Source organism: Rana temporaria, chromosome 6 (assembly GCF_905171775.1).
Source record: "Rana temporaria chromosome 6, aRanTem1.1, whole genome shotgun sequence".
Lineage (NCBI taxonomy): Eukaryota > Metazoa > Chordata > Amphibia > Anura > Ranidae > Rana > Rana temporaria.
The window spans coordinates 152128659-152268604 of record NC_053494.1 but is presented as its reverse complement, the minus strand read 5'-3'; the positions used below and the strand labels follow the sequence as shown (position 1 = coordinate 152268604).

The following is a 139946-nucleotide window of genomic DNA, read 5'->3' as shown; positions in this document are numbered from 1 at the left end:
AATATGCTGTGCATACTAGCTCATTATGGCTTTTGCCTTTCAGGTGAAAAAATAAATAAATAAAAATAATCGCGGGTTTACAACCGCTTTAATTAAATCCACAAGTGCTTTTTTTTTTTTTACCAGTACTATTACTTTATAGGTGAAACTTGAAAAATTTGAATATCTTGCAAAAGTTCATTTATTTCACTAATGCAACTTAAAAGGTGAAACTAATACAGTAAAACCTTGGTTTGCGAGCAAAATTCGTTCCAGAAAAATGCTTGTGGTCCAAAGCACTTGTATATCAAAAAAAATGTTTACATGGTATAAAAGAGAACAGAGGCACCTCTAAGTGTAGCAATACGTTTCTAAATGTTGTACCTTCATTAAATGTAACCATATTGCTACACTTAGGCCCCGTACACACGACCAGATCTGTCCGCTGGGATTTATCCGCGGATCAGTTACAGCAGACAAATCCGGTCGTGTGTACGGCCTAGCGGACATTTTCAAGCGGACATTTGTCCAGCCGACGGTTTTCCAGCGGATAAAAATTTCTTAGCATGCTAAGAAATCTATCCGCTGGAAACCTGTCCTTCGGACTTATCCGGTCGTCTGTACAGACTCACCGGATAAGTCCGTCTGATCCCCATCCCTCGCATGCGTCGAAATGATTTGACGCATGCGTGGAAGTATTTACCTGCCAGGGTCGCGCACGTCGCCGCGGATGTTTTCCGCAGGGATTTTGATCTGATGGTGTGTACAGCCATCAGATCAAAATCCGCCAGCGGACATATCCGATGGAAACGGTCCGGCGGACCGTTTTCATCGGATATCCGCCCGTGTGTACAGGGCCATAGAGGCTCCTCTCTTCTCTTTTATACTCAGTTGTGACATGACGCTACTCTTATATCAAGACATCGCTTGTATATCAAGGCAAAATGTATTAAAACATTTTGCTTGTCTTGAAAAACGCTCTCAAACCAAGGTTTTACTGTACATTAGATTGACTCATTACATGCAAAGCAAGATAGTTCAGGCCGTGATTTGTTATAATTGTGATGATTATGGTTTACAGCTCATGAAAACCCCAAATCCACAATCTCAGAAAATTATAATATTGTGAAAAGGTGCAATATTCTAGGCTCAAAGTGTCCCACTCTAATCAGCTAATTAAGCCATAACATCTGCAAAGGGTTCCTGAGCCTTTAAATGGTCTCTCAGTCTGGTTCAGTAGGAATCACAATCATGGGAAAGACTGCTGAACTGACAGTTGTGCAGAAAACCATCATTGACACTCTCCAAAAGGAGGGAAAGCTTCAAAAGGTAATTGCAAAATAAGTTGGATGTTCCCAAAGTGCTGTATCAAAGCACATTAATTAGGGTTGTCCAGATACCGATACTAGTATCGGTATCGGGACCGATACCGAGTATTTGCGGGAGTACTCGTACTCGCGCAAATGCTCCCGATACCTAAATAGAATACTTTTTTTGTATTTATCAACATGTTCTATGAAAATTCTTTGAGTTTTTTACTACTGCGTGACAAGCAAATAAAACATTTTTATTCATTTTTACTCATTTTTATTCTTTTATAATGTCTTGAGTTAGAGTTCTTCATAATTCTAAAGAAAATATCCTTAGTCTGTATTGTGGTTTGAAAACTGTCACATGACATTTAAAAAAAGTATCGGTATTCGGTATCGGCGACTACATGAAAAAAAGTATCGGTACTTGTACTCGGTCCTAAAAAAGTGGTATCGGGACAACCCTAACATTAATAGAAAGGTATGTGGAAGGGGAAAGTGTGGAAGAAAAGGGTGCACAAGCAGCAGGGATTACTGCAGCCTGGAGAGGATTGTCAGGAAAAGGTCATTCAAAAGTGTTGGGGACTTTCACAAGGAGTGGACTGAGGCTGGAGTCAGTGCATCAAGAGCCACCACACACAGACAGATCCTGGACATGGGCTTCAAATGTCGTATTCCTCTTGTCAAGTCACTCCTGATCAACAAACAGCATCAGAAGAGTCTTACCTGGGCTAAAGAAAAACAGAACAAATTTTGCATCTCATTTGGAAACCGAGGACCCAGAGTATGGAGGAAGAATGGAGGCAGACACTGCAAGATGCTTGAAGTCCAGTGTGAAGTTTCCACAGTCTGTGTTGATTTGGGGAGCCATGTCATCTGCTGGTGTTGGTCCACTGTGCTTCACTAAGTCCGGGGTCACTGCAGCCATCTACCACAAGATTTTGGAGCACTTCATGCTTCCTTCCGCAGATGAGCTCTATGGGGATGCTGACTTAATTTTCCAGTAGGACTTGGCACCTGCCCACACTGCCAAAAGCACCAAAGCCTGGTTCGATGACCGTGGGATTACTGTGCTTGATTGGCCAGCAAACTCGCTTGACCTGAACCCCATAGAAAATCTATGGGGCATTGCCAAGAGAAAGATGATAGACATGAGACTGAACAATGCAGAAGAGCTGAAGGCCGCTATTGAAGCATCCTGGTCTTCCATAACACCTCAGCAGTGCCACAGGCTGATCGCTTCCATGCCACGCCGCTTTGAGGCAGTAATTCCTGCAAAAGGTGCCCAAAGCAAGTACTGAGTACATACAGTATGCTTATACTTTTCACAGGTCCGATATTGTTCTATGTACAATCCTTGTTTTATTGATTGCATGTAATATTCAAATTTTCTGAGGTTGTGGATTTGGGGTTTTCTTGAGCTGTAAGCCATAATCATCACAATTATGACAAATCACGGCTTGAACTATCTTGCTTGGCATGTAATGAGTCTATCTCATATATTAGTGTAGCGCCCCCTTTACTTTCAGAATGGGCACTACGCTAAAGTTAGTGGGGGAATGGGAGAGTTATTTTGCTCCCATTCATAATTTGTTAAATTTTGGGCTGCTGTCATTTCAGAACTGTCCTGTAGGTCAGTCTGCGCTCCAGGGATGCGATCCCATTCCTTGGGCGACAGTTGGAGCTAGAGGGGTTCTGGCAGAGCCATTTTTCCCCAGCAGCCAATTAGAGGAGTTTTCCCTCGCGGAGCATGCTGGGGGAGAGTATATGTGTGGCGGACGCCATTTTTTTTGGTCTTCGCTGGTTCTTGGTTCCAGGTGCGGCACCCACCTTCAGGATGTGCGCACATCGCGGGCCCCACCACTATGGCCTACCTGGCCTGGGGTCACGAGCTACGCAGAGTTCCAGACTCTGGGCCCTCCTGGCCTGGAGTGACTGATGCTACTAAGGGGCTCCAGTGACTTACTGGGTCCCCCTTCTACTGAGGAGATCCCAGGCTGTGTGCCGCACGGTGGGGATCGGCTTGAGGAGAACCCGGAGGCAGGTTATCCAAGAGGGCTTGAACGAACCATCGGGGATCTGGTGACCGGAGAATTGACAGGTACACTTCCACTGTCAACCGGTGACCCTAGCATAATCTACTGGGAGGATAAGCTCAACTATTCAGCTCATCCAAGTTCTAGGCCTGTGGCAGAGGCCCACTAGAGCCAGGTCTGTGGCAGAGACCTGTTCCTCACAGCAACCTAAAGTGAAACTTTGGCTGCCAGGCTCGTGGCAGGAGTCTGTCCAGGGGCGCTTCACCCACTCTGGCTAGAGTGGCGACGAACTGTATCTACTACTACTGAGAGCAGGATCTCTCTCTTCATATCCAGGCCTGATACGGCAAAGTTCTCTTGCTTCATCAACCTTTTCTCTCTACCTCATGTTGATGTTGGTCATGTTGGGCCGGAAATAAAGCATTCAGAAAACCTTTATTTGATGACTGGACATTCGCTTATTAATCTACTCATCAACTTCACCCCTAGACAACGGTAAGAGGTAACTTAATACGCCGATCCCAAAACAACCAGCGGCTCCTGCGGGGGCAGCGCTACATTAGTTTCACCTTTTAGATTTTATTAGTGAAATAAATGACCTTTTGCACAATACAGTATTCACATTTTTTGAGTATCACCTGTACATACATACAGATAGCCTTAAACAAATTGGCAGTGCAACCTTACCTATTCCTGCCAGGTGCTGCACTGTAGGGGAGACAAAGAGTGCAGTACCACTGTAGATGTAATCAGTGTGACAAATACAGTTCGGCTGAGGATCGGGGAGCTCAGTCTATCCTATCGAGGTATACAGGGGGCTCACAAAGGGTCCCCTGCAGTATAGGGCCCGGTCACCATGTCAACCTCAGCGACCTCTAAACTACCGCCACTGCCTCCGATTTCATTGCAGCTTGCGATTTCATTTAACAGAATGCAAGTCACAAAAAAGTCAGAAAAATTAGTGCAGGAACCTTTTTCAAAGTTGCTGCAGCTTGAGTCACATCGATTTGAACGGTTCTTTCGACAATGGGGTGAGACTTGTCATTCGATTTTAAACTGTCAAATCTCATGACTAAAAAATATTCCAACGAATGTATACAGTATATAGGATATCTAAAATAGTAATATATATATATATATATATAGGATAAATAACCATGGGACAGTTTGCCTAGGACAAAGAGCTTAAAGAAAATTTTTAGCATATCACTAACTAATCTCGAAACTGCTCCCACCCTTCTTCTACTAATCACCCTGTAGAAGAAATATGTACGTACTCACCTATTCCCAGGCCACTCTGGTCTGTTCATGTGATCTCCCCTGTGTCAGCCAGCAACAGCTACAGGGGAGAGGAGAGAGCAATCCAACAAGGGCTGAATTGCCTGAGTGGTGAACATATCCATAGGCTTACTATGGGGTGTCTGTTATCGGTGCTCCCTCTTCACCCCTGAAGCTGCTACTAGCTGACAGAAGGGAGCAGATCATGTAACCAGACAGGAAAGAACAGAAAATAGGTAGGTTTATACATCTTTCTTCTACAGGTTAGTTAGTATAGGTTTTAGATGGGGGGTGGGAGCCGTTTTAAGATTAGTTAGTGATATTCTGAAAATTCTACTTTAAGACCAGAGTTATAGTTACGAGAAGAATATAAAAGAAAGCGGTAAAAGAAGGGGTAGGAGAGAGGTCACATAATGCATGGTTATGGGGAGGCCTCAAATCCCAATATCAGGATGCAGGCATTTTGCGTCTTAGGCCGGGTACACACGAACAAACATGTATGGTGAAAGCGGTCCGTCGGACCGTTTTCACCATACATGTCTGCCACAGGGCTTCTGTACGATGGTTGTACACACCATCGTACAGAAGTCCGCGCGTAAACAATACGCGGGGCGTGTCCGCGGTGTCGCCGCGTCGATGACGCGGTGTCGCCGCGACAATGACGCAGCGACGTGGGCGGCCCGCCTTTAAAATGCTTCCACGCATGCGTCGAAGTCATTCGACGCATGCGAGGGACGGCGGGCGCCTGGACATGTACGGTAGGTCTGTACTGACGACCGTACATGTCCGAGCGGGCAGGATTCCAGCGGACTGTTTTAAAACAAGTCCAGAAATATTTGTCTGCTGGGAAAAGGCCCGGCGGGCAAATGTTTGCTGGAATTCGGCCCGCTCGCGCCCACACACGACCGAACATGTCTGCTGAAACTGGCCCGCGGACCAGTTTCAGCAGACATGTTTGGTCGTGAGTATGGGGCCTTATGGTGATCTATAGAGTCTCCCACATATGCTGGATCAATTGTTTTTATGGGTTCAAAGCAAAATAATTGGTTAATTAAAGAGGAGCTCTAGTCTCCCCCCAAAAATACTGTAGCTGCTTACTTTTATTATAAGGACACTTACCTGCCCCGGGATCCAGCGCTGTCCTCACCCAAGCTGATTCTTCAATATGCTTCAGGTGTAGGTGTTGTTGAGATCTTCACTAAGGGAAATCAGCAGTAAAGCCTGCCGGCTTCACAGCCGGCTTCCAACTGCACATTCACAAGCCATGCTTCAATTTGTAATGTGTCCTAGCAGACTGCAAAAAAAGGTCAGGGGGGCCAACTTCCTCTCAGATTGCCACAGCGATATGTCCAGAAGTGGAGGAGTGGGTACCTGTCAAAATAAAGTACCCAACCCCCCCCCAATAAAAGTCCCAAATGTAAAGGAGCAGGGGGAGGAAGAGTGGGACTTCTTTTTTTGGGTGAAGTTCCGCTACTGTCATTTTAACGGCACTTTTCGCCGCTAGCTGGGCACTTTTAACCCCCGCTAGTAGTCGATGAAGGGGTTAATAGCGCCCGCAAAGCACCGCAGCCAAAGTGTTTTCCAGGCACTTTGGCAGCACTGCCCATTGATATCATGTGATGTGTCCTAGCAGGCTGAAGAGAAAGAACAGGGGGGTGAACTTCCTCTCAGATTGCTGCGGTGATATGTCCAGAAGTGGCGGCGTGAGTACCTGTCAAAATAAAGTACCCAACTTCCCCCAATAAAAGTGCCAAATGTAAAGGAGCAGGGGCACGGAAGAGTGGGACTTCCCCTTTTGGGTGAAGTTCTGCTTTAAGGGCACTTTCACACTGGGGCGGGAGGCCGTTGGCTGTAAAGCATTACCGTCGTTTTAGCTGCTCTTTTCAGCCGCTAGCTGGGCACTTTTAACCCCCGCTAGTGGCCGATGAAGGGGTTAAGCACCACACTGTCTTTCACACTGGAGTGACAGGAGAGGCGCTTTACAGGCTCTTTGCAGGCGCTATGTTTAGCGCTAAAATGCCTGTAAAGCACCTCAGTGAGAAAGTAGCCTAAGCTGGCCAGGTAACTGTTCCCCTATCCAGACAAACTAGGTGGATGGAGGAAATTACCCCTCATCCCTGGGATATTGGACCAAGATTCATTAACTACAGCTACAACATGTCACTAGAGAATCCAATCAAATGAATGGGGTCCCAAGTATTGATCATAATTTGGCCAATCCTTGTGGGAAACAGAAACACTAGGGCCTCTGACCAATAAGCCCCTTGTTTGCATATACAGTTAATTTCTTGTCAAAGTCTAAAATGTTCCAATGGATGCAGGTAAATGCTATTCCAATTACTGAAATGTTAAAGATCCTTGGGCAAAAAACAGGGAGGTTTTTGTTTATGTAGAGGCAATACATTGGTCTACAGCGCAATCCAAAAAATATGTATTATGTCAACCTAATCTTCCATAGCACTTGAAACATGATGTAATTAAATTACTTCTTGTGTAGGCATGTTACACCAACGGGGAGCAAGGTTTAACAGCTTTACGTGATTATTCCAGGTTTGAAGGACGTAACACCTGGGTCACATAATCAAATAAACATACCGGCTCATTCAGCGAGGCAAAGGCCAAAGTGTTTAAGGCTATAGCAGCCAAGTCATCGTTCTGTGTCTGACTTCAACTGAAGAAAAGTGGTGATTTGTTACAGGTTACAGCATTTCAAATTTTTACTTTGCTTTTCGATTTGCTTTACTGGATGTTGTTACGTTTTTCCCCTTAAAATGTTATGTCAAGTGTCTCTTTTAATTATCCAGATAATAAACAGCCACAATTTGTGCACATCAAGTCATTACCAGTGTATCGTGTAGCATACTCATTAAATGAGCTAGTGTTGAAGCCTCATATATACCTTGTTCAAAGAAGATAAAAATTTAGATTTTGACTTGTTTTTTTCTTTAACATACTTAAGTATCCAACGCTCTTAGTGGGCCTCAATTAGCAGGCTAAGGCTGGCCACATACTGTTTGAATATCTGCCAGCTCCCGATTAACCAAAAATTCCGTAGCAAAAGACAAAATTCGCTCAATGGGTGAGCACTGAGCAGCATATTAAAGTATATGCATAACCCAACTTTTTTTCATCAAAGAATTTTATTGGATTTTGAGCAGCCAAAGTTCACAGTTATTTCAAGATGTAGACAACTTTTATTTAATTTTTTTGGATAGAGTAGGGATGTGTAAAATCTCTGCAAGGTTATGCTTTACTGTTTGTGTTCCATTGGGAAATTTCCATTTACTTCCTTTCCCAGAGTCACAACAGAAAGTTCAAGGAAACCACCCATTGAGGGGAATCCCCTTTTTAGATAATTGTTGCCCTTACTTACTTTCTTGGTCATCAGTACAAATGGAGGGGTGAATCTCCCCAACAGGAACGAAGATTGCAAGAAAAACTTTAAAAGGGGTCTAACTCTTCCCCAATTATTCTGAGACTAAAAAAAAAAAGTTTGCCTAGAAATCGTCTGATGAAAACGTACCGATGGATTTTTTCATCAGATATCCAATGAAGCTGACTTTCATCAGTCTTGCCTACACACCATCGGTTAAAAATCCGATCATGTCCAACGCGGTGACGTAAAACACAATGACGTGCAGAGAAAAATGAAGTTCAATGCTTCCGAGCATGCGTCCACTTGATTCTGAGCATGCGTGGATTTTTGACCGATGGATTTCACCACAGACGATCGTTTTTTTTTCTATCAGTTTTTTAACCATACGAAAATTTTAAAACAGGTTCTATTTTTTTTCATCGATGGGAAAAAAACTGATGGGGCCCACACACGATCGGTTCGTCCGATGAAAACGGTCCATCGGTCCATTTTCATCAGACGAACCGATCCTGTGTACAGGGCATAATACTGAGTTACTATTTATGACACTAAAAAGGAATGCAGAGCCCAGTGCTGATATGGAAAATATGGTGACTTCATAACCAATCAAATCATAATATAGCAGTCAAAACACTAAAAATCGGCTTCTCATCCAGAGATTATAGACATTGCTATTTAATGTAAGCTTTACCAGGTTAATGCAATTTAAAAAAAAAATATTGCAATATTTCTAGATTTGCAGTTTGTGTTAAAATATATTCTGTGATCTGGCCATAAAGGCCCTTTTCAGACACTTCCTGTTGGCAGTAATGACTCTCTGTCCCCCATGTATGTTCTGCATTATTGCCCTATATTCTTTCCATGAGTATAAAATAGGAATGTCCCGATACCGATGCTAGTATCGGTATCGGTACCGGTAACGAGCATTTCCCCAAGTACTTGTACTCGGGGGAAAGGCTCCGATGCTTCACCCGATACTTGGGCAGTCATGGTGATCGGTGCGGCAGGGGAGTTGCAATCACTGACCTGCCCCCTTTTCAGCTGTTTTGGTTAAAGTTATACAGCGGTGATCGGTGCTTGTAACTCCCCCCAAAGCGATCACCTTTACATTCAAAAACAAACCAGTAAAGTTATACACCATAATACAAAAACAACAAACCTAAACTGCTCGCGTCCTCAGAATAGTAGGAGGAAAGAAGATAAGGATTAAATAGAACTTCACCTCCAGGAGATCTACTGTGGGAGAAGAAATGTTCTACAAAACTATCTCAGAAGGGCAATAGTGGTACAGCTTTATTAACTTCATTAACTTTATAACGGCCTGTCGATATTGACTGACATGGGATTCTGGGCATTATTGTGTGGCATTGGTTGTGTTTGAGTCTAGCCAAATAGGCCAGATTTTATTAAACTTGGCTGGGCAACACCTGGCTAGGTAGACGGATTTGTAGAGCAGTACTGCTGAGTTGATTAGTGATTTCCAAATGTTTAGAAAGGGTTGGGTCCTGGTTGCTCGGCGGTGGGCTAAGATGTCGACCAAGCCCAGCAAACAGACCGACATATTCAAGGGGCTTTGGATCATAGTTAAAGTAGTGATGAAACCCATGACCTTTTCCCAAAAAGCATGAACCCTAGGGCAGGACCATAGCATATGATTAAAAACAGCATTTCCATTTCCACACTTCCAGCAGCTTGAGGAGGAATTTGGGTAAATCCTGGAATTTTTTTGGGGTGACATATAAACCTGGTGGATCAGTTTAAGTTTGATCAATCAATCCCTTAAGGAAATCAGTTGTAAAAACAGGTACTCCCAGGTGTCTTCCCAATAATCTGAATCCAGATCTGGGATTTCACTCTGCCATTTAGAGAACAAGGCCTCCAGACCAAAAGGGACTGAAGGTAGGAGAGTTTTGTAAATGTTGGATGTGGGTTTGTCCAGATGATTATCCCATAACATAGATTCAAGATTGGACTGAAGGAGAAGCACTGGGAGATATCCACATTTTTTCCCTGCCTCTAAACATTGAGCTCAAAGAATGCCTGTAATCGTCCTAATGTGTATGGACACATAGGATAACATTGAGCTGCTGCTACAGGCAGAACACAAAATTCCTGTAGCAGCTGCGATTTTTAAGCCATTGTGCATGGAGCCTTAGTGTCTCGACTTTTCCTGAGAAAGTGAAACTTGGTCCACCATCCTTCCAGAGTTGATTCTCCCAGTGTCTTTGATGCGTAGTGCACCCTGAATGAGCAATAGGGAGGAACATGGGGTGAGACTCTTAGCTTGGCCTTAAAGGGGTTGTAAAGGTAAACGTTTTTTCATCTTAATGCATTCTATGCATTAAGGTGAAAAAAACATCTACAGATCCCCAACTTACTTACCTGACCCCTCGAAAGTCCCGCGCCGTGAACGTGCTTGCTTCTTGGCCAGGCTTCTCGGGTCATTCATTGGTTGATTGAAAGCAGCGCAGCCATTGGCTCCCGCCGCTGTCAATCACATCCAATGCTGCGGCATGCCGGGGGGAGGGACCGAGTGATACGGTGAGCGGCTATGGCCGCCGGCTGTATTATGGGAGTGCTCCCGCAAGAATTCATCACCATGCAAGTTCTTGCGGGGGGGGAGCCGAGGCAGCCGCCGAGGGACCCCAGAAGTCCAGGTTCAGGTGCACTATTTCAATATAATGCCCTTTGCCTATAAATCTGCCTCTACATTGTTTTGATATGTAATTTTCATGAAGGTTAAATCTGCTTATCATTTCTTTACCAATTGGCAGTCACATCTGTGATATATGGATTGTGCTAATGTGAATATTTAATTCTATGTGATATACTCACAATTAATTAACACCTATAGACGTTAACTTGTGTACTTCCACCGCATAACAAAATATCTATCTCCTAAAGAAAATATATATTTTACATGTATTCTTAAACATATATATATGTGCTTATGAAACACTTATCAATACGTGCGTGTATTAATATATCCAAGAAACAGGCTTTTCTGCCCCCTACTAAACATACAAAAATATAAATTCTTAATAGCACAAACGTTATAGAAAACAGGTGTAAATTATAATGTCACCGGACCAAAATTGGTTTGGTGCAGAAAATATAAATGTGCAAGGGTGTTCCTGCATGGAACCTCTTCCCTTGGCTGAAAAAAAACGAAACAAAAAAGAAGAAAACAGAAAAAAAGTCCCAATATGGTAACCAGGTGCTCTTAATCAATATTCCTTCTGTGAAGTATTCAAATGCCACGTGATTTCACCACTTCCGTCTTCTTCCCATCACCGTAAAAAATGGCCACTCACTAGATCCCATTCAATGAATGCCTTTGGTTCATTCCCAGGATAACCAATCCTATTCTGTATCACCACTGTTGTTAAGTATCTTTAGATATTTGTGTGCTGCGTCTCTTTCTCTATAAAAACTCACAGAAAAAGGGTGCCCGACATAGTGTAGAAGGAAAAAAACACTCCTCGTTCCCCCTGGTCCTTTCCTGACCAGGGGGAACGAAGCTTCCTGAGGACGCAATAATATTTGCGAAACACGTAGAGGCTGCTGTAACCTTTAGGAGACCACGCCGGTCGTAAGAAAGGACCAGGGGGAACGAGGAGTGTTTTTTTCCTTCTACACGTTTGCATACACGGCTGAAGAAGCTTGGTGCCGGCAAATAGTCACACAAAAATGTGAGTGCAATACTTGTCTTGTTTTTAAATTGAATAAAACATTTTTTTTTACCTACTACACTATGTCGGGCACCCTTTCTCTGTGAGTATTTATAGAGAAAGAGATGCAGCACACAAATATCTAAAGATACTTAACAACCGTGGTGATACTGAATAGGATTGGTTATCCTGGGAATGAACCAAAGGCATTCATTGAATGGGATCTGGTGAGTGGCTATTTTTTACGGTGATGGAAAGAGCACGAAAGTGGTGAAATCACGTGGCATTTGAATACTTCACAGAAGGAATATTGATTAAGAGCACCTGGTTAACATATTGAGACTTTTTTTCTGTTTTCTTCTTTTTTCTTTGGGTTTTTTCAGCCAAGGGAAGAGGTTCCATGCAGGAACACCCTTTGCACTTATATATTTATATTTTCTGCACCAAACCAATTTTGGTCTGGTGACATTATAATATACACCTGTTTGTCTATAACGTTTGTGCTATAAAGAATTTATATTTTTGTATGTTTAGTAGTGGGCAGAATAGCCAGTTTCTTGGATATATTAATACACGCACGTATTGATAAGTGTTTCATAAGCACATATATATATGTTTAAGAATACATATAAAATATATATTTTCTTTAGGGGATAGATATTTTGTTATGCGGTGGAAGTACACAAGTTAACGTCTATAGGTGTTAATTAATTGTGAGTATATCACATAGAATTAAATATTCACGGTAGCGCAATCCATATTTTTCACTGTTTATTTTGGGTAAATCACTACAGAGTGAGTTACACTTTTTTTGATTGCAGCAAACCACTCTACACAGGGTAAACAAAGTCTTTTTTTTCATTTGCGCCAGTAACATCTTCACTATAATTACCACATCTGTGATATGTTTACTTTCAAGGCCAATTTACATCCATCCATTGCAAGAATGCACTTGTTTTTGCAATGGATGTTACCATTAATTTTGAATAACACCCCAATGCACTACAACAAATGCAATGCACCACAACTCATGGCTACATACCATAGTGCTTTGCATTAAAAAAATGTGTGATGTGTCTGATATTTGGAACATTTTGGGGAATTGTCAGCCCATTCTTTTCAATGGATAGCCTATGTTACATGCATTAATGCACCACACAAATGCAAATGGTCCATACTAAATCTGTTTAAAAAATTATTTATTTTATTTATTTTTTCTCCCCCGTTTTGTGGATAACTCTACCCCCTCCCCCTTTTACCTGCCTTGGCCCCTGGGCCTTTTGGCTCAGGCATATCGCACTTCCCCCCGGCCCCAGGTGGGGTGACGGTGGTAATTTGTACTTAGTTCCTTTAATAGTATGTTTCCTACTATGTGCTTTATGTATACTTATGCGTTATGTCCGTATTCCCTGTGTGGGAATTTGTCGATTTGTTTTTCCTCTTTTTTTTTTTATATATTTTAATAAAAAATATTGTACCAGAAAAAAAAAAATCCCTCTCCTTTTTAGAATTTACAAAAGAAAGAAAATGAATTATATAATCATCAAAACTCAGTTTGAGTTGCTGATGAAAGATTAGATTGAAAAGACCTACATTTCATGAACATATAGGTCTAATGATCATCACTAGTCATATCATAAATGTTATATTGTTTCCTAAACAAGCTGTTGATTTGCTGTCATGTTTGTAGGTAATAAGACAGAAAGAGGTCAGCTAGGGAAGTTTCTATCATAGCTAGACAACATCCACCCCCATATGAGCTCCCCTCTCTCCCTCCCACCCATTCCATCTGTCTCTCTACTCTCATATCTCTTTTAACTCCTACATGTTTTGTCACATGGGGTAGGAAATAGGATCTAATAGTATTTAATAATGCTACTGGAATTGCTTGGTTACTGTTTCATGTAGTACAGTGACAGTCATGATTGAGCTGTACTGTAGTTTTCATATTTTTTTTATTATTATATTTTTTTCATTATTGGGCTTTGCATTGATGTAAGAATGATTTGAGAGTCTAGCAACACACAGCAAAGCACACACAGCCTTATATCTACGTAATAACATAGAAGTATATATACAGGGATTTTTGTTCCCAAACAATAGGTGCTGGAACTTAACCACGGCCCCACAAAACCTCTCCCCCTACAGACACCCTCCAAATCACATCAAATAGTGGGCGTGTTTAGTCAAATGTCACGAAAACAGTAGGAGGGCCTTAGAGGGGCATTAACCACTTCAGCCCCGGACCATTTGTCAGCTTAAAGACCGGAGGTCTTTTTGCGATTCGGCACTGCGTCGCTTTAACTGACAATTGCGCGGTCGTGCAACGTGGCTTCCAAACAAAATTGGCGTACTTTTTTTCCCACAAACAGCGATTTCTTTTGGTGGTATTTGATCACCTCTACGGTTTTTAGTTTTTGCGCTATAAACAAAAACAGAGCGTCAATTTTGAAAAAAAAAGCAATATTTTTTACTTTTTGCTATGATAAATATCCCCCAAAAATATATAAAAAATTATTTTTTTTCCTCAGTTTAGGCTGATAGGTATTCTTCTACATATTTTTGGTAAAAAAAATCGCAATAAGCGTTTATTGATCGGTTTGCGCAAAAGTTATAGCATTTACAAAATAGGGAATAGTTTTATGGCATTTTTATTAATATTTTTTTTTTACTATTAATGGCGGTGATCAGCGATTTTTATCATGACTGTGACATTATGGCGGACACATCGACAGACACATTGGACACTATTGACACATTTTTGGGGCCATTGTAATTTTTTCAGCGATCAGTGCTATAAAAATGCACTGATTACTGTGAAAATTACACTGGCAGTGAAGGGGTTAACCACTAGGTGGCACTGTAGGGGTTAAGTGTGCCCTAGTGAGTGATTCTTACTGATGGGGGTATGGGCTACACGTGACAAGACAATGATCACCACTTCCGATTACAGGAAGCGGTGATCACTGTCATTGTCACTAGGCACCTCCTGCAAGCAAAGAACCCATTCTGGTTCCAAAAGGTCATAGGTTGAGTTGGAGGGTCTAATACCTTCTTTACCACTCGATCCCCATAGCTTGTTGCTTTTCTATATATAAACTGGGGCACTGGTGGTAAAGATGGCCCTAATTTCTTATCCATCAATAAAACATGCCAGTGTTGTTTAAAAATGGATTCGACCTCCTTGTATTGCACATGGAATCCTGAGATGAACCCCATTCTCTCGTGTTACTCACTGGTGGGGAATCAATTGGGTCCTTTTCTCTTAGGCATATTTCTCTAGGTAAAGCTCCCAATTCTGTGACAAGTTTCTCTAATACTTGGGGATTGTACCCTCTGGCTATAAATCTATCAGTGAGTGTTTTTGATTGTAGCATTTTTTTAGTTTTCCTTCCATTACTATTACCTGTAAGAATATGTACTTTTTATTGTGATTTTATTGTGATTATTAGGCGTATTATGACTATCAGGTATACGCTGAGTGTGGTTTAACATGATTATTAATGTTTTTTTTGCGAATGAGATACACGAACGCTTAGAATATGTGAAATGACACTGAATAGAGGAGATGTCACTTTGTTTTACACTGTCTTGTTGGTGAAAAAGGCAGAAGAATGACCGATTGCCTATATGGTTTGGGCTGCCCTCTGTGAGGTGAATCAGCGTTCGTGTAATTGCCGAGTGTTGATCTTTACTCAAGGGCAGACATGTCCCACATATCCTACTCCTGGTGCCTGCACGGATTGCATCCACTGAGGAGGGGGCATATATTATATGCCAGAGGATCGCCTCGGATTCGTTGGAGCCCGGGGGGTTGTACATGTTCTCCTAGATATAAGCTGGTGCTGACGTGACGAGACCACGCCCTCAGACGAAGTCCGGAAGTGACGAAACGCGTCAGGGTCGTGGTCTCTCTCCGTCGCACCGGAAGTGATGTTTGCGCTCCATAGAGCGATACCTGGAAGTGACAAACGGAGCCCGATTGTCATCTCTGAGCCTCTTGACTGTCGAGCACCAAAGCACACGCACTTTATTTATGCTTTATTAAATAGTGTACAAAGTACGTAAATATATTGTAAGGGGGGTATCTGCGGGGCATTAAAGTTATAAACAATATCACACTATGTGGTTTATTTGATGTCGTTTGCATGAGCCCACTGGATCCTTTTTATATGTGCCCTGTATGGTGGTGTAAGGTGGTTCAAAAGGAGAAGGAAGGTCTGTGTGTTTTCAATGCAATACATGCTTATCCTTGGGGTAAGTGCATTCCCGAGAGGGGCTTCCTGTGTTTACGAGGTGCTGTATGGGTTAACGGTGGATTCTGAAGAAGATTCTTTCATTGTTTACACTTACGAAGTGTACTTTTGGACACCTTCTACTTCCATTTCATTTCTGCTGATTTCCTTTATGAGGTTTAACACATGAAGAAGCTTGTTCATTTGAGTCTGAACAAAGAGCGCTACTACAATAATAATTGGACATTGATTGCTCTGTACTTATGGTTTTTACAATTGCCATGCAATGATCATATATAGTTCCAACTTGTGTCAGATAAAATACAAATCGGTGCTTCAAATCCAATGTGAAAAGCCCCAAAAAATCTTGCTGCAACAAATGATTTCTCCAACCGTGCGATCTTAGTCCTTCCCCATACACTGTATGCTATGACACCCAAAGTGCACAGATAGTAGATTGTGCTTACCAGACTTTGTGGACCTCTTTACTTAAAGGGGTTGTAAAGACAAAAATATTTTCCTCTTAAATTAAAGTCTGACAGTAGCTGATAAAGTAAAAAGTAATGTTTTGCATTATAACTAGTTTGATACCTGTTGAAATCGAGCTGTTTTATTCACCTCCGTCACTCCTGAATTGTTATTCTCACTGACTTCCTGGTTTGCGGTGCGCATTCATTCTTGCTACAGTTCCCATTAGGCTTAGCCTCCATGCCTATGAGGGATAAGAGAGCATCTTCACGCAGGGCTGTAGTCATAGGGAGGGGGTGAGCACATTCTGCTTTCCACCATGCAAAACGGCTCAGATGCTGGTGGAAAGCAAGAAGAGGAGAGACAGGAAATGGCATTTTCAAACCTGGATTACTGTATTTTGGAGGTCAAAAGGAAAAACGAGGTAAGTGATATTTAAATGCTCTAGCTTACAGCAATCAATTGATCTAATAAAAAACAAACCTTTAGTGTTCCTTTAAAAAGATGGTCACAACCGCTTAGGCAGGATAGTGCCTGCACACATAGCAATAGACAGGAGTATATGCAGTGACCTCTTTGCTCCGAGTTCAAGGATAAGACATGGAACACAAATAGAAAGCTTCCATAGTGCAAACTGTTTATTGAAAAACTGGAGTAAGCTTTAACATTAGCAGCGTTTAAAAAGTTCCGCCATAAGCAGATAAAGTGACTGACAACCTGACATTTTCTGAGTCGCATCCTACAGCAAAATCCATGGTCTACAGAAAGCTTCCAAAGCATTAGAGGGATCTCATTGTTAAAAGGTAAAGCAATCCATAAATGTATGTGTGATCTCCGCCATGAAAGCTTCTCTTTCTTACCTGAGCGTCGACTGAAGGATTTTTCCATAAGATCAAGTGAAACCGCATGAAAGGTGATTTACAACAAGCAGCAGGTGTTCTCTACAAAGCTGTAGGCTGTTTTGAGGTGTGTCTGCACAGAATATGAAAATCCATCATACCATCTGTTAATTAAAAATCCAGATTGACTGAAGCAATCCCAGGTGTAAAGACTCTGATCATTACAGGCGCAAGTTCTGTACCTATGTGGTGACTTTGCGACCATAGGAGAGACTATGCATGCGGTGTGGTGACAGGATTTCCATACATGAATGATCCTAACAGATTTAATTTGGATTGATTTTGAACAATTGACAGTCACTTTAAAGCGCTGCTAATGTTATAGGTTGTCTAGCATATGTTTGAACGTTGATTTTAGTTATAGTGGCTGCTATTAATGTTTATATCAAATCAGTATTTGGGAGAGGGAGATTATTTGACTATGGTTAATTGATCACTTTCACTGGATTTAAGAACACAGGTATGTTTTCCGGGACAAAAATGTCAAATGGGTCATTTCTTAAAGCAGATCTTCACTGCATCTGAGCACCACAAACCAAAAACACTATTTTAATATTCAAAGCAAACATCCCCATACATCCATATGCCCATGTTCTATTTTGCTAGGAAATCACTTTGGAAAAACACCCGCTAGCATGTCTGGCTGTGACCATCTTTAGTAAGGGCAAATGATTCATGTAGCACAGGGGTCTCAAATTGGCGGCTCTCCAGCTGTTGCGAAACTACAAGTCCCATCATGCCTCTGCCTGTGGGAGTCATGCTTGTAACTGTCAACCTTGCAATGCCTCTTGGGACTTGTCGTTTCGCAACAGCTGGAGGGCTGCCAGTTTGAGACCCCTGATATAGCATTTGCCTCCTGGAATCTATCCGCTCTTATCTCAGGCATGCAGGTGTTCCGTCAGAATCGGTGACCCATCAGAATTGGTAATGGAAGTGACGTTCCGTCACCGCCATCTTGGTACACCCGCATTTGGCCGTAGTAATCCTATAGTCAGAAGGTTTGCTAATCTGACAGAACACTGCTGCTTCTCAAATTCAACCTCAAAACAATCTGACTGATTTCAAAATACTGTATTTCACTATATAAACTCAGTTTACTGGAAAAAATAAGTGTAAAATGCAAGACTTTGGTGGGTGTGAAAAGATGTCCTTCTGACTGTAGGCTTAGTGTGGCCGAGTGTGGGGTGTACCAACATGGTCGTGATGGAACGTCACATCCATTACCAAATCTGACGGAACACAGGCAGGAGAGTGTGCCTAGCTCAGAAAACCCCCTCCTCTTCTCCTCCCCTCCTGAAGACTCCCGGGATGTATTTGCCTAGGCAAGAAACCATTACGTAACTGAAGCAATGTAAAAAAAAAGTATAAGACAAGTAAATAGGATATACTTTCCTATCTATTTACTAATGCTAGCAGCATGAGGAATAAAAATATTAAATGTTGATTGGGAGAGTGACACTTTAACAGCTGAGACTGCCTAGATATGGAACACGGTAGTCGAAATAGTGGGTCTTATGGAGAACTGACTACAGCTTGCCGGATTTTTTTTTTTTACACTGAAAGCTGGAATGTATAAGGCTGATTTAAAAAAAAAATTTTAATTATGTGAAATTTTATACATGTATGAAAATGTTTCCGGTTGGAGACATTTTTTACAATTCCCATTACCTCATATGAACTCTTGAGAATCACTTTAAGCCCAGGGAGACTTAGATTGTAAGAACCTCATTTCATTGGTTATATAATGCAGCCGGAGCCAGCCATGCTCCTGCAAACCCTTACACGAGGATTCTGCAGATAAATTAGACATATCTGAAACATCTTCAGTGCGCCATGATTCCTAAATCCCTGCACGGAAAATATTTTTCACTGTCTTGTGTCTGTTCTCTCACATATAAGAGTATGTTGGTGCTTTATATAAAGAACATTTTAATCATTGTTATCAGTTCAGTGTAGTTCTGTAATTAACACATTGTTAGTCAACTCTTAGCTGTGTTTCATTAGCAACTGAAGGTTAATTGGAAGGTGCAGCATTGATCTGGGATGGAGACAGCATTGTTTCCTGCCCTGAGGATGCACTTCCTACAACATGTGCTCTGGTTCCCACTCTCAGCTCCCCTTCACGCCCTTCTGAAGAGATTAGTGCAAAAGCAACAAGGCCACCCCCCTCATGTAGACCTGACCTTGCTGAGGGCCATGACAGAGGTTACTTATAGACTGACAATGTGCATGATTTCCAAAACTGGATGCCACCCACCCAAATCAGAGACCCTACTGCACATGGTGAGTCACTGTCACTGTATTGTTTTGGAGTAAGGGGTAAATGAGGTCTGTTCTCTGAACTTTGCTACATTAAGATGAATCAATTCAGTCAAGTCTGAAATTCCAAATTTCCTTTAACGAATGGTATCACGGACATGTATTTCAAATTTTGTTAAACATTTTTTTTATACAAATTTAGTTTTTTTTTTTTTTTTTTATTTAAAAAATCCAGAAAAAATGTGAAATTACAACAAGCTGGCATGTTTACTTAATACAATGATTGTTATATTGTTAAAATCTACTGACATCTGTCAAAAGGCATCTGATTTAGTAGAAAAGGTTGCCAGCTTTTGTACTGAATTAGCAGCTGTCAAATCACTAAACCAATCACTAGCCAGGCTAAAATGATATGAGTTTTATTTTAAAGCAAAAAGGAGCTCTAAAATCATCTGATTTGCACGATAATTAAGTTACTGTATTTAAAACATGCTTTTCAAAAGTTAATGAGCAAATAACGCATAGTAATGAAAATATATCATGCTTTATGGCTTATTGAATTGACACTACAGACAGTCCCCGGGTTACAAACAAGATAGGGTCTGTAAGTTTGTTCTTAAGTTGAATCTGTTTGTAAGTCGGAACAGGTACATTTTTTAAGCATAGCTCCAGGCAAAAAAAACTATTTTAAAGCTTGTTGAAAAGCATAGGGAAGGGTTAACACCACTGTAATGTTTGTTTTGCTGTCTGCCCCTGTTCAGAATATTTCACCTCACTTTCTGTCCCAATGAGAATTGGATTTTGAAAATTTGGGATTGGTGTGGAAACAAGGATTGGTGATAAAGCTTCAGTGGAGACACATTTTTCCCATAATAACTCTTAGGCCTCGTACACACGACCGAGAAACTCGACGGGCGAAACACATAGTTTTGCTCGTCGAGTTCCTTGTTAGGCTGTCGAGGATCTCGGCGAGCCAAATTTCTCCATTGCCGTCGAGGAAAAAGAAGACATGCTCTCTTTTTGGCTCGACGAGATCCTCGACAGTTTCCTCGTCGAAAAGTTTACACACGACCGGTTTCCTCGGCAAAAACCTCTTGCTGGTTTTTGCAGAGAAACTCGGTCGTGTGTACAAGGCCTTACAGGAGTGAATTTCCCTTCCTAGGGGTAGATTTCCTCTCACTTCCTATTGTCTCCCTTCGTTTGTAAGTAGAAGTCATTTGTAAGTCAGATGTTTGTAACAATGAGACCGCCTGTATAGTACGCCAGGAACATTAAGTGATGACCACTTAAAAATTGCCATGCCCTGTCTTGGTGTAAATTTTAAAATTTTACCTTCTGTTGTGAAAAATCAGTTCAAAAATACTCTGAAAAAAATTGTCTGGGTATACTGTGAATGCAGGATTGAGTATCTTTTAAATAAAGATTTTTATCAAGTCAAGTGGGTAACCGGCAGACGGACATGCCCTCTTTTGGAACGGGGCAGTGAGTTTGATCTATTTTAAGCATGTAAAAAGTACTATGAATTAAAACTGCAATAAACATTGAGGCCTCCTGCACATTGGTGCCTGAAAGCGCTACATTTTCAGGCATACAGACTTTTTTTTTACTAATCGAAATGCAACCCATTGTTTTCAATGTGCCTGTCCACGCAGGCCTGTAAACATGCTCTGTGTATTGATCAGTAAAGAAAAAAAACAAGTACCGAAATCTGAGTTTCCACACTTTCTACTTGTGTGTTCATACTCGCAAATACCGTACACACAAATACTCCCAAGTAATATAGTCCATCATTGCATTTTTTTCTGCCAGGAATGTCTGATGCTCATACATCAGTAGAACATGCCTTATTGGCATTTCAAAATATTATATGAAGTGCATTGATGTATACTACTGTATATTCACTTCTTGTTCAGAAATGTTTGCAGGAGGATCTGATGATGTGGGTGTGGAGGTTGATTTTAGTAAAAGCAGAGCGGATTTAATCTGGAGGCTTTAATCCTGATTCCTCTCCATCACTAAAACTGAACACATTTGAAATGAAAGCCAGGCTGGCAGTTAACTCTTTGCCTGCTAAGTTCCTATATTGGAGACAGCCGTATTTTATTGTGTTATAATTTCCACTGGCTTAGGATCTGTCAGGCTTTGTTCAGTCACATTGGAACCGACAAGCTCTATTAAGGACTTCTAGTGGATAGGTACATGTTGAGGTCAACGCAACAATAGCTTGTGCAGTTCCTGGCATCTCTTGGTTTTTTCCTCAGTAGTAAATATTAAAGCCCCATTTGCAATCTATATTGTACAGAGATACATACAGTCTAATCATGGTGAATCATCGTAGATATGAATCAGATGATTAAACGGGCATTACTCCCCCGTCCCCCCCCCCGTCCCTCTCCTCTTCGGTCCTGTGCCCAGGAACATCTGTCAGTAGGTTTTCTGAACATTAGTAGCACTGTGACACTTTGATTTTCCATTCCCTTCTTCCAACACTGTGGATGCATTTTGAGTTCACCAAAGCACCAACAAATTTACCAAGCTTAGCCTGAACTTGTTGTTAAATGTGTCCTTTAGGGACTGTCCCTTGTAGTGTTATTCTCATGATACAATAATTTGTTGAGGCTGGTTGCTGATTGGGAATTTGCCAATTGCCTTAAATAATTCCGCTCTCCAGAAACGGAGACTTGTTAATATGGGTTTTGCTGCCAGGGGCACTTGCCCCATATATGCCTCAATGGAGCCCAGTCACAGAAATCATAGGCAGCTGTAGGAGATGTTCCATGAGCACCTACAGCAGTGAATCCCATTTACAGCAAATAAGGGATTTTTTTTGGTGAAGAAAATAGGTCACATGCGCAACGCTGCAAATCATGTGGCTTTTTCGTGGGGCCAATAGGGTTTTTCCGTATTATGAGCTCAGAACAAAACCTTCACTGGAATTTACTAATTTTTTTTCATCAGCATTTCTGATCTTCTCCAAGCAGTGAAAGGAAGATACCACTACTGAATAGCCTTACCGAAGGATCCCTCAACATTTTCCACCGTCGTTGTGCTATACGGTAAGACTGCTTTGGTTTGGCTACATAGTCCTTGAAAATTGCAGCATTGAAGTAAAGCAGCAATGTTTTTTTGTTTTTTTTTAAAGTGTCTTGCTGAAGGTAGATTTGATAATATATATGGCATTTATCTGTTGCTTAAAAGTAAGTGTATAATAATTTAGTTTTCTCATTGCCTTGGTCATTTAAATATAATATTGGCAATGGTTCAGTTCTGAAATACGTCTTATCTTATTACTTCAAAAATGGCATTTGAGTTGTTTAGTCAACTGATAAAATGTTTCTTTCTTTTTTTTGTAATTTGTAATCTTAATAATCTGCGCAGCATTATATAGCTGTTATATATACTGCAAAATAGTTGAGAAAATCCATTTCTCTTTATGGCATATTTCTGACTGAAAATGGTTTCTCATTGTGTGTAAAATCTTTAACTGTCAAAAAAAAACAACAGCCCATTCTGGCCCCTTTCCAATGGAAACCCACAGTAATATAATATCTGTCAGCCCCCAGGCGTCCATTTTGTGAGAGAAACCCCTTTACACATTTTACACCATTTTCTCCTTCTCATAAGAGAAGACCTTACTTGAGTCGATTTTTTTCACCTCTAGAATGCGCTCTGTCTTTGCATCCATGTTTCCAATCGGGAAACCCCTTTGTGATAATTGTACATTTCTACTTCATATCAATATGAAAACATGATAGTTATGTTTAATTGTGGAGATTCCTTTTGAGTTTTCCATTTCCCGTCCTAAAAAACAAAAGCTTATGTCATATAATGCAATCTCTCATTGTGTTTGATTCCCTGAAATGGCTGCTGGCTATTTCTGCCATTTTTGCCACTGTCGTTGAAAACAGCCATGATATGTTCAAACTGTACAATGGTTCTATAGCTTAGTCTGTGGTCACAGTACGGACCATAAAATGACCTCTGTCCATAGACCATGACTTAGAAACTATTAGGTGGTCTTCCTCTGTTCCATGTGGGCATTATGTTAGTTTTAGAAGAATGTTTTATAGGACAATCGTGAATACATTAGACATTTGGAAGCCATATTTTTATATAAGCTCTTAGATTTCAGTAATTCTGAAGATGTTTTAAATTACAGTAACATTCTTGTTATCATGAAAGCATGTATTCGATCTTGTAAAAGAAGTCAAATTATTTAGGTTTTGATTATCATTAAATTCCATGTCATGGCGATGTTATGTATTTACCGCATCTGTAATTATGTTTGTATGCATTTTGTATTTTAATAATGATCTGTTAAATTTCTTGAAAATATATGTTATTCATAGACATGTACATTTGTAGAGATGGTTTCTTTGTATCATTGCGTTATATGTATACATGTCATACATGTGAAGACACTACAGCTTTCATGTATGTGATTCAGAAAGAATGTTAATTTAATGCTCTCTGACATGGTAGATCATGCATAGAAAAAGGCAAGCATCATATGTTTACTAGCATTACAATTTGACAAGGACATCACTGGTGTGTGTGCATTTAAATGTTAAAATTATTTTTGTGCAATACAACATTATACAACATGCAGCTGTAACAAAGAAATGTCAGGTGTATATTGTGCAAGTTTAATGTTTCTAAAATACTGTATAGTTAACTTACTCATATGCACTCTGTTTCAAATGGACTGTCTGACCATTTTAAATGAAAGCTGGACACATATCTCTGAGAGCAAGTGATTAAATATGATAGATCCTGCTGAAACATCTGTCGTCTGCCAGGACATCTTGTCACTGGGCATTTGCAATAAAAACAATGGGGTTCATGAAGACCCAGTGCTGGATTTGGCCAATTATGGGAAGTCTTTTTGTAATATCATTAAAACAACCCTATGCTTAAACAATTGATTTAAGCTTTTAAAATTTCTGCTCTGTTGGACAAATACAAAAAAACTGGATAATGGGCTTCCTACAGCAAATAGTTAAGTGATAATTACCGAGGCATTGGTTATGTGGTCCCTGTCAGCAAGTTAGTTTTGCAGGCAAAGCCACTGATGGCTCAGTACTGCCTAAATGTCAATCCTCTAAATACCTTCAGCAGAGACCACATGATCAATGCCAGTTGGTCAGTTGGTCAGATGACCAACTCAAGGAGGGAGTCAAGCCGCGTACACACGGTCAGTCCATCCGATGAGAACGGACCGACGGACCGTTGTCATAGGTTAACCGATGAAGCTGACTACACACCATCGGTTAAAAAAACGATCGTGTCAGAATGCGGTGACGTAAAACACAACGACGTGCTGAAAAAAACAAAGTTCAATGCTTCCAAGCATGCGTCGACTTGATTCTGAGCATGCGTGGATTTTTAACCAATGGTTTAAACATCGGTTTTGACCTATCGGTTAGCAATCCATCGGTTTAATTTTAAAGCAAGTTGCCATTTTTTTAATCCTCATTTGCAAAATTGTACATTGTGGATTCAATTCAATATTTTGCTATTTGAAATTGTGAATGGTGGACCTACTGTTACACCTGTCTACATATTATTTTATGACCCCCCATATTGTTAATAGCAAACCACAATGTACTCCAGACCAAGCCTTCCCAACAAGCCTTCCCAACACTGTCTATAGCCAGCAATATGGAGCAGCAGCTCTAACAAGGCTTTGTGTATCTGTGAAACCTGTCTTCACCTTTTTTGCTTATACTTTTCTCAAGGTATTACAATCAATCCTTGGCTGGCCATACATTATGCATTTTTTTTTGTACAATTTTCCTTTAGGTTAATCAAAACTATTATAATATGAGGTCAAACCTAAACACTTTTAATTTCTATGCTATCAGGCAGACTCTTGCAATACATAGTTAAAGGGTAAATCTAAAGGAAATTGAATAAGGAAATGGTATAAATTGTATAAATGTGTAGCTTTTACCAAAGACTAATTACATTCATGTCCTATGTAAGAATTTTGGGACCCCAAGGCGTTGAAGCTGAGTACACTGGACATGAGAAACTTGATTAAAGTGATGTGTAGTGTCTACTTTTTGGGTGAATCTCCAAAGCGTAATTAAATAATGAGATTTAATAACAATACAAATTCAGTTGATGATTTGATGACCCTTTGCATGTTGGAAAGTAAGCTTTTCTTTGGAAGATTTGTGCTGTGCCATTTCCACTGAAAGCTAAGCCCCTTGTGAAGACCCAGAGCAATTGTAAATGTGAACACAAAGGAGACATTATGCTGTTTGTTTTTTGTGTTCTAGTGGACCCAAGGAAATGCTCAAAATATCTATTATTTAATGGCCTATTTTGGATCCTTAAGGCCGGGTACACATATGTACGAATTGGATGCAGTATTAACCACATCCAATTCGCATGACATGTAAGTGTGACCAGCTCTAAATGGAGCCAGTTTTGCACATGTCTGAGGCGGCTATGGTGCAAATTCCAAATGGGTCCTGTGCGTTTTTTGGGTTGGTTCAGGTGCGAATTCATGCAAAAATTTGGACTGAATCACACCTGAACTGCTGAACGTGAATGCAACAAACCCCATGCCGGAAACTGCAGCCGCACGAATGGGAACCAGACCTAAAATAATAAATTGCAGTTGATTATCTTTGCAAAATTGTTGGTTGAACTAGATGGATTAGTGTATTTTTTCAATTTCACTATGTAAAATAAACTTAAAACTTACTATATGTTTTTCTTGTGAAGTACATATACAAAAAAAACTGTCTCCTGTAGTCAGTAGGAATGAGCAGAGTGATACTGATGGGAAATTACCAACTTGGGACGGGGGCTGGCAAATTCTTCTTCTGCTCATTGAGCTGCTTAAGCACATTGGGCCAGATTCACAAAAGGGATACGACGGCGTTTCTCCTGATACGCCGTCGTATCCCTGTTTCTATCTATGCGACTGATTCATAGAATCAGTTACGCATTGATATCCCTAAGATCCGACAGGTGTAATAGTTTTACACTGTCGGATCTTAGGATGCAGTACCGCGGCCGCCGCTGGGGGGAGTTCGCGTCGTAAACGGGTATGCAAATTAGGAGTTACGGCGATCCACTAAGCTTTTTCCAGTTGTTACGTCGTCGCGAGTGTTAGATTTCCGTGTGTTAGATTTCCGTCACAAAGATAGTGCACCTTTAACATGGTGTAAAAGTACTCCACCATGTTAAAGTATGCCTGTCTTTCCCGCGTCGCTTTTGAATTTTTTTTAAATCTTTTATTTTTCCCGGCGTAAATCTTTTTTCACGTCGCGATTCACAAAACGTCGGCGCGTTGTAATTTCGCGCAAAGCACGTCGGGAAATTTGCGACGGGAGCATGCGCAGTACGTCCGGGAGCGCGCCCAATTTAAATGGTACCTGCCCCATTTGAATTGGACTGCCTTGCGCCAGACCTGTTTACGATACACCTCCGCAAATTTCCAGGTAAGTGCTTTGTGGATCAGGCACTAAATCGGAAAAATCGCGGCGGTGTAACGTAAACCGGTTACGTAAAATTGCGCCTGCTGTACGTGAATCTGGCTCATTATTCTTGGGGGAAAAAAAATATCTACTTGTTGTTTCTCCTTATTTAAATAGTTTTTTGGGGGAGGGGTTGTATTTAGAGTACCTTAGTTTATTTCATTAGTGCTTTTATTTTTTTCATTTCTGTATTTGCTTGTTATTTGGGTACAGTCGTTCAAAATTTATTTATTTTATTTTGTACTGTATATTTTTTGTAATTAATACATTTTTGGGGAGAATCACCCTCTCTATTTGTCCTGTTTGCCTTTATCATCTGAAATTAAGGTAAATAAAAATCTCAAATTTTGGGTTGTCCCTAAAACAAGTGGGGAATCTTCCAATGGGGACATGTCTGATGACCTGAGTGGCCCCAATGCATTCCCTTAATTTACAGGGATTTCTTCAACCTTCTTGTTTTGTCTATAGGACAGAAAGTGATGGTAAATCTCCCCAATGGGGATTTCTCCTTTAACTTACATGTGTAAGTAATGTAATATGATGTCAGATAAATTATGTGATCTTATGGTATTAGCCCTGATCTTGGAAAGAATCTTTGAAATGGTAGGATTGTATTTAATATGTTCAACACAATATGATGAAAATTTATTTTAATTTGAAATTCTGCAGTTCTTAATTGAAAAAGACATCCCACGACATCCCATGTCCTTGTCTGCTTTGTATGGAAGTTTTTTTGGAGCCCAGACATTTTCAATACACAGAGCTCTTGCCAACAAGCAGTAATTTGGACACCTAACAATTCATTCAGATATACCAGTGCATAGTTCTACGTCAGGCATGTACTATCATATTACAGTTATAGGGCCAGATTCAGGTACATTTACGTTGCGCAGCGGCGGCATAACGTATCCCAATTACGTTACACCGCCGCAGGTTTACAGCGTAAGTGCCTGATTCACAAAGCTCTTACCTGTAAACTTGCGGCGGTGTAACGTAAATCCGCTCGGCGCAAGCCCGCCTAATTCAAATGGGGCGGGCACCATTTAAATTAGGCGCGTTCCCGCGCCGAACGTCCATACTTTAACATGGCTGTTCTAAAGATAAGCCATAAAAAAGCAGGCCTAAGTTTGCGACAGGAAAAACCGACTAGCGACGACGTAAGAGATTGCGACGAACGCGCGTATCTTCGTGGATCGCCGTAACTAGTCATTTGCATATTCTACGCCGACCGCAATGGAATCGCCACCTAGCGGCCGGCCTAGAATTGCATCCTAAGATCCGACGGTGTAAGTCAATTACACCTGTCGGATCTTAGGGCTATCTATGCGTAACTGATTCTATGAATCAGCCGCATAGTTACGATGGGTGGATCACAGAGATACGACGGCGTATCAGGAGATACGCCGTCGTATCTCTTTTGTGAATCTGGCCCTTAGTGCCGACCACAAAGACCCACCTTCTTTTTTTCAGATGTGTTGTGAGGGTTACAGACAGCCATTTTGTTGTGTCATACATAAAACCTTAGTTGAGAACAGGGATTCCTTTCGGCATAGGGAGCTATGGTTCGTATATTTGTTCAAAAGTCATAAAATGAGTAACACAGCTTTTAATGCCAAGTTCAGAAACCTACCCACTGGGCTCTGTAGAATGCATGCTAAATATGGTTTTATTTAATTCCCTGTAGGTAGAGTGAGTATGATTTAAACCTTCTGTCAATGTTAGTGATTAGGAACCAAACTGCACACATTGGGCCAGATTCAGGTAGATCCACGCAATATTTGCGTGGGCAAAGGGCAACGATTTTTGCTCTGCGCCCACGCAAATATTTTGAAATGCCCGCGATTCACGGAGCAGTAGCTCCGTAAATTGCGCGGGCGATATGCTAAATAGCCCGGCGTAAGGGCGCCTAATGTAAATGATCCTGCCGGGGGCGGGAATCATTTAAATTAGGCACGCTCCCGCGCCGAGCGAACAGCGCATGCTCCGTCGGGAAACTTTCCCGACGTGCATTGCGGCAAATTACGTCACAAGGACGTCATTTGCTTCTAAGTGAACGTGAATGGCGTTCAGCGCCATTCACGATTCACTTACGTAAACGACGTGAAATTTAAATTTCACGAGCGGGAAGGGCGGCTATACTTTAGCATTGGCTGCCCCTGCTACAGCAGGAGCAACCTTGCGCTAAAGTCGCCATACGGAAACTCCGTGGGCCAGATTCAGGTAGATCCACGCAATATTTGCGTGGGCAAAGGGCAACGATTTTTGCTCTGCGCCCACGCAAATATTTTGAAATGCCTGCGATTCACGGAGCAGTAGCTCCGTAAATTGCGCGGGCGATATGCTAAATAGCCCGGCGTAAGGGCGCCTAATGTAAATGATCCTGCCGGGGGCGGGAATCATTTAAATTAGGCGCGCTCCCGCGCCGAGCGAACAGCGCATGCTCCGTCGGGAAACTTTCCCGACGTGCATTGCGGCAAATGACGTCGCAAGGACGTCATTTGCTTCTAAGTGAACGTGAATGGCGTCCAGCGCCATTCACGATTCACTTACGTAAACAACGTGAAATTTAAATTTCACGAGCGGGAAGGGCGGCTATACTTTAGCATTGGCTGCCCCTGCTACAGCAGGAGCAACCTTGCGCTAAAGTCGCAAAGGAAACTCCGTACCTGACGTGCGCAGGGCCCGCGCAACTTTTGTGAATCGGTGGTAGTATGCAATTTGCATACTATACGCCGATCACAATGGCCGCGCCCCCTAGCGGCCAACGCAAGAATGCAGCCTGAGATATGAAGGCATAAGGAGGCTTATGTCTGTCATATCCTAGGCTGCAGTCCGCGTAGCGATGTTCCTGAATCAGGGGCATTCGCTACGCGGGAGCAAAACAGCTATTGCGCCGCGCAACCTATGGTTGCGCGGGCGCAATAGCTACTTGAATCTGGCCCCGTACCTTGCGTGCGCAGGGCCCGCGCAACTTTTGTGAATCGGTGGTAGTATGCAATTTGCATACTATACGCCGATCACAATGGCCGCGCCCCCTAGCGGCCAACGCAAGAATGCAGCCTGAGATATGAAGGCATAAGGAGGCTTATGTCTGTCATATCCTAGGCTGCAGTCCGCGTAGCGATGTTCCTGAATCAGGAGCATTCGCTACGCGGGAGCAAAACAGCTATTTTTTTCAGTAAAGGGAAACAGTTACCAACTTATTTCTGTGGATCATTTACTGTAGCCTTGACTTTTTTAGACTTGACATGTATTTGTAGCTGCTCTTAATTGTGCAAGATGTCATTTCAGGACATGGTATATTCACAAGTCCTCTGGCGGTGTTAGAAAACTCATATTTATTATCTAGCAAAAATAGATATGCCCATTGAGCATTTAAGTCTTATGGTATGATGCATCTTGGCCCACAGCCACTCAATTTTTCTCTTTGGTTCTGCCATAATTTGATCATAATAGTTTATATATGCAATTCCTTCCTTGACTTATTTTTATGACTAAACAGAACTAGTTGCTACTTTGATTCTTATTTACTGTAATTAAATTTCCTATGGCCCCAAACCTGTATACAGTAATAAACCCAAATGTATTATCCAGTAAAAAAAATATATTCCTATTGTGCATTTAAGCCTCATTGTATGATTTATCTTCATCCACAGCCAGTCCATTATTTTGATCCTTATATATTGTAATATGTTTATCGTGGCTCTAAACTCTACTAATGGTTACCTTCAGTTATTTTCCAGTTATTTTCCAGTTATTTTCCACATTCATGGCTCTAATGACTGCAGAGACTCAGTATATTGCTGAATTTTAATTCTGTACCAATTAGGTAGAGGCAGTATCCTTTCCCTACCCGACTTTAGAATCTAAATGCCACATGGTCTCAAGCTATATGCAATATTGGAAGCATGATGATTTTTCTTGAATTCATTTTTTTGTTTTATGCCAGTTTGCCCTTCTGTTGTCACTGCAACAACAGTGACAGCTATGAGTAGAACACACCAGAGCCACTGATCTGGTTGCTCTCAGTATGGGTAAAAAAATATGTAGGCTGGTGATCTAAGTATATACTGATGGGTTACATCAGGGGTCTCCAAACTGCGGCCCGAGGGCCAGATGTGGCCCTTTGCTAGCCTTTATCCGGCCCTTGGGGCACAATTTCTCACATTGACATGATGCACTATTCCTCCCATTGACACCAACAATGGGGCACTATATTATCCACTGATACCAATGATGGGATACTATTCCTCCTACTAATAGTGGGAATACTCCTCTTCCTATTGACCACCAACCCTGAGGCCATATATGTTCTAACTGATGCCGGCCCCGTGACTTTTTCTTCCCTTGCTGGCCCCAATCCGGCCCTCCTAAAGTCTGAAGGGCAATAAAGTGGCCCTTTGTTTGAAAAGTTTGGAGACCCCTGGGTTACATAAACTGTGTACAGTTAATTAAATCCAAAGAATTATACATGTAATTAATGTTTAATGTTTGTTGTAGGATCTCTTCAGAGTAAACCTGGGATGTACACTAATGCTTTTCAGAGCAGGCACCATACAGTTCAAGGACATTCATTTTTTGTGACTGTTCAGTGCTTTCATAGCAATATATGCTATCCAACAATGGAAAAAATCATGTATTAAATAAAGTTATCACAAGAGGTTAACCCTCACCTCCTGTTTCAGTGGAAACATGTATTTTCCTTTAATTTCTTTCCCACTGGCAAAGGTCACCATGGCAAATAGTGAAGATGAATCTTCTTACCAGAGACATTGTACAGAGAAATTAAAGAAATATTATATAACATACATGCAATTAAATAAAAAAAAGCTTATTTTGTTCATCATCTATAATAAATATTAATATTGGTAAATTGCTGGCACTTTATTAAACGATTAAATATTTAATATGTTTTATTAAATTATACAATGATGCATGTTGCTATTTTAAAGAGGGATCCTGAAGTACATGCAAGTTTTATCAATGCACACGGCAAAGAATTGTAGTATTCTAGATAGCCAATTGAAACCAAATATATGTACTGTATAGCTCAAATCAGTGTGGAACATATTATAATGTACAGGGTGGGCCATTTATATGGATACACCTTAATAAAATGGGAATGGTTGGTGATATTAACTTCCTGTTTGTGGCACATTAGTATATGTGAGGGGGGAAACTTTTCAAGATGGGTGGTGACCATGGCGGCCATTTTGAAGTCAGACATTTTGAATCCAACTTTTGTTTTTTTAATAGGAAGAGGGTCATGTGACACATCGAACTTATTGGGAATTTCACAAGAAAAACAGTGTGCTTGATTTTAACGTAACTTTATTCTTTCATGAGTTATTTACAAGTTTCTGACCACTTATAAAATGTGTTCAATGTGCTCTCTAGTGACATGCGGCGAGTGCTACGCTGTGGGCTAAATTGCGGTAAAATAGCAGTGTTTTACCGCGATTTTAATGCTCCGCTATAGGCGTATCCAGTGTGAAAGGGGTCTAATGAAGAAACATCAGTGGCGGTCCTAGCTTCATTCAGCAAGAGCCCACAGCGTAGCACTTGCCGCATGTCACTGGAGAGAATAAAGTTACGTTAAAACCAAGCACACCATTGTTTTTCTTGTGAAATTCACAATAAGTTTGATGTGTCACATGACCCTCTTCCTATTGAAAAAACAAAAGTGGGATTCAAAATGGCTGATTTCAAAATGGCCGCCATGGTCACCACCCATCTTGAAAAGTTTCCCCACTCACATATACTAATGTGCCACAAACAGGAAGTTAATATCACCAACCATTCCCATTTTATTAAGGTGTATCCATATAAATGGCCCACCCTGTAGATTAGTGGCATTGAAGATTAATTATTTTTATTAATCTCATTAAATTTGAGGTAACGTCTACTATATTACCAATTTAACAATAACGTTTTATATACAGTATGTCGTTGTAGGTCCAGATTAGAAATTGCTTTGGACACTCGATTTCATCCACACATGTACTCATGTGGCCACTGTGCCGAATGCAATTTCCTTTCCTTACTTATGCTTCCACTATGAAAAGATTTCCAATCTTCATTTGTGCAAACTGTTTTTATAATGCAATCTCTTTGATCACACATCTACTTGGCTTGGACTATGTGGGCAAGAACAGAGGTCAGGATTTATCATTGAAGAATTTGCAACTGTTGAACAAGTTTCACACTATCTTATGTTAGCAATTTTCAAACAAAAACCTTCCCTTCTGGAGTTGGATAGAACCCATTTAAGAGGAACAATTCAGGTGTGTAATACCTGTTAAAAACACAGTTCATTATGTAGCCTATGCTGTGCCCATTTATATACATGCTTACATAATTTTTCTTTATTAATATTATAATTATAATATTATATCTGTGCTCCACATACATTTTCACTTTGTCGTTGCGCCATTGTGAAGTTGCACCCGCTGCCATCTTGTTGGTGCCTGTGAGCAGCGTTTAAGCTGATTAGTGCCCTTTGGGATCATGATGTTATTACAGCGCTGCCCCTGGTATTAAAAGTCACATCATAAGGCCAGCTAAAGAAGAACTTGCCATGATTTCAATTAATGATTATATGTATGGGTCAAGCTTGCTTTGAAAAAAAGGTCTTCCTCAAAATATTAGTTTCTGCAGTCTATCTTTATTGTATGCCATTCTGTTTTTTTATCATATTTTGGGGAATCTTTTTGCATGTATATATACTTATTTGCTGTCACTTCAGCCATAGCTGTCCTATGTATAAATTATATATTTTTGTGTAATTTGGGGCTGAACATTATGATTAGTGACTGTCCAAGTATGGATGTTTTTCTTTGTTTTTTCTCATCTCTTTAGCCATATATTGTATGTCTCTGTCTGTATTCTCTCTAACAACAGTTGTTATATGCTACGGTTTGTGATTTTGTGCTCTGTTTCTGTATTTTATGGCACTATGTAATATAAATGCACATGTGAATATTTACACATATGTAAACTCTGGATTAAGTCAATTTTGCACATTATGTACTATGCATTCTTATCATTAAATACTATTTTGCTATAATGTTAAGAATAGTGCAGCACCTTGGTTTAGAAGCATATCATCTCCTATAATTTAATATGCATTTATTATATCTAAAAGGTTAGGGCTCTTTCACACGGGGCGGTTCAGTGATGATCCGACCCGTGAACCAATTTTTTTTACGTCTTTGTAAATAAAGTTATTTTTTGGCTTGGAGCCAACCCAGACAGTTCTCTTCAAACGAGGCAAACACAGTTGTATTTCTGTGTTAGTCATTATTATCCCTTTAGAAATCCCCCACATAGCACTCGATGGAAAACATTCTATGTCCTAGTCCCATTTAGCAAAGAATTTTCCTGCCCTGTGAGCAATGACATAATTGTCAATTGTACTGAATGCTATAGACCCTGGAGGGCCATTTTCCCTACCAGTTCCATTTGGGTAACTGAAAATCGTTGATCCCCTCTGAGACGGCGGAAGACAGGGTGGTCCCTGCACACTGTGCAGAGACCACCCTGTCTTTTCTCCGCTCTCCTCTATGGGGGGATCAGATGAACACGGACTGTCTGTCCATGTTCACCTGATCCGCAGACGGATGGAAAAATAGGGTTTTCCTCCGTCTGCAGAATCGGAGGATTGCGGCACCAGGCAAGATCGGGTGTCAGCAGATGTTCATCCGCTGACACCCGCGATCTCATAGGGACCAATGTATGGCCCTTTTTCATCCGTACACAGATGGATGAAAAAGCTGACATATGGTCCGCTTGTGTGAAAGAGCCCTTAAGCTTTATTTCATTTGTTTGTCCACCATTACTAACTGCCAACTAGTAACCAAAAACAATTTATTGGTAATTGGGCCAAATTTTTTTATTTACCTCTGCATTTCTCCCATGAGCAACATCATGGGGACAATCATTATAACATCACATATGGTAGATGAAAGGCCAATTGAAAGGGGTCTCCCTCTGTGCATCCCCAATAAATATCCTTAGTAGTTACTGAGAGCTTGAAAGGTAATCTTCTACATTACAACCTGTACAGGTTCTGTATGTGCTGCCTACCATCTCAGTTTTGGTGTTTTTTGTTCCAAAATTTCTGGGTGTCCTTTTGGGAGGGGTGTACCTTTGCTAAACGTCCTTTACTAAAGTTGCTTCAACCCTTTTATGTTCATTTCAAAGTAGTTGTTATGAACTCAAAGAAGGAAGTTAGATAATCTGCATACACAAAAATCCCCATACACATAGGACAATTGTCGGGCGACATCGGCCAGTTCAATGAAAACTGTCTGATATTCGGCCCGTTTATAAGACAGCTGGTCTGACAGAAAAGGCAGCTGATCCAAAACCAGAAAACCAGCAGCTGACTATTTTCCTATCAGCACTCTCAGCCAATGGCTAAGGGCGCTGACCGGAGTGTTCTGGTTCTGGTGGGCTGTCCTCGTCAGAACACAAAAGAACAGCAGGGGAGAATGCTGTACTAACTTTGGATCGTAAGTACACCGGCTCCAACCAGAGCTATAATTTTAGTGGTGTGTACCAGGCTTAAATATTAGGAAATAGTTTGTTTCGGAATTTCGTTTTCGTCCGGAAAAACTTTTTTTTTAGTTACTCCCAAAATTCATTTTTCTTTATTTAGTTTTGTTAAAAAATGCATCTGTCCGAAAATCCGATTTAATTAAGGTCGAATGTGTCAATTGAAGGCTTATGGTGTCTGTCGAATGTTCTAAGAAGAGTTGAAGAAGCAGCTAAACTGCACATTTCCGGTCAAATGCTCCACCCACAAGCTATAGTAGAATTCTAATGTTGTATGACTAGTAATAATTATATGTATTAATTATTATTACTAGTCAACCAACATTCAATTTTTTCTATAGCCTATGGGCGGAGCATTTGACCATAAATATCCACTTGCTGCGATCGTATGTTTTTAGCTGCTTTGTCGAATCTTCATGTCTCTATAATGTTGAATATTTTCTCTATGTCGAATAATCTTGGACTAATAGAGTTAGGTTAGGCACATTGTATGTTTTTAGCTGCTTTGTCGAATCTTCATGTCTCTATAATGTCAAATCTTTTCTCTCTATGTCAAATCTTTTCTCTCTATGTTGAATAATCATGGACTAATAGAGTTAGGTTAGGCACATTCAACCGCAGGTTTGATAGACACAGATCTATATCGAACTGTTGTCGCAACAAAATGAAAATAAAGCATTTTTTATGTCGGATCTTTCGGATTTTGGATTCTGCACATTCGTTATCATTTGTTAAAACGAATGCGAAAATCACCGAAATTCAGACGAAAATGCATGCGGATGAAAACAAATGCACATGTCTAATAATTATCAGGATTGCTGTAACTAAGGCAACTCTCATGTAGGACTGTATAATGGCACTTAAAGCCCAGTGCCAAAGCATGCGTGGTTAGAGGGACAGTGCCATGAATCACGACAGAGTCTAAATATGGCCTGGTCCTGTTCACATGTATTGACTTCATAGTCTGTCTACAGTGCCTGTATCAAAGTCCAAATTATATACCTCAAACAAAAGATTAAAAAGGTTTTATGTAAAATCTTTTTATTTTGCATCCAGCAATAAAATCATAGAATAAAATCAGAGAAGGCAAATCACTTTGTGCATGAAGTTATTTCCTTGACAGTTCGGACATAGAGTGTATGACATGAAGAAACATTTCTCCACTGAAAATGTGGTGCCAGACTGTAAATCACATCTGTGCAATGGAGGACCTTATCTAGAAAGCCTGCAATGCACGATCCACTTTCACCAAGATTTGGGCATGTTGGCTAGTCCACTCCTCATTATGCAGAAATAATGACTACAGTGTAGAACTACTTTTGTCTTGTACTTCAGTATATTACTTCTACAGATGGGTGAGATGTATGGCTATTGATAGCCTTTTAAAAATCTGCACGATTAGTATTTTATTGTGAAGAAAAGATGATCCGCACTCTGGTCGTTGCTCTTAAACAATTGACGTATTTATTGACAAGCCACAGTAGACAAACGCAATAAGAAAGGTTGACGCGTTTCAGCCTATAAGGCCTTAGTCATAACCACCTAGTATTTTATTGTACCTTGGTTTGGAATCCTAGTATGTGGCACGACGCTGTACTTCTCTCCTTTCTTTACCTTTTCTTTCCTGCTCCACTTCTTCTCCTTCTCCCCTTCTATTTTTCTATATGACTTTTCTCCCCTTTGTTCCCTCATAGAGTAAAACCACCTGAGATGATTTGTCATACTTCTGTTAAAGTGCAAGATATTTGCATGTCTTGAGAAAAGCTGTATTACTTGTTGTGGAAAATGCATGTTATACTTATTAATCTCAATAAACATATATTTAAAATATATATATAAATATATATATATATGGTGTATGACATATTGACATCCCTTTCTTGGTTTTATGGATATCTGGTTGTACAATAAAACAAAATTCTACAGAAAATTGGTGCAGGACTGTTGTTACACCTCTATTGTAGGTGTAGTCCATTGCAACTGTATCACAATTTTCTTTACGTCTTTGTAAATAAAGTTATTTTTTGGCTTGGAGCCAACCCAGACAGTTCTCTTCAAACCAGGCAAACACAATTGTATTTCTGTGTTAGTCATTATTATCCCTTTAGAAATCCCCCACATAGCGCTCGATGGAAAACATTCTATGTCCTAGTCCCATTTAGCAAAGAATTTTCCTGCCCTGTGAGCAATGACATAATTGTCAATTGTACTGAATGCTATAGACCCTGGAGGGCCATTTTCCCTACCAGTTCCATTTGGGTAACTGAAAATCATTAATGCAGTCTGTCAGACTGAGAAACATAGAAGATAGATAACTTCTAAAAAGGAAACTTTGCTTAGAAATGCCAGGAAAACATGCTAATACTGTATATTTTATCTACTAGGTGCAATAACAGCCAGGGGATATTGCATTTTACAAATCAAATGTCAAATGTCAAAGGTTTATCTCTGGTATACTAACAAAATATTTCCTTATAGTTTAGTAAAAATACAGAGATATTTATCATGCACACAGGGCGTTAGAAAAAATGAGCAGTAAAGCCACTACCAATGCCAGTTTAGCCACGCTAGCTTTTATCAGCGTTTCTCTGCCTCTATTCATTCCCTATGAGAGCCCATTGATTTGAATAGCAGTTGCACGACAAGTCAGATCATGATGAGCCTACTTGCGGTGCGGCTTGTGCACTAAGGATCTTGAAGGGGAACCCTCATCAAAATGGAAAAAAACTGGCGTGGGGTTCCCCCCCAAGAGCATACCAGACCCTTATCCGAGCATGAAGCCCGGCAGACCAGGAAAAGGGGGGACGAGCCCCCCCCTCCTGGACCATACCAAGCCACATGCCCTCAACATGAGGGGTGGGTGCTTTGGGGCAGGGAGGCCCTGTGCCCCCCACCCCAAATCACCTTGTCCCCATGTTGATGGGGAAAAGGGCCTCTTCTCGTCAACCCTGGCTGGTGGTTGTCAGGGCCTTATCGGAATCTGGAGGCCCCTAGACCCCCCCCCCCCACCCTATGTGAATGAGTATGGGGTACACTCTACCCATTCACCCAAAAGAAAGTGTCAAAAATAAAAACACTACACAGGTTTTTGATAAAGTAATTTATTAAAGCAGCTCCTAAATCTCTTCTTCCGATTTCTTCTCCCTGCAGCGATGTCTTCATACTCCAGTTCTTCTCCCTCCCCTGATATTACGCCACCGTTTTTTCTCTCTCTGCTGTCTTTTCCCTCTGTTGGGTCTCCTCTATCTGCTGTTTTCTCCCTCTGTTATTCCTGCAATGTTCTCCTGACACTCTCTCCTGCTGTAATGCTGTGTCCGCAGTGTGCCATTACTTATATCGCCATGGGGTGGGGCCACCTAGCGACTTCATCCAGAGGCCCCACCCCCTTGTGATGTCACCACCCGGGGCCCCCCGCCCCAAGGCACCCCCCATGTTGAGGGCATGTGGCTTGGTATGGTCCAAGAGGCGCCCCCCCTTTCCTGGCATGCTGGGCTTCATGTTCAGATAAGGGTTTGGTATGGATTTTGGGGGGAACCCCACACCAATTTTTTTTTACATGGGCGTTCCCCTTAAAATTCATACCAGACTGAAGGGTCTGGTATGCTCTTGGGGGGGAATCCTATGGCTGTTATTTTTTCCATTTTGGCGAGGGTTCCCCTTCAAGATTCTCAGCGCACAAGCCGCACCACAAGTGTGGTGCGACTTCTATTTAAATCAATGGGCTCTCATAGGGAACGATTGATTTTGAATAAAGGCAGAGAAACGCTGCTAAAAACTAGCGCGGCTAAACGTGCATTAACGCCAAAGCAAAAAGCTACTAAACTTCTACTAGCATGTTTTTACAGCCACTTTTTCCTGGTGTTGGTAGTGGCTTTGCAGCTCATTTTTTCTAATGCCCTGTGTGCATGAAGGCCCTAAAGGGACGCCTGTCCTAGATATTAAATACACTTTTCTGTTTTATCAGATGGCCTAAGAAAGTGGTATAAAGGCAAAGTGGTACAAAGAAATGTACTCAAGGCAAACACACACAATGCTTATAAACAATCCCTGCAGTACTCACAAAGAAATCCTTTGTGCAAAAAGGAACATGAAGTAATAAAACACATGTATAACAATAAAATAAGACACTCACTCTATATTGACAGCTGCATGTTGCATCTGAGCTGCATTGCTTAAATGTTGGTAATGCAGTGCAAACATATATGTGCCTAATGACAGGTACAATAGCAGCAGAACAAGGAAGAGGAGCACTAATCAACTTAACACAAACAAGCTGGGCTCTGACCACTGGCAACCAGCATGCATGAAATAGTAAAAAAAACGTTGATGACAGTGCGCACTGTACTGGTGACATCACCTCGTGCCTATACTGACATGTTTCGATTGGAGACCGCCGATCTTTCTCAAGATTACGCAAACTTTTTTAACCACTTGTTGCACACCTATTTGCGCCTTGTTATTTATTGTCACGCATAATACTAAGTCTTATAAAATGCACAACTAAAGTTCTTTTACTTGTGCTATTTTTCCTCGTTACTTCATATATTTTTGAACCTGTAGCAAATAATAAAGTATCAGACAACACCATAGATTCCCTATCTAGTCCACGGATGGCTTGCTGAATAGAACAGACATATTTTACTAAAAATGTTTCTCCTAAATAAATTCCATATTTTTATGATCAGTGAGAACAGTCACATGATGCTAAACACCTTCCAGGAGATGCCTCCATTCAGAAAAGGCTTCCTAAATTGCCAGTAACTCTTTATTCCCAATGTCCGAAATCCATTCGGCTGAAGACATTAAACGAGAGAAGCAAGCACAAGGATGAAGCTGCATCTTTTCACCAGTTCATTGAGAAATGATAGCTTCCACGGCAGATTCAGAAGCATCCATTTCCACTATAAAAGGTAGTTCAGGAACAGGATGTACCAATACTGGTGTTAAAGGGTCACTAAATGAATTTTTTTTTTTTAGCTAAATAGCTTCCTTTACCTTACTGCAGTCCTTGTTTCATGTCCTCATTGCTCGTTTTTGCTCTGATGTTGTTGTAATACTCCTCTGTTGTGGACACTTCCTGGTTGTCTGGCTCCTTATGAAAAAAGTCATGGGAGACTTTAGTTTCGTTTTCCTAGCCATGACTCTCATGGCACTGTCCAGCACAGAGACATGAAATAACATGCAAAGACTAAACTACTTTCAGTTTCATTTTGCATCTAGGAGGCACTTTATATGATTGCTTTTTATCTATTTTTAATTGTTTTTAAAAGGAATCAGTTAACTATTATGTCTCTATACCCTGTAAACAGTCATTTCAGCAACAAAAAAAATAAATTTCCTTTAGTGATCCTTTAAAGTGAAAAGAGTTTTTAACTTTCCAAAAGCAGTCTGGGCCTCAGGTTATCACACTAAAGGCACCCCTTTCTTTGTTAGCGGTGTAGAGCTATCATCCTAGAGAAGCTTTCTATGAATTTTCTGTAGAAGTTAACAAACCCGAAAAATCATTGAATTGCCTTAACTTTTCCGGTGGCGATCAATCTACCAAAAACTGGATCTGGGTTTGTTCAAACTCCCATTTCTCCAATTCTATATAATTTAGATTCTGCCTTAATCTTTCAAAGATATTGAAAACATGCTTGCTCCTCCAGGTTATTAAAAAAAAATGGAATATCATTCAGATAAGCAATCACAAATTGGACTAACATATCTAGAAAAACTTTGTTGATGAAGTGTTGAAAATTTGCAGGAGCATTGCAAAGACCAAAAGTCAAAAGGACTTGCAATGTCCATATCTGGCTCTAAAGTCGGTTTTTCGTTTGTCTCCTTGACGAATATGGGCAATGTTAACAGCCTCCCATAAGTCAAGTTTTGTAAAATTCTTGCCAGAACAAAGTCTTTCCAGCATTTCAGAGTTCAAAGGAAGTGGATAACTATTTTTAATAGTGATTTTATTCATGTGCCTATAATCAATGCATGGACGCAAGGCGGAGTCTTTCTTTTCAGCAAAGAACAGGGCTGCTCCTGCAGGAGATGTTGAGTGTCCAATAAAGCCCTTCTTTAAAATTCTCACCAAACCACTCCCTGAGCACCTTTAATTTAGGTTCTGACAGATTTAAAAGGCGGCCAAAAGATATTTTTGCCCCTGGGAGCAGCTCAATGGGGCAATCATATGGGCGATGAGGAGGTAATTGATCAGCATTCTTCTTATCACAGACATCCTGAAACTCATGGTATTGTGGAGGCAAGTTGTCTTAAGACTGCATAGTAACCACATCCACCTGTGATTCCTTGACCGGCAGAGTACTTGTTTCTTACAGTATTCCTCGCAATGGAAGGACCTGAAATCTATAGTCTGTGCTCCGCCGTCTGATGGAGGGATTGTCAGTAGAGAACCAAAAGATGCTCAAAATGACGGGAAATGTGGGTGATGTGATCAGCTGAAAGCTGATGGTCTCACGATGGTCAGCCTCAAACTGGAGTACAAGAGGAACCATTTATGGGTAACAGGTCCTGAAGATAAGGGTGAACCATCAAGTGGTCTCCATCTCAATTGGAGCAGATGTATTTCTTGCTTAAATAGTATTGCTGTGGGCAAACACTATGTCCATGATGTTCCCTCCAGCCCTGGAGTCCAGCATAACAGAGCAGGGAATTTCACAGCCCTCAGAGATAAGCTTAATAGGGATGACAAAATGGGATAATAGAGAATTGACTTTGTTTTTTTTGGGGAGTGAATGGGGAGATAGACTGTCTTATGGAATTTATTTGTTCAGGCACAAGCACATAAGTCACAGCATATGTTCTTCTAACCTTGTTAGAACAATTAACTGCGTAATTGTCAGAGTCTCCACAACATAGACAAAAGTTCTCTGAGCATCGTCTCTCTCTCTCCTGAATGGAAATGGATTTCCTATATCCTGCATAGGCTCGGGAGTGTGAGAACCCGGTGGAAATATTAAATCCTGCTAAACAAATGGACTAGCAGAGAAACACACGTCACATTTACTACCAAACATTTTCAGTCTCTCCTTCCTCCTTTCTGTAAGTCTCTGATCAATTCAGATGCATAATTGGATGAAGGCCTTGAGATCATTAGGAGTTTCTACTCTGGCAAGCTCATCCTTTACCTGTTCAGAAAGCCTTTGGCGGAACTGACTTTTTTGCGCTGCAGGGATCCAACTGGTATCTGCGATCCAAGTTCTGAATTCAGCTGTGTATTTTACCCTGCCACAGGCTATAAAACTTTGCTCTGGCAGTAGCACAGCCATTGAGATCATCAAAATACTTTATTCATCATGGCCAAAAAAGTCCCAAGATTTTTCAAAATGGCACCATCTTGTTCTATATAAGGGGAAGCCCAAACTAGGGCTCCCCCAATCAGAAGTCTGATAATAAACATTACCTTCTTTTTCTCAGAAGGAAATGCAGCAGGGTGCATTTGAAAATATATATAACATTGATTAAGAAAACCTCTGTAATGGTGGCAGTCTCCATTAAACTTAGATGGTTTAGGCTGAGGCATATGTATGTTAGTATCACCTCAATCTAGCAGTTGTCTCCGCATAAATGAGTATAAATGTCCTCCTGCCTGTTGCCTATCCACTATACTTTTTGGTTTGGCAACTTCTCCTTGGTAGATAACACCGAATTCTTGCATCTCAGCAATTTCCTGCATTAGAGGAACCACAACGTTTGCTTTAGCAGCCTCCATGTTTGTGGGCCAGATTATTTTCTTACGATCAACGAGTCAGGCTCTAAGACCAGTTGCTATAGCAGTGGGAAGCTCACACAGACATCAGCAGGATAGGAACACAGGCAGGTCATCCTGGCAAATGACGCGTGCTTACTGCACTGTGCTGACCTGCACACTTCTTGCTGCTCCCTTGCAGCCACATGGAAGCTGGAGCCCAGAACCCTAGTTTGGATTCTCCTAAAATTCCAGCCCACACCTATACCATCACCTATACCTATTTTTCCAACCTCTTTACAGTCAAGGCGCCCTTTATAGCTCTCGCCCGAGCAATCTCAAGGCACCCCATTCTAAAATGTAAAAAAATAAAATAATAATTTTACATCATGCAACAACGTCCACATGTAAGATATCCAACATTAGAGGTAATTTATTCTTTCAAAGCAAATACACTTTTGCACACTGGTACTTACTAGTAGTCCATCATTTCTTCTTCCTCATTTTCTCTCCTCCACACAAATAATGTGATCCCAGTGTTGACAGAGAGGGGCAGATGAGGAATGTTGTACAGGTTCCCGATGTCCTCGTTATTAACAGATGATGTCAGCGATTGTTAGGATGTTGGCAGATGGTCTGCACAGTGCCCAAGGTTGTAGTGTTTCAAAATAAAAACCTGTTGCTTTGTGCAACGAAAAAGCAATTTTGATTCACCTGCTGCTTGTACACAATTTTTGGACAATTTTGGGGAACCCCTGAAGAGCCCAGAAGGCATCCTGTTTGAAAATGGCTGACCTATACCATCATTGTTCTGGTTGTCTACAAAACTCGGTCCCAGCTGGGGGCATTCTGGTCTCCAGGTCCCAAAACTAAATTTAATAACTGAGAAAACTGAAAAGCCAGTTTCTACCTAATGACCTCCTGGAGCTTCTCAACCTGCCTGGATGAGAATCCTAAGTCAACTACTCCTTTGCTACCCTGACAGTGCACAGCATTGCCACAATACATAAAACAGGAAACATGAACTTATAATAAACTGCAAAATATATACAATATTTACAAGATGTATACACACTGATGTGTATAAAATAAATATCTAAGGCCCCTTTTACACGAACGAGCCATTTAGGTCCACCTGTCAGTTTTTTAGGAGGACCTGAATGGACGCTCCGTGCAGGTCTATGGAGCCACAGATGTCAGCGGTGACATGCCCGCTGACATCCGACCCCCTCCGATCCGCTAAAGTGTGACGGATGGAAACCCTAATTTCTATCCATCTGGCAGATCGAATGAAAATGGACTCTGGAATCCGTCTTCATCCAATCCCCCATATAGGAGAGCGGCGCTCTGACAGGTCGGTCCCTGCACAGTGTGCAGAGACAGACCTGTCATCTGCCTGCTCAGTGAGGATCGATGGAGCGATCCCCGCTGAGCAAAGCGGAGCCCGTACAGGGACACGTCCGTGTGAAAGGGGTCTTAGACAAACTCAGGGACATTATACATTTTAAATAATAATCCACTGCCAAAGTCTAATTAGCAGATACCTGAGCACAGGTTAACCCTTCCAGTGTCGGTATTAGAAACCCAAACCATTTGAATGTTAAAGCAGATTGCCTGTTTATTTATTTTTTACCTCCACTTACCAGGTGGTGTATCATGCACATTTCAGATACTCACCCATCCAGAGGATCCAGCATTGTCCTGCTGAGATTCTTTGTCTTCTGCCACCATCGGTCTTATACTGCCATGTTGTTTTTGACATCGCCGAGAGGCCTTCTGGCACTTCCAGGTTTAGACAGCGTGCCTCCCGATGACTCCACACTAAGCATGCTCTTCTTCTTCGTGAATGAAGGGATATGCCTCTGAGGATATGTGACACGCATATCTCAGGAGGCACAGCAAGCGCCATGCACGTAATTTGTATAGGCAAGTGATGTACATGGTGGAGTGGGGCCTCACATTTTTTAATACAAAAAAGTAACCAAAAAAGAAAAAAAAAAACAGCACTATTCAAGTAGAGGAAGGAAGGAGGGGTGGTCTGGAGGGAAGTTTATTCTGGGGGTGACAATCCGCATTAAGCGCCTAATTACTTTGTGATGTGAGGAAAAAGGTGGACAAAAAGAGGGAATGAAGGTAGAAGTTTTGCAATTTGAGCTTCAGCTATTGATCTCAGTAAACAACTTTTGTTTCAACAAAGCATTTAAAGTAAGCCAAGAAAACAAGCAAAAATTACCCTAGAGGCCTACCTGCTGACTGAAAATAGTAACTATAAAAAATATATACGGTATGTAATACTTTATATTTTTACTTGACTACATGAAATAAAGAAAATATATATAAAACATTATATAATAACTTTAACTACAGTGTCTGAAAATGTACAGTGATTGAAGCACTGAACTGTGCAGAGCATACATGACTTTCATTGCATTTTACAACCCATGAGAATGCTCTGGGGAAGAGATCATTCCATCAGCAACACACAACAATTTGTCATCATTACTTATTTATAAAGTGGGACCATATTCTACAGTGATGTAGAGTAGAAGATTTCAGATATCTACTCATGTAGATATATAGATATGCTAGCATGAGAGTGAGTGTTTACATTGCACTGAAGATCAGTAAGTATATGTTTTATTAATTGTTATATAGTAATTACAGGACAATTAATTAGCAGCTCCATAATTTTTTGTTTATGGGTATTTTTTAATTAATGTATTCTTTGGGGCAGATCCACAAAGCGAGTACGCCGGCGTATCTACTGATACGCCGGCGTACTTTCAAATTTCCTGCGTCGTATCTTTGTTTTGAATCCTCAAAACAAGATACGACGGCATCTGGGTTAGATCCGACAGGCGTACGTCTTCGTATGCCTTCGGATCTAAGATGCAATTCTTCGGCATCCGCTGGGTGGCGTTCCCGTCGTAATCCGCGTGGAGTATGCAAATTAGCTATTTCCGACGATCCACGAACGTACGAGTGGCCGTCGCATTCTTTTACGTCGTCTCTAGTCGGCTTTTTCCGGCGTATAGTTAAAGCTGCTGTTTCATGGCGTATAGTTAAACCTGCTATGTTAAGTATGACCGTCGTTCCCGCATTTAATTTGATTTTTTTTTCGTTTGCATAAGTCGTCCGTGAATCGGGATGGACGTAATTTACGTCCCCGTCAAAACAATGACGTCCTTGCGCACGGCGGGAAATTAAGGGACGGCCCATGTGCAGTTCGTTCGGTGCGGGGACACGCTTCATTTAAATGAAACACGCCCCCTACCCCCCCAATTTGAATTCCGCGCCCTTACGCCGCGAGAGATACACTACGCCGCCGTAACTTACGGCGCAAATTCTTTCAGGATTCAAACCAAAAAAAGTAAGTTATGGCGGCGTAGCGTATCTCAGATACGCTGCGCCGGGGCAGATCTTTGTGGATCTGCCCCTTTATCTACAAAAAAAAATGGCTATTAGAGACATACTAGTAATACATAACATTTTCTAACCCTGTCAGAGAAATAAAACATTTTCATTAGAAAACAAAATTGATCTTTGAGGCTGGGTAGTCCACAGGGGCTGTTGCTGGCTAATGCATATTTTTGGGATGCCAGTGCATTTTCCCAGACATAAAAAGTTCTGGTTTTGTAATCAAGAGCAAGGATATGAAAGCTGTATATAGGAATTTTTTTTTTTTTGCTTGGTTGCTGTAATCATAAGGTATATAATTTACCTTACAGGACATACTATTGTACTTACTGTATTATGTACATTGCTTTTACATGCTCATATTAGAAAGTGAAACACAGTCAATTGTATGGCTGATGACTTCACAATTACATTTTGGTGATTGCAGCATACATTATGAACTATCTGGGGACACTGAAATTCAAAGTGTGCAAAACTCTGTCATTGAGAAACATCCCAATTTTCCTCAGCTGTACGAGTCTAGCTTAGGCCTCCCTGGCTCTATCCAGACTCTGTGTCTGTGCCTGATGCTATTATGCAATATTATTATATTGTGATAGACTATCACTATAGGATGCAAATTACTCTTTGCAAAACAAGAAATGTGTAATGCCATTACATGGAAAATGTTATTTGCAGTTGTTTCACAGAGAGCATTACTGAACTTTTCGTGCTAGTCAGGGGAGGGCTGGTAGCCTTAGGCCTGGTGGTCAAGTCCAGTCACGTGGCCCATTGAACCACCAAATCAGCTCTCCATCAATGCCCACCTAGTTTTATAATGGATATTCATGTTATGAAGGAAGACAAATATGTTACAATGTGCTAACATAATTTAATGGTAATAGCAACAAGGAGGTTTAACAAAAATAATGCATCAGTGCAGCCTCACCAGTGCCCATCAGTGCAGCCTCACCAGTGCCCATCAATTCAGACTGTTCAGTGCCTATCAATTCAGCCAGATCAGTGCCCATCAATGTAGCCTGATCATTGCCCATCAATGCAGCCTCACCAGTGCCCATCAATGCAGACTCATCAGTGCCCATCAGCTCAGCCTCATCAGTGCCCATCAGTGGCCATCAATGCAGCCTCACCAGTGTCCATCAATGCCGCCTGATTAGTGCCCATCAATGCAGCCTCATCAGTGCCCATCAGTGCAGCCTTACGAGTGGCCCATCAGTGCAACCTCATCAGTGCCCATCAGCTCAGACTCACCAGTGCCCATCAATGCTGCCTGATTAGTGCCCATCAATGCAGCCTCACCAGTGTTCCATCAGAACAGTCTGACACTTTTCCAGTTTGTAGAAAATGTGCGTGACAAGTGTAGCGCCCCCCCTTACTTTCAGTGCGGGCGTTACACTAAAGTTAGTGGGGAAGGGAAGGGTTAGTTTTACTCCCATTCGTGATTTATGGAAACTCTGGCTGCTGCCCACTTCAGAATCGGTCCTGTAGGTCAGTCTGTGCTCCAGGGGTATGTTATCACCCCTGGGCGGCAGTTGGCGCAAGAGGGGTTCTGACAGACCCACCTTCTCCCAGCAGCCAATCAGAGGAGTTTTTCCCTCGTTGAGCATGCTGGGAGGGGGGTATATCTGGGGCAGCCGCTTTTGGCGGGGTGTTCTATGCCCACCTTCAGGGTACGCGCATCCATGGGCCCCGCCACCGTGGCCTGCTTCGCTGAGGTTGTGCACCATGCGGAGCCTCATCCTGACATTCTCGGAATTCAACCAGGTTGAAACTGTTTTGTGGTCTGATGCCGCGTACACACGATCAGTCCATCCGATGAGAATGGACCGATGGACCGTTTTCATCGGTTTACTGATGAAGCTGACTGATGGTCCGTCGCGCCTACACACCATCGGTTAAAAAAACGATCGTGTCAGAACGCGGTGACGTAAAACACAACGACGTGCTGAAAAAAACGAAGTTCAATGCTTCCAAGCATGCGTCCACTTGATTCTGAGCATGCGTGGATTTTTAACCGATGGTTGGTCCATCAGACCATTCTCATTGGTTGAACCGTTCGTGTGTACGCGGCATAAGATCCACCCTCCACACTGCATATCATTATTCTAAAAAAAAAGTATTATCCCTCCACGGCCCCCGTTATACCGGTTATATAGCCAGTTGGGAAAAAATTGGAATCAAGTATTACTGATGAACAAACAGATGCGATTGTGCAGTTAGCTCATGTGTCTTCTTTTTCATCTAAAATGGAGGAAGTAAATGATAAACTCCTTATTCACTGGTATTACACTCCAACTAAGCTACATGCAATGTCCTCTTTGGCATCACCTTTTTGTTGGAGGGATTGTGGCGGGACACCACAAATCATGGACACATTTGGTGGACTTGTCGACTTATTTAGGGGTATAGGAAGGCAGTCGCTGACATATCTATTGATACGCCGCGTAACTGCTAGGTTGCTCCGGCGTATCTTTGTTTTGTATCCAAAAAACAAGATACGCCTGAAGCTGGGCTAGATCCGACTGGCGTACGTCTTAGTACGCCGTCGGATCTAAGGTGCATATTTACGCTGGATGCTAGGTGGCGCTTCCGTCGATTTCCGCGTTGAGTATGCAAATTAGCTAGATACGCCAATCCACAAACGTACGTCCGGCCTGCGCATTTTATTACGTTGTTTCCGTAAGGCTTTTTTGGGCGTAACGTTACCCCTGCTATATGAGGCGTAGCCAATGTTAAGTATGGACGTCGGGCCAGCGTCAAATTTTCCGTCGTGTACGTCGTTTGCGTAAAACGTTCGCGAATAGGGCTTTGCGTAGAATGACGTTCACGTCAAAAGCATTGGCTTGTTGCCAGTTAATTTGGAGCATGCGCACTGGGATACCCCCACGGACGGCGCATGCGCCGTTCAGAAAAAACGTCATTTACGTTGGGTCAAGACGTATTAACATAAAACATGCCCCCATCTCATCCATTTAAATTGCGCGCCCTTACGCCGACACAGTTACACTACGCTGCCGTAACTTACGGCGCAAATTCTTTCAGGATACGGAAAATACGCTGAAAGTTACGGCGGCGTAGTGTATCTGAGATACGCTACGCCGGACGGAAAAATGCGCGGAGGTACGTGGATCTGGCCCAGAGTCTCTATCATACAGAAATAACCATTGTAATGCATTTTTTTCTTTCTCTCCTGCCCTTCTCTTTTCTTTTATGTCACAATAACATAAAAATGATGTGAATTTCTAAGGATGTGACTGGTATGATATCTTATATGGTCGTATATGAGGTTCTGTATGATTACATTCCTTGTTGAAATATTAAATAAAAACATATTAAACCAGAAGATTTTTGAACGTTCCTACAAACATTCATATGAAAATTCTCATCAGTACGCACTTTAAAGGTTTGAAAGTTCAAAACCACATTTTGAAATGTGTTTGCTTTTAAGATTGATTTTGGAGAAAATTTACTTTTCCAAATGAAAATCACATCCACTGTTGGAAATTAGTTTGAACGTTTGATTTGACCCCACTAACAATTTGAAAATCAAACATTCTTAAAACTAAAATTTTCTAACCAAAATTTACTAATTTATGTACAGCTTTAGAAGAAAGTTAGATATTTGGGGTTGACCTTTCTTGTCTGATAGCAATTGTTTTCCCATGAAAGGAGCAGAGGATGGCTCTGATGCCTCGTACACACAATCAGTTTTCCCGGCCATGTGTATCCTACTTGCAGTTTTTCCAATGGGAAAACTGCCCAAAAACCGCCGTACAAAAAAAGAGAACCAGTTCTCTTTTTTCCCGGCGGGAAAACCGGCAGACTTCTGCCTGGCGGATTTTGGCAGTTTTCCTATGGGAAAAACTGCGATGGAGCATACACACGGCCGGGATTCCCGGTCAAAGCTCCATCGCAGTTTTCCTGTAAGGAAAACCGGCCGTGTGTATGGGAAAGACTGAACTGAGCAGTTTCTCGGCTTTCCCCTCAGGATTTCCGACGAGAACTTTTCGAGTCGGAAATCCTGCATGTGTGTACGGGGCACTAGAAGAAATATGGAGATCTGTTGGCGCTAGTGGGAAATATTATCTCCACAGTTGCAAAAAGAACACACATAAATTTCCTCCCCTTTTACTCTAGAAGGGCAACTACATTAAGTTGAAAAAATCCAGCTCCGTCTTCATTGGACTTTTGGAAGTATCTAGTAAATAGTAGTTTACCATTATATAAAGAAACATATTTTAATAGAGGCTGTCCAAAGAAATATGCACGGGTATGGTCTGGTTGGTTAGAAGAGCCTGCAACTGCCTTAGAACAGTCTACGAGTTAATAAAGAAAATTGATTATGATTAATAGAATCCTTCCTCTATTTAATATTAAAGTATATTGTATAAGTTACGGAGCGATTCTTGATAAATGTAGCTGATGGGTATATAAGCCACCCCATAGTACTGGTTTTATTGGGTTTAGGTGAAGCTCTTATTGATTCTTCCTGTATATGTTTTAGAAGATTTTTTGTATTGAGGCTAATGTGAGAGTTCACCTTTGGTAGGTGATAAATGTATTAGTTTTATATCTAATAATGCACAGTGTCGCCCTGATAAAATATGTTAACACATAACATACATGCAAAGCTGTGCTAGAGTGCTTATGAAACCATGAAAAATAACTTAATACAGAGAAATATTATATAGTAGTCCCATGCATGCAGAAAAAGTGTCAATGTGCTATTAAAACAATATAATAACTTATTTTTGATGAAAAGTAAAGTCCCAAGTGCCTATTAAGTGCTCAAATGACCATAATAAATACATTTCCAGTTGAAGGTGGACTGGAATGGATCCTTGCGATGGTGCTCCAAACTTAATGATAAGTGCCAATACTCTCGTGCTCCCCCCTTTGTAGTTTTTCCTCACTTCAAGGTGTGTGACTTATGTTTGGTCAAAACACACAGTTTAACCACCCCTTGGGCTTTATGTTAATAGACTTTGCAGGCTCTTTTGCACCGATGATTGTATCCTTGGTGCATGTAAGAAAAAACAATCTTGATGGAATTTTATCATTTAAAACTACACTTTATTTAGAGAAATCTCTACATGTGTACTCTAGGTGCTTGTAGTGCACCGATCTATATCCCAGTAAAAGCCATAGGTCTGTTAGTATAAGCACAGGTAGTTCTAACGTTGCTGCTTATGCCCAGGCCGTCCTGTCCCCTCCCCAATGTATGTAGACACAGGGAACCATGTGTCTTCCTCAGGGGGATTGCTCAGCAAACCCCCTGAGGAAGACATGATTTGGCACTTTTCTGCATGCATTAGTTATTTTTCATGGTTTCATTAGTACAGTTTTGCATGTATGTTATTTGTTAACATATTTTATCAGCACGGCACTCTGCATTTTTATATTTATTTAGTACATTTTTATAGGACTGTAAACAGGGCCAACAGCTGGAAATGTATTCACATTTAATGATTCGCATATTAGCTCTGGACTTCTGGTAGCTTGCAAGACCCTCTAGTTATGTTTGTTTTATATGTATTATAAAATACTTTAACCACTTAAGCCCCGGACCATTTTGCTGGTCAATGACCGAGCCACTTTTTGAGATTCGGCACTGCGTCGCTTTAACTGACAATTGCGCGGTCATTCGATGTGACTCCCAAACAAAATTGACGTCCCTTTTTTCGTACAAAGAGAGCTTTCTTTTGGAGGTATTTGATTACCTCTGCGTTTTTTATTTTTTGCGCTATAAACAAAAATAGAGTGACAATTTTGAAAAAAAATCAATATTTTTAACTTTTTGCTATAATAAATATCCGCAAAAAATATATAAAAAAAAATGTTTTCCTCAGTTTAGGCCGATACATATTCTTCTACATGTTTTTGTAAAAAAAATTGCAATAAGCGTTTATTGATCGGTTTGCGCTAAAGTTATAGCGTCTACAAAATAGGGGATAGTTTTATGGCATTTTTATTGTTTATTTTTTTACTAGTAATGGCGGCGATCAGCGATTTTTATCGTGACTGCGACATTATGGCGGACTCATCAGACACTTTTGACACATTTTTGTGACCATTATCATTTTTACAGCGATCAATGCTATAAAAATGCACTAATTACTGTGAAAATGGCACTGACAGTGAAGGGGTTAACCACTAGGTGGCGGTGAAGGGGTTAAGTGTGCCTAGGGACGTGTTTTAACTGTAGAGGGGAAGGGCTTACTGTGACACTACAGTGATCACAGCTTCCCATTACAGGAAGCTGTGTACACTGTCCTGTCACTAGGAAGACTAGGGAAATGCTTGTTTACATAAGCATTTCCCCCTTCTTCCTCACCGTGACACGATTGCGGGTATGCCCGCGAACATCGAGACCGCGGGACCCGCGGTCGGAGTCACGGAGCTTCTGGCAGGCGCACACGCGCCCACAATGCCGGCTTCTTAAAGGGGACGTATATATATACATCCTTTTGCCTGTCCGTGCCATGTTGTCGACGTATATAGTCGTGCACTGGTCGGCAAGCAGTTAATAAAGAGAATAAAAAAAAAAAGAAAAAAGAATGCTCCCCCTCCCTCTTCATAGGCACAAACATGCATGCTTATCCGATGCCCGTGTGCATCTGTACAATCGTCAGGCCTGCCATACACAGTCTGATATTCGCCATGTAACTGACTCAAGCACTGCTTGCTTGTATTATTAGAGCAGGGATTTGAGGAATAAACAAAGGTCCCATTGTCCATTGTTTTTTTTAAAGAGATTACTTTTTGTCTAGCCCTTATAAAGTTATTACAGTGTACAACCAGATTTTTGCATGTGAGCAAACCTTAAATGGAATTATTACAAAGCACATAGCTAACTTTGGATTTGTGTGTGACATTGGCAATGGGTGTAAGTGTGAATTAGGTGCCGGTAAGTGTGTACATCTTGACCCATTCTCCACTGGGTAAGAAAAGACTAGTGTTCCCGCAAGTGCAGGGGAATATGAAGCGTGAATAATCTAATAACGCTGAAAGATCTCACCGCTCTAGCACATGACCCACTTTTTCAGTCAATTGGAAACATTTACACAGGAGATGCAGACATGGGAATTAATTGTGTGTTTGTCAGCGTGTGGTCTGCTGGATGTAATCTGAGTTTTGTTGGGCTTTATGTTATCTGCTTTATTGATTTACTTTCTCTAGATCTCTGAAAGGTAATACATCTCCTTCTGTATATTGTACAACAGTAGATATGAATTTAGTCCTGAGTTCTTGTGCCATTCTGTAATACGGATATCTAAATGTTGTCCCGTTTTATCTTAAGGCGGCCATACACGGTTCGAATTTCGAAATAATTTTCTTTCGAAAATCGTATCAAAGAATTTTCGTACGAATTTCATACCGTTAGTGGGCTGCAGCAACAGCCGATTTTCCTGCGGCAAACAAATTTGAGGAATCCAACATGTTGTAAATTTTCTGAAAAACAAACGATTTTCTGATCAATGATGGGAGAATCGTGGGAGAAATTAAATAGAAAATAAAATGCGCATTTGCAAGAAAAGTATATTCCCGGAGAGAAACGAATATTCCCAGCAACATGAAGGTTTGGTCGGCGAATTTCGAAAATCAATGGTGGCATCATCGGATCACAAAAAAAAAAACTTTCTGATTTTGAAAAGAACATTTGTTTGAAATTCGACCGTGTATGGCCTGCTTTAAACTGACCATACACTATACAATCTGACCTACCAATAACTATGGGCCAAATCCACAAAGACCCGGCGTAACGGCGAAATTCTAATTTAAGTTACACTGCCTTAAAATTTCTACCTAAGTGCCCGATCCACAAAGCACTTACCTAGAAATTTCTGGCCGTGTAACTTAAATTCCGCCGGCGCAAGGCGTTCCTCATTTCATGGGGGCGATTCCCATTTAAATGAGGCTCGCTCCCGCGCCGGCCGTACTGCGCATGCTTGTGACGTAATTTTCCCGAAGTGCATAGCGCGAAATTACGTTACGCCGGGCTTTGTGGATTGCGACGGGTCAATAAAGTTGCGTCGGGAAAAAAAAAGATACGGCGCGAAAAAAAAAATTCAAATTCGAAAAAAAAACGCGTCGCTAGACAAAAGGGTCTGCTTTTACATGGTGTACTAACTTTACACCATGTAAAAGCAGCCCTAATTTTGCGTATGCAACTTAATACTTACGGAGAAAAAACGAAGCAGAAAAGCTTTGTGGATCTCCGTAAGTGCTAATTTGCATACCCGAGGCGGCATTTCGACACGAAATGCCCCCAGCGGCGGATGCGGTACTGCATCCTAAGATCCGGCAGTGTAATTCAATTACACATGCCGGATCTTATCCCTAACTATGGAAAACTGATTCTGTGGATCAGTTCCATAGTTAGGACCAGGGATACGACGGAGTAACAGCAGTTACTCCGTCGTATCTCTTTTGAGGATTTGGCCCTATATACGTAAGAGCCTGCAGAATTGGATACATATTGAATGGATTGTTTGGACTTGTCCTGATTTGTCCATCGTTTGGTAAAAAGAGGATTTTGTACAGGGGTTATAAAATCTGATTGTATTGTGTATGATCACCCGAAAACCTAGTACACACAGGCCGAATGTTGAGTGGCATCAGCCAGTATAATAGAAACTGGACAACATTCGGCCAGTGTGTATGACAGCCTTTCCGACAGAAGCTGGCCTTCAGCCGACTTCTGTTGAAGGCTCATGATCGAAAAAGGTCTATCGACCAGTTTCCGATCGGTGCTTTCAGCCAATGGCTGAGATTGCTGCCCGGAGTGTTCTGACGTGGGGACTGTCCCCCGTCAGAACACAATAGCACAGCTGGGTTTAAAAAATAAATAGTAGTGGGTATGAGGGTTTAGTCTGGGCTGGGGATAGAGATTGTTTTACCAGAAAGCTGCCATACTGTAAATTATAATTGGTATTGTTTAATTAATTAATTCAGAATATGTTTGACAAAAGCTGCCAATTATTAGCTCAATAAAAGCAATCAACCCCTTACTTATTAAGGGAGGATCTAAAGTTAATGTATAGTATTTTTTTTACATTTTCTTTATTTATTATGTTAGGATTGATAATAAATGTTGTTAAAAAAAAAAAATTTAAATGATAAAAAATAAAGTACTGCACAGCGTAAAGCTTTGGGCTTTTGTTTTTAGAAATGTATGCAGACTATTCTTATTTGCTTTGTCGAAACGTCCCATTGTTCATGGAGTTCAATAGCTCAAGCTGAAATTTTCACACACAAGTGAAAGTAATCCGAACAGTGATTATTCTCCTGTCCAGGGGAGAGAGGGAGAGGGTTTACAGGATACCCAAGGGTATGTCTTTAAGCTGAGCCTGGCAATTCTTCAATATGTGCCTTGAGGTTGAGAGTAGCAAGTTTGTTTGTGTGCCTTAAAACCAAGACCAGCAATTGACTGTGCAAGCTTTATGAAGTTGCTCCCCTTTTCTAGCCACCGACTTGTCTTTCAGGCCGCTCCGGAAGGTTTACCCCCCTTAATGACCAGGCCATTTTTTGCGGTATGGCACTGCATTACTTTAACTAACAATTGTGTGGGCGTGCGACGCTGCATTTGATCAGTCCTGCGGTTTTTATTTTTTGCGCTATAAACAAAAAAGACTGACAATTTTATAAAAAATAAAAAAAAGCAACAATATTTTTTACTTTCTGCTATAAAACATTCCCAATAAAAAAATGTAAAAATTTCATTTTTTTCCCAATTTAGGCCAATATGTATTCTGCTATGTATATTTGGGAAAAAAATCCCAGTAAGTGTATATTGATTGGTTTGCGCAAAATGGTATATTTATATTAATTAAAAAAAATGTTTTTACTAGATATGGTGGCGATCAGCAGCTTATAGCGGGACTGTGATATTTCTGAGGAAAAATCGGACACCTAACTGACACTTTTGACACTTTTTGGGGACCAGTGGCAGTAATACAGTGATCAGTGCAAAAAAATATGCAATATGAAATAGGCAGGGAAGGAGTTAAAAATAAGAGGTAATCAACGGGTTAAATGTGTTCCCTGGGTGTGCTTACTAACTATGGGGGATGTGCTTGGACTGGGGGAATATAAAGATCTGTGTTCCTGCTTAGCAGGAACACAGGATCAGCACATTCCCCTCTCCCTGCCTTGTTTACATAGGCAGACCACCGTTCTGCCTTTCTCCTGAATGATTTGTCACGTAGCCTGCCCCTCCAAGCATGTATACTTACCCCAGTCCCTCGCTGCCTACAAGAACCACTGGAGTTCTCTCTAATGTGATATCTCCAATCAACAGGCCCAAACACTCTCACTTGGGAAGGGGGGTTAGAGTGCCATGATGTTGTCCCTCTGTCTAAGCTCTGACACCAGTTGTCACTGAAGCTTAGATATGAAGGGATTCGGCAATGGGGATACCGCACTGGATCATGGCTAGTATACCTGAATAGGCAAAGTGACAATGTTACGGACCAGCTCATGCCGATATACGTCTGCACTTTGAAGAGGGATATCTTTGTTATGGCAGCAGCTAGATGACATAACCCAGATATCCTCTTCTTCAGTGACTGATACTCTTTCAGATAAAAGTGGTCTCTGCGGCGTATTCGCTGCAAGATCACTTTTATCGGAGGCGGGAGAGGGCCCCCCTCCGCAGCTCTCCGGTGCCTGCTGCCGCTTACCAGTGCCGTCGGCAGCGGAGGAGGCGATCGGTCCTCTCTGCTGCTTGGTATGGAGACGAGTGAGGGGAAGATGCCCCCCCGTCTCGTGCTTTTTTCTATTACAATGGATGTTTTACATTCCTTGTAATAGGAATAAAAGTTAAAATAAACAACAGTGTAAAAAAATAAAAATAAAAACTTAACTAAATAAAAAAAATAATGAAAATTTTTAAACGCGCCCTGTCCTGCCGAGCTTGCGTGCAGAAGCGAACGCATACGTGAGCAACACCCGCATATGAAAACGGTGTTCAAACCACACATGTGAGGTATCGTCGCGAACGGTAGAGCGAGAGCAATAATTCTAGCTCTAGACCTTCTCTGTAACTCAAAACATGCGACCTGTAAGAATTTTTTAAAGTCGCCTATGGAGATTTTTAAGGGTAAAAGATTGTTGCCATTCCACGAGCGGGTGCAATTTTGAAGCGTGACATGTTCAGTATCAATTTACTTGGCGTACCATTATCTTTCACAATATAAAAAAAATTGGGCTAACTTTACTGTTGTTTTTTTTTTATTAAAAAAAGTGTATTTTTTACAAAAAAAGTGAGCTTTTAAGACCGCTGCGCAAATACGGTATGACAGAAAGTATTGCAACAACCGCCATTTTATTCTCTAGGGTGTTGGAAAAAAAATGTATAATGATTGGGGGTTCTAAGTAATTTTCTAGCAAAAAAATGTTTTTAACATCAAGAAAGAGTCACTCTTCCTGTTTGTGCTGTAATTAATATTATTACTGTTGTTTTAATTTTTACATTTATTCTGGAAAATGTGAATGTGCCAATGTGTTTCTATCCACAACGACATGTTTATTGTGTTATGGGTTTATTTTTACAGGTGACCCTGAGAACTGTCCCTCCAATATTTAGAACATGGAATCCAAAGTGTCAGAAGGGGGTTTAAATGTGACTTTGACAATTCGTCTTCTAATGCACGGAAAGGTATGAGACTTTTTGTTCTTTATATGGAAAAGTAAAAATATTGCTAATAAATGAGTCCCTTTCCTGCTATTCTCATTTGAAACAGAAGGTATGTTCCCAGTCAAACATTGATTTGATGAGGAATCATTTTATACCATGATTTGCTTTGAGCAGCTTCAATTCATTACACCCAATAGCACAATTTTCTTGCTTCAAGAGGCAGTAAACTGTGTTAAAAAACTAAAAATAAATAAAAAAATGGTCCCTCAGCAGGCTCATGCCATAATGTGCTAGTATTCACCTCATACTAGCACATTATGACACACTTACCTAAAAACGATATCCCTCCAGCAGCGTGCTGTCACCGCTGACAGGGAATCCATCTTTACCTGGTCTTTCGTTCTGGGTTTGCGGGCTCCAACCATTTGAATGGCTGAGTTGCTAAAATGCCACTTGCATGCATGTGGAATTCATGCATGAGGGTGCAGTGTGCATGCGCTGGTGACATCTGCCACACATGTAAATATCTACTAACGGATGCACGTTTAGGAGATATTTAATGTACCTACAGGTAAGCCTTATAGGCTTACCCGTAGGTACAAGACAACATGGGGAGTTTACTAACACTTTAAGTTGTCTAGTAATGGGCTGTGTATAAAATGAATACCATCTCATTCCCTCACAGTGCAAGAGTTGTGACTGCCACACTCTCCCTGCTCTCCATCATATTTACCACATCCTTTTATTTAGGTTTTAAGCAGATTAAAAGGGTTGTAAAGACAAAAATATTTTCCTCTTAAATTAAAGTCTGACAGTAGCTGATAAAGTAAAAAGTAATGTTTTGCATTATAACTAGTTTGATACCTGTTGAAATCGATCTGTTTTATTCACCTCCGTCACTCCTGAATCATTATTCTCACTGACTTCCTGGTTTGCGGCGCGCATTCATTCTTGCTACATCACGGCCTAATGGGAACTACAGTTCCTATTAGGCTTAGCCTCCATGCCTATGAGGGATAAGAGCATCTTCACACAGGGCTGTAGTCATAGGGAGGGGGTGAGCACATTCTGCTTTCCACCATGCAAAACGGCTCAGATGCTGGTGGAAAGCAAGAAGAGGAGAGACAGGAAATGGCATTTTCAAACCTGGATTACTGTATTTTGGAGGTCAAAAGGAAAAACGAGGTAAGTGATATTTAAATGCTCTAGCTTACAGCAATCAATTGATCTAATAAAAAATGAACCTTAAGCCCAGGTTCACACTGGGTATGATTTGCTTCGATTTGAGATGCGATTTCACATGTGAAATCGCATCTCAAATCGGCGGCATTTGCCGGCAATTGTCGGCAATGACACCGTCCTAATCGGTGCGACGCCGCATCTGCGGCGCTGCACCGATTTCAAAAAGTAGTTCCTGTACTACTTTTTGCGATTTCGGGCTGCGATTTACATAGACATCTGTGTCTATGTCTCTTAAATCGCGGCCGAAATCGGGACTGCCAGCGGGAGTGAAGCCGTGCGAGTTCAGCTGAACTTGCACGGCTTCACTCCCACAGCCCAGTGTGAACCAGGGCTTAGTGTTCCTTTAAGTCCCTGAGTTTGATTTGGTATCAATCTCTTACAAGCCCCTTGTCAGCAGCATATAGACTGAAAAATGAAGGGCAGAACTCTGGACAAATCAGGCATACTACATGCAAAAATGTTGACAAGGGACATACTGATAGGAGGAGAGAGCAGAGTGGACAGGAGATGACCTCATCAGTCTGTGGCTGCTCTTTCACTGCCCAGTCAGATCGCTAGGGGTGGTCAGAGCACACCTCTATATTCCTTAAAGTGGAGGTTCACCCAAAAACTTAATTTTTAACATTAGATTGAGGCTCATTTTGTCAAGGGGAATCGGGTGGTTTTTTTAAAATCGAAGCAGTACTTACCGTTTTAGAGATAGATCTTCTCCGCCGCTTCCGGGTATGGGCTGCGGGACTGGGCGTTCCTATTTGATTGACAGTCTTCCGACAGGCTTCCGACGGTCGCATACATCGCGTCACGATTTTCCGAAAGTAGCCGAACGTCGGTGCGCAGGCGCCTTATAGAGCTGCACCGACGTTCGGCTTCTTTCGGCTACTCGTGACGCGATGTATGCGACCATCGGAAGCCTGTCGGAAGCCTGTCAATCAAATAGGAACGCCCAGTCCCGAGACCATACCCGGAAGCGGCGGAGAAGATCGCTCTCTAAAACGGTAAGTACTGCTTCGATTTAAAAAAAAACACCCGATTCCCCTTGACAAAATGAGCCTCAATCTAATGTTAAAAATTGTTTTTTGGGTGAACTCCCGCTTTAACTGTGAATTATGTCATACACCTGGCTATACTTTTTGGCAGAGTTGAGAACGTTTCATGACTAAATGGACAGAAATACAACTCCTTTGGCAGGTAAAAATGCTCCTTTATACTGTATATATTTTTAATCTGTGTTTTTAGATGCTTGCCTGGAGTTCAACTTTAATTTTTGACATATTCATTCCCTAATATTATTATTTTTTAACAGAAAATGAATATTTAATATTTAAACAGTAAATTATCTACACATGACAAAGTAGGATGTATTTAGATATGGTTACTTTACAAAAAACTATAAGAAGCAATTCTTTTTATGGCATATTTTTTATATTTTGAGATATCTTTATTATTGGATTGCAATTCACTATTTGAAATGTAACCATTAGAAACCCTGATAATAAATTGATATTTTTTTCACAGGAAGTTGGAAGCATAATTGGAAAGGTAAGATCTGATGTCCTTTGTTTTCATATATTCATAGAAGGTGATAACTCAACCTGTAAGAAACAGTGTAACACTGAATCCAGATAATGCCTTGAGGTACACCTATACAGTTCAGGGCTTTTTTTCAGGGGGAACTTGGGGGAACTCAGTTCCACCACCTCTGGCTCAGACCCTTTGGTGCCTGCTCACCACAATCACTTGTAAACACAGAAGTCAGATTTCTGTGTTTACAAGTGACAGCTCTATTCTCTGTGTGTAACCACCTGAACTCTACACTCTGTATGTAATGCAATCCTGGTATTTAATGCCCCTTTAAGACCCTTCTACTGTTTGTAAAATCTGAACGGGGTCATGGTTGAGTTCCTGCACCTATTTTCTGAGAAAAAAAGCTCTGCCTATACTGAAAAAAATATAAACTTGTTAGGTGCCCGGTAAAGTAGCTAATAAGTTCTTGTAACTTGGAGCATAGCTGCTTATACTCTAGTACTCTAGTACGCGATGAGCCTTGTTTTGGTCTGTTTGCTACTGGGTTTTGGTATGGACTTTGGGGTTGATTTTCTAAAGGTAAAAAGGCTGTTTGTTCACTTTGCAAAGGAAATTTTTCCTTTTAGTAAATCCAGAGCAGGCCAGGAACGGGATGTCCAGCATTTAAGAGGAGGGCCTACATGACTGGATTTGCAGTCTAGGCTGTAGATAGGCAGGTCAAGAGGCCTACCTGATTGGACGGTAGCAGGGTGTGGTTGGGTGTGGCAGGGTGGGGTCATTAGGGGTCTAGTAAGAAGGGTGTGTTGACCAATGGTAAATCAGAGTTTGGACAGCCAAGGAGAAACTTTTCCTTTCCCTCCCTCCCCTACTTGTTACTGTTGAATGATGTTCCTTTTCTGTTGTTTCTTTTCCTGTTGCCATTTTGGTGGGCGGTGGTGTTCCTTTGGGCACTCTATTGGCGTGTGGGTATAGCGGAGTCATAACAAGTGTTTCAGTCTTTTTAAGGTGGGCATGGTCAAAATTGTCTGTGGAGAATGATGAGTTGTGACGTCTGTATGGCGATATCAGTATTGGGGCTGTATCGGTTGGTAATGTGGTAACTAATTGTCCCCGGGTCAGTGTAATTGGGGGCCGTGGCAAGGAACTTGGTGCTTGATACAGCCAATTTGGTAGACCATGCTTGCCTCCAAATACCTGGATTTAAGAGACGGTATTATACATTAGTGGGTAAAGTTTATCTTTCAAGGAATGTAATAAAATATATATTTGCTGAATTGTGTTTTGTTAATAAAAAGGCTGCTATGGCCAAAATCCATTCTAAGGTGGTCGTGTCTTATTTATATAAGGTGGGTAACGCGGGAAGTATGGTTTGGTCTTGGCAGCCAAAAATCAGCAATACATCAGTCATGTGAAAGCAAATTTATTTCTTTTTAGTGATTGCAAAGTGAATTTATACCACAATAAATAAACAAAGGGGTAATATCCTTACAAAGCGAACAGGTTATTTGCCTTTACTAAATCAACCCATATGACAGCGGGTACAGTAGGTAAAATCTATTTACCTAGTAAACACAATAGGTCCCAGTAAACACAATAGGATTGGTCTGAAGAGCCTAGAAGCACTTGCAAATATGAATTTGACATAAAACTCACTTTGCATTTTTTGGACAAATTCATAATAAATGTCCCATGTATGTGGTGAATACATATCACAGTGTTGTAAAATGACCTGGCAATTTCGAATTTTGACTCTGGTCGCCAGATCCTTACCAGATTGCTCACATTTCTAGAATTCTCATTCCAGGGAATTAAACAAAATGCAGCGTGCATGGTGTAATTTCTCTGAGTAATGCATGCTGCACTCTGCAATTACCATCTGTCAGATGAAGACTAGAGGGAAGGAGACGCTGTCTCTACTACAAGAGGAGGAGGGACGGAGAGGAGCTGTGCCTGCTGCAAGACAAGGAAGGAGGAAGAAGAAGAGGAGCTGTGCCTGCTACAAGAGGAGGAGGGAAGACGAGTATGTAGAGGAGCTGTGCCTGCTGCAAGAGGAGAAAGGAGGGAGAAGAGGAGGAACTGTACTTGCTAGGACCTGTGCCTGTTAAAGGAGGAGGAGCGAGGGAAAGGAGGGCATGCTGTGCCTGTTACAAGAAAAAGGAGAGAGGGAGACAAGAAGGAGCTCTGCCTGCTACAAGACATAAAAGGGAGGGAGAGGAGGAGCTATGTCTTCTACAAGACCAATAGGGGGGAGGAGGATAAGGAGCTGTGCCTGCTACTATGTAGGAGGCTTAAAACTGGGTGAGGAACTACCAAACTCTGCTTCCAAGGTGAGGTTGTGGAAGACAGTTTCATGTCACAGGTCATACACCATGGCAAGTCTGAGTACTGCAACAAAACACAAGGTCGTTATACTGCATCAAAAAGGTCTCTCCCAGGCAAAGATTTCAAAGCAGATGGGGTTTCAAGCTCTTTTGAAGAAGCACAAAGAAATGGGCAATGTTGATGACTGTAGATGCAGTGGTCAGTCAAGGAAACTTAATGGAGCAGATGAAAGACACATCATGCTTACTTCCTTTTTGACACCGGAAGTGCCATCAGTACAGATGTGGTGGAAACCAGTGGGACCCAGGTACACCCATCCACTGTCTGGAGAAGTCTGGCCAAATGTGGTCTTCATAGAAGAATTGCGGCCAAAAAGCGATACCTCTGATGTGGAGACAAGGCTGGAAACATAGGAACTGGGGTGCATAAAAATGACAGCAGGTGTTCTGGTCTGATTATGTCAAAATGTGAAATATTTGTCTATAGCAGGAGGCAGTTTGTTCACCAAAGAGCTGGGGAGCGGTACAATAATGTGTGTCTGCAGGAAACAGTGAAACATGGTGGAGGTACCTTGCAAGTTTAAGGCTGCATTTCTGCAAATGGAATTGGAGATTTTGTGAAGCTCAATGGAGTCCTCGATGCTGAGAAATACAGGCAGATACTTATCCATCATGTCATACCATCAGGGAGGCATGTGATTGACCTCAAATCTATTCTGTGGCAGGGCAACAACCCCAAATATAACGTTAATGTGATTAAGAACTATCTTCAGCATAAAGAAGACCAAGGAGTCCTGGAAGTGATGGTTTGGCCCCCACAAAACCCTGATCTCAACATTATTGAGTCTGTCTGGGATTACATGAACAGACAGAAGGATTTGAGGCAGCCTACATCCACAGAAGATCTGTGGTTACTTCTCCAAGATGTTTGGAACAACCTACCTGTCAAGTTGCAAGTGTACCTAGAAGAATTGGTGCTGTTATAAAGGCAATTGGGCTTTCACACTGGAGAAACAGCATCAGCTGTTTAGGGTCGGTTTGAAGGCTCTATTTTTAGCGCAATAGCGCCTGCAAACCGCCCCAGTGTGAAAGGGGCCTTAGAGAAACCCTATTGTGTCAACTTTAAAACTACAGCACTGTAGTTTTAAAGACTTAGGCCTCGTACACACGATAGGATAGCCAGAGGACAACGGTCTGAAGGACCGTTGTCTTAGGTTAACCTATGAGGCTGACTGATGGTCCGTCGTGCGTACACACCATCAGTTAAAACAACGATCGTGGGTGACGTAAAACACAACGACGTGCTGAAAAAAACGAAGTTCAATGCTTCCAAGCATGCGTCGACTTGATTCTGAGCATGCGCGGGTTTTTAACCGATGCTTTTGCATACTAACGATTGGTTTTGACCTATCGGTTACCAGTCCATAGGTTAAATTTTAAATCAAGTTCTCATTTTTTTAACCTAAAGTTAAATAACCTATGGGGCCTACACACGATCAGTTTGGACTGATGAAAACGGTCCTTCAGACCATTGTCCTCTGGCTATCCTATCGTGTGTCCTGCTTAGTGTTTAAGACTCAAACTGACCAAATGTAACCATACTAACCATACAGGTACAGACAGCCTCTATCCGCAAATTGGATGATATTTCACCATAATAGAAAAGAAAAGTAAAAAGAAAAGAAAAAAAATTTATTAGAATAAAAAAGAATAGAACAGAATGTAATTGAATAGAAATAAAAAACAATGTAATAAAATAGAATAAAATATAAAGAATATAATCATCTTCCAAATTAGAATTTCAAATAGAATACATTTCAATAGAATACATTTGAATTCAAATAGAATAGAAAAGAACAGAATATAATATAATAAAAAATAAATGAATAGAATACAAAAAACAACAGAATAGAAAGATTATAGCCATCTCCCGAAATGTGACCTTTAAATAGAATAAATTCTAATAGAATATAATAGAAAACAATAGAATAGAAAATAAAAGCATAGAAAGGAATTGAAAAGAAAAAACAATAGAATAGATTGAAATAGAAAGAATATAACATCTTCCAAAATTCAAATTTTGAATAGAATAAATTTAAATTCAAATGAACTTTGAATGAAATTTGAATTTTCTGAATTTGGTCGAATTGAGTTCAGTTCCACCAAATTCCAGAAAATTTGAATCAAATTCGGATACACAAAACAAATTTTGAAATTGAATTAAATAAATTTAACAAATTTAACTAAACAAATTTATGTAATCGGAACAAAACAATATTTGTTGTTCTGCACATGTCTAAATGCTGTTAACTGCCTAATGGGGAAAACATATAAAGGATAAAGGTCACAGAGATTGGACAGATGTTTTCCCTCTAAAACATAAATCACAAATTCACCGGTCAGCTAAATAGCAACTCCGCTTGGTGACAGACCACAATCTGCCCGGTGACAGCACTCCTGCTCAGTAACTCTAAACTGCTCGGTACAGTAGAGTGGTATCACAGGGCTTCCATCGAAGCTTATCATGTAATCTAGCTGATGGGATACAATCAATGAATGACCAATAAATGAAAGAAAAATACGATGGAACATGGGTGACAATCCCTTGAGCCACTTCCTTATGCTTTCTGTGGCCCTAATATATCACGCCTAAACTTTAATAAATCAGGCCCGCTAGATTCAGCTCACATTTATTCTCTAGGTTATTTATTGACAAATGTGCTTTCGTGTTAAGTAACAGCTTGCTCTTATCTGTCTGGTAGAGGTTATGTAATGAAGATTAGCTATTACAGTTTGGTGCATTTTCAACCAATATTCAACGTTAATATATAATGCTTGAGCAAGCTTTATTACTATATTACCTGTTTCTTACTTAACACAGCAAATGAAGCTTGTCTTGGAAGACCTTTGTAGACACTATTTGTGCACGACATACAAATCAGGGCTATTTTTCAGGGGGAACTTGGGGGAACTGAGGGCCAGATTCACAAATTCGTAGAATCAGTTACGCATAGATATCCCTAAGATCCGACAGGTGTAATAGTTTTACACTGTCGGATCTTAGGATGCAGTACCGCGGCCGCCGCTGGGGGGATTTCGCGTCGTTAACCAGCGGCGGGTATGCAAATTAGCAGTTACGGCAATCCACCAAATTTTTTCCCGTCGTTAGGTCGCCGCAAGTGTTAGTTTGCCGTCGCAAAGATAGGGCACCTTTTGCAAAGTGTAAACTTAGTACACCATGTAAAAGTATACCCGTCTTTCCCGTGTCGCTTTCGATTTTTTTTTACATTTTTTATTTTTCCCGGCGCAAGTCTTTTTTACCCGTCGCGATTCACAAAACGTCGGCGCGTCGTAACTTCGCGCAAAGCACGTCGGGAAATTTGCGACGGTAGCATGCGCAGTACGTCCGGCGCGGGAGCACGCCTAATTTAAATGGGACTCGCCCCATTCGATTGGGCCGTCTTGCGCCGGACGGATTTAGGATACACCGCCGCAAATTTCCAGGTAAGTGCTTTGTAAATCGGTTACGTTATGCTGCGCCGCCTGGCTGTGAATCTGGCCCTGAGTTCCACCATCTCTGGCTCAGACCTTTTGGTGCCTGCTCACCACAATCACTTGTTAACACAGAAGTCTGGTTTCTGTGTTTACAAGTGACAGCTCTGCACTCTGTGTGTAACTCCCTGAACTCTACACTCTGTATGTAATGCAGTCCTGGTATGTAATGCCCCTTTAAGACCCTCCTACTGTTTGTGAAATTTGAATGGGGTCGTGGTTGAGTTCCTGCACCTATTTTTTGATAAAAAAAGCTCTGCTTGTGCATAATTAAAGTGTTACTGAACCCAGGACACTGCATTCATTATATCTGGTCTCCCACACTACACAGAACATGGAAATGCAATTATGTTAGTAAATATAAACTGCTAAATACTTTTTCTCATCAGCAGTATATAGCAGTCTTTTATTTTTTATCAGTTCCTGGTGAAGCTTGTAGGAGGTGTTTTCATACTGCACTGAGCTGTCCTATGAGGTTGCAGGGCTTCTGCCCCTGTGTCTGGACATGTCTGGACAGTGTTGATTGGCCATGTGCTCTCCCCAAAAAAATAACCTCTGTAGCAATACACACCAAACTGAGCATGTGCAGCTTGACTCCAAAGGCTCTGTCTTATCCAGACTTGTCCAGAGGGACAGTGCAGGGAGGGGAGGATCTGTGCATACAAGATCAAGCAGCCTTTTTACGCACTGCAGAGGATTAACCCCTTAGGTTCCACAGTGAGTATAACAAGCATGCTTTACTGCATATATAGACTAATTTTACTGCTGTGGGTTTAGTAACACTTTAAATGTAATTTCTTCAGTGATTCACTAGATAAGGATTTAGCTCCATCATCGGTTTCTTTCTTTTTTTTTGGGTGGGGGGGGGGGGGCTTTTGCTGTATGTGTATCATGTCTGTGGTCATGCTTACAGTAAGAATGTCATGCCCCTATTATGGTATATTTTATCTACAGTAGAAATTTACATTGGATTAACCTTATGTAATGATGCTGGATTATTGCTCTTTGGGGAGTTTGATTTACAACGAGCTTATAACTCAGGTTTATGCAATACCTTTACAAGCAAAATTACAACCTCTACAAGCAGAAAAATGCTACCAGGCAAAAAATAAGTTATAAGGTACAAAGGGTTTTACCACCTTCACATAATTAATATCCAGGACACAATACAAATAAACGAAAGCAAATTGCACTCTGAAATGCGATCTTGCAATCAACTTTATTGAGCTAAGAAACTGTACGCCACCCACTACCTTGTGGCAGTTATTTTTTGTTTCCTTAAAGGAATACTAAACCCACAAAAGTAAAATCAGTCTGTATATGAAGTAAAGCATGCTTGTTATACTCACTGTGGAATCTAAGGGTTTATATTGTGTAAAAAGGCTGTTTGATTCTGTTTTCTCTGATCTAGCCCTTTTTCTACGGTCCCCAAACCATATCCTGATAGAACAGAGCCTCGGTGGCACTCTGCACATGCTCAGTTTGGTCTATTTCTTTCTTGGTAGGGTACATGTGATCAGCACAGGGCCAATCAACACTTTGCAAATAGAGAGCCAGGGGTCCTGCAGCCTTATGGAACAATCAGGGGGGCATGAAAACTCCTCCTACAAGCTTTAACCAGACACTGATAGAAGTCACAAGACTGCTCTAACTGCTGATGAGAAAATGTATTTAGCAGTTAAAATTTACTAAAATAATTGCATGTTCTATGTACTGTGGGAGACCATATATAGTGAATGCAGGGTCCTGGGTTTGAAACACTTTAATGCAGAAAATGCATTCAGGTTAAAAAAAAAACGTTTGTGTTTAGAACTACTGTTCGCTGTATTTCAACACCACAAACTTAAAACACTATTAAATTCATTTTTATTATTCAAAGCAAACTCACCCATCCATGCCTCCATGCTTTATGTTGTTGCAAAATCCCTTTGAAAACACCCAGTAGACTTTCTAGCTGTGGCTATCTTGAGCACTGCGCCCTGAGCCCACCCAGTTGTGTGACAATAGCAAGTGAATATTCGCTACTGATTCTCCTCCCAGCCAATCAGGAAGCGGGGGCTGTGAGACTTGTCAACTGATTGGCTGAAAGGACAGGCAATCCTATTGGCCATCAAGGAGGAGATGCATGGATGCTGTAAGGAGATGCACGAGAAGCCGCCGCCCATTGCCCAGAGGAAATCGCTTCCCCGGGGAAGTGCGGGCCGACCAACTGACGGGGGGTATTGCTTGTGGGTGCATTGTTTGCCACCTCCCCCCCCCAAAAAAGGCCAGCCACCACTGTTTCTGGGATGTACAACAGTCTCTCCTCTCTCCCCCCTCTTCCCCTCCCTCCCTGCCTGTCAGTTCCTAGTGTGTAAGGCTGTGAGCGATCGGCAAACCTGCCCCTCCCCTTCTGACACAGTAAAGACAGTGACTAGCATTACTGCCAGCTCCTACAAGGTATAATACATGGTGTCAATGTTTTTATAAAAGGATGCCGCCAAATACCTTATTTCACCACACTGCTGTGTGGTCACGTGACCTCCCGCCACTCTCCACCCCATCTAAGGACTACAGCAAGAGGGGCTGAGCAGACAGAACAGCGGTCACGTGAACCACCAGGTGGAGTTAGAGGGGAATCTTAGGCCCTCACGCTGTAGTCCTTAGATTTGGGGGAGAAGAGAAGTGGGAGGTCACCTGACCACACAGCGGCACTCTGAAATAAGGTATTTAACGGCATTATTTTTAAAAAAACATTGAAACTGTGTAATATACCATGTTATAACAGAGGGGCTGGCAGTAATGCTATTCACTACAACCACTTTATTTGAGAGAAATTAGTTCCATTTTAATGTAGTTCTTTAATAATAATGATGTTTTGGGGAAAATATTATTCAGCCAGAAAAGAAGTAGAGAAGTACTGTGAAAATCTTTGCTACACTTACTGAAACATATTGGCAATGTATTTGCTTGCTGTTGTTGAGAGGCATGAGAGAACACATTGTATACCAGACAGGGCCATCTTTAATATTCATTGGACCCTGGACAAACATTTTCTTGGGCCCTCCCAAATCCACTTTTAAACTATTTTCAGGCAGTGTAGGCTCAAGCTGCTTTAGGCCCCACAACAATGACTGGGCTGGGGCTTTTACCCTGATATCAGTGGTCCCCAAACTTCCCTTTGAAGGCCTGTATATGGCCCCTGGGGCACTTTTCCTTTCACTGATACCAATGATGAGACACTATTTCTTCCTATTTCTTTCCACTGACTCAAACAATGGAGCACAATTCCTCCCACTGTCACCACTGATGAAGCACCTTTCCTCCAACTTACACCAATGATGGGGCACTATTCCTCCTATGATAACAATGCTGAGCTGCTAGTTCTTCCATCCATACAAATGATGGAACACACTTTCTCCCACTAACAACAACAATGGGGCATTATTCATCTGAGTGGTGGCAATGGTAGATAACTATCCTCCCTATACAAAAACTGATGAGGCATTGTTCCATCCACTGACACCAATGATGGTGCACTGTTTCTATCACTGACACCGATAGGATTCCTCTTCCCACTTAAACACAGGTGTTGTGGATTCTTATACATCCTATCGCCACCTAGTGGTAAAAAATAAAAATAAAAAAATCTGCAAAGAAGAATGTTTAACCTGAATAACCTTATAGAATTAATTATCCTATTTTGTTTTTTTAGAAAGGAGAAACTGTAAAGAAAATGAGGGAAGAGGTAAGTAACTGATATTTTCTTAAACTTATCACATAAAGGTATATATAAGCATAGTCTCTCTCATACCAGTGCCTGCATCATTTATTAGAATGAGTTTTCTTTAACCACTTACGGACCCCCCACTGTATATATACGTCCTCTTTTTAAACATGGATATCTCAGTAACGGCAGCAGCTGCTGCCACAACTGAGATATCCATGTTTTCAGCTGGCGGCCGTGTAAACGATAACGGCGGTCTCCGCGGCGGATTCGCCGCGAGATCGCCGTTATCGGTGGCGGGAGAGGGGCCCCCCCCCTCCCGCCGCTTTTCCGCGCCCTCCGCCGCTTACCGGAGCCGTCGGTAGCGGCGGAGGAGATCCGATGCTGCCGCCAGGAGAGTGAGGACTTGAGTGAGGGCAAGATGGCCCCCACCCGTCCTCATAGCTCTGCTGGGCGGAAGTGACGTCAAAACGTCAGTCCCGCCCAGCCTCTTAAAGAGACAATTTTTTTTCTGTCATTTTTTTAAATGACAAATTTTCCTTTTTTTTTTTTTTTTTTGCATTTAAGCCTAAATATGAGATCTGAGGTCTTTTTGACCCAGATCTCATATTTAAGAGGACCTGTCATGCTTTTTTCTATTACAAGGGATGTTTACATTCCTTGTAATAGGAATAAAAGTGATCATTTTTTTTTTTTTTTTAATATTTTAGTGTAAAAAATAATAAAATCAATAAAATTAAATAAGAAAACAAAAAAATTTTTTTTTTAAAGCGCCCCGTCCTGACGAGCTCGCGCGCAGAAGCGAACGCATACGTGAGTAGCGCCCGCATATGAAAACGGTGTTCAAATCACACAAGTGAGGTATCGCCGCGATCGTTAGAGCGAGAGCAATAATTATAGCCCTAGAGCTACTCTGTAGCTCAAAAAATGCAACTTATAGAATTTTTTAAACGTCGCCTATCTAGATTTTTAAGGGTAAAAGTTTGACGCCATGCCACGAGCGGGCGCAATTTTAAAGCGTGACATGTTGGGTATCATTTTACTCGGCGTAACATTATCTTTCACAATATATAAAAACATTGGGCCAAATTTATTGTTGTCTTATTTTTTAATTCAAAAAAGTGAATTTTTTCCAAAAAAAGTGCGCTTGTAAGACTGCTGCGCAAATACGGTGTGACAAAAAGTATTGCAATGACCGCCATTTTATTCTCTAGGGTGTTAGAAAAAAAAATATATAATTTTTGGGGGTTTTAAGTAATTTTCTAGCAGAAAAAAATGTTTTAGTCTTGCAAACACCAAATCTGAAAAACACCTGAGGTCTTTAAGTGGTTAAAGTAGTATTAGACCCCAAACCAAAAATGTAATATATTGCAGCATCTAATTCCAATCATTAGATGTGGTGGGTGCATTCGTTTGAATTTTTTTAGGCTTTTCCCCTTCTGTTTTCAACTGATGATCTGGGCAGTAGCACACCTCCTGTATTGGGGCTCATGCACACTGCAGCTCAAAAAAAAAGTGTTTGAGCTTTTATTTCTGCCTATAAAAGCTTGAAGAAGCTTGTTCTTTTTTGTGCTCTTTCTCACGTTTTTATTGAGCTCTTTCCAGCTCTTTAATTATTATACAGGATTTATATAGCGCCGACATTTTACGCAACTCTTTACAACTGAAGGGTAGACAGCACAAATACATTACACTTTAATACAGGAGGAACCAGAGGGCAAGAATCTCGTCAGGAAAAAAACGTTGTTTTTCCCGACGAGATTGTTGGCAAGAATCTCTTGCCGCCCCACGTGTACACACTGACCTTTTCAAAAGAACCGCGGTTCTCTTGAAAGGCAAGAACGCGGTGACGTCATCGCGTATGACAAGCATGGGCTTGTCACATTCGATGCCGTCGCGGCCATCTTGCTTCACCTTACCTATGCCGTGGAAGCTTCCGCGCATGCGTCGAAGACATTTAGAGCATGCGTGGGTTTCCACGGCGACAGGTAAGTATACACACTCTCGGGTTTCTCGTCAGGAAACAGGCCGACAAGAATCTCAACGAGAAAATAGAGCGCAGGTTCTCTATTTTTGTCGAGATTCTGGCCAGATTTCCTGACGAGAAACCTAAAAACATTGTAAACACGAACATTTGGTCGTGTGTACGAGGCCTAATGCCGCTTTTGCTAATTTCGTGTTAGTAAAAGTTTGGTGAGAGACGATTTTGTGCTTTTCAGTCTGTTACAGCATGATGAATGTGCTATCTCCATTATGAACGGTAGTCTTACCAGAATGAGCGCTCCCGTCTCATAACTTGCTTCTGAGCATGCGGGACCCGCGGACCCGATCGCCGCTGGAGTCCCGCAATTGGTCCCCGGAGCTGAAGAACGGGGAGATCTGTGTGTAAACACAGCTTCCCCATTCTTCACTGTGGCGGCGGCATCGATCGTGTGATCCCTTTTATAGGGGTACACAATCGATGACATCACACCTACAGCCACACCCCCTACAGTTAGAAACACACATAACCCCATCAGCGCCCCCTTGTGATTAACTCCCAAACTGTAATTGTTATTTTCACAGTAAACAATGCATTTTAAATGCATTTTTTGCTGTGAAAATGACAATGGTCCCAAAAATGTGTCAAAATTGTCCGAAGTGTGCGCCATAATGTCGCAGTCACGAAAAAAATCGCTGATCGCCGCCATTAGTAGTAAAAAAAAAATAATTAATAAAAATGCAATAAAACTATCCCCTATTTTGCTATAAATTTTGCGCAAACAAACCGATTAACGCTTATTGCGATTTTTTTTACCAAAAATAGGTAGAATAATAAGTATCGGCCTAAACTGAGGAATTTTTTTTTTATATATTTTTGGGCGATATTTATTATAGCAAAAAGTAAAAAATATTGCATTTTTTTCAAAATTGTCGCTCTATTTTTGTTTATAGAGCAAAAAATAAAAACCGCAGAGGTGATCAAATACCACCAAAAGAAAGCTCTATTTGTGGGGAAAAAAGGACGCCAATTTTGTTTGGGAGCCACGTCGCACGACCGCGCAATTGTCTGTTAAAGCGACGCAGTGCCGAATCGCAAAACCTGGCCGGGTCTTTTAGCTGCCTAAAGGTCCAGGTCTTAAGTGGTTAATATCGCTTTAGTTCTAGGATAAATTATTGAGTACCCTGTTGGAGCTTTGCTTGCGGTAATCAGGAAAAGTGTTAGGCCCCGTACACACGACCAGTTTCCTCGGCAGAATTCAGCTTTCGACCGAGTTTCTGGCTGAATTCTGTCGAGGAAACTGGTCGTGTGTACACTTTCGGCCGAGGAAGCCGACGAGGAGCTCGACGAGGAAATAGAGAACATGTTCTCTATTTCCTCGTTGTTCTATGGGAGCTCTCGTCCCGCCGAGCTCCTCGGCGGCTTCAGGGCTGAACTGGCCGAGGAACTCGATGTGTTTGGCACGTCGAGTTCCTCGGCCGTGTGTACGAGGCTTTAGAGGGTGTAACAGTAGGTTTCATATGCTGAACATAACTAATGTTAATTTGGTAATAATGTTATAAGGATGTTTTTATTTATTTTTTTAGAGTGGAGCTCGAATTAACATTTCAGAAGGGAATTGTCCAGAAAGGATTGTTACAATAACTGGACCAACAGATGCTATATTCAAGGCCTTTGCTATGATTGCTTATAAATTTGAAGAGGTAACTCTTTCCAATCACTGTCATTACATGCAAATCTAATGCCGCGTACACACCATTACTTTATGTGATGAAAAAAAACGACGTTTTTAAAAACGTCAATTTAAATGACCGTGTGTGGGGGAAAACGTTGTTTTATGTCTTGTGAAAAACGACAAAAAAAAAATTGAAGCATGCTTCAATTTTTTGTGTAGTTTTTCAAAACGTCGTTTTTTGTTTCACAAAAAATTACGTGTGTAGCAAAAAACGACGTTTAAAACAAAGTTTTTAAACCCGCGCATGCCCAGAAGCTAGTTATGAAGCGAGCTTCAATGGAAAAGAGTGGTGAACGTATCCTCGCTTTGCTAGAGCATTGTGAAAAAATGATGGTGTGTAGGCAACGTCGTTTTTGAAAATTGAAGTTTCAAAAACGTTGTGTGCGAAGACGGAGCAATTAAAGCAGAGTCCTGGAAAAAAAATAATACAATTAAAGTCAGCAGCTACAAATACTGCAGCTGCTGACTTTTTATATATGGACATTGGACACTTACTTGTCCAGGGCGCCAGCGATGTCGGCACCCGAAGCCGATCTCTCCCTCAGCTCTCGGGTGCTGCAGCCGCCATCTTCAGTGAGGGAATCAGGAAGTGAAGCCTTGTGACTTCACTTCCTGGTTCCCTAGTGCGCATGTGTGAGTCGCTCTGCGCAATCCCACTGGTCCCTGCTATCTTCTGGGACCTCTGTGTGTCTCCTAGAAGACAGCAGGGGGGGGGGGAGGGGGGGACGACGAAGTAGGTGCCAGGCGTGGTGTAGGTCACCGCAGTCACCGCAGTGATCTATGCCCGGAAGTGGGAGCAAATACCTGTATTACACACATGTTCCAAAAAGCAGAAGTTACATCTTTGGGTGGAACACCGTTTTAAGGAGATCCCATGCCTCTGTTTGTCTGCCCGTGTGTGTGAAATTTGGGAGATGCACATATGTGCCTCAGGTCTTTGCCAGGTCCCCTCCTTGGCACATCTGTGCATGCTCCAAACCTTCAAAGATGCCAGCCCAGGGGAGGGGGAATAGTGCCATCATTAAAGGGACTGAAGTTTGCGTTTAAACTTTGATATGAAATAAAGTCAGCCTGTACTAGAGAAGTAAGTAGGCTGCCATTCCTCACCTATGCTTCTGAAAAACAACTTGCTTGACTGTCATACTTAGGCCCCTTTCACACTGGGGCGTTTTGCAAGCGTTATTCAAGCGTTATTACAGCATTATTCAAGTGTTTTTCGAGTGAAACCTCATCTGCAATCCCAATGTGCTGGTAAAGCACCGCTAAGACCCTAAAGTTTTAGGGTGTTTTTGCAGTGCCTCAGTGTGAAAGGGTAAGGCGTTTTTACAGCGCTTTTCAATTCCTTTCAATGGAGAGGGGCGTTTTTGGAGCACCAAAAAGCTGCTCCAAAGATGCTGCTTGCAGAACTTTTCTCAACGCCCTGCCAGTGCAACGCCTCAGTGTAGGTTCACATTGCTGGCATTTGCTCTACCAGCCCAATCTCTGTTTTGCATGCAGATTATGTTATGCTGATAAATTGATATAGTTTATGTAATAATGACATCTGTATTTGTAAACATTTATTGTTTCTGATTGATTATACGATTTGAATATAGTTACATAATTACATAGTTAGTCAGGTTGAAAAAAGACACAAGTCCATTCAACCACAAAAAAATAAAAAAATATGTTACTTGTTTTAATATTTGCCCAGTATCCTGCTTTCCATTATACCTCTATTGACATATAGGTAGGAAAATTTTCTTTTTAAGTCATGTACTGGCACCCAGAAGTTCCTCCACATATCTTTAGCAGTCTAATACAGTGCCCTGGCAGCCTTTTTCTGGTAATACCAACTTCATTTTGGAGGTTGGCACTTTAGTCTGTCTCTGAACCAGCTCTTGGTTTGTGAAGCCACCCATCACATTAAAGAACCCATAGTAAAGTTTGGGAGACTTAGGGCCGGATTCACAAAGAGTTACGCCGGCGTATCAGTAGATACGCCGACGTAACTCGGAATCTAAGCCCGTCGTAAGTTTAAGTGTATGCTCAAACTGAGATACACTTAAACCTAGCTAAGATACGACGGCCTGCGCCGTCGTATCTTAGGGTGCATTTTTTCCGCTGGCCGCTAGGTGACGCTTCCGTTGATTTTGGCGTAGAATATGTAAATGACTAGATACGCCGATTCACGAACGTACGCTTGCCCGTCGCAGTAAAGATACGTCGTTTCCGTAAGAGATAAGCCGCGTAAAGATAAAGCTGCCCCCTAGGTGGCGTAGCCAATGTTAAGTATGGCCGTCGTTCCCGCGTCGAAATTTGAAAATTTTTACGTCGTTTGCGTAAGTCGTCCGTGAATGGGGCTGGACGTAATTTACGTTCGCGTTGAAACCAATACTTCCTTGCGGCGTACTTTGGAGCAATGCACACTGGGATATGTACACGGACGGCGCATGCGCCGTTCGTAAAAAACTTCAATCACGTCGGGTCACCAATAATTTACATAAAACACGCCCCCTCATCCTCATTTGAATTAGGCGTGCTTACGCAGGCCCCATTTACGCTACGCCGCCGTAACTTAGGAGGCAAGTGCTTTGTGAATACAGCACTTGCCTCTCTGACTTACGGCAGCGCAGCGAAATACGATACGCTACGCCGCCGTAAAAATGCGCGGATCTACGTGAATCCAGCCCTTAGGCCCTGTACACACGATCAGAAATCTGATGGAATCGAATCCGATGGATTTTTTCGTTGGATATCCGAGGAAGCTGACTTTCATCAGTCTTGCCTACACACCATCAGTTAAAAATCCGATCGTGTCCAATGCGGTGACGTAAAACACTACGACGCGCTGAGAAAAATGAAGTTCAGTGCTTCTGAGCATGCGTCGACTTGATTCTGAGCATGCATGGATTTTTGACCGATGTATTTCCCCACAGACGATCGTTTTTTTTCAGGTTCTATTTTTTTCACCGATGGATTAAAAAAACGATGGGGCCCACACACAATCGGTTCGTCCGATAAAAATGGTCCATCAGTCCGTTTTCATCAGACGAACCGATCGTGTGTACAGGGCTTAAGGAAGTGGGAACCAAGAACTAAATTCTTCGATAAATATGTGGATACAAATACTTCGGTATTTTTCTGACCTTCCTTAAAACTAAAGAAGTGGCTTAGAGAAGCTGCAAACTTTATTCCACATTATCGAACAAGTCCAGTTGACAAACCACTAGTAGATTTACCATGACCTGTATAAATTAGAACTTTCACAGATATACTAGTTAATGTCAGTATTTAAATATTATAGCACCCTAAGTGTCAGGGTTCCTGATGCACTGTGAAAGATTACTAAATGTATGTACAGGAACCTCTGGGTGCAATGCATATGAATTCTGAGAGCAGTTTACTTACATTACCTAAACACAAGAACAGAATGTAATGGAACAAGTCATATCTTTATTGTCCTGCAGAGGGCAGTGTGACACCATCACAGAACATTATCTTCTAAATCTTACTACAGAACACAAAATCCTTATATTTTTTCTTCCTAGGATATCATAAATTCAATGAGTAACAGTACCGCAACCAGCAAACCCCCTGTCACTTTAAGGCTTGTGGTACCGGCAAGCCAGTGTGGCTCCTTGATTGGAAAAGGAGGCTCCAAGATCAAGGAGATCAGAGAGGTTAGTGCACTTGGTGAATTGAAAGGCCGGCTGGGATGAAATACCAGGTACCTTATATTAAAAAAACAAAATCATTAATAAATAAGTTTCCAGAAAGAAAAGAAAATGTAAAAATGTAAGACATTTTACACTTTTCACATTTGCTTTAGCTAATGCACCCTACATTTCTTTAAGTTATCTATCATTTTAAGGTGATTTTCACCTTCAAAAGAAGAGTAACTCCAATCCACTCCTCCTTCGCCCCACTACACAAAGATTGCTGTCTTTTTATTTTTTTAAGTCACCTTTTTAAAATTAAACGTTTTGATCCAGCTCCCCGTATTTGATTTACTGTGGAACCTTGGTTAACGAGTAACGCGATAAACAAGCGTTTTCAAAGACGAGCAACTTTTAAAAAAAAATCTGCTTTGGCTTACAAGTGTTGTCTCTCAAAACAAGCAGAATTCAAGCCAATGGGGTGTGCAGAACCGCATTTGACCAGAAGTGCGGGGGCGCTGTGACACTCAGCTGTCCCCGAGTATTTCCAAGGCTTTTCTCTGTCGCCCCCCCACTTCTGGCCACATGCGGTATTGCGTGAAATAGAAGTCAATGCGGAATTAATTATCTTCATTTCCATTGACTTCTATGGGGAAACTTGCTTTGATATGCGGGTGCTTTGGATTGCAAGCATTCTCCTGGAACGGATTATGCTCGTAATCCAAGGTTCCACTGTACCTAAGTTAATGACATGTACTGTGCCGCTCCCTATGCCTTCTGGGGTATGCATTAAACTTATCCCAAGAGGCTTTGCCTTTCATTCACAAAGGGTAGGGAGGGGGTGAGCCTAGCACCTTGCCATTGGGATGCTGAAACCGGTAGACCCGGCAACCTCTCAATGATGTCAGGAAAGAACATGACAGCGCAGGACCGGATCAGTGGAAGAAGAGAAGAGGATCTCAGCAGGACAGTTCTAAATCCGCTGGGCGGGTGAATATCTGAACTCTGCAGAGACTGCAACCTGGTAAGCAGGGGTAAACAAAAAGCAAAAAACATAGGGAGGGTGAAGTTCAACTTTAAGGCTAGAAGAGGCCTATAAGAGCCCGCCTCCAGCATTGATAACGCTCAACATGATCATATCTGCGGGGAGGTTTATCTCCATTATCTTGATTATAGCAAGATAGTGGGCATTGCTGGCACCTTAGTAAATTATACATGGGGTGTTACATTGAATGTGGAAAAGACATTTTGCTGGTGGTGATTAGCAGGGCAGAAAGTGAGAGAAATCCAAGACAAAGGCAAAAAGACTGTACACTTTTCAAAGTGCAGTTGCACTCTGCTAGTTTCCCCAGGACTTATTTTCAGCTAGCTCCAATCTGGTCACATGATCCACTGTGTGAGACAGCATAGGGAAGAGGAGAGCGTGCTTGATAATGACTGGTAAGACCTGAAGTGGTGACACTGTGCATATGTTCCTATGTTCCATCTGTTGTTGGCGCTCCCGCCTCTCCACACATGTGACAGCGCCCCTCTAAATTTTGCGCCCGGGGCGATGACCCCCCTGGCACCCCCCACGCTATGCCACTGAGCCATTACAATTGGGCCCTTGTCAAAGTAGCTCAAATCCTTACACTTGCACATTTTTCTGCTTTGAACATATCAACTTTAGGGACAACATATTCACTTGCTCCAAATATATGCCACCAACTTTCAGATGCCATTGTAACAAGATAATCAGTGTTTTTTATTTTACTTGTCAGTGGTCATAATGTTATTGCTGATCAGTGTATAATGCCTACTTAGCACTGTTAAAGTGACCATAGTGTCACTTTTTTTATCTTGCTTGATTTTTAGGCTACTTTCACACTGGGAGACTCCTCAGGCATTTTTGCGCAAAAAAATCGCGTAGTAATGCGCCTGAAAAGCACCTCTGTTATTATTGTTATATGTGCATAAGGTATGCTAAAAAAAATAAAAACATAAGTGCATAGTACAAAGGCTAATGCAAATGCTAACAGTATAAACATATCACATGTCACAATCTATGGTACATTGTTATGCTTTCTCCTTTTTCCAGTCTACAGGTGCTCAAGTGCAGGTAGCGGGAGATATGCTGCCCAACTCCACAGAGAGGGCAGTAACCATTTCGGGCACCCCTGATGCCATTATCCAGTGCGTCAAGCAGATTTGTGTGGTGATGCTGGAGGTACAGTGTATCGGAGTAGCGGTAATGTAAACAAGCACACCACACCTCATTCAAAGACACATTACAGTAAGAAGACAAGGACAACTTTAGAGTGTAGGTAGGTAGTAACACCTATATATTAAAGCTAAATTCCAAGTATGGCTTTATTTGAATAGTTACATTGGTCTAGATTGGACCAGTATATATATGCGTATGTCGTACCTGTGGGATCTCTGTGGAAGCAGAGAATCACTCTGGTCACCACTATTACAGTGATTGTTGCTATCTTCTATGTACTGTGCTGAATGGCTGTCTGGCCCATAGTGAACACAGGGAGTTGCTCATTCTGCACAGACACCATTTACAACATTTTTGTCAATGAATGCAAGGCGTTCTTTGAGTGCACAAGGTGTATGTTGTGACAACACTACCCTGACTGTCCAATCAGGGAACACCTTGGGCCAGATCCACATACATCTGCGCCGGGCGCAGCGTATCTAAGATACGCTACACCGCTGTAACTTACTTTTTGTTGGTTTGAATCCTCAACGAATTCGCGCCGTATGTTACGGCGGCGTAGTGTATCTCTCGCGGCGTAAAGGCGCGGAATTCAAATGGCTGTGATGGGGGCGTGTTTTATGTTAATACGTCTTGACCCAACGTAATCGACGTTTTTTTTTTAACTGCGCATGCGCCGTCCCTGGGGGTATCCCAGTGCGCATGCTCGAAATTAAACCGGAACCAGCCAATGCTTACGATGGTGACGTCATTCTACGCAAATTCCTATTCACGAACGACTTACGCAAACGACGCAAAAAAATCAAAATTGTACGCGGGAAGGACGGCCATACTTAACATTGAGTACGCCACCATATAGCAGCTTTAACTATACGCCGGAAAAAGCCGAACGCAAAGACGGAATAAAATGCGCTGGGCCGACGTACGTTCGTGGATCGCCTTAAATAGCTAATTTGCATACTCGACGCGGATTACGACGGAAACGGCACCTAGCGGCCGCCGAAAAATTGCATCTAAGATCCGAAGGCGTACGAAGACGTACGCCTGTCGGATCAAGCCGAGATGCCGTCGTATCTTGTTTTGAGGATTCAAAACAAAGATACGACGCAGGAATTTTGAAATTACGCCGGCGTATCAATAGATACGCTGGCGTAATTTCTTTGTGGATCTGCCCCCTTGTATTTACTGATGAAAATGAAAGGTGTTCTGTGAATGGCACCCATACCAAGCAAGCAGCCCCATGTGTTCACTATGCAGCAGGACAGTTTATCATACAGGACCGGGAAGATAGCAGTGATCTACTACAGTGATTCTCCATTTTCCAAAGGGATCTCAAAAGTATGGCATATGTAACTATGCAAAAAAGCCATAGCTGGAATTTAACTTTAAGTCAAAGCACCCTTTGTGAGAAAGGTAAGAGCAAAGTGATAACTTTAGTGCAAATCAATCTTGGCTACAGGTGCTACTTGAACACTCAGGACATCTTACAAGCCAAATGATGTACACACATACAGACAGCCCGATTCAGTAAAGTAACATTGAATGTGTATAGTGTAGAACTACAAAGCAACCAATCAAATTTTTCTTTCACTTGTCTGACAGCAGTTTGCTAAAAATCTGGCTGCTCCTACAATACTTAAAGTGTTACTAAACCCAGGACCCTGCATTCACTATATCTGGTCTCCCACAGTACACAGGACATGGAAATGCAATTATTTTAGTAAGCATAAACTGCTAAATACCTTTTTTCATCTGCGTTATATAGAGGTCTTGTGACTTCCATAAGTTTATGGTTAAAGCTTTTAAGAGGAGCTTTGATTCTACTCGGACTGTCCTATGAGGCTAAGGGACCCCTGACCCTCTGTCTGGACATTGCTAATTGGCCCTTTGCTGATCACATGTACATCCCAAGAAATAACTTTCTAGCAATACACACCAAATTGAGCATGTGCAGAATGGCTCTGTACTATCAACAGACTGATTGGGATTAGTGGAAGGAGGGGAGGATCAGAGAAGACAGGATCAAACAGCCTTTTTGGAGGATTAACCCCTTAGGTTCCACACTGAGTATAACAAGCATGCTATATATACTGTACATATACAGACTGATTTTACTGTTGTGGGCTTAGTAACACTTTAAGCTGGCCATACCTTATACCATTTTTTTCTTCAATTTCCTTGAGATTTACCTTGAACTATGTAGTGCAAGGGCCTGCCTGATTGCATGCAAATTTTATGTGTTTAGGTTTGACCTCATATTTATGGTTTTGGTGAATCTAAAGGAAAATTGTACAAGACAATTGTAAAATGTATGACCAGCCTTAGCAAAGTACTATTGCTCTTACTCAATAAATTCAACACTTTTTCATCTGAGCAGATTAAATTGACATTTCCAGTCTAACTATTCATTTTGAATTGAGCAACTGCAAGATGACAACAAGTGCATGTTTAATAGTACAGTTCTTTCCCTATGCAACTGTGGAACCCCAGATTCAAAATGCAGGTTTAATAGAACTCAACTTTTCTGGCTGGAGCACGCTAACTTTTCCCATTGCATACTGTGCCAATAACAACACCTCGGTGTCATACAATGATCCTCTCATTGCTTTGTAGGTGTTAGGAAAGGAGAGGCAGAGCAGTCCAAGTTGGAGGGGACGAAGCCTCTGTTTAGTGCACACCCTTGGTAGACAGTACAAATGTGTATTATAACATTTATTGAGTAAACATGTAGAGCCAATAATGTCCTAAACTAAATTTTCTGCCTTACAGGTAGTACCAAAGTGACAGAATGTACCAGCTTTGGTTAAAATATGTTATTGTTAAGGAGCATCCCAAAAAACTCCTGATTTCCAGGGTATGTGGGAAGGAGGAATGCTCCTTCTCCATCTCACAATGAAGTTCTTGGTTTCATGAGTGTTGTAATGCAATGCCCAGGCATTGATATTGAGAGATAGTGTCCCTTACAGGGTCATACGTACAGGGGTTGCCATTGCGACCAAACCCAATGCTCCTGGGGGCCTTTGCGGCCCCCTGTACACCTGGGTAGGAAGACGGTGGGGGCAGCGGCATTTAGAGGAACTGATCCGACCATGTAGCTGCTGAATGCTCGCTTCTCCTCCTCTCCCTCCCACAGATATTCAGTGGCTGCAGGAGAGAAATGGAGGACATCGGTTGCTACACATGCTGCTCCTGTCACCTCTATATCCCTGTCCTGCTGCTCTTCTCCCCTGTGTGCTTCTCTGGTGCTCCCTCCCCCCCCTGTGTCAGGATGGAGAGCGGAGAAGGGGCCAGTAAATGTGTCTTTTACCGGCCCCTTTCTTGTCTTAATGAATAGAGTCAGTGATCGTTTTATTTCTTCATAGCTGCAGCCTCAGTTTATGAATGAACAGGAAGCTCTGTGCAGAGATATTCCTGTCTATTCATTGTGTACAGCTGAAGCTGCAGAGAAAGGGATATATCATTCTCTTTCTGTGCATCAAAGTGAGACATCAGGCATCTGTTTAAATATTTCACCAAATCCCCCCAATCCCCCATCCTAAAAAATAAAATTGTAAAAAAATAGATAAAATAAAATGGTAAAAAATGATAAAAAATGAAAACAACAAAAATAAACAACTACTGACACCAGTCGCAGAACTACCAGGGTCGCAAATGTTGTACTTTGGTCAACTAGGCTTTGGTGTTCCTCCACTGTGGGGGGACCCCCAAGACAGCAGGAAGGTGGCCCGCTGCGGGACCAAAATAAAGGGTCCCACAATGGGAGTAAAGGGCCTGGGATCAATGGGAAAGGCCACAGTCGGGAGCCAGGGGGGCCCTTCATGGTTTATGGCACCAGGGCCCTGAAGATTCTAGTTACGCCTCTGGTCCCTATATATAGCTTATACATATGCCAACTTTCACCAAGTTAGTAGGAACTTTGAGTGATTTGGGCACAGTGCTAAGGAATATTATTGACAATCTGCAGGGATGATCTGCAGTGAATTATTGTAGCAACTTTAGAAATATTTTCTTCGATGCAGGTTTAATTTAAGCAAAAGGATTAGATTAAAACCAATGAAAGCCTTACTAGTACAGTAAGGCCACCAAGAGACTCAGAAATAATAACGTTTAGATTGTGAAGCTGGAGGATTCTATGGGATTGATTTACTAAAGGCAAATAGGCTACTGAATTTTTCTCTTGGCTTAGTGAATGTGGTGAAAATTCACTTTGCAAAGAATACATAAACACATGCAAGGTCAAAAAAAATATATCTTGCATATGATTAGATGTTTGAAGTCAGCAGTTCTTCGCCTCATTTACTAGACTAGGGAAAAATGACCTAGCAAAGCAAACAGCTTATTCGCCTTTAGTAAATCAATCTATGTATCAGGCCATTTGGAGCTCTAAGAAGCCATGAGCATGAGATCCCCATTGTTAGTAAGGGCCGTATATTTCAATTAGTGGGTTTGACTTAAAGTGGAGCTCCACCCTCTTTTTCAAGTCCCCTGCATCCCCTTCTACTGTGTCCCCTTAAACACATTTGATTTTTTTTTTTTTTTAAACTCACTGTGTTATTAACCACTTCCATACAGGGCTGTTATACACACATCCATACCAGGCCTATTCTGGCACTTCTCTCCTACATGTACAAATCATAATTTTTTTGATAGAAAATTACGCAGAACCCCCAAACATTATATATGTTTTTTTAGCAGACACCCTGATGTTACATCGAGTAAATAGATACCTAACATGTCACGCTTTAAAATTGCGCACACTCATGGAATGGCGCCAAACTTTGGTACTTAAAAATCTCCATAGGCAACGCTTTGAATTTTTTTACAGGTTACCAGTTTAGATTTACAGAGGAGATCTAGTGCTAGAATTGTTGCTGGCACTCTAACGCACGCGGCAATACCTCACATATGTGGTTTAAAAGGCGTTTACATATGTCGGCGGGACTTGCGTGTGCGTTCGCTTCTGCGCGCGAACTACTGGGGACAGGGGCGTTAAAAAATAAAGTTTTTATTTCTTTTTTTTTTTATATATTTATTTATTTTTTTACACTTTTTTTTTATTTTATTTTTTTTATCATCACTTTTATTCCTATTACAAGGAATGTAAACATCCCTTGTAATAGGAATGTGTGTGACAGGTACTCTTTATGGAGAGATGCGGGGTCAATAAGACCCCACATCTCTCCTCCAGGCTGGAAAGCATGAAATCGGTGAAAAAAAATTCACCGATCTCATGATTACCGTTGCTTAACAGCCGCAATTGCGGCTTTGTTTACTTACCGGGACCCGGGCGTGACGTCATCACATCGCGCCCGGGTCCTCCGACTGTTATAGAGATGACTGGTGACCATCTGGTCACCAGTCATCTCTATGCTTCCTGCCAGCGCCGGACGATTCGTTCTCCGGGCCCCCGACGGCACGGGAGAGCCCGGAGAAGCACCGGATGGCGGCGGGAGGGGGGGATGTCCCCTCCCGCAGCCTGTAAGAACGATCTAGCGGCGGAATCGCCGCTATGATCATTCTTACATTGTGCAGAATCCCCGGCAGAAGAGAAGGATATCTGAATGATGCCTCTAGCTGCAGGCATCATTCAGATATCCCCCCACAAAGCCCAGGACGTCATATGACGTCCACCCGGATCGGTAGAGGTCCTTTGTGGACATCATTTTACAATGGGCTGGTATTGATGTGGTTAATTGTTGTATAGTCCTTCCAGCCGCTGCCCGAGGCTGACCGTGTCACCTTTCTTTTTCAGACTAACTTTACTAGAATACATTAAGCTTGTGTATTATAGGGGTATTTTTATTTAAAAAGTGTCATTTTGGCTGGAACTCCACTTTAAGAAGGGAGTAGATAATGATGACTTTACAAATTCAATGTTCATTTATTGAAGTTGTATTCACTTTACTAACCCAATCATGTGCAAGCACAAATCCCTTTTTTTCATCTTGCATATATTTGCATTCATTTTCGTATTCATGTTACTCACCCAATCATGTGCAAGCACAAACCAATGCAAAGTCAGCATTCTCTACTTACAAATCAACCCCAGTGAAAACACTGTGCTCGTAAATCACCTTGGTCCAAAAAAATAAACACAATGTAATGTTTATCTTTAGACCCAGTGGAGTTAATTTACTAAAGAAGAAGAAGAACATGTTGACTTTGTAAAGTATCTGTCCACATTTTCTTGCTTGTGATTTGATGATTGAATTAAATATAGCTTCATCTTATCCAATGAGTGTTGTAACCATTGACTTTGCAATGTTCACATTTTTTACTCCTATAGTAAATCAACTCCACTTAGTCCTACTCGTTAACTTAAATCAATAGAAACATCTTTTGAGATTACATTAGCTGTAACATAGGCTAAACAATAATAGCCGACAATGCATTTATCCTTTGTAACTGAAAGTTAATAGGCTCAACCATAAGAAAAGCAGAAACATTTAAAAGATAACTGTGGTAGAATTGCTAAGAAAGAATCAGTGTTCATCAATGTGCATAAGCTGTGTCTTTTTATCCCAGCTAATGGCTTTTATCCCTGTAGCCATTACTCATCAGTTAATCTTAGCACTGACTTTATCTCCATAGCACACATTTCTTCTAAGTGTCTTGCTTACTTCCATTAGAGCTTTGTTAACATGTGGTGATTGTTTTCTGATTCTGGGCGGGTACTCTAATATTATCTCTCCCTCTCCTATCCCTTTTCCTAGTCCCCACCAAAAGGTGCCACAATCCCTTACCGTCCAAAACCCGCCTCCGCCCCTGTCATTTTTGCAGGTGGTCAGGTAAGAGCGGACCAGCTGGGTGCCTCCACTGCCAACCTCAGCCTATTGCTGCAGCACCAGCCTCTGCCCGTTAGTTTTACAAATATTTTCTTGCATGTTTTCTCATCCTACAAGTGATCACTCATCAGATTGGAACATACGCCATGAAACACTGCTGGCCTGGTGATCCCACTATACTTATATACACAATGAAAAGCTTTAAAGTGGGTGTAAACCTCTGAAAAATGAGCAGAGCATATTCCTCTATACTGTCTACAAGCCTCAATCAAAAACACCTAGTGTGATTTCTATCTCCTCTCTCTTCCCTCTGCTATTTGCATTAGTCACTTCTGACAGGTTATCCTGACACTCTCCAGCACACAGAAGGTGATTGACAGCCTCAGCTGCAAATTTTTCAAATTTTTATGCTGTGTTGAGGAGGGAGTGTCTTTTACCTTAACTCAAGTCCCAGATTACACGTATCTCTCCTCTCTGTGGTGTGCAGTGTGCAACATCAGACCCCTTCCCAGAAGGCTGTAGGGAAGAGAGGTAAACAGGTACATCCTATGTAGGAGGATTTGCTTTATCTCTGTGTATCACCTGAGGCTAGTCACTTCAGTGGGTATATGTACGGGTTTACAACCACTTTATGGAATTTTAAATGGAAATGGTGCATTGTCTGTTCAGTTTTGCATGAATTAAAAAAAAATATCAACAACCTTAAACAGCAACTCTTATGACCAAGGAGCTTTTGTTTTTCTTTCCATCTACAAAGAGATTTTCTCTAACAAGTAAAACAATTAATGTCAGTCCATTAGTATCCTTATGCCGCGTACACACGATCGGTCAAGCTGATGAGAACGGTCTGATGGACCGTTTTCATTGGACCAAACCGATCGTGTGTAGGCCCCATTGGTTATTTATCCATAGGTTAAAAAAAAGCCAACTTGTTTTAAATTTAACTGATGGATTCCTAACCGATAGAAAAAAAACGATCATTGGTAGGCACGACCATCGGTTAAAAATTCACGCATGCTCAGAATCAAGTCGACGCATGCTTGGAAGCATGGAACTTCATTTTTTTCAGCACGTCGTTGTGTTTTACTACACCCCGTTCTGACACGATCGTTTTTTTAACCGATGGTGTGTAGGCACAACTGACCATCAGTCAGCTTCATCGTTTAACCGATGAAAACGGTCCATCAGACCGTTCTCATCGGATGGACCGATCGTGTGTACGCGGCTTTACAAATAATGAATAGCAGGGCCTGGTTAATCAATCTGCCATAAAGCTTAAGGCATGCTAAAGTGCCACCTAAAGTGGCAATATTGTAGTAATAATAATAATATAGTAATAATATTGCTTGAGAGATTACTGTTGCAGGTCTAAAGAGCTATGTATCTACATGATTTAAACCCACAATTGTTGCATTAGCATTTCCTAATGGAGGGAATGTTTAAAGGGCTGCAATAAAAGCACACTATCATGATAAAATAATGAAGGCTGACATTACTGAATATTGCTTTGAAAATGTTAGTTACCTGGCAGTTAGTTACAGAAATAAGGAGTTCTGACACCCATTTACAGCATGCGTGTTCCAGGACTGTGACAAAAGCATACAGAAGTCAGACACTGCCTGACATCTAGCATTTTCAAATAGAGGCCTGCAATGATAGCCCCATGCTTCTCTCATGATTGAGTCTTTTTGAATACTATATGCTTGAAGCTATTCTACTATTTTGTGGTTAATAGCTCTTGCTGCACCACTTTGAAGTGGAACTAAAAAGAGAATACTCACCTTCACAGAGCTCCCTTGAGTGCTGGGTTTTGGCCATCTGCATTGGCTGGCTCAGGATGACATCACTGTGGTTCTGAGGATCAGAATATGTATACATGTCTTGATATTCATATGATTCTGTAGATCTGTATATTTATCTTATATCCATGAACATCTTTAAAGGGTTCTTCAAAAAAGGATGTTTTTTTTAAGCATAAATGGTAATTCTGCCATTGTTGACCTCTCCTTCTTAAAATATGAGTTCCTTGGCTGTCATAAATATGATATCAGCAATCTCTCTGTCACTGGCCTAACATAAGTATGCAGATTAGACGTCCTTCATTTTTCCGATGTGCATGTTTGTTCCAGATCAGTTTAGAACTGAAGACGAAGACAGCTAGGCAGCTAGTATTTCAGAAAGAGATCATTATTGCTAGTTATCATATTACTTCCTGTAATGGTTTCTGGAGTTCTGTTCTGGAAATCTGTTTTGTAATGTCGACTTATTCAGATACAACTCATAGTTGCATAAAAGCTCCATGACCAATCGAGTTTGCTGAAAACCACAGGCCGGCAGTGTTATTCAGAGCTAATGGTCCCTCATCCTATGCATGAAGGGGAGGGGTAATGAAGTGGAACACCTTGCTTCAAAATGTATTTGAGGGATGGATGGGAGTTATCTTAATTATAATTTTTTTAATTGTAATTGATGTCTAGCATGCAGCTAGTCATAGATGCTTAGAAGTGTGATGACAGTGACATGTATTCCATAAAATAAGTTTGAGGAGTTAGTCGAATGATATTTGTGTTTGTGACTGTGGTTTTTGTGGTGACCAACAAAATAAAAGCCAGTATACAATACCGCACAATATACAAATGAAAAAATTCAGGCACCAAATACAATCATTCTGTGAACTGCTACTGCGGCTTGGAAACCAATGGCACTTGGTCAAAACTGAAAACGTTTTACTTCTAGGTCTATGTAATTTTCTACAGATGGATTAAGCCGGGCTGTTAACGATATTTTTTTTAGACTGTACTTTTAATATTAGTGGTGTTAAAAAGTAAAACTTGAATTCCAGATGGACATCCATATATTAATGGTAAATCTTAATGTAATTGAACTGTCTTAAAAGCAGCCTTCTCTAATCCACTTTTTATCAGTACTCAGAGATGAGTTGCTAGCGTTACGAGCCATTTAAACAAATGGATGACTTCATCAAAGTGTATTTTATTGGGATTTTATGTGACAGACCAACACAAAGTGGCACACAGTTGTGAAGTGGAAGAAAAATAACTGGTTTTCCATTTTTTTTTTACAAGTAAATATTGTGGCGTGCGTTTGTATTCAGCCCCCTTGAGTCAATGCTTTGTAGAACCACCTTTCGCTGCAATTACACCTGCAAGTCGTTTTGGGTATGCCTCTACCAGCTTTGCACATCTAGAGAGTGACATTTTTGCCCATTCTTCTTTGCAAAATGGCTCAAGCTCTGTCAGATTGGACGAAGAGCTTCTGTGAACAGCAATTTTCAAGTCTCTCAATTGGATTTAGGTCTGGACTTTGACAGGGTCATTCTAACACATGAATATGCTTTGAGCGAAACCATTCCATTGAAACTCTGGCTGTATGTTTAGGATCGATGTTCTGCTGGAAGGTGAACCTCTGCCCCAGTCTCAAGTCTTTTGCACACTCTAACAGGTTAGCTTCTAAGATTGCCCTGTATTTGGTTCCACCCATCTTCCCACCAACTCTGACCAGCTTCCCTGTCCCTGCTGAAAAAGAGCATCGCCACAACATGATGCTGCCACCACCATGTTGCACAATGGGAATTGTGTGTTCAGGGTGATGTGCAGTGTTCGTTTTCCACCACACATATCGTTTTGCTTTTAGGCCGAAAAATTCAATATTGGTCTCATCTGACCAGAGCACCGTCTTCCACATGTTTGCTGTGTCCCCCACATTGCTTTCTGATAACTGCAAATGGCTTTCTTTCAACAATGGCTTTCTTCTTGCCACTCTTCCATAAAGGCCAGATTTGTGGAGTGCACGACTAAAAGTTGTCCTGTAAACAGATTCTCCCCCCTGAGCTGTGGATTTATGCAGCTCCTCCAGAGTTACCATGGGCCTCTTTGCTGCTTCTCTAATGAATGCTCTCCCTGTCCGGCCTGTCAGTTTAGGAGGACGGACATGTCTTTGTAGGTTTGCAAATGTACCATACTCTTTCCATTTTTAAATGATGGATTGAACAGTGCTCCATAAGATGTTCAAAGCTTGGGATATTTTTTTATAACCTAACCCTGCTTTAACTTCTTCACAACTTTATCCCTGACCTATCTGGTGAGTTTCTTGGGCTTCATGATGCTGTTTGTTCACTAAGGTTTTCTAACAAACCTCTGAGGGCTTCACAAAACAGTTGTATTTATATTGAGATTAAATTACACGCAGGTGGACTCTATTTACTACTTAGGTGACTTCTGAAGGCAATTGGTTCCACTAGATGTTAGTTAGGGATATCAGAGTAAAGGGGGCTGAATACAAAATGCATGTCACACTTTTCAGATATTTATTTGTAAAAAAATTGAAAACCAGTTGTGATTTTTCCTTCCACTTTACAATTATGTGCCACTTTGTGTTGGTCTATCACATAAAATCCCAATAAAATACATTTACGTTTTTGGTTGTAACATGACAAAATTTGGAAAATGTCAAGGGGTATAAATACTTTTTCAAGGCACTGTATATGTATATATATATATACATATATATATATATATATATATATATATATATATATATATAGTTCATTTTATAAATATTTGTTTGTTTTGCTTATGACATGGTCTTATGACTTGTAGTTGTTCCACAAAATGCGTAGAGACTTCATTCCAAAAATGCACCAATTCAAGTTTCCTTGCAATTTTGTATATATGTAACTAACAGGAATATATATATATATATATATATATATATATATATATATATATATATATATATATATATATATATATATATATATATTTATATATATATATATATATTTTTATATATATATATTTATATATATATATATATATATATATATATATATATATATATATATATATATATATATATATATATATATATATATATATATATATACACTGTGTTTTTTAATATATATTTTTGTATCTTTTTTATAATATTCTTATCAATTTTATTTGGCATAACTCATAAAAGTCCCACGGGCAAAATTTATTTTTTGGTTCTTTAGTGTGGCTATGATGTTTAATCGGGCCCAAGGGGTAAGACATGTAAACTAAGCCCCAGGCTGAAAACATATACACCCAACCCTAAGCAGCAATCAAAGCACAAAAAAATTATATAGTTCTAACTTGAGAAACTGATCGTATGGGTATTTGTATTGAGATAGTTTGTATTAAAAGATAATGTTCCATAAACTGCAACATTAAAGGAGGCCTGCACCAATGAAGTGTATATCAGGGGTGGCCCGTCCATTAAGGGAGCACGGGCACCGCCCCCTTTGTCCACGCCAACCCCTATATGGTTAATGGATAGATTAATATGGTTAATGGATAGAATAATATGGTTAATGGATAGATTATTAATAAATACATCTTGTATAGCTTTTAATTTGTGTTACTATGAATATACTTTATAAAAAGCACAAGTACATATTTATTTCAATGACAGAAAACACCTTTTTTTAAGATCATAAGTAATATACATTTTATAGAGGGATGTATAGGGCGCATTTTTTAAAGTGCCTTCATAAGAATGATTTGTTTGGCTAGTACTGGTGATGTCAATGCTGGATATATAACCAAAATACTTTTCAGGTGGAGTTGCCTGTATAAATGTATTAATAAACTCTTTTGTTGGTCACACTTATAATTTATGAACTTTAAGTTCTGAACATGTAGACGTAGAGTTTAGTATAATATTTTTAGCCTTGCATGTATTTAAGTGGTACTCCCTGTGGTACTTGTAGAAGCAAGATGCAGTCCTTCTACTACTTTTCTTTATATTTACTTGTCCGAATTTTGTCCAACAAAGATATTATGGAGCTCTCAGAGAACCTTTATGTCTGAACAATCAGGATCTGTTACTAGATCTTACCTGCAGGTGGAGCTGCAGGAAAAATCTTGACTTGTAACATCTGTTCCAAGGGAGGTAGCAGTAATGGTTAAAATATTCTATTCCTTTGGAACCATGGGAAACATGCTTGTTTACAGCATTATGGACAGGGTTAAGGAATTGGTATTGAGTGGAATATACTAAGATATCCAGTCTTCTGCCATTTATGCCTGCAGATTTTTTTTTCCAAATGTGACATGCCATGCTGACATGCACTTATTTGCCCTTCTGTTTCAGGCCTACTCCATCCAAGGACAGTACGCAATCCCTCACCCTGATGTGAGTTCTCATCTCTCATTTTCTATCCCCTCCTTCTTCCTGACACTTTCTTCCCCAGCATGCTGGTGTTACTGATAATTAATATTAGACCATAATATTAATGTGTCTGAGATGGGAGCTCTGTATCTTTACACCAAGGGCAGCCATGGGATATGTGTCACAATAGAAGGAGGACTTGACTTTCTCAGTTCTGTTTGTCCAGCTTTATACTTTGTAGTGTCTAGAAACATGCTTGAGATCGTATACACAAATGCCAAACTTGTACTAATGTTCTGTTTAGGTTTGGCTAAATTCTATTTAATGTAGAATGAATGCTGAGTTCTTCAGGGAAAGCTTTAGCAGTGTACAGATCTCAAAGTCAATATCGGCCCAACATTTTAACTAAAACAAAGAGTGAGTGCTAATATATGTTATAGATCAGCAGGCAGACCTTTACAGAGTTTGAAATATGTTTTATTCACTTTAAACATGACAAAATATACAATTCAGAGGGTTCAGGCAGGAAGTGCAAGACATGTTGACATATTGAAAGTGTGGTTATTAAGGATGGTTAAAAAGCAATGATGAGCAAACTGCATTCATTCAAATCAACTGTTTTGACTTCATCTTTCATCAGCTTTTGACTTATGAGAGATGATTTTTCTTGGTTGCTATGGACTGCCTATTGTACATTAATGTTAACCCTAGAAAATAAATCTAGTTAGTAAGCCCTTTAATTTACCCTTCTAAAGCCTAGTAAACACAGGCCAAATGTTGGCCGGCATTCGGCCCGTGAGTATGGCAACTGGTCCGGCAGAAGCCGCCCATTCGGCTGGTTTTTACTAGTACGCAAGTACGACCGTGAATCGGCGTATCTCCCTCATTTTCATATTTGAATACAAAATCAATGGGAGCGTCAAATGCGTCCAGCGTAAATATGCGCCCACTCTGCGCCGGTGTAGGCAAGTTACGTCGGTGGAATGAAGCCTGTTTTTAGGCGTATCTTAGTTTTGTGGGCACGGCGCACAGATACGACGGCACATATTTGCACTTACGCAGCGTATCTCGAGATACGTCGGCGCAAGTGCTTTGTGAATCCGGGCCATTAACATGAAAGTTTAATAGAAGAGTTTGGGGTCAACAGATTTTAAACTTTTGCAATAAAGATCTTCAAATGTTTTCATTTTTACATCACAATTTTCATTGGATTTAAGAGAACACACCTGTTAACATTCTGAAGTTCACCAAGCACCAGATGAACATACCATCCTACTGCTGAGATCCATAACTTTAGGTGTCGTATTTCCATTATCTTTTCTGCCATCATTACTTTTTAAAGTCTTTAAAGCATATACTTTTTGTACATTCAGTAATATAGGTGGGGAAGCAACAAGCTGTCTTTACTGTCTGGTTCTTATCTTTGTAAAACACCTGTCCCTAAAACTCAGTAGATGAACATGCCATCCTACTACTGAGATCCACAGCTTTAGGTATCTCCAACATCGTTGCTGCCACCATTATGGGTCTTTAAAGCTTATATTTATTTTTACATTCAATGATCTAAGTGACAGGAAGCAACAAGTGGCTTTCGCCTTCTGGTTCTTAGCTTTGTAAAACAGCTGTCCCTAAAACAGAAAAACAAAAAAAACAAATCTGTAAGTATGTAGATATCACCTCCTATACACTAAGTAGTAGATGATTTGTAGATTCTTCTGGTTGGTAGTTGATATAAGTTAAGGAAGAGAAATGCTGCAATATGCTTCAGTGGATGTTTAGGATGGATATGTCTTATTTTTATATAATGGCACCCTATGGCTGCATTCACACCTAATCGCGGCGTTTTGTCCCGCGAAATGCGGCGACAAATTGCAGCGTTTTGTACCGCGATTTGCGGCGACAAAATGCCGCGATTTTAACTCCCATTAAGCCCCCAGGTCCACATCTCCTATGCTGAATGCCGAAGCCGCCTGAAAAAAAGGGTCCGGGACTTGTTTTGAGCTTCAGGCCTTCAGCGTTTCGGCGTTCGGCATGGAGATGTGAACCATCTCCATAGAGGGCAATGGTATTTCTCCCCTCCAGCGTATCGAGCGTCGGGCGTCAGGCGTATATACGCCTAGGTGTGAATGGAGCCTATGTGTTTTGATCACACTGGTGACTACTATGAGCTCAAAAAGCAGTACATGGATTTGCATGGATACGTAGATGTCAAGAAGACAACAAGCACTTATTAGAAGGAGGTGTGATTAGGGATTAGCATGAGATATCTGCATTACACATTCTGAAGATTTTAAGCCAAGTTCTCACTCACCTGGATTGTGTATGTATCCCATGGCTCCCTGGTGCTTTGTTTTGTTTTATTTTATTATTTGACTGTTTTCTTGTGCCTGTGACTTCTTGTACTCTCTAACAATAACCTTCTTAGTTCTAATGTCCCTCCTACCCCTCAGCAGTTGACCAAGCTCCACCAGTTGGCCATGCAGCAAACCCCCTTTACTCCCCTCGGACAGACCACCCCTGCTTTCCCTGGTACGTACCCAACTTTCCCGTTCTAGAGTCTTCCTTCTTTTTCTCTTCTCACGTCTCAGGCATTTCACGTTTTGTTCATTTATACTTCTTATGCATTAATTTTCTGTTTTAAAAAATGCAGTTATTATTGCTCTCATTGCTTCATCTGCTGGCACATCATATCACAAGGCTAGGCTCTAAACGATTTGTACTGTTGCTTCTTGGATAAACATAGTTAATATTACTAAAGTAGTGATAAACAGAATACATTGTCTCATCAGATTTTGGGCTTATTTAGACAATGTAAAACATGTTGATCTTCTAAAGGGCAAGGAAGTTAAATATATGTTTTCTTTCTCCTTAGGAGAAAAGCTGCCCTTACATTCCTCTGAAGAAGCTCAAAACTTGATGGGACAGTCCACAGGTAACCCATGCCAAATTAGGAGGCTTGTAAGTCCAGAGCTTCATTGGCCAACTGAATATTTGACCCGATGGTTAAGAGGGCTAGTAGCCTAAGGCCCAGGTCTAATAGAGAGGTACCAGAAAAAAAAGAGAATGGTAGTACATAAGAAAACATGGCAGTTGAGAGTTAGGAGGTAAATATTAGCATATGGCCCATAAGCCCCTTTTAATATTGACAGAAAAGTAATTATACTAAATTGTTAAGAACATCCCAGGCCTCGCTAGTGCTTCTGTCTCATGACGGTGGACAGACAGGAAGCAAGCTAATCGTTTTGCGGAGGGTTCTGTCTTGGATATTTCTGCTTCATTTTACTCCAGTTTGTAATCCATACATCTTTACATTTTGCTTCAAAACTTCATTGTACTTTTATGTATTTAGTTTCCTGTCCACAAGCATAGCCATATTCATGGTCCATACACTATTTACTAGGAATACGCAGCTTCAGTACTGGAAATGTTGTATCTACCTTAGGATCATAACAGTTATTCTCCAGCCATAATTGTGTGCTTTATGATTGGCATTGTTATATAGATACAAAACTGTACCTTGCATAACTGAATAACAAGAAAAGGTGTTTAATTCAAGATTACATTTGATAGCTTTAGGGACCTGCTGCTTTACTCCCAAAAGCATTTCTAAATTTCTAATGGTCCACAACAAGCTTTTGTTTTGAAATATATTTTTTCCATACTGAACCAAATGCGCAACCTTCACACAACCACTATTTTTTTCTGGCTGTAACATAATGAGTCTCATTCATCAAATTCTCTGAAATAAGAGCTGTCGGTATTTGTTGGCAATTTATGTAAATCTTAATATTTGTATCTATGTATTTATCAGTTTTAATTCTCTATTCATTGTATGCTATCATTCACATCATGCTTTATGAAGGAGATTACACCCACACAATTACATGTTGCTGTATTTTGTGTCAAAAACAAACTAGGATCTAACATAAAACTAAACTACCGTATATATATTAATATGTATACACATATTTTTAAAAGTGCCTGGCCACATCTCTAAAACAATTCTGGTGCTCCTGGAAAACCCTAAACTTTCTTGCATGGGGAGAAAGCACATATTTTATCCTTATCTCACAATACAGTGCTCAGTGCAAGTGTTGCTAGACCCTGGCATCCAGGTCACAGGCCCCAGGATTTATAATACCAGGTATTTAAGGCTGAAGCAACGCACCTTACCAGGGTACTATCTCCAGGCCCAGGCACTGTCACATGTGGGAGAGGGCGCCTAACCCTTTGTAAATTCCAAAGTGTGGAAAGACAGTATTTGTGTAGGCTTTTTAGGAGGCTGAAAGAGAGCTTTGAAGAGGAGTGGAGCATACTCTGTAGGTATAATATGACTCTGGTAGTGCCTTGTAACCATTAGTGCCATTACTTTACTTTGCAGGAGGATATTATAGGTTCACTTTATACAAAGTCACACTGACTTAATTTTGTATTGCCTTTTGCACTGCCTTTTGCATTGCCTTATTGTAACCAATTGGGTCTCACTGGATCACTGGACTGTGGAGGGGGTGGGAGTGGCCAGCTCAGACTTTTAGCAGCTCGCTGAAAGGCTGAGCTGGGTGCCGGCCAGGCATGTGGGCGGATCCCAACGCTATTATCACAATCTTGCCCGAACTTGGACTGGCTCTGTGACGTCAGCTGACAGTGGGCTTCAGCCCGCTGACTGCTTAAAAAATGGGACACAGGAGTGCAGAAAGAACTACACTCCTGTGATCCACAAGGGATAAACAAGCTTTGGCTGTACTTCTCCTTTAATACAAATGATAAATGAGGCTGAATGCTATTTAGCATTTTGTTGCTGATTATTAGTTATCACTGGTCAGAATTGTAATTTGTAACACAAGTGATCTGAGTGTCTGAACTGTCATAATAATGAAAGACATAGCTCACAGGCTGGTAAGTAGCATTTGAAAAACGTCATGGCTGCCATAAAACATATCAGAGTAATTTTCCTATGCTGGAAGCCATCTGGCATTCTCTAAGTTAAGGCACCTTTCAATTTGAGCTTCTACAACATTAGACTGAAGTGATGGACAGTGGGGAATAATACCAGGTGAGAAGCAGAGGGGTATCAGCCATGGGGTACTTAGGATTCCTTTAATGCATATAACTTGTGTTTTTCATATACTAGGTATGGATGCCAGTCCCCAGGCAAGTACTCATGAACTCACCATACCAAATGATGTGAGTGTGATTTTCATTGTTTGCTTACTTAACTACGGTATATGTCTTTACTTTTCAACATGCTTCAAACTTTTAGCCTGTGGTTAACTGCATATTACAGATTTAGGAAGAATTATAAATGAGAAGACACATACATATAAATATAACATTTCAAACACAATTTTATATAAAAAAAAAAAATGAGAAGACACATACATATAAATATAACATCTCAAACACAATTTTATATAAACAATTAATAAATATTCCCCCTTATCACAGATAAATAAATATAAAAAGGCACAGAGGAAATTTAATAAATATAGCACTAGGAATACACATATATTAACACATTCTTTATAGTCACAAACACCTTTTTGCACCCACTTCTTCTCCAACCCCCGCCCCCCACCCCCACACACACCTTTCTTTTTCTTTTTTCTTTCTTTTTCTTCTTTCTTTTTTGGAGGATTCGGATAAACCACCATATAGTAAAGGAAGATAGCATGTAGTGAGCTACCTTTCAAGTGTCAAGGCATGATAAATGTAAAATGTTAAATGGTATATGTAAAGAAAAAAATTAATAAAGAAGAGATTAAACAAAAAAAAATGCATAGTGAATGAATACATACAGTACAATTAAATATATACATTTTTAGAGCCTGTTTTGACTGGATGAATTCTAAAAGATCTCAAAAGTGTTTCAAACTGATGTCAAATCAATGTTATTGACACAAGCCCAAAGCCCGTCAACACAGATCCATACATTGCTTGCATGTCATTGGAAAGCAGTAGGTGTTGCAAAACATGCTACTTTCTATTAGGTAGATTCACAGAGAAAGGCTTAAACTTGCGGCGGCGTAGCTTAGCCTGTTTAGGCTACGCCGCCGTAAGTTTGCTAGGCAAGTACATGATTCTCAATGTACTTGCCTGCTAATATACGGCGGCGTAGCCTAAAGCGTGTTTTATGGTAATGAGGCTTAACCTCACGTTTTTTTCGTTTTTTTTTTAAATGCGCATGCGCCGGGCGCCTACATTTCCCAGCGTGCATTGCGGCTAAGTACGCTGCACGGGCCTATTGATTTAGATGTTGACGTAAACGACGTAAATCCCGTCGGCCGGGCGTACGTTCGTGAATCGGTGTATCTCCTCATTTACATATTCTACGCCGACCACAATGGAAGCGCCACCTAGCGGCCATCCAAAATATTGCAATCTAAGATAGGACAGCGCAAGCCGTCGTATCTTAGATATGTTTAAGCGTATCTCTGTTTGAGCATACGCTTAAACATAAGTCGGCATAGATTCTGAGTTAGGTCGGCTTATCTACTGATAAGCCAGCCTAACTCTTTGTGAATCTACCTATATGTATCTAAAAGAACCATTTTTGTTGCAGTCGGCTAGATAATCTTTCATTTTCCCTTTGAAATATGCATGCAGCCCTAGAGGAATTAGACTATATAGTTCCAGTAAGCAGCAAAACAGATATGCCTTCAGTCAATTATTAAATCAAGTTCTATGTGACCTTGTATATAAGAATTTTTAAGACTGTAGAAAGCTGGTGAGAACATGGAAGCTAAAGACTTCTTAACTATATAACTTATTTTTATTTCTTTAACTATAGCTATAGCAAACCATGAGACTGCTATAGGATGCAACAGCACAAGGCCTAGTAGTATGTCTACATAATGATTTATATAGGTAACAAAAACATCTAGTAAATATCATTATACAAAAAGATTAGCACTCTAATTATAAACATCTGGACACAACTATCCAGCTGCAGTGTTACTGACTGTTTCAGATTGGTGCTGGTCTCTGTAGTAAATTTGCTACTATGGTGGAGTTTGGAGATTCAGGAAGCCTATACATGTAATTATTGTACAAAGGCAAACTGCTCAACCACACTTTACCACCCAGGAGCTCCCCATGCTCACCATTCCTATAAGCCTGTCTGTACAGTATCTCACAAAAGTGAGTGCACCCCTCACATTTTTTGTAAATATTTTATTATATCTGTGCTACAATGTTAAGTAGTGATTGTACAGCTTGTATAACAGTGTCAATTTGTTGTCCCCTCAAAATAACTCAACACACAACCATTAATGTCTAAACCGCTGGCAACATAAGTGAGTACACCCCTAAGTGAAAGTGTCAATATTTTGTGTGACCACCATTATTTTCCAGCACTGTCTCAACCCTCTGCCACTGGAGTTCTCTTCCACTCCTCCATGATGACATCACAGAGCTGGTGGATGTTAGAGACCTTGCACTCCTCCACCTTCCTTTGAGGATGCCCCACAGATGCTCAATAGGGTTTAGGTTTGGATACATGCTTGGCCAGTCCATCACCTTTACCCTCAGCTTCTTTAGCAAGGCAGTGGTCATCTTGGAGGTGTGTTTGGGGTCGTTATCATGTTGGAATACTGCCCTGCGGCCCAGTCTCCGAAGGGAGGGGATCATGCTCTGCTTCAGTATGTCACAGTACATGTTGGCATTCATGGTTCCCTCAATGAATTGTAGCTCCCTAGAGCCAGTAGCACTCATGCAGCCCCAGACCATGACACTCCAACCACCATGCTTGAGTGTATGCAAGACACACTTGTCTTTGTACTCCTCACCTGGTTGCCGCCACACACGCTTGACACCATCTGAACCAAATACGTTTATTTTGGTCTCTCAGACCACAGGACATGGTTCCAGTAATCCATGTCCTTAGTCTGCTTGTCTTCAGCAAATTGTTTGCAGGCTTTCTTGTGCATCATCTTTAGAAGAGGCTTCCTTCTGGGACGACAGCCATGCAGACCAATTTGATGCAGTGTGCAGAGTATGGTCTGAGCACTGACAGGCTGACCCCTCACCCCTTCAACCTCTGCAGCAATGCTGGCAGCACTCATATGTCTATTTCCCAAAGACAACCTCTGGAAATGACGCTGAGCTTGTGCACTCAACTTGTTTGGTTGACCACGGCGAGACCTGTTCTGAGTGGAACCTGTTCTGTTAAACTGCTGTATGGTCTTGGACACCATGCTGCTGCTTAGTTTCAGGGTCTCCGCAACCTTCTTATAGCCTAGGCCATCTTTATGTAGAGCAACAATTCTTAGATCCTCAGAGAGTTCTTTGCCATGAGGTGCCATTTTGAACTTCCAGTGAACAGTATGAGAGAGTGAGAGAGCGACAACACCAAATTTAACACTCCTGCTCCCCTTCACACCTGTGACCTTGTAACATTAACGAGTCACGTGACACCAGAGAGGGAAAATAGCTAATTGGGCCCAATTTGGACATTTTCACTTAGGAGTGTACTCACTTTTATTGCCAGTGGTTTAGGCATTAATGGCTGTTTGTTCAGTTATTTTTGAGGGGACAGCAAATTTACACTGTAATTTCTTCAGTGTTTTCACATGAAAAGATGTAATAAAATATTTACAAAAATGTAGGGGTGTACTCACTTTTGTGAGATACTGTATACTCCAGTCTCTATTTCCTGCAACATGTTAGGATAACAGCAATTGAAAATGCACAATGTTGGCTCTTTTTTTATTTCAGCCTGATTTTTGGTATGTAGGAGAATATAGTAAACTTATGTAATAATTGATGTATTATATGTTTGTTTTTATATAATTGGTTGTTCGATTACAGTGTGTTTGATTTAGTGATTGAAGTTGAATTTATATCCCCATAGATGCACAAATAACTGTGAAATAAAGTGACTGTGTGTAGATGGGGAAGTAGGTTTTTTTGGTTTAACTTACAGGGAACTGACAAACAGGAAATTCCAAATTAAACTGAAAACAACCTTTAATCATTTATCGTAAATGATTGATTACATGTGCCCTTGGGTGGTAATCAACACCCTGATTACCGGTAACCACAGTGCCACATCCTGGTTGATTGATAGAGGATTGTGAAGAAAAAATGGACTTTGTAGGCACTACTTAAAAAAGTAAACATGATGAAAATGCCCACGCTGGAATAGAAGAAGAGTGTCTCCTGGGTAAACACTACCAAGGTTCTTAAGCATTAAAGGGGTTGTAAAGGAAAACATTTTTTTCCCTAAATATCTTCCTTTACCTTAGTGCAGTCCTCCTTCACTTACCTCATCCTTCCATTTTGCTTCGAAATGTCCTTATTTCTTCTGAGAAATCCTCACTTCCTGTTCTGTCTGTAACTCACCACTGTAATGCAAGGCTTTCTCCCTGGTGTGGAGGAAGCCTCTTGAGGAGGGAGGGGGCAAGCAGGAGTGTCAGGACGCCCACTAACACACAGCTCCTTTCTCTATCTGCAAAGTAGAGAGTGTCCTGACTTGCCTGCTCGCCCCCTCCCCCCTCAAGAGGCTTTCTCAACACCAGGGATTACGGTGTGTAGTTACAGACAGAAGAACAGGAAGTTAGCATTTCTCAGAAGAAATAAGGACATTTAAAAGCAAAATTGAAGGATGAGGTAAGTAAAGGACGACTGCACTAAGGTAAAGGGAGCTATTTAGGGGAGAAAAAAATTCCTTTACAACCTACTTTAAAAGTAGCTCGACATGTTTCACAATTTTAACATTGCTTCCTCAGGAGCTTCTAAATTTCAATAAGATAAAATAAATTCATAAATTCAGCCCTACCACTTCACCTGCCTGCTGGCGCTGCAAATCCTCTTTGGGTACTCTCTTACATATTTGGTGGGACTGCCCCATTATACAACCCTTTTGGAAAGAGGTTCACCGCATTATCCCTCTCATCACTTCTTATTCACCGAAATTCACAGCTGCCCAATTCCTACTGCACCATACCTCTCTACCTCACCACATTTACAAAAATACGATAACGATACAATTGATTAATGCAGCCAAACTTTGTATCCCGAGGCACTGGAAGGATACTTCCCCTCCTAGCGTTTCGGAATGGTTAAGAAGAATAGAACGGATTGCGGAAATAGAGGATTTGATTTGTCAATCTTTGGACTCCCCCACTAGATTTCATGATAAGTGGAGTTGTTGGACTCGCTTTACTGAATCTGCAGAGTTTCTGGATCTGTCTCGCCATTCATCTCCTACTTGAAATCGTTCTTATTTCATACACGACCTTTGTTTGCCGTGTGACCCCCCCCTTCCCTTTTTATGGTTTCTTTTTTTTTTTCCCCTTTCTTTTACTGGTCTTATTGAATTTCATGTAGAGAGTAATACTCTTCTATCTGATCTTATTTTGAATATCTAACAGGTAGCATTTATTGTAAGTGATTTATACCATATATGTTTTAATATCTTATGCTGTTTCATGGACAGTGATGATTCACTTCATTTCCTCTGTTCCTTGTTTTGATTTATTTACACACATGTCTTGCTTTGTAATATGATTTATTCTGAAATACCAATAAATTCTTTGAACGAAAAAGAAAAACAAATTTAACCATGTATAATCATGCACAACAGGCTAAAAAAATAGCCATGAGATACATAAAAACTCACCAAAGTATTGGTGTAATTGGGAAGTATCCAGTACAGTCATCCTCCACCCCCAAGCACTCCAACCAGTCCAACTGCACCCCGAGGGGTGGAGAGGGATAATTGCGTCTCTGCCTATCAAATGCTGTTGATCCCAGTAGGGCTGTTGTGCATGATTATATGTGGTTAAATTTGTTTTTCTTTTCTTCTTATTGAAATTTAGAAGCTCCTGAGGAAGTAATGTGCAAATCGAGAAACATGTCGAGCTTCTTTTAATGCTTTAAGAATCTCGGTAGTGTTTACCCAGGAGACACTCTTTTTCTATTATCAAAAGGAAGAAAAAGTGCGCTTATCAAGTGAAATATATACAGCTGCAAACTCAAATGTTTATACAAACAAAGGTGAACAATGGAAAAAGGTGGAGTTGCGCTAACAAATATAATAATGGTGTTTATCCCGTAAATAAGGGAATAAATAAAAAAATCCAGTGATGAAGAAAAAATATTTTTCTCAATAATAAAAACTGAAGAGTCTTAGGATAAAAAATGTGATAACTGAAATCATAAAATCATAAAGTCATTTCTGTGAACGATCAAGTACATAAACAACTTGTTCAGAAATGGTGAAGATCTGGAAAGAAGACAAACAATGGACATGGATCCCAACTTTCTGGTATTGATGACCCTTACCAGATAAATTGATCCTTATGGATCAGGCCAAGCAAGCAGCCACACACCTGGACTGCACAGGGGATCAGAATCTTTAGGATCTTCCCAATGGTTCTCCAGCAGAGTGTCCAAGAAAAAAACAAATAGGCAGAAATAGTGTGATACTGTATGGAACACTTATAGGTAATTATCACCCAGTGACTGGCAGAACAACAGTGTAACAAAAAAGACCACCACCACAGCACACACTGCTCCTTACCAGAGCCCTAGGAATGGCTAACGCAAACAGCAAATTAAGTGTGTGCAGCAGGAGAAGGACTCGTCAGATCGATCCTCAAGCAGATATTCGGGTGGTAAATACGCATGTGGAAGAGAACTCACAATAGTGTGACATCATTTAGGGATGTATTGAATAAAAAAGTAATGCACTTACAGCATGGATGAAAACAATCAGCATAAAAAAATCAGACTTGTTCATGGCGTATGGTACCCCGTGAACAAGTCTGATTGGACGAAACGTTGGGAGGAGGCGTGCTGACGTCACCGCGAGTGAGGAATTCGTTCCATTACCGGCCGGAACTGTTTTATGCTGATTTTTTTCATCCATGCTGTAAGTGCATTACTTTTTTATTCAATAAATCCCTAAATGATGTCACACTATTGTGAGTTCTCTTCCACATGCGTATTTACCACCCGAATATCTGCTTGAGGATCGATCTGACGAGTCCCTCTCCTGCTGCACACACTTCATTTGCTGTTTGCGTTAGCCATTCCTAGGGCTCTGGTAAGGAGCAGTGTGTGCTGTGGTGGTGGTCTTTTTTGTTACACTGTTGGTCTGCCAGTCACTGGGTGATAATTACCTATAAGTGTTCCATACAGTATCACACTATTTCTGCCTATTTGTTTTTTTCTTGGACACTCTGCTGGAGAACCATTGGGAAGATCCTAAAGATTCTGATCCCCTGTGCAGTCCAGGTGTGTGGCTGCTTGCTTGGCCTGATCCATAAGGATCAATTTATCTGGTAAGGGTCATCAATACCAGAAAGTTGGGATCCATGTCCATTGTTTGTCTTCTTTCCAGATCTTCACCATTTCTGAACAAGTTGTTTATGTACTTGATCGTTCACAGAAATGACTTTATGATTTTATGATTTCAGTTATCACATTTTTTATCCTAAGACTCTTCAGTTTTTATTATTGAGAAAAATATTTTTTCTTTATCACTGGATTTTTTTATTTATTCCCTTATTTACGGGATAAACACCATTATTATATTTGTTAGCGCAACTCCACCTTTTTCCACTCTTTTTCTATTCCAGCGTGGGCTTTTTCATCATGTATATCCCCACATCAGTGATATTTATCGATTGAGTGCCTTCCTGTGGTTCTATATGTGGTTCTTTCTTTCCCTTTGTTGTTTTATGTATTCTACTGTAGGTGACCGTGATATTGTGTCAATCTCGCTCCCTTTCTCGGCGAGATTGACCACCTACGAGCCCCGTCGCGGGAGCAAGCGCCGAGTCGGCTCGCCGCGTTGGGGAAAAAGCCATCATAGAAGCGACGGGGATCCAACTTGGATTTCCGCCAATTCTAACTGCGGAATTTGGTATGAATCATGAGGGGGAACTCCACGCCAAATTTTAAATAAAAAAAAGTTTTCTTCGGCGTAGGGGGGTTCTCCTTACAACCCATACCAGACCTAAGGGCCTGAAATGCCCCTGGGGGGGAACCCATGCCGGTTTTTTATTTAAAATTTGGCATAGAGTTCCCCCTCATGATTCATACCAAACGCCGCGGCTAGAATTGGCGGGAATCCAAGTCGGATCCCCATCGCTTCTATGACGTGCTCGCTGGAATGTGCTTTTTCTATTCCAGCGAGTGGGAAATGTAGGCACAATGTCGCCGAGTATCAGTGCGATGCGGTCGTGCTGGAAACACATTCTCGGCCACAGGTATATAGAGCATATAGAACCACAGGAAGGCACTCACGGTCACCTACAGTAGAATACATAAAACAACAAAGGGAAAGAAAGAACCACATATAGAACCACAGGAAGGCACTCAATAGATAAATAGTATTTGATGCATCTAGTATAAAATTTGTATATATTTATGTAATATTAAAAATATTTTGTTACTTTTTTAAGTAGTACCTACAAAGTAAATTTTTTCTTCACAATCCTCCTTTAATCATGTATCTTCATACTGAACTAAATTAACATTTTCAAACATATTTATTTCACAAATTATAAAAACATTTCTGTCTCAAAATTGTTTTGCCCAAATCTTTCTGCATTCACTTTTTACCCCTGGGCATGTTTCAACTGCTCTCCTTTTCCAGCTAATAGGTTGCATCATCGGACGCCAAGGGACCAAAATCAATGAAATTCGACAGATGTCTGGAGCACAAATCAAAATTGCCAGTGCCATGGAGGGGTCAGCAGAGCGCCAGATCACCATCACTGGGAGTCCAGCTAACATCAGCCTCGCTCAGTACCTCATAAACGCCAGGTCAGTGCATACCACTGCATATCATTCAACTCCAGATTTGCAGAACAGTGTTTGATTGTTCAGTGTCTTATCAGTGGTGATAGAACCAATTTGACTTTGTTTATAGAATCCTTCAATAAATCACCACATGTTATTATAGTATAACTAAAGGCAAAACTTTTTTTTTTTAATTTAGGATAGAGTGTTCACCCAGACAGTTCGGGTTTCAGTTACTGTGTCTGGGTTTCCATCCATCTGAAAGCCGGGCACATCAGTGGCAGCCCTGCAGCACCAGTCCTCCTATCCCTCTCTCCCTTCCCATCAGCTTCAGTGTTTTTAATTACATTGTGGGGGGGCTGTTTTAACTGGGATACAGACTTGCCTGGGGGGATTATACTGGGGGACAGATGGACCTGGGGGATGTACTGGGGGTTAGAATGACCAAGGAGTGATTATACTGGAAGACAGACTGACCTGGGGGGATGTACTGGAGTACAGACTGATCGGGGGGGGGGGGGTGTACTGGGGGACAGACTGACCTTGTTTGATTTAACTGGGTTCCTTAAACTTCTCCCATTTTTAACACCATTTGGCCACACCCACTGTTCCTCATGGGATGTTACATGGGCTGCACTAAAAAACTACTCTTCTTGGGGCACCCAAAGGTGCTCCAGGTCTTTTACAATCCTATAGTGTTAAATACCAAAAGAAACAATTGCTGCTAAAGCTTGATGAAAAGCTGGTGACCCAAGGTTGTCCCCAGAAAAGTAATAGAGGGAAAATCTTGCAGTAGGGACACTAGTGACTAGTGACCTGGTGGTTCCCAAGGAAGCCCTTTATTTAAGTGATTACCTCTCACTTCTTGTTTTGGCTATGGAACAGAAAGTGGCAGCGAATCTCCGCAATGGGATACATATGGCGAAAAAAAAAATCTAACAGGAGTTATAACCCTCCCTTACCCTATCCAAATGTATTTGCCTTTGGTTCTACTTTAATTGAAATACATTAGTATATGTAGTTTCTGTACAATTGCGAAAACAAGTTTTACATTTTCATAAAAAATAAATAAATGAAAATCCTTTTACGCGTACCTCTATGACATGGGTTTTTAACCCCCCTGGCGGTGTTCCTGAGTCTGACTCGGGGTGAGATTTTTTGGCTACGATCGGTAACCCCGAGTCATACTCGGGCTCGCCTCGCTGGATCCACATGCAGTGTTTACTTACCTTGTCCCTGGATCCAGCGATGCCACCGCGCTGTGTGAGTGAGCGGGACCTCGCTCGATTCACACAGTGTCCTTCTGTGCCGCCGATCTCCGTTCCCTGCGATGTTACAACGCACGGGAGCGGAGAACGGCGCCAAATTCAAAAAGGTAAACAAACACAATACATACAGTATACTGTAATCTTATATGATAAAAGAAATAACAAAAAGGAAGCAGGCGCCACTAGGTGAACTGTACAGCTTTTACTCAGTGTTTGAAATAAAAGTACTCACATTAAATTAAGGAATTCAGGCATGTAGTTGTTGTCCTGCGATTCGTCCGGGTCCAACCGATAGATGTGAGTATCCTTGGGTCTCTATCACAGCGCTGGTGTTGTGCTGTGTTTGTAGGTGTAACCTTGCTGGGTCCGTACACTTGATTGTAGGGGTTGTAGGTGCACAGATGTGCCGATGGAGACGCCGGAGCGCACGTTGAAGCGCACGCTTGTGGATGCTATGGTTGCGGGGAGAAAGATGACGTCATCGCCTGGGGACAGCAATGTGCGACGCGTTTCCGTGCATGTGCTGTGGTTCGATGGGAAGACGTACACACAGCGCGCACCTTTGTCAAGCTCTGACAAAGGTGCTTGACAAAGGTGCGCGCTGTGTGTACGTCTTCCCATCGAACCACAGCACATGCACGGAAACGCGTCGCACATTGCTGTCCCCAGGCGATGACATCATCTTTCTCCCCGCAACCATAGCATCCACAAGCGTGCGCTTCAACGTGCGCTCCGGCGTCTCCATCGGCACATCTGTGCACCTACAACCCCTACAATCAAGTGTACGGACCCAGCAAGGTTACACCTACAAACACAGCACAACACCAGCGCTGTGATAGAGACCCAAGGATACTCACATCTATCGGTTGGACCCGGACGAATCGCAGGACAACAACTACATGCCTGAATTCCTTAATTTAATGTGAGTACTTTTATTTCAAACACTGAGTAAAAGCTGTACAGTTCACCTAGTGGCGCCTGCTTCCTTTTTGTTATTTCTTTTATCATATGTACTTGGAGTGTTGCTTCAGCTCCCCCTGCATGGCTGCCCGGTAAAACAAACTGTCACTCATGGTACAAGCTCATCTAGCTTACAGGACTTATTGCTCAGAAGGCTCTCTTTTTCCTTTACAGGATTTACCACATGCGCTTTATTGTATATAATTGTCTACTGTAATCTTATAGATTACAGTACTGTATGTAAAAAATACACACCCCCCTTGTCCCTAGTGGTCTGCCCAGTGTCCTACATGTACTTTTATATAATAAAAACTGTTCTTTCTGACTGCAAACTGTAGATTGTCCATAGCAACCAAAAGTGTCCCTTTATGTCAAAAATGGTTTTAGAGCAGCTAGAAAACAGTGATAATAAATTATAATCACTTGCAGAACTGTGCGATAGCGATTTGTGGGGAAATTCGTCATACAAATATAAAAGTAATGACAGCGACAATTCTGCAACTGAGCAAATTTCAGTGATTTTGAGTTGATTACATTATTGAATAATTTTCATTATAATTATATTATTATTTGTTATAATTATTTCTAATTATTTATTATATTATAATTTATAATTTTGTTTTAAAAAAAATGTCATACCCAGGATGCCTACTAGACTCTTGTTTGGTCAGATTTAAGTGAGTTATTCCTAAGAATTGCAGGCCTACAGTACAAATCACCAAATTTCCTTGCAAATAATGGTACCTCTTTTAGCACCTTTTTTCTGAAAGAATCATACCGCCAGGGAGGTTAAACTTTTAATGCAAGAAATTCTTATTGTATTGGTACCCAAGAAGGTAATTATTTCCAAAATGTCAGAAAAGCCAAGTAAAGTCAAATAACAACGGCCTATAACATGATGAAGGTACTCTGTACAATTTTTGTAAGCTTTAGTGACACAGAGAGAAATTACCGGTAATTCTTCATTACATTTTCTTTTTGACATTAAACTAGCATTGGGGTCTCCTCACCACCTTGTCTATATTATTCCCTCTGTCCTCTTCCTCACGAATGCTCTAATTCCCCATATGTATCTATATGTATCTATATTGTCAATCATAGTGCAGTTGTTACATTACATAGTTACATAGTTAGTCAGGTTGAAAAAAGACACAAGTCCATCCAGTTCAACCACAAAAAATAAACAAACAAAATAAAAAACACAATACAATCCCATACACCCAACTCCATACCCACAGTTGATCCAGAGGAAGGCAAAAAACCCCAGCAGAGCATGATCCAATTTGCTACAGCAGGGGAAAAAATTCCCTCCTGATCCCCCGAGAGGCAATCGGATTTACCCTGGATCAACTTTACCTACAAATCTTAGTACTCAGTTATTTTATGTACATTTAGGAAAGAATCCAGGCCCTTCTTAAAGCAATCTACTGAGCTGGCCAGAACCACCTCTGGAGGGAGTCTGTTCCACATTTTCACAGCTCTTACTGTGAAAAAACCTTTCCGTATTTGGAGGTGAAATCTCGTTTCCTCTAGACGTAAAGAGTGCCCCCTTGTCCTCAGTGTTGACCGTAAAGTGAATAACTCAACACCAAGTACACTGTATGGACCTCTTATATATTTGTACATGTTGATCATATCCCCCCTAATTCTCCTCTTCTCAAGAGTGAATAGATTTAGTTCTTCTAATCTTTCCTCATAGCTGAGCTCCTCCATGCCTCTTATCAGTTTGGTTGCTCTTCTCTGCACTTTCTCCAGTTCTCCGATATCCTTTTTGAGAACTGGTGCCCAAAACTGAACTGCATATTCCAGATGAGGTCTTACTAATGATTTGTACAGGGGCAAAATTATATCTCTGTCTCTGGAGTCCATACCTCTCTTAATACAAGAAAGGACTTTGCTCGCTTTGGAAACCGCAGCTTGGCATTGCATGCCATTATTGAGCTTATGATCAACTAAAACCCCCAGATCCTTCTCCACTACAGATCCCCCCAGTTGTACTCCCCCTAGTATGTATGATGCATGCATATTCTTAGTCCCTAAGTGCATAACTTTACATTTATCAACATTAAACCTCATCTGCCACTCAGTCGCCCAATTAGACAGAGCATTAAGGTCGGCTTGTAAATTGGCGACATCCTGCAAGGACGTTATTCCACTGCATAGCTTGGTGTCATCTGCAAAGACAGAAATGTTACTTTTGATCTCAGACCCAATATCATTTATAAATATATTGAAAAGTAAGGGTCCCAGCACTGAACCTTGGGGTACACCACTGATAACATTGGACCATTCAGAGTAAGAATCATTAACCACGACTCTCTGAATTCTGTCTTTCAGCCAGTTTTCTATCCATTTACAAACTGATATATCCAATCCTGTAGACCTTACCTTACACATGAGCCGTGTGTGCGGTAAGATTAAAGATTTTAAGAGAGGAGGGCAGTAATATTTATTACATTTTCATACCTGAGGAAATAAAAACTCTCTGTTAGGTTTATGGAGATTTTAGTATTTACTTATCTACTATTAAAGTATAACTTAAGGCAAAAAAATGTAGTTTTGGAAAAAGTGGGGAAAGATTAGACCACTTGCCAGTTTTTATTGCTGCCTGTGCCCCGTTAAAGAGATTTACCCTCTCTATTTGTTCTGTTTACCATTATCATTGAAAGGGGAAGTAAAAGAAAATCCAAAATTTGGGGTTTTCCCAGAAAAGTAATATTCCAATGTGGACAAAAGTTCTGGTCATCTGGGGGACTCCAAGAAATTACCCTAATTTGGATTTCCATCCATGTCCTGTGTTCTGCTATGGGGTAGAAAGTGAAGGGAAATCTCCACAATGGGACACAGATGACGAAACAAAATTTGACATGGGTTATAACCCTCCCTTTTTCTATCCAAAATGAAAAAAAGTTGTGTCTAAACTTCTACTTTAAAGGGTAACTCCACATTTGTGGGAAAATAAATTAGCAAATAAAAAATAATAATATAGCGTATACAATTGCAACACAAGTCATATTGTATTTGAATGTTATTTAAAATTACCTTTCATTTTCAATCTGCAGCTCAGGAAATTTCTGTAAAATTCAATGCAATATGGTTATCTGGAGTCATTCTGTACATGCATGGTGTACAGAATGCCTCCCAGGTATGTCATTTCCTGCTTGTGTGATTAGATTACTGATTTTCCCAGTCTGCACTAAGATACAAACCAAATTTTGAGCATTCCCTACAACAAAATTTGTATTTTTGGTGAGATACTCCCAAAGAGAAACCATGTCTAAAGGGATGCAGACCCTGCAATTTGCCTCATTAGAACCCTGCATGTGCAGCATTTGATTGCTAATTACAAACCCATTCCCATGCAGATTCACAAATCACATTGACACTGACAAAAAAAACTGCCATTTCTCCAGAATACCAAAAGGTATGAATGTGCAACAAAGTTTGTTAAAAAAAACCTTGCAATTTTGTTTTAACAATTTTTTTTGTTTTAACAAATTTTGGGATTTTGTTTTAACAAAAATGGAGCTACTCTTTAAATCTCGCTCATACACATGTGGAGATTGAGGATGCAGTTAACTCACCAACATTAATTTAAGGGCTTTCTTCACCCACTTTTTTGGAAAAATAAAGTTTCCTACACTTGAATTTCCCATGCAGGAATTTCAGCATCACACAGTATCCATCTCAAAACTACAGACTCCATCCTAAAAAGCAGCTCCAACTAGGGCTACACTGGCTCTCAGCCTATTGGAATGTAGCCTCTCAGGCCAGAACATGACAGTGTCCACACTGTATCTCCAGGTATTAGCCTGGTTAATGCAGACAGACACCCCCCTCTTCCCGTGTGTCCGTGAACCTTCTGTTGCTCCTGGCAGCACAAATGCTTCCTCAGGAGAGTGGAGCCCTAAACTCTAATCGTCTCACAAAACCATAAGGCCTGTTCACACCTGCATATCAACAGTTGCTGGTCACCATCAAGACTTAGACCCAGGGTTGGATTCTTCATCTCACACATACTTTACAAATCCTCCAGGATCCAGGATCCATACCAAGATTTGCTACTCAAAATCCAAAGGCCAGTTTTCTCCTAATGATACAAGAATTTTGAAGCCCCTTAAAGGGGTTGTAACTCTAAATAAAAAGCTCCTGTACCCTTTGATCCTCTCTGTTTTAGGTCCCTGTTCAGTACAGTGTGTGTACTTAAATTCCTAAAAATTCTAAAATTCTAATACTAAATACCTTCTTTGCAGAGCTTTGCTGTGCAGTCATGTGACCTCCCTCTGCCAGCTTGCATTCATCATCAAAGGGGAATATTAGCCCCTCCCACTATAATCATTTACTTGGGAAGAAAAGCAGAGGGAGGTCACATGACAACACAGCAGATCTCTGCAAAGAAGGTATATAGAATTATACATTTAGGAAAGCACACACACTGTACTGAACAGGGACCTAAAACAGAGAGTATCAAAGTAATTAATACATGTTTCTTTACTCTACAAGCACTTTAAGCTGAATGGGTGAGGGGACTCTGGGTGGCGCCAGACTCCTTTGACATACAAGCTATGGAGTATTTTTTTTAAATGGTTTGTTTTCTATGTTATAATAAGAACTAAAATGAATATGTTCAGATATTTACTAAACAAAGATGCAGAGTTGTTTTAGCACATTTAAAATGCTGTTCTATGGGCTAGATTCACATAGAGTTAGGCCGGCGTATCAGTAGATACGCCGACCTAACTCGGAATCTGCGCCGACCTAAGTTTAAGTGTATTCTCAAACAGAGATACACTTAAACCTATCTAAGATACGACGGCTTGCGCCGTCCTATCTTAGGGTGCAATATTTAGGCTGGCCGCTAGGTGGCGCTTCCATTGCGGTCGGCGTAGAATATGTAAATCACTAGATACGCCTATTCAGGAACGTACGCCCGGCCGACGCAGTACAGATACGCCGTTTACGTAATGCATTAGCAGGCCTAAAGTTATTCCATCAAATAGCTGGAATAGTAATGTTAAGTATGGCCACCGCTCCCGCGTCTAAATTTTACGTAGTTTGCGTAAGTCGTCCGTGAATAGGGTTTTACGTCATTTACATCCACGTCTAAATCAATAGGACCGTGCGGCATACTTAGCCGCAATGCACACTGGGATATGTAGGCAGACGGCGCATGCGCCGTTCGTAAAATACGTCAATCACGTCAGGTCAAGCCCCATTAACATAAAACACGCCCCCTCAGCCAAATTTGAATTAGCCGCCCTTACGCCCGCCCGATTTACGCTACACTGCCATAACTTAGCAGGCAAGTACTTTGTGAATCATGTACTTGCCTCGCTAACTTACGGCGACGTAGTGTAAACACGATACGCTACGCCGCCGCAAAGTTAGGACGCCCTTTGTGAATCTACCCCTATGAAACAGTTTAGTCCATGGATGGTTGTATGGGGATGAGATACTGCAGGACAAACCAGTGGCCTTTTTGCAGGCATGTCTTTATATTTAACCTGTCTAATTAAATCCAAATATTTTCAAAGTAAGATTAATAAGCTCTTTAGCAGTTCTTTCTGCATTATATCATTTTCAAAACAATCCGTGCTTGGCTACGGCTAACCACATAGTATCTGTATCCAGACATATCATTGTCAGCTTGGCATAAATTCAAATGTTAATGTAACTCAAGTACCATATGAACCAAATGTTATAATTTTGTGACTGTCACAGTTTTTACTATCACCAGAAGGGAAAACAGAGAGGCTGATAGGAAAAGGTCAGAAATTGTCATGAAACTTTTTATTCTTTATTTATTTAAATATTATTTAACTTAACGTGACAAATTACTCTATATGCAGCTGTACAAACTTCAGAGCCAAGCAATATTGAATCATGTGCATTAGGTTTTCTGCCTAGTACACACGATCAGAAAATTTGGATGAAAATACCACTTTCGAAGCAATCATAAGATAATCTGATTGTTGGTACACAGCTTTCGAGAGCTGATCACGACAGTTCATGCAAAATTGTCCAAAGGGACAAATGTGCTTTTGGTTTAAACAGTACAGTATTCGTCTGAAAAAAAAAAAAATAGGAAGAGCAAGATCAAGCACGCTCAGAAACAAAACTGCATTACAATACAACCCTACAACACATTACATCACTTCCGACATTGTATTCTGTCGTACAAGAATTTTCGTAAGTTTAGTAACTTCTTCATTTTTGACGTGAGACTAGCATGTAAAAAACAAACACACGATCATTCACCCGATATTCTCATCATGTGTACCAGGCTTTAGGGCTAAGAACCCAGGCCTGTGGTTTTTGGTGCGGAAAATAATCACCTATTTTTTTTTCTGTCTGTCACTTAGCTTAAAAGGCTAAAGAACCCCAATATTTAAAGTATATCTAAACATTTTTTTCCTTAATTTTGTATAGACTAGGAAATACATAAAACTATTCAAAGGCAGCAGAAGTTCTGGTCCCCAGACTAACTCAACTCTTTGCAGAGTACCTGGAAACCGGGAGATTGACAGACAGTATGTACCAGGCATACATTGTATTGCTATCCAAACCAGGGAAGGACCCCCTTTGTCGTTCATCCTATAGGCCCATATTGTTACTGAATTACGACCTTAACATACTTACCAATTTGCTAGCCAATAGGTTTATGCAGGTACTGCTGTCCCTTGTCAATATAGACTAGACCGGCTTTATGTCTGGCAAGTCTACGAACACAAATCTTAGTCTTCACCCATCTCCAGCTCCCAACCGAGGAGGGTGCCTCTCGTGTCTTGGTAGCCCTCGACATAGAGAAGGCCTTCGACACAGTCAGATGGTCATATATGATGCAGGTTCCTGAAGGTTTTGGCTTCGGACCAACCTTTCGGAAATGATTCGGTCTACTTCAAAAGTCCCCTATGGCCTATAATAAATTGAACGGCAAACTTTTGCCCTCCTTCCCTATTGGGAGGGGGACAAGGCAGCGGTGCCCTCTCTCCCCTGTTCTGTTTGCCCTGTTGATGGAGTCCTTGGTGGAGGCCCTGCAGAAGTCAGCTGAGGTGTCTGGGATCTGGGTCGGCTCAATAGTCGAGAAGCTAGCATTATATAATGATGATCTAATCCCCTTTTTGCAAGACCCTAGCCATTCACTTTCCGCGATGCTCCAGATCCTGGATCGCTTTGCAATTCTTTCTGGCCTCCATACCAACTGGAACAAGTCACTCGTTCTTTCCATAGATCCAGGGGCAAAGCAGCTGAGTAATCCTAATATACCTCTGCAATGGGCAAGTACCATTAAATACCTAGGGATCAATATCTCTCCCAACACTCAGGAGTTCAGTAAACTTAATCTGTCCCCAGTGCTGCAGTGGTGTAAATCTAAGTTAAAGGCCTGGTTAAATATCTCACTAACCCTTATAGGAAAAATGAATTTAATTAAAATTAAACTGCTTCCAGTTCTATTGTATATTTTAAGGCACTACCTTAATACCTAAAATCCTTTTCCAACAATTAGTTTCCCTAGTGGCTTCCTTTCTATGGCAATCACATCCAGACAGATTTAGCAAGAAAATTATACACAGGGCCTGTACACAGGGGGGGCTTGCCTGCCCTGACTTCCACACATACTACTTGGCAGCGATGCTCACTCATGCCCACAATTGACTGGTCTCGGACGATACCAGTGCGTTAGTAGTCTTAGAGGCAGCACATGTGGGATCTTATGAGGCTCTTGGTAATGCCCTATATTGGGGGATGGGGAGTACTCTGTTACTTTCAACAGAGGCTATGAAAGCGGTCATCAGGGCTTGACACGCGGTGGTAATAAAACCTAAAAGTCATATGGTCCCCTAATACATCACTCTGGTGTAATCCCAGTCTGAGGGAATTTCACTCTCTACCGAACCCCGGATTATGGGTCGGCAGGGGCATCAAAAACTTGAAGGATATCTGCAATGGTTCTGGGTTATTCACTTTTGACAGACTGAAAAACAAATTCCAACTTCCAAACTCTTTCTTCCTCAGGTTCCTGCAGCTGCATTACGCCCTTGATTCAGAATTTGAATTGGTTCAGCTCCACCCAGAGATGATTTCGAAACTCTACTAAATGGCTCTCTGGCCAAACATAAATGCTAATATGCCATTTAGGTAAACAATAAAATAAAATGTCCCATATGTCAAAAAATTACTACTATGCTGTGTCCCTCAATGGACGATAAAGAAAATAAGACATCTTAATCATACCGTTCAGAACACAGGCTAGATATTTATATAGCCTGCTACTCTCAGGTGATTGGACACTGCCAAAGCTTTTGGACATATTTTTGTACTTATCATAAAATCTTTTCCTGGATGTCAATTGAGGGAGACAGGTCCCACCTCACTATATTATTGGCATTATGTACTGGTTGCTCACAGATCTGAGGCATTACAGTATTAGGTGGGGTGGTTTAGGAGCTGGCTTAATATTTTTGTTTGCCAGAGTTCAAACCTCTTGTAGGCAGTAGTATAAACCACATGTCCAAGAATTGCTTACATGGCCTAATAGTCGAGAAAAGGATGTTTCAATAAATGATTATGGTATGTCTCTAGAGCAGCTTTTAGGCTGCATTCGCACATGATCGCAGGCAGAATTGCCGCGATTCTGCCCTGCAATTTCAAAAGACTGTAAAACGCTGCAATCGAGGAAAATTTCAACGTGTAACACTGTCGCCCGAAATAAGATTATGCTTGTTGCGATTGCAGCATGATTTACTGTGTGACAATCACAACAGAATTGTGTTATGATTGGAGTGCCATTCGAAGTAATGGCATCACAAACGCGCAGCCATTTGAAATCGTGTGGCGGAGTTGCAACGATTCCACCTGCGATCATATGTGAATGCAGCCTTCTCAATTATTATGTTGGAGACTGATTCTGGAAAATCAAGTTTTGCCACTTGCTGAATTTACAATATTTTCCAAATATTTTATCATTTCCTTTCATTATATTGTGTAATTAGGTCTGTGTCAAACGTTAATAACTTATTGGGGTCCATTTAAAGTGGGGGTTCTATTTACCAATACAGATCCCCCTTAATGCATTGCCCAATATGTTTCCATACCCTCTTTGTTAAAATCATTATTGTTGACAGTCCTATTAGGTACAAGTAAGGTGTCAAATAGCTTGGTTTTACTTTAGATATATAACTATATTCTGTTTATTTATATTATATGGCACATTGTTGCTGTTTTATATTTCTTTTTCTTTTGCTGTATCATCTTTTTCCTGAATGCATTGGCATTTTCATCACAAAGCTCTTTTTCCTTTTTCTCTTCCCTCTACTGTTTCTTTCCAGGCTAACGTCTGAGGTTACTGGGATGGGCACTCTGTAATTTCCTCATATTCTGACCCTTCTGGTTACTGCCAACAAATGTCCTCAAGAATTTTGACTCTCACTGCAGACCAGGACTTGCCAAAGCTGCTCATGGGACATTTTGAGTGAATGCATGTATTTCCAGCAGATAACTCAGTAGATACATAGAAACCCAGCCATCATATTCAACAGTTCACTTCATCATATACAAGCCAATATATAAACCTATCTATCTATCTATCTATCTATCTATCTATCTATCTATCTATCTATCTATCTATCTATCTATCTATCTATCTATCTCTCTATCTCTCTATCTCTCTATAGATAGATATTTATAGATATATATCTATCTCTATATCTGTAGATATAGAGATAGATATAGATATAGATGTAGATCTATATCTCTATATATATAGATATATATCTATATTGCAGTACACTCATGCACAGTCCACTGTGAGCCATTGTATGCTTATTGGTACATACAAGATCTAGCTGGCCTTAGAATTGCGCTAATGTACATTACGTTTGGTAATCACACAGCAGCTCATGCATGCAGCATATTGTAATAAAAGACTATGCATCTTAGCTACCTAGGAAAAATGACACATATTAGTATGTTGGAAAATCCATGTCTCTCATGAATTATTCTGCTGCTGTTTAATGTATTGTGTTATTTTTAATGAAATGGTTATGTGATACTGCATATAATTAGATTTGTGTTTGTGATAATTATGTTGGTAATTAGCATGTTCACATAACATTTGTATGTATATTCGTACTTTGGCTTGATTATTAAAGTGTTACTAGCTGATGTCATATGCTATAAAGCCAATCAGATAACAGCTACAGTTCTCTAACTAACCTATTAAAAAAATCTGATTGGATGTTATAGAGTTTATACTGTAGGCTCATTGCTCGTTAAGATTTAGAGGGTCTTTCCAAAGAAGATTAAAACCTTCAATATAATTTCCATAGCTGTATGTGTAGGGATTTCCCTAACTCCCACAACCCTTATGTAAGCAGCTACAGAACAAAGTTCCTACTCTTATCTATATTTCTTGGAAAACATCTAAAATTATATTAAAACCAACTTAAATGTAATATTGGTTATATTCAAAGTGATGAAGTGCAATCTTAGATTTGCCAGCGGGTACACTGCAATTAAATTTTGAGATTGTGTCTTCATGGATCTACAGATTGAGAGAGCTGCAGGCTGCAGAGGGGTTAAAATATTTTGGAGGTTTTTTATTAATTTTTTTTTGGAAGATTCATTAAATTCTTTAAAATTAACCTAATCTGGCCTACAAGTTTTCTAAGGGAAAATCCCTCAGATAAAGACACCTTGTGGTTCTTTCAAACTATGTTAGTCTTCAAATTGATCATTGGATGCTAGGCCAAAGTTATATGTAGGGTCTCTAGAATAAGCCTTGCTATAGGCCCTTCATTAATATTTTGATACTACTATCAGATGCCAGAACATTAGTGAGTAAATGAAATTCTGATATTTGACAGCTGAATGGCAGTAGATGAGTTCAGTATTTGGAAAAGTAAGGCCTCGTACACACGATAGGTTAAACAGAGGACAACGGTCTGATGGACTGTTTTCATCGGTCAAAACCGATCGTGTGTGGGCCCCATTGGTTATTCATCCATAGGTTAAAAAAAGCAATCTTAATTTAAATTTAACCGATGGATACCTAACCGATAGAAAAAAAACAATTGTTAGTAGGCACAACCATCGGTTAAAAATCCATGCATGCTCAGAATCAAGTCGACGCATGCTTGGAAGCATTGAACTTCGTTTTTTTCAGCACGTCGTTGTGTTTTACGTCACCGTGTTATGACACGATCGTTTTTTTAACCGATGGTGTGTAGGCACGACTGACCATCAGTCAGCTTCATCGGTTAACCGATGAAAACGGTCCATCGGTCCGTTCTCATCGGATGGACTAATCGTGTGTACGCGGCTTTAGGCTTGATTTAGATTTGAAAGAAGTCAAGTTGCCATGTACCAAACCTCCAAAGTTGCTTCACAAGATTCGACTTGGAGACAAATACAGGTACTTGCAAGAACCACAAGGTTACTGCACTTAAGCAATGTTATTACAGTACTATGTGAATGTTTTATGCTTAGTAACTTGGTGAAAAGTATTTAAAGAAGAGAACAAAAAGTGTCTGAGCAATGGAGGACACAGAATGTTTCATATAGTCTGTTCTCCTGTATTTATATAAATGTACCCAAGGACCAACCTTCTGCTGACATTCCTGCCACAAGTTATGTATTTTAAAACTACATGTTCATGATACAGTGTTTCTTTTCCAGTTAAAATGTACTTTACCAAAAGCATACTGTCATTGGAATATTAGATTGAAAGTCTTTTCAGGGATGTGGTAAATTCCATACTCTCCATGTGACTCTATTAAGGAGTTATTTCTTCTTAAAGTGGTATTAAAACCTTAACACAAAAAATGAATATATTGCAGCTTACCAATCCTTTAATGCAGCTCCTGCATTCTTCTTCTCTTTTTTTAAAACTTTATTTCCACCTGGAAATGTGGCAAGTAACACACTTCCTGTCTTAGGGTGTTGCCATTTCAACTGAGACACCTTTGGACAGCACTATTGTCAATCTGGGGAGAGGGTAGTGTTAGGCCCCGTACACACGACCAAATTTCTCGGCAGAATTCAGCCAGAAACTCGGTCGGAGCTGAATTCTGCCGAGAAACCCGGCCGTGTGTACACTTTCGGCCGAGGAAGCCGACGAGGACCTCGGCGAGGAAATAGAGAACATGTTCTCTATTTCCTCATTGTTCAATGGGAAATTTCGGCTCGCCGAGATCCTCGGCGGCTTCACAAGGAACTTGACGGGCAAAACGATGTGTTTTCCCCGTCGAGTTCCTCGGACGTGTTTACGGGGCCTTAGATGTACCAGCAGAGTTAGATGGAGTTGACGAACAAATTAAATCTGTGGGTAGAGTGCAGCATGGTGTTTTGCGAGCAGAGATCACAGAGGTCAAATGAAATAGAGCAATGTATTAAAATAGTTCCAACAATACACAACTAGGCTTGGTGGGTACTAGGCACAGCCAACCAAAGCCATTTACGACACTAAGGCCCTCTACACACGATCAGTCCAAACTGATGAAAACCGACTGAAGTTCAGTTTCATCGGTCCAAACCGACCGTGTGTGGGCCCCATCAGTCCGTTATCCTTCGGTCCAGAAATTTAAAAATTTAAAATTGAACTGATGGACTGGTAACCGATAGGTCAAAACCGATGGTTAGTACGCAAAAGCATCAGTTCCAAACCCGGGCATGCTCAGAATCAAGTCGACGCATGCTTGGAAGCATTGAACTGCATTTTTCTCAGCACGTCGTTGTGTTTTACGTCACCGCGTTGGGCTCGATCGGTTTTTGAACTGATGGTGTGTAGGCACATGAGACCATCAGTCAGCTTCATCGGTGAACCGATGAAACTGAACTTCAGTCCGTTTTCATCAGTTTGGACTGATCGCGTGTACAGGGCCTAACAGAGAAGCATATTCTGAGATGATGCCGACAGCTTCTGCAACAAGGAGCAGGAATGTGGCCTGACTGGTCCACACACATTTAGGGTTCCTAAATGGAGACAGTGTAGTCCCTGCATTTTTACTACTCCTCTGAAACCTTTCCCTCCCAGACAGGGAACCTGTTTCTACACTAGCCACTCACACAAAGAGTGCCAAACCCAGGAGCCAGGGTCTTCAAAGGATTCTGCCCTGACCTAAGATCTGAGGTCACATGGGGCACCAGCGTCCGTTTGGACAGATATCTACCTGGTGACCACAGGAAGTAATAGAGGAACCAAGTTCATCATGACTTCCTCTTCTGCATTGCCGCTTATGTTGAGCACCACCTACAGTGGGGAGTACAGACTGCACCTGCCTACACACCTTTTAAGCAGTTTACAGCAGGAACAGTTTTTTTGGGGGGGGCGGGAAGGTTTTACATAAATTAATACAATAAATAAAAAAAAAAAATAATAATAAAAGTTGACCATTGTAAGCACCCCTCAATGTTAAATGATGTGTCCTAACACCCTGTCATTTTGACAACTACCTCATCTAAGAATTGTTAAGCTGCAATATAATACATTTTCTAGTTTTGAGATTAATAAAGCTTTAAACCAGGAGACACACCTTTAATGATTCTGCAGGTCAAATCTATTTATCATGTTTACAGGTGTTCTCTACTCATCACAGATGCAGGTTACAGGGGGGTCGGTAGCTGGATTCAATGTAAAATTGTATTGAAAGTGGTAATTCCATGACCCCTCAAAGAGTATCAATCATGGACTTAGAAATCTGTTCTCTCCACTTTACTGAAGATATGTTGTTTCCAGGCATCACATATCGTGTCTGATTCCTTTGTATAAATGATCTTCTTCCTCCAGATGTTAAACAATAAGCAGATTCCATCTGTGTATACAGTCTTCACTCAGCTGCTCACAGGAAGGAGAAAGACATTGTAAAATTATAAAGATGATTCCAACATAGAAGGCAAAAAAGGGACTTCTGCCTGGTTTATTAGCAATTGGCCTTTTCATCATACCAATATACACCCTGCTGTCCTTATTTCCTTCTCCCAAAGCAGTTAGATGCAAGTTTATAATGTCCCTGTGGTCTTTGCAGCCAAACGGGTGACTGGCAGCTGAGGTTGGGCAGTGACAGTAGGAAAGGGAAGGGCTTGCTGTGTATAACCATGGCATGTCTCACGCTCCCTTCTCCTCTGACAGCTCCAGATACAGGTTCAATGGCCCAGATTCACGTAGAATCGCGGCGGCGTAACGTATCGTAGATACGTTACACCGCTGCAAGTTTTCATCGCAAGTGCCTGATTCTCAAAGCACTTGCATGAAAACTTACGCTGGCTCCCGCGCCGTACCTACTGCGCATGCTCCGTTTTGAAATTCCCATCGTGCTTTGCGCGAAGTGACGTCATTTTTTCGTGCGTAGCGTACTTTCGTATTCCCGTGTGTCTTACGCAAGGACAAAAAAATTTCAAATTTCGACGCGGGAACGACGGCCATACTTTATACAGCACATACGTGGGCTGTGTAAAGTTAGGGCAGCAAAAACGACGACTAACTTTGCGACGGGAAACTAGACTAGCAGCGACATAGCGAACGCGAAAAACCGATGTGGATCGCTGTAACTACTAATTTGCATACCCGACGCTGGTTTACGACGCAAACTCCCCCCAGCGGCGGCCGAGGTATTGCATCCTAAGATCCGACAGTGTAATTCAATTACACCTGTCGGATCTTAGGGCTAACTATGCGTAACTGATTCTATGAATCAGTCGCATAGTTAGGAAGACCCTAAAACAGAGATACGACGGCGTATCAGGAGATACGCCGTCGTATCTCTTTTGTGAATCTGGGCCAATGGTTTCACATCCTGTCTTGTTGTTGAGCAACTAATAGTAATGTGGGAAGAGATGGGCCTCAAAGAAGGAAGCAAGAGCCACAGTAACAAAGCATCATCTGCTTCCTTCTCCAGACAAGATGAATTCTCTTACTTATGAATCCCTATTCTACAAATTCCCCCCCAGACATAAACTTAAATAAAACAGATCCTGCTTGGAATGTAGCCTAAAATGGAAAAGCCAGCAGCTTATAACTTGCACAGTATTTCCTTCTGGAAATATGGCCGGCACACCAAGTGGCTGCTTTCACAGTGAAAAGCGAAATCTGTGCTTAGACATACAGAACTGCATCCCATGATCCTAGTACATACACATACTTATCTCACATTCTGACAGCTTTATCAGGATTATTTTTTTTCTGCTCCAGATTCATCTGATTTTTCTGATTCTTCATTATTACGGCTTCCTTAGCTTCCGGTGTCTATTCTGTGGAATGAAACTTTGTTTATTTAAGTATGATCATTTTGTCTTCTTGCTTCTTTGAAATTGTTGATGTGTATGCAATTGATTATTTATTGAAAAATTCTAAGAATATATATTATTCTATGCTCATTTCAGTATCTGCTTGTTTATTTCTGAAGGCACATGCTTATCACCATTTTCAGAATTAGAAAGTTGTATGTAATGAACAATGAAAGCACAGCAGAGGTGAATGCACAGTGGGTGTTTTGTAGGGACAGTCCTCGGTATTGATTATTTGTCCCTGGAAACGTTTGATCTGATTTCCAGATTAGTCCCTGGCTTTACACATTCATGTGCAGTGGAACCTCGGATTGCGAGTAACGCGGTTAACGAGCGTTTCGCAATACGAGCACTGTATTTCAAAAAATTCTGACTGCGAGGGTTGTCTCGCAAAACGAGCAGGATTTAAGCCAAAGTGGCGTGCAATACCACGTATGACCTGAGGTGGGGGGCACCGGAGCCGAGCAGAGCCAAACGGCGCCGATCGGCGCCATTTGGAAATGTTTGGAAAATCTCGGAAATACTCCGTTCCCAAGCCTTTCCAAGGTTTTCCAAGTTCAGCCGAGGTGACCTCGGCCCTTTCCGAGTGTTTACGAGGCTCTCTGTACGAGGCTCTCTGGTAACCCCCCCCCCGCCTCTGGCTGCATGCGGTATTTGCATGCCATTGAAGTCAATGCGGAATTAATTATTTTCGTTTCCATTTATTTCAATGGGGAAACTTGCTTTGATATGTGAGTACTTTGGATTACGAGCATTCTCTTAATGCTCGTAATCCAAGGTCCCACTGTATTTTCGAAAATTTCCGATTTTTGGAAAGTTACATTCAATACATGCTCTGACTTTTTGAAATTTGACTTTAGATTTTTTTACATTTTATGTTAAAAGAGGAATTCTGATGATACTAGAAGAACTGGTCTGGCCTACGGTCTTCCTAAATAGTATCAATGGTACCTAGTACAACTGATTTAATAACAACCTGTTCATGGAAAGTAATAAAGAAAACCTGTTCATACTAGACAAAGAGGTTTGCTTTACAGGAGGAGCCTTTTAGCTGGATTCAGGTAGGACGGCTTACTTTTGAGGCGGCGTAGCGTATCGCATATACGCTCCGCCGCCGTAAGTCAGAGAGGCAAGTGCTGTATTCACAAAGCACTTGCCTCCTAAGTTACGGCGGCGTAGCGTAAATGGGCCGGCGTAATGTAAATTACTCGTGACCCAACGTGATTGACTTTTTTTTATGAACGGCGCATGCGCGGACATATCCCAGTGTGCATTGCTCCAAAGTACGCTGCAAGGACGTATTGGTTTCGACGTGAACGTAAATTACGTCCAGCCCCATTCACGGACGACTTACGCAAACAACGTAAATTTTTCAAGTTTCAACGCGGGAACGACGCCCATACTTAACATTGACTAGGCCAGCTATTTGTTCAACTAACTTTACGCCGGGAATCGCCCTACGTAAATGGCGTATCTTTACTGCGACGGGCAAGTGTACGTTCGTGAATCTGCGTATCTCGCTGATTTACGCATTCTAGGCGTAAATCAGCATTTACGCCCCTAGCGGCCGGCGGAACTAGACAGCTAAGATACGACGCCGCAGGCCGTCGTATTGTAGCTAGGTTTAAGTGTATCTCAGTTTGAGAATACACTTAAACATACGACGCTTAGATTCCCAGTTACGAAGGCGTATCTACTGATACGCCGGCGTAACTCTTTGTGAATCTAGCTATGTATCAGCTAGTACTTATCCTTTACACGCTCGTCCACTGCCCTGAGCCAATGAGGAGAAAGAGACCCGGGAGAGACACTGCTCACATCACTGGATCGAGATGGGGCTCAGGTAAGTATAAGGGGTACTGGGAATAGAATGCATTAAGGTATAAACCTTGAGTCTTTAAAACCACTTTAAGAGAAAAGAAAAACTCCACTTCCCATAAAAAAAAAAGCCCTATCAGGGCTCCACAATAAGCAGAGAACAGAAAGGTGTCCTGGACTAAGGACAGGAACATGCTTGGTGTAGCTTATCTGTCTGGTCAAACAAGGCCCAGCTTTCTATGTATAAACCACCAAATATAGTTTTGCCCGTCCATCCCCTTGACATTGCTTAATGGAGTCCTAGAGAAAAATACCTACCAGAGTATTCAAACAAATCCATCCCCTGGATCCAGTTATCATCAGTACAAATTACCATAGAAATAGACATATCAAAATTACTTTAAATTGATCACGGAGTCAAAGAGGAGGAGCTTATTTCTATTTTCTGGGTCTGACGGGAGCCCAAATCAGTCTCTTTGCTTTCCATTGCTTGTGACTATACCACTGAGGAGATTATAGGATGACAGCCTAATTAAATAATAATAATAAGACATGTTTTCTAAAAGTTTTCAAAGATGTGTGTGTAGTTGAAACTGATCTCCCGTTCTCTTTAACATATCTTAGACCAGTTACCCTAAAACTTTTGCCAGCACTCCATATGTTTGTATTTAATCGCCTAATGAAATGTGTCCCTTTTATAGACATATAAGGCAATTTTTTTTTCTAATTTCAAAACAATTATACAGACCACAAATATGTCAGGAATTACTGTGGTCACAACATGTAATATATTGTGCTGGCAATGTTACCCTGAGTCTGCTGCTGGTTCCCAAACTCTTTATAAAACCCACAGAAGAGGAAACAAGAACACAAGTGGTGGTATTTCTCCCAGTGATCATTCAGGTTCCTTATTGCATTTTCTCACAGAGAATAAACAAGAAACGTGGTTATTTACAATAATCAACCCTGTTTTTGTTCCCATTATCTTTTCTCCAATTTTTAACAAATAACTGCCTGTCTATCATTTGTTGTAGCACAAACATTCCCCTTTTGAAGTACATTGGAGTTGCAATGAACTTTTAATCTAATGTTTCCTTACAGAGATAGCTTCTTGAATAAACAATGATACTATACTGGGCTTTTATTGCACACTGTCCTCATGACCCAATAAGCATTCTCAGTTAATTATGGAACATAATTCTGCTCTGTTGGCCTCAGGGAGAACAAACCCGTATTTTGTGGGACTGGAGTAGTAACTTTAGTAAAAAGACAATAACACAGAGGCAGATACAGTAGCTTTAACACAATAATACAAAGGCAGATATACAGTAAAACCTTGGTTTGCAAGCAAAACTTGTTCCAGAAACATGTTTGTAATCCAGGGGCGTTGCTAGGTGCCAAAAAGACCAGGGGCTTCAGCCCAAAGCCAAACCGGCACCGGGGGGTGGGCCCGGTCAGTGGAGTACACACACTGACATAACCTGCATACACTAACACTGACCTGTCCTGATTACACTGACCTGTCCTGACTACACTGACCTGTCCTGACTACACTGACCTGACCTGACTGACCTGACTACACTGACCTGACCTGACCTGACTGACCTGACTACACTGACCTGACCTGACTGAACTGACTACACTGACCTGACCTGCATACACTGACTTGACCTGACCTACATACACAATCACTGACCTGGCCTGACTACATTGACCTGACCTGACTACACTGACCTGACTACACTACACTGACCTGACCTGACTACACTGACCTGTCCTGACTACACTGACCTGACCTGACTACATTGACCTGACTTCACTGACCTGACCTGCATACACTGACCTGACCTGACCTACATACACAATCACTGACCTGACCTGCATACACTGACCTGACCTGCATACACTGACCTGACCTGACTACACTGACCTGACCTGACTACACTGACCTGACCTGACTACACCGACCTGCATACACTGACCTGACTACACTGACCTGTCGTGACATCACTGACCTGCCTATACTGACCTGACCTGACTACACTGACCTGACCTGACTACACTGACCTGTCCTGACTACACTGACCTGACCTGCATACACTGACCTGACCTGACTACACTGACCTGACCTGACTACACCGACCTGCATGCACTGATCTGACTACACTGACCTGTCGTGACCACACTGACCTTCCTATACTGACCTGACCTGACAACACTGACCTGACTACACTGACCTGTCCTGACTACACTGACCTGACCTGCATACACTGACCTGCATACACTGACCTGACCTGACCTACATACACAATCACTGACCTGCATACACTGACCTGACCTGACTACACTGACCTGACCTGACCTGCATACACTGACCTGACCTGACATACACAATCACTGACCTGACCTGCATACACTTACCTGACCTGCATACACTGACCTGACCTGACTACACTGACCTGACCTGCATACACTGACCTGCATACACTGACCTGACCTGACATACATACACAATCATTGATCTGACCTGCATACACTGACCTGACCTGACTACACTGACCTGATTTGACTACACTGAGCTGACATACATACACTGACCTGACCTGCATACACTGACCTGACCTGACATACATACACAATCACTGACCTGACTACACTGACCTGACCTGACTACACTGACCTGACCTGCATACACTGACCCGACCTGCATACACTGACCTGACCTGCATACACTGACCTGACCTGACCTGACTACACTGACCTGACTACACTGACCTGACCTGCATACACTAACCTGACTAACATCTAGTGATAAAGTTAACACACAAATTATAACAGCATCTACCATAGCTTAACTTCAACAGTTTGCATACTTCAGGATTTTGCTGAAACTATTTATACACACCTTTAGTTAACTCCTAGTCAGTCTGCTGAAAGGCTAGGGCTATTACCATGGCCCACCCAGTAGTGTCAGAAGGTGGGTCAAGGTCACCCCCTACCCAATGAACAGCAGTGGGGTCTGACACTGGATTCTGCCATTGAATGATAGGTATTAGTTCATCTGAGTTCTCTCCTAAGACATTATAATTTAGTCTCCTGGGAGGGTTTCACCTCAGTTGGATAGACGAGAAGTCTTTAAACCCAGACGTAGAGTCTATGGGCCATATTCTCAGAAGAGTTACGACGGAGTATCTCAGGAAACTCCGTCGTATCTCTGTTTTTTGACCCGCGTATCTATGCGAGTGATTCCTAGAATCATTTTCGCATAGATACGCTGTAGATCCGACAGGTATAAGTCACCTACACTGTTGGATCTTAAATGTAATTCGCTGCCGGCCGCTAGGTGGCGTTTACGTTCAGGTCTCATTTGTTTATGCAAATGAGCCTGAAACGCCGATTCCCGAACGAAATTGCGTCGCGTAGCCGTCGCTTACGTCGTTTGCGTAAGCGTAAGGTTACCCCTGCTATATGAGGGGTAACCTTACGCCAGTCCGCCGTATGCCATGTTAAATATGGCGTCGGGTCCGCGTCGTCTTTTCCCGTCGGGTACGTCGTTTTCCTAAGTCGTTCTTGAATACGACTTTACGTCAATGACGCACACGTCGGCGTCATTGACATTTCCGTTGAGAACTGGAGCATGCGCACTGGGCTATTTCAAGCCCGGCGCATGCGCAGTTCGAACGGCACGGGGGCGCACTTAATTTAAATACAAGCCGCCCCCTTGGAATTACGTGGGGATACGCCGGGCCAATTACACTACGCCGCCGCAAACTACGGAGCAAGTGTTTGGGGAATACAGCACTTGCTCCTGTAAGTTGGGGCGGCGTAGTGTAAATAGCTTACGCGACGCCGCCGCAGGAACTACAAGAATCTGGCCCTATGTTCAGATTTCGGGTACTGGTAGAACTGAAGGGTTCCAAAGAGGGATGAGCTGAATTCAATTAGGGAAGAAAAGTTCTGTAGTTTCGTTCACAGGATTTGGCCTCTATGAGATTCCATTCTTTCATCTGGTTCCACATCTGCCAACCAGATTTAAGTGTCAGGGGGACTGTCCAATCTAGGTTGCATTAGATCTCCATCATAAAAACTGATCAGATCTTTTCATTAGATGGGCTGACTGGCTCGATCTTAACTTTCAGGTGGAGGTAGAATTTCCACTTCTGATTTTTCTTCCTTAACTGCATGAGGCCCAATGTTGTTTTTTGGGGTTAATGACTATCTCCTCCTCTTCATTGTCATCATCTTCCACTGTTGGTTGTTTGCTCTGACCCCGCCGATGCAGCCATGATCAACTGGTAACCAAGCTTCTCTTCCAAACATCAGTCTGTAGGGAGAGTAGCCAATGGCCTAATTTGCTGTGCTGCTGTATGCATGGATGATGGTGGCCTTCTTCAGCTTAGCCAGCTGATCCATGAGATCTTCCAGATCACTGAGTGGTACCCGCCTTGCTTTTTTTTGGAATGGTTTATCCTCCCACAACCGAATCTTGAGCTGAGCACTCTTGGCACAACTCACATCAAAGTCAGTCCTGGAAAACATCTTCTCCCATCCGGACAACTAATCTCGTACCCTTTCCTGCCACTCAGGAGGTAAAGTCAGGAAACAAACTTCTCTACCAGCTTCTCTTTATCTCCTCTCTCAGTCATTTTTACCAGGATCGCCAGGGTGGCTGAACTCACATGCGCAATCAGCATTCAGTCCTTTAGCGTGAATGGGTGATCCGTGACATTCATAAGACTGACCAGCACCTTCCCACCTTCAGGACAGGGCTTTGGTAGGTACTATCTCCGGAACAAATTCCACCCCTGCTTCACTTGGTTGTGCATCAATCTCCAAAACAACGAAGGGGTCTGGCTGATCCCAAGTCAACTTGACAGTAGCCTTCATACAATAAAAACTATAGTGACAATCAGCACAACCTCAATTTTCTCAATATAAATTAACTAAAAATATACAAAATATATATATATATATATCAAAAATTATTCAAAAACTGTTGCCTAGCTAAACACTTATGCCGCGTACACACGATCATTGTTCAGCATGAAAAAAAACACTGGCCCAGATTCAGGTAGGGGCGCGCACTGATACGGCAGCGCAGCGTATCGTTTTTACGCTACGCCTTCGTAAATTACTGGAGCTACGCTGCATTCACGAAGCATTTGCTCCGTAATTTGCGGCGGCGTTTCGTAAAAGGGGCCAACGTAAGCGCGCGTAATTTACATGATCCCGTAGGGGGCGTGGATCATTTAAATTACAAAACAGATTATAGCGCACACATGCAAAAATGACATTTATCCTGCAAGGCTAGTTAAAAACACCTGAACATATTCAAAAATACGGGGGTTTGGTCACACTATATAGTCATATAGTGCTAAGCCCACTTACTGCGACAAAGTACCCCGAATTAGTGGGTCCTACCCTAGTAATAGAATGAAAGAACCTGGGTCTCAACCATGGGAGATATACTCCTCTATGTGGGAGAACTGAAGGGATTCTTCCTATACAATGGTGGCCACTAATGTGAGGTAATGAAGAGGGGGAGGGGTGCTCCAGCCAAGAGACCTGATCAGGGTCTATACAAAATACAAAAAGATACTTGGTGGGCACACCCTAAAAATGCTATACATCTAAGCTGGTGCTGCTATAAGACCAAATACAGTACAAAACAGATTATAGCGCACACATGCAAAAATGACATTTATCCTGCAAGGCTAGTTAAAAACACCTGAACATATTCAAAAATACGGGGGTTTGGTCACACTATATAGTCATATAGTGCTAAGCCCACTTACTGCGACAAAGTACCCCGAATTAGTGGGTCCTACCCTAGTAATAGAATGAAAGAACCTGGGTCTCAACCATGGGAGATATACTCCTCTATGTGGGAGAACTGAAGGGATTCTTCCTATACAATGGTGGCCACTAATGTGAGGTAATGCGCATGTGTGCGCTATAATCTGTTTTGTACTGTATTTGGTCTTATAGCAGCACCAGCTTAGATGTATAGCATTTTTAGGGTGTGCCCACCAAGTATCTTTTTGTATTTTGTATAGACCCTGACCAGGTCTCTTGGCTGGAGCACCCCTCCCCCTCTTCATTACCTCACATTAGTGGCCACCATTGTATAGGAAGAATCCCTTCAGTTCTCCCACATAGAGGAGTATATCTCCCATGGTTGAGACCCAGGTTCTTTCATTCTATTACTAGGGTAGGACCCACTAATTCGGGGTACTTTGTCGCAGTAAGTGGGCTTAGCACTATATGACTATATAGTGTGACCAAACCCCCGTATTTTTGAATATGTTCAGGTGTTTTTAACTAGCCTTGCAGGATAAATGTCATTTTTGCATGTGTGCGCTATAATCTGTTTTGTACTGTATTTGGTCTTATAGCAGCACCAGCTTAGATGTATAGCATTTTTAGGGTGTGCCCACCAAGTATCTTTTTGATCATTTAAATTAGGCGCGTTCCCGCGCCGAACGTACTGCGCATGCTCCGTCAGGAAAATTTCCCGACGTGCATTGCGGTAAATGACGTCGCAAGGACGTCATTGGCTTCGACGTGAACGTAAATGGCGTCCAGCACCATTCACGAACGAGTTACGCAAACGACACAAATTTTGAAAATCGCCACGCGGGAACGACGTCCATACTTACCATTGGCTGCGCCTCCTAATAGCAGGAGCAGCCTTACGGCAAAAACGACGTACGCAAACGACGTAAAAAACGAGCGCCGCCCGCGCGTACGTTTGTGAATCGGCGTAAGTATGCAATTTGCATACTCTACGCTGACAACTACGGGTGCGCCACCTAGTGGTCAGCGTCAGAATGCACCCTAAGATACGACGGCATAAGAGACTTATGCCAGTTGTGTCTTAGGCTACAGTCGGCGTATCTAGCTTTCTGAATACCGAAAGTAGATACGCCGGCGCTATTTAGCAATTATCTATGGATACGCAGGCGTAATTGCTTTCTGAATCTACCCCCTTGTTTTTAAAAACATCATTTAAAATGATCGAGTGTGGGCTTCACATCGTTTTTCGGCTTCTGAAAAACAACACAAAAAAAATTCGAACATGCTGCATTTTTTAACGTCGTTTTTAGTAAATGTAGTTTTTCGCATGCTCAGAAGCAAGTTATGAGACGGGAGCGCTCGTTCAGGTAAAACTACCATTCATAATGGAGTAAGCACATTCAAAACGCTGTAACAGACAGAAAAGCGCGAATCGTTTTTTACTAACACGGAATCAGCTAAAGCAGCCCAAAGGCGAATAGAACATCCCCTTTAGAGTGCCGTCGTACGTGTTGTACGTCACCGCGCTTTTTTCATAATTTTTAAAAAACGATGGTGTGTGGGCAACGTCGTTTTTAATGATGAAGTTGGAAAAACTTGCTGAAAAACAAAGTTTTTTTTCATGCCGAAAAATGATCGTGTGTACGCGGCATTAGTGATCTTACAACATTAAAAATCAATAAATTATACCTTTATAGTGCAGCGCAAGAAATGTGGATACAATAAATCCTTATGCAGATAAAGCATATACAGTAAAACCTTGGATTGCGAGCATAATTCGTTCCGGAAGCATGCTTGTAATCCAAAGCACTTGTATATCAAAGCAAATTTTCTCATAAGAAATAATGGTAAACTCAAATGATTTGTTCCACAACCAAGTCCTTCAGTCTATAGTCCATATAAAAAGATTATTGCAATGTGATAAGTTGTGTAACCATAAAATGTCCATCCACAAATGGAAGTCTCCCCAAGGGGATTAGAAGCAAAATCCAGCAGGAGCTACAGAGTATAAAAGAGAAGAGAGGCGCCTGAAAGTGTAGCAATATGATTACATTTAATGAAGGTACAACATTTAGCAACTCACATAGTTGATGAATAAAACAGGCACATCTACGTATGCAGGGATCCGGGGTAAAGCTGTCCACATAGACCATCCCCCACACTGCCGGCTCGCACCGCTGTCAGTCTGCAATCGTGACTGGGAAGACTACCCTGCAGTACAGCGATTTGAAAGCGAGGCTTGAACCGCTCGTGGAAGGGACGACATCAATGGTGGTGCGGAGGATGGTTTTTGTGGACAGCTTTACCCCGGATGCCTACATACTTAGATGTGCCAGTTTTAATCATCAACATGTGAGTTTCTATATGTACTTATATTAAATGTAACTGTTGCTAAACTTAGAGGCTCCTCTCTTCTATTTTATACTCAGTTGTGACATGACGCTACTCTTATATCAAGACATCGCTTGTATATCAAGTCAAAATGTATTTAACCACTTCAGTACCGTGGGTGTTTTTCAGATTTGGTGTTTAAAAGACTAAAACTGTTTTTTTTGCTAGAAAATTACTTAAAACCCACAAACATTATATATATATATATATTTTTTTCTAACACCCTAGAGAATAAAATAGCGATCATTGCAATACTTTTTGTCACACCATATTTGCGCAGCGGTCCTACAAGTGCACTTTTTTTGAAAAAAAACCCACTTTTTTGTATTAAAAAATAAAACAGCAATGAATTTGGCCCAATTTTTTTATATATTGTGAAAGATAATGTTACGCTGAGTAGAATGATACCCAACATGTCACACTTACAAATTGCGCCCGCTCGTGGCATGGAGTCTATAGGTTGCATTTTTTGAGTTACAGAGGAGGTCTAGGGCTATAATTATTGCTCTCGCTCTAACGATCGCAGCGATACCTCACTTGTGTGGTTTGAACACCATTTTTATATGCAGGCGCGACTCACGTATGCGTTCGCTTCTGCGCGCGAGCTCTTCGGGACGGGCGCTTTTTTTTCTTATTTCTTATTTTTATTTATTTTATTCTTTTTTACACTGGAAAAAAATTAAATAAATAAATGATCACTTTTATTCCTATTACAAGGAATGTAAACATCCCTTGTAATAGAAAAAAGCATGACAGGTCCTCTTAAATATGAGATCTGGGGTCAAAAAGACCTCACATCTCATATTTAGACTAAAATTCAAAAAAAAAAAAAAAAAATTGAAACTGTCATTTTTTCAAATGACAAAAAAAAAATGTTCTTTAAGACGCTGGGCGGGACTGACGTTTTGACGTCACTTCCGCCCAGCAGAGCTATGGGGACGGGTGGGGGAGAATCCGCCACGGAGACCACCGTTATCTTTTACAGGACCGCTCACACTAAAGATGGATACCTCGGTTGTGGCAGGAGCTGCTGCCGTTACCGAGATATCCATCTTTAAAGTGTGGACGCATATATGCGTACAGCGGTCTGGAAGTGGTTAAAAATGTTGCTGTCTTGCAAAAGGCTCTCAGACCAAGTTACTCTCAAGCAAAGCTTTTACTGTACACTGTATATATTATAGTCATTCCATCGAACTGTGGTCGAATACAAAATAACTTGCAGTCTGCAGCAACACTGGCTTTAATGCAAATCCAGGCTCTCCAGACCACATGTCCCACAATGCCCTGCTTTCAGTAGTGGCCCCTCTCTCTCTGCATTCAGGAAATGATGACACAATGTCCAGGCTGAACACTAGAGGGAAACAAGCTCACTGCAGCTGTTATTGCAGAATGTCCCACGATGACACAGGCAGATTAGCCAACACCTGACTACACAAAAACACACAGACACATATCTGAAATACTATATTTTGGGGTAGCATACACTTTAATTGTGATGTCATAAATTTTTTTGGGGGGCTTTTTCTCTATTATGTTCACCTAGTGATCCAGTCAGTAAGTCTAATACTTTTCTATTTCCTTTAACATACTGAGCACTCCCAGCAAAAGTGACAGTTAGGCCCCGTACACACGACCAGTTTCCTCGGCAGAATTCAGCTTCCGACCGAGTTTCTGGCTGAATTCTGCCGAGAAACCCGGCCGTGTGTACACTTTCGGCCGAGGAAGCCGACGAGGAGCTCGGCGAGGAAATAGAGAACATGTTCTCTATTTCCTCGTTGTTCTATGGGAGCTCTCGCCCCGCCGAGCTCCTCGGTGGCTTCAGTGCTGAACTGGCCGAGGAACTCGATGTGTTTGGCACGTTGAGTTCCTCGGCCGTGTGTACGAGGCCTAAGAGGGTTGAGACAAACTTATTTAACACTGACAGGAGTGCTTACAATCTCCAGCTTAGATTTGCTTGCATAAAACCTTTATTCTAAAAGGAAAAGAAAAGTTGTTGCTGTAACTGTCTAAAAAGTGTTGGCTAGAGTTTATATTTAATTTGTTAGTCAAGTTCATCCAAATCTGCTAGTGCATCGAACACTACAATCTCCCCAGATTGACTATGCTACTGTCCAAGAATGGATCCATTGCTCCTCCATAGAGCAGTACAGAGAGTTTTCTACTGGCTGCATCACTGGGCAAAAATAAAAGAAAACATTTAAATTTAACTAATGCAGTTACCACATTTTCAGACTGGTAAACTTCAAGATATAGGCCCGGATTCACATACATCGGCGCATATTTATGTCGCCGTAGCTTATCTTCTTTACGGTATGCCGACGCAGCGCAGAGAGGCAAGCACCGAATTCACAAAGCACTTGCCACCAAATCTGCGCTGGGTTTCTTAGGCGTAAGTCGTCGTAAGTGGAAGTGGGCGTGAGCCATGCAAATGAGGCGTGACCCCATGCAAATGATGGGCCAAGCGCCATAAAGAGACGAATAACGAACGACGCATGCGTCGTCCCGTGGACGCATCCAGTGCGCATGCTCACAATCATGTCGGAACTACTCCCTAAGATACGCCAGATCACTGCCTACGACGTGAGCGTAACCTATGCCTAGTCATATTCACGTATTACGTAAACGACAAAAGATACAACGGCTTGTGTTCCCTGGTCCATAACTTTGCATGGGTTGCGCCTCATATATGGGGAATAACTTTACGCCGTACGTACGACTTACGCAAACCACGTATATTATGCGCCGGGCGCAAGTACGTTCGTGAATCGACGTATCTCCCTCATTTCCATATTTGAATAGGAAATCAATGGGAGCAACACATGCGTCCAGCGTAAATATGCGCCCACGATACGCCGGCGTAGGCAAGTTATGTCGGTCGGATGAAGCCTATTTTTAGGCGTATCTTAGTTTGTGGGTCGGCGCATAGATACGACGGCGCACATTTTTACTTACGACGGCGTATTTGAGATACGTCGGCGCAAGTGCTTTGTGAATCCGGGCCATACTTTTTTTTGTTTTTAAATTTAGGTATGCTTTCGGAAGCTCTGCAATGATGCCATTCATCCACAAGAGGGCTCTGTGTATTCATTATTTGGTCCAAGGTTTACAGCCAGCTTCTGAGTTCTGGATAGAAAATATATGTTTCCATGATATCTGCCCAGTAAATTCCTATAATTAAATTGGTTCAATGCTGCTATTTCTGACACTGCTGATTCGCCCCAAGTTCTCATAGCTGGATAATACAGTTTTTCCGCTGTGCTGTAGTGCCAACTGCTAACTGACTTCTGTAACAGACTTTTTTTATATGTACAAACGGCTTTCACTGCTACGCCCTGTTCTTTATTACCACTTTATGGAATATTTCCACTCTGTGCCCACTGACCGTTACACTAGTAAATCCGTACCCTATGATTCATTACCTCATCCTGACCATAACTGGTACACTGTCTACATTACATCTCCACTAACAACCGTAATCATACATCTCATGCTGTCGCAAAACCACTGAAATAAAGGATACTCTAACCCCACACTGTATATTAGACTTTACCATATTACTGCAATTTAGTCATTCTAGTTTTTTATATGTATAGTTAATAAACAAAAAAGTACTTTCCTTTACTTTATAGAAAATCTAATTTTAAAATTTACATTATGGATTATCAATCTATCTAATACTTATTTATTATCCAGTCAGCAAATTGAGATTGTGCTCATGGCTTAAAGAGAAAGAAAACCCTCTTAAAACAATCCAGAAAAAAACCTGCCTGCAAGAGAATGGCATTAAGCTAGTATGCATAGCCATGTCCCCTCGGAGCTTCTTCCTGGTATCGCCGCTCCGGTGCTGTGATTGGCTGGAGTGGCGATGACGTCACTCCCGCGCATGCGCGCGGGACCGGGATAATCCCTGCATGATCCCATTCAGAATGCTGGGACACTCAGTGCGCCTTAATCTAGGCTTACCTGTAGGTGCAAGTTGTCAAAGTGGGTTTACAACCGCTTTAAAGGGGTTGTAAAGGTTTATTTATTTAAAATAACAAGCATGTCATACTTACCTCCACTGTGCAGTTTGTTTTGCACAAAGTGACCCCGATCCTCCTGTTCTAGGGTCCCCCGGCAGCTCTCGTGGCTCCTCCTTGCAATAGTTAATTTCCCGGGGGAGCTCTCTTCCAATGGGGTTAGCTTGCGGACGCGCTCCGGTGTCACACAGTCGGCATCCATAGACACAGAGGTCCAGATTCACGTAGAGCGGCGTATCTTTGTGTGGGCGTAGCGCATCTCATATGCGCTACGCCGACGTAACATAGAGAGGCAAGACCAGTATTCACAAAGCACTTGCCCCGTAAGTTGCGGCGGCGTAGCGTAAATTGGCCGGCGTAAGCCCGCCTAATTCAAAGTAGGAAGGAGGTGGGCGTGATCTATTAAAATGAAGCGTGACCCCATGCTAATGAAGGGCCGAACGAATGGCGCATGTGCGCGCATGCTCAGAATCACGTCGCATATACTCCCTAAGATACACCAGCTCAATGCCTACGACGTGAATCTAACCTACGGCCAGCCCCATTCACGTACGACTTACATAAACGATGTAAAATACGACGGCTGTTCCGACGTCCATACCCTAACATGACTTACACCTGCTATTTGGTGGTTTATCTTAACGCCGGACGTACGCCTTACGTAAACGGCGTAGATTACTGCGACGAGCCTAAGTACGTTCGTGAATCGGTATATCGGTATTCGATGAGTAAATCAATGGAAGCCCCCCTTGCGGCCAGCGTAAATATGCGCCCAAGATCCGACGGCGTAGGAGACTTCCATTGGTCGTATGAAGCCAAAATTCAGGCGTATCTTGTTTGCTGAATAAGGCGCATTAATACGACGGCGCATCCATGGACTTACGCGGCGTATCATTAGATACGTCGGCGTAAGTCTTTCTGAATCTGAGCCAGAGTGTATGACTCGGTCCTGCCCCCCGGCGGCTGCCTCATTGGATTTGATTGACAGCAACGGGAACCAATGACTGCGCTACTGTCAATCTATCCAATGAACGCCGAGACTCCCTGGAGAAGATGATGCCGCTGGGACTCGCAGAGCAGGTGAACGGCTCAGGTAAGTAAAACTGGGGGGGGCGTGGGCGTGACAGCAAGGTGTTTTTTCACCTCGCTGTCATGGGCCTTTTTTCATAAGGTGAAAAAACACAAACCTTTACAACTCCTTTAACTGTGCTGCCACATTAATTGAAGGACTTGGCGATGCTGTCTGGCCAGTCCACTAGAATCACAAAGCTGGCCCAACAGAATTACAAATGCTTCAGCAGGTGAAACAGTTCCCATTATATTTATATAAACTGTGTATTGGATTGCTTGTGTATTGGGCCCAGAACAAATTCCACCATCATTGTAAAACAGGGCTAGGTGGCGTTTATGCAGGTGCAGGTTTCCCATCTGTCCTGTAGGTGGCACTGTACAACTATTACAGATGGAGAGATGTCTTGGGGAATTGTTCCCATGTGGACTCCTTCAGGGTCCCAGAGAAGC

General features: G+C 41.4%; 1 protein-coding gene across 8 annotated transcripts; it reads left to right on the top strand.

Moving 5' to 3' along the window:
* Positions 1–19467: 19467 nt before the first annotated feature.
* PCBP3 (poly(rC) binding protein 3) lies at positions 19468–118758 on the top strand. 8 transcript variants are annotated; one of them, XM_040357616.1, is made up of 16 exons: positions 19468–19535; positions 22470–22567; positions 58220–58323; positions 61060–61083; positions 70636–70668; positions 74215–74331; positions 77894–78025; positions 80079–80207; positions 86918–87061; positions 93125–93166; positions 95596–95671; positions 96015–96074; positions 98274–98326; positions 106746–106915; positions 117136–117258; positions 118449–118758. In XM_040357616.1, the coding sequence occupies exons 3-15, from the start codon at positions 58255–58257 to the stop codon at positions 117215–117217; spliced, it is 1131 nt and encodes a 376-aa protein (XP_040213550.1). In that variant the 5' UTR covers positions 19468–19535; positions 22470–22567; positions 58220–58254; the 3' UTR covers positions 117218–117258; positions 118449–118758. The 8 variants fall into 8 exon arrangements, with proteins under 8 accessions (XP_040213550.1, XP_040213549.1, XP_040213553.1 ...); XM_040357615.1 differs by having other exon boundaries at positions 95593–95671; XM_040357619.1 differs by lacking the exon at positions 96015–96074.
* The last annotated feature ends 21188 nt before the right edge of the window (positions 118759–139946 follow it).

What these genes read in the sequence shown, in the direction of transcription:
- PCBP3 (XM_040357615.1), top strand. Translation starts at nt 58,255, where the DNA reads ATGGAATCCAAAGTGTCAGAAGGGGGTTTAAATGTGACTTTGACAATT. An exon ending in TAAAGAAAATGAGGGAAGAG is followed by an intron (nt 70,669 to 74,214) that starts GTAAGTAACTGA and finishes TTATTTTTTTAG; the next exon opens with AGTGGAGCTCGAATTAACAT. An exon ending in TTTGTGTGGTGATGCTGGAG is followed by an intron (nt 80,208 to 86,917) that starts GTACAGTGTATC and finishes CCCTTTTCCTAG; the next exon opens with TCCCCACCAAAAGGTGCCAC.